Source organism: Leptodactylus fuscus, chromosome 8 (assembly GCF_031893055.1).
Source record: "Leptodactylus fuscus isolate aLepFus1 chromosome 8, aLepFus1.hap2, whole genome shotgun sequence".
In the NCBI taxonomy this organism is placed as follows: domain Eukaryota; kingdom Metazoa; phylum Chordata; class Amphibia; order Anura; family Leptodactylidae; genus Leptodactylus; species Leptodactylus fuscus.
In genome coordinates this window covers 63,158,921-63,303,099 of record NC_134272.1, presented here as the reverse complement: position 1 = coordinate 63,303,099, position 144,179 = coordinate 63,158,921, and the positions used below count along the sequence as shown (strand labels likewise).

General features: G+C 43.2%; 3 protein-coding genes across 9 annotated transcripts; 2 read left to right on the top strand and 1 right to left on the bottom strand.

The window, feature by feature from the left end:
* Nucleotides 1–38,100: 38,100 nt before the first annotated feature.
* On the bottom strand, nt 38,101–49,175 carry NUP35 (nucleoporin 35). Its single transcript, XM_075283827.1, has 9 exons — nt 49,075–49,175; nt 45,326–45,484; nt 44,898–45,025; nt 43,977–44,037; nt 42,179–42,320; nt 40,633–40,702; nt 40,423–40,551; nt 39,647–39,808; nt 38,101–38,528 (listed from the first exon to the last, which is right to left on the bottom strand). Exons 1-9 carry the CDS (start codon nt 49,100–49,102, stop codon nt 38,451–38,453), a joined length of 957 nt encoding a protein of 318 aa, XP_075139928.1. The 5' UTR covers nt 49,103–49,175; the 3' UTR covers nt 38,101–38,450.
* Nucleotides 49,176–54,110: 4,935 nt separating this feature from the next.
* Nucleotides 54,111–67,577, top strand: DUSP19 (dual specificity phosphatase 19). Of its 2 annotated transcripts, XM_075285105.1 has the most exons (5): nt 54,111–54,475; nt 59,542–59,588; nt 61,359–61,511; nt 67,185–67,420; nt 67,497–67,577. In XM_075285105.1, the coding sequence occupies exons 1-4, from the start codon at nt 54,250–54,252 to the stop codon at nt 67,407–67,409; spliced, it is 651 nt and encodes a 216-aa protein (XP_075141206.1). In that variant the 5' UTR covers nt 54,111–54,249; the 3' UTR covers nt 67,410–67,420; nt 67,497–67,577. The 2 variants fall into 2 exon arrangements, with proteins under 2 accessions (XP_075141206.1, XP_075141205.1); XM_075285104.1 differs by lacking the exon at nt 67,497–67,577 and having other exon boundaries at nt 67,185–67,488.
* Nucleotides 67,578–72,272: 4,695 nt separating this feature from the next.
* NCKAP1 (NCK associated protein 1) lies at nt 72,273–143,386 on the top strand. Of its 6 annotated transcripts, none has more exons than XM_075283793.1 (32): nt 72,273–72,606; nt 90,367–90,384; nt 94,992–95,102; nt 100,147–100,233; nt 101,748–101,804; nt 102,681–102,823; nt 102,995–103,085; nt 105,858–105,995; nt 107,420–107,468; nt 107,749–107,905; nt 108,164–108,220; nt 109,274–109,370; nt 111,544–111,650; nt 113,160–113,292; nt 115,670–115,751; nt 115,965–116,023; nt 124,151–124,296; nt 124,702–124,834; nt 126,043–126,162; nt 126,446–126,585; nt 128,530–128,661; nt 131,449–131,667; nt 132,426–132,556; nt 133,283–133,380; nt 134,975–135,068; nt 135,490–135,572; nt 137,637–137,717; nt 138,422–138,515; nt 140,526–140,642; nt 140,743–140,852; nt 141,263–141,352; nt 143,009–143,386. In XM_075283793.1, exons 1-32 carry the CDS (start codon nt 72,499–72,501, stop codon nt 143,123–143,125), a joined length of 3,399 nt encoding a protein of 1,132 aa, XP_075139894.1. In that variant the 5' UTR covers nt 72,273–72,498; the 3' UTR covers nt 143,126–143,386. The 6 variants fall into 6 exon arrangements, with proteins under 6 accessions (XP_075139894.1, XP_075139895.1, XP_075139893.1 ...); XM_075283794.1 differs by having other exon boundaries at nt 100,141–100,233; nt 124,711–124,834; XM_075283792.1 differs by having other exon boundaries at nt 100,141–100,233.
* Nucleotides 143,387–144,179: the final 793 nt, after the last annotated feature.

Below are 144,179 nucleotides of genomic sequence, written 5' to 3'. Positions count from 1 at the left end.
GGGTGGTATTCCAGGAGTCAACTGAATCTTCAACTTTGTTTTCGTGGCTCTCTCCCTATTTCCCCCCCCCCCCCCCCCTTTTTTTTTTTTCTTTTCTCCCCTGCTCTCTCTCTGGTGTCTGCGTGTCTCAATGGGCCTTTTCGTTTCCCCATTCTCTCTTTTTTGTTTTCTTGCTTTTGTCGTTGTCTATTTCTCCCTATTTATTTTTGCATTGTATGTTTATTTGCATAAATATCATTACTCCTTTTTTTGCATCTTGTATTGTGCCTTTTTCTTGTTTTATGTTGGAAAATGTAATAAAAATTGATTACACCTAAATGGATTGCCCAGACAATAAAAATTGTTTACAAAAGGCTCAGTACAAAGGAGGCCACATGGTGGCTCAGTGGTTAGCACTGCAACCTTGCAGCGCTGGAGTCCTGGTGTTCAAATCCCACCAGGGGCAAAAAAACCATCTGCAAGGAGTTTGTATGTTCTCCCCGTGTTTGCATGGATTTCCAGCCCAGATTCCAAAAAGACATACTGATAGGGAAAAAATGTACATTGTGAGCTCTATGTCAGGCTCACAATCTACATTTAAAAAAAAAAAAAAAAAGGCTCAGTACAGTGCAACGAAACCCCAAATTCCACACAAACCACTATTTCCCAACTCCTCTCAACACCAAATAAAGCCAAAGCTACTGAATGGCTGAGCCAGTGGCGTAACTACCGCCATAGCAGCGGAGGCAGCTGCCACAGGGCCCGGGACATTGGGGGCCCGGTGACAGCCTGCGTCCCGGGTCATGTGACGTCCAACGTCATTGAACAAGGACAGCAGCGCAGAAGGCAGCGGAGAAGACCGCGTAGGAGCCGGGGGACAGGTAAGTAACAGTAGTTTTTTTATGTTTTTCTCCCCCTGGGTCTCCGATTATTGTACTCTGAGGTCTGAAAAGACCCCAGATTGTATTAATTGTTTATGGGTGTCCACAGTGGGACATAATACTGTGTGCAGGGGCAACTATGGGGGATAATACTGTGTGCAGGGGCCACTAAGGGACATAATACTGTATGGAGGGGCCACTATGGAGCATAATAGAAATGCGTAGGAGGGGGTCGGTCGAGGTCTTTGTCGTCGGTGTCGGTCAGGTGGGGGGGGGCCATGTGAAAAGTTCGCCTCGGGGCCCCGCTATTCCTAGTTACGCCACTGGGCTGAGCCATCATTTTTGGCATGCCAAGAGGTAGTGACCAGCAGGAATCCAGGATGCAACAAGTGGTGGAGGATCTGTGAGCTGAGAATTGTTTTTACACCATTCCAAATACTTCTTACCCGCTGGACAACCCCTTCCATTCAATATTCCAGTCTCATCAAGTTTTCTTCTTTAATGTTATTTCTTCCTTTAAAAATCCATTTCAGTCCGTCTACTTCTTTAAATGAATGTGATATTAAGGGCGACTTGATGAATACAGAAGTATATCCTTATATTGAGGAACATAAAACAAATATACACAAAGTACTATTACAATAACAGAAGAATTGTCCATGACAATTTATCGGTTGTCTTAAAAGGAAGATTTGATTACAGGGCCAGAATTTAGATGTCTTCATATCCAATCCAATGGACTGGCGTTTGTTTTTGCTGAGTGCTTATTTATGCAAGACTGTCTACTCTTTCCACTTGTATAAATATGTGTCTACAATAGACTTGTCATGAAAAGTATCATTAGCCACATAAACAACAGGCCGAAAACTAATACAATTACAATAAATGTGCTTAGTATTCCATACTTTTCCTTAATAAGTCCTTTCCTGAGAGACAGTTTGTTAAGTGCTTGGCTGTTAAACAAAATGGTGTTTTATTTGAGAATATTTTAGAAATAAAGCCGTTTTGTTTTTGGCAAACATCCCAGGAAACATTTATGCACAAATCTGCTTCTTTCAAGACTCATTGCTCACGGTATCTATAAAACACTCGGCATAAAATGAGAATAAAGTCCTACATCTAAGGCAAAAGTATTAGTAATACAAAGGTAGTATAGTATATAGCAGGGGAAACTTGTATGGAAATATATATTACAGCTAAGTGGATGGCATTTGACTGCTCAGAGGTTTCATTATTTATTTCTCCTGCTTATATATAGCACCAACATATTCCAGAGCGCTTTACAGATATTTGTAAGAAGGTTATTCGCAGGGTGCTGGAATCTCACTATATCTGTTAGGACAGTGCGGCAGATGCGGCCAGGGGGTCAGGTCGCAGCCCGTTCGTCTGTTGTGGCTCCGTAACACATTGTCATTCCCTCCTTGTTGCTGGGAGTCCAGCATAGCAGGGGCTAATCCCCTTGCAGCCTTTGGGTGTGGTCAGTCTGCTGACTGACAGTGGTGTCAGCCTATGAGTACCTGGCTTGGGCACCTGGGCTGGCTGTTCAGGTCTGTCCTGTAACCCTGAGTCCAGTGGCTTGCTTGTTTTGTTCGTGTGGCTGGTTGTAAGCCATGTATAGTTAGGTTATTATTTCTGTTTAATTAGTCGCTCAGACAAGCAGGATTTTATTTTGTTTTTGCTATATTTTATTTTGTTCATTTTGTGCCTGAAGTCAAGGTTTATTTCTTTAATGTTTTTTCTAAATAAACCTATTTGCTGCATATTTCGTGTCCCTGTCTTTGACTGTTTGGGTCCGCACCTTTGCTGCTACTAAGCTTCCTTCCCCACATATCGTCACCTCTCACTGTCTCAAGTAGACCTCACAATCTAAATTTCTTATCACTATGTCTTTGGAGTGTTGGTGGCAACCGGAATGCCTGAATGAAACACATACAAATACAGGGAGAACATACAAACTCCTTGTAAATGTTGTTCTTGGTTGGATTTTAATCCAGGACAGCAAGCCACAGTGCTAAGTGTGTCGCCCTGCTATACATGGATTATTCTACCACCAGGTTACAGGTTAATCACCTAGTGGGCTACAAAGCCATAGTGGGGCCCCAACCATCCACAACCAATATGAGCAGTACAGTAGAAACAGTGTGAAAAATTGAGCTAGGCAGTATACAGCATTTCAACAAGCCTATGTATCTATTAAATTAACTGAGTAGATAAATTGAACTAGCCTGGTAATGATTACCTAGACACAGTGGGTGGGTAAGGCGATATCTAGGCACATAGGTAGGTCAACCAGTATCCTTCATCCCCAGGCTCCAACTTCTCAACATTGCTATGGGGTCCATTCACCAGTCCTCTTGTTGCATCCTACTGCTACCTGATGTCTGTGGCTATGTGTGCATATATCCCTGGCTCACAATGCTAAGAAGGGCCTAGTTTATCAGAGGAGAGGTTACGCTAGGTTCACACCTGCGTTCTTCTCTCCGTTCTGTGGTTTTCCATCTTCTGCATGCAAGAAGAGTACTGCATGTCCGACTCTGTGTCCGGATTAAAAAACCCGGTTTCGCGGCAGAGAGCATAAAACGCTCACCGCCGCTCACGGCCGGACATCTTTCAAACCCATTCAAATGAATGGGTATGAAAGAGTCCTGCAGGTTTCCGTCTCCTGCTCTGCTTTATGCAGGAAACAGAAACCTGCAGAACAGACCCCTGGGCGCAGATGTGAACGAGCCCTAAGTAACATTGTGAACATACCTTTTTGAGTCAAATCTTTCCACTGAGACAATAAACCATATACAAAGGTAGTGAGCACCAGTGAGGCTGTACACTAGGATTGGGGGCATCACATGACATTGCGACAAAACTTTTATGTTGCCAAAATCTGACCATTCTGTGTTCATTAAATGTTCAATATTTCGCCATTGAAGCCAATTTATTTTCTTAATAAAAAACAAATTTGGGAGGGTTTCAGTTTTCATATAAGTCATTTCTTAAACCAGTAGATGAATTTAAAGTCAGTTTATAAGCGTTTGATTCCACAACATGGATAAGCGACAGAACTTTTGTCAGGGACTGTTTTAAATACATAGAGCGATCACATGTCTGTCCATTATGTTGATCCATCAGATACTTCTGTGTGTACTAAGGCCTCCTTACTTATTGTATCGGTGATCAATCTGATTCTGTCTATACATGTAATAGACTGAGTATCCATGGGTACAGGTAGTTGTAGTGTTTCCTATATAAATTGTCAAGGGTCCGACTACCAAGCATAACTATAGGCAGTTCCAATGGTGCAATTGTACCAGTGCCTGAAAGACTGACAACCTCATTACAAGTAAGTATAAAAAATAATATTCATTCCGTATTGTAACATCAAAATGATATTTGACATCATTTTATGCATTATCCGGAGCAGGCTGAACACATGCTTGCCCATTGCCCTACACACTTCACCACCCCACCGTAGCCATCCATAGGAAGAAGAACGGGGTAATGTTTCCATTCTGGTGGCTACTGGCTATACCCTGATATTGAATTCTAAAAACTTGCTGTTCACAGTTGTGTTTACATTTTATGTTTGGACTTGACTTGTACAGCTAATAATATTGAAGGTATGTTGTTTTTTAGAATATTGTTGTACAATTTACATCCAGGAATGAACCCCAAAATGAACTAAATAACTTAGCAAATGAATAATATTATTTACCTGGTACTACTCTTGAGGTACAGCATCTATCCAGAACTGTATTCACATTTTTGCATGCTTCAGAGCTGAAATCTTCTAGATAAATTTATAGATCATCCAAGGTCAATTGATACACAATAAAGTAACAAAAGTCGGACAAAGAAAACAATGCTATGGTTACAACAGCTTTATATAGCCTCTAAAGTCCAGTTCACGTTTGCATTACATTTTTTGAGCAGAACCACACAGACCCCATTATAGTCCATGGGGTCCGTGGGTTTCCTTAGGTAACCGCTTTTTTATGCGGATAGGTTTCCATTCAGGGAGTCCCCAAGCGGACTCCCCCAAACATAGATGTGAACCAGGCCTAACTGGATCACCAAATACATTCATTCAATATAGGGAATGCGTATTTATAGCTAATATGGCTCCAATAGAGTAGATGGGGTCAGACGAAATCTCGACTATTCTATGTACTGGGTATCTTGGGAAGAATATGCAAATCTGTCTTCCATGATGTAATTAGCAAGTCAGGTGCCTCAGTGTTGCAAACCAATAGAGGGCGCTCACTGGAATGTACAAGCCTGTCTTCCCTGATGTAATTAGGAAGACAGAATCTCAGTGATATGGCCCAATAGAGGCTGCTCCCTTTAACATCATGCTCGACCTTCCAAGAGACTTCTGTTTTGCAATGATGCTGGGATTATTACCAGGTATAGTCTCTCAACCGAGGACGGCCGTTTCGATGTTATTGCATCTCATCAGTCCGGTGTAGAGAAGACTAACCTGGTAGAGGTGAGAGGCTTAGACAGGGTTAAGGGGATATCGTCACTCCTTAGGGAGAGACCACCATATAGCTGTGTGGAGACTTATTAAGCCTTTAGCACTCCACTTTGCAAGGGACCATGGGAAGAATATGCAAATCTGTCTTCCATGATGTAATTAGGAAGTCAGGTGCCTCAGTGTTGCAAACCAATAGAGGGCGCTCACTGGGATGTACTGGGTATGTCATATACCATATGTATGTGTCTTGCCATGACTTTGTACACAGATGCTGTTAAAGGTGGTGACCGCCAATTTCCTGAATAAAAATTTTATAAAAGAAATTAACAAAGTACTTAAAAATTATTCTTTAAACACAAAATTAATAAGATTTTTAAAAAGTGCCACAATTTGGTAGGTTCAGTAAATATGCAGATGGAGATTTCCTCATTCACAGAGGTTTTAGCTGCTATATTTTGAAAGCTTTATTACCCAAGTGTGCAAAGTCAGTCTTGAGTGCCTTCATGTCGACATGATTGTAGGCTTTGTAGTACAAGTAATTTTATGGTATATGTGCATTAAGAAGAATGGAGGAGATCTGAAAACCTGAAATGTTTACAACCTTTGGTCCCCTCTGTGTAATGGGAGGAAAGTAAGGACAGGTCTAGGGCTATTGGATAATTACCTGGAAACTTTTGCTCCTAAAAAAATAAAAATATAGATTCATTTTCTTACTTAAAGGAATTGTCCAGGTTAAATTAAATTCTTGCTGGGGGTCAGGATGGGGTAAAATATTTTTTTTAAAAAACCATATGTACCCCAGTCTTCAGTTCTGGCAACGCATCCCTGTTCTCTACAGTCCATGGACTGTCGAGGTCTTGAAGCATACAGGGTTAGGTGACTGACTTCAGTCTATTACTGATAATACTATGTCTAATACGCCACTCTCCAGTACTGAAAATGTGCCGTTGAGGCCATTGAGTGGCCACAGGGGTCATCTGACCCTCTCCACTTACTCCAGCTAAGCTGTGGACTGGGGTTTTCATATAATCTGGACAACCACTTTAAGATTCAATTAGACAAAAGGGTTGGGCCGGGATTTAAAAACTGCTATTGCTGCTCAGTCCAATTCACGTTAATAGAACTGTAATACCAGGCACAATCCATGAGCAGATATGGCGGAGGAAAGCAGCCATGCTTTTCTAATCCAAGATAAATCCAGAATAAACTGAGATTCAAATGAATAAATTACATTATACTGTAAGTTTTCTTGCAAAATCATATATCAATTTGTTGAACTCCTCCTGTTCTAGAACATGCCGCCTGCAGTTTGTGATACACTGTCAACATTCCTTTAATTTCATAAAATATATTTTTGCTTAGTATAGGTTATCCTTACCAGAGCAGCGGGTTCAGGGTGATCCTTTATCTTCCTCATTTTAGGGTAGCAGAAATCACACAGGTTCACTTTAAAGTAGTTATCCAGGATTAGAAGACATGGTGGCATTCTTTCAGAAAGAGCTCCTCTTCTTAGTGTGAGAAGGTGACAGGCAGAGTGTTGGAGTCCCGGTATATCAGCCCCAGGTTCTGACCTATGGTTGGTCCACTGCGGGTCTCGAATAGGCTTCAGCCCCTGGTGTGGGTCCTGGGCTCGTTACTGGGCCATAAAAAGGCAGCACTTCAGGGCAGGGAGGAAGAGGAAGTGCCTGGGTCTGTCCTGGCACTGCGAGTCTGGTGAGACTGTACTCTGCTACTTTGTTTTATTTGTGTAGTTGCTAGTAAGCCACACATATAGTTAGTTTTTACTGTTTAGTTAGAGCTCGGACGAGCAGGGTTTTGTTTGAAGTTTTGCCTGAAGTTAAGGCTGTATTTTATTTAGTTTATTCTGTGCCTGATGTGAAGGTTTATATATTTTTGCTGTTTTTCCAAATAAACCAGTTTGCACCAGATATCGTGTCCCTGTCTCTGTCTGGTTGGGTCCACACCGTTGTTGCTGCTGAGCTACTTCCTCACATTAGGAATTGTCATCATGTCCATTAGTTACATTGTCATGCTACAGCTCAATTCCAGTCAAATAAATAGGACAGAATTACATCATGACTGTGTAACCAATGGACGTAATGTCAATTCCTGAGAAGAGGAAACTGAGTTCTTTCTGAAAGAAAGCAGCCATGTTTTCTAATCTTGGATAACCCCTTTAACTTTAGCTTTCTGGCTGTCCATACTAATATAGAGATTTAAGGTTTTTCATTGCCCCGGTGAAGATGGATGAGTAAGAAGACAGGTTTGTTTCCCATTTGCTCAGTGACCTTGCTATGATATTACCTATATGAAGATATCTAGCTTTAAGCAATATCCCAAGATGAAAGTGTTTTCCTGAACGTCTTCGGTTTTGTAGTCCACCTCCTAATGATTCCTTATGCATGTTGATAAGCTATTTCTGCAGTTTGCTGTATTTGGCACCTGTTGTAATATTTGATCATACTAATATTCTCCACACAAAATAATTCACTTAGGAATGTATTTCCTCAATGTACTTGCACTTGGGGCACTGGCTTTGGCCTTTTTGACCTCAAAGGCTGCAAACTCCTTGGAAGCCTTCTGCAGGTCAGGTGAAGATTCTCCAAAAATCTCCAAATGATTAAATGTGGAGGTTTGATGTTCCTCTCTTGCAAATCTGGCATTCAAAGTTCACTTTCTCCTGAGTGACAAGATAAAATGCTATACCTTGGGGTATGTCATTTCTTAATCTGAAAAAGATTTGCAATTATCAAAAGACTTCAACGGGCTCAAATAAAATGTGAACATGAATTTATGAATAACATAGACCTAACCCTGTGAACAGAATTTTAAAAAGCTTGAAAGCCGAACCCTCACCGTATTTGCAAAGAGGTAAAAATGCCAAATTGTCATTACATGCTATTTGCAGACAAGGTGTATATAACAAGAGGTTCGACATAATACATCAATTTTTTGATCTTTCAAAATTCCTGCTGGTAACATTCATATATCTTGTACCCTCATAAATAAAAATGGCCCTGTGTTTCCAGTCACAATTCAATTACTGAGGAAGACAATATGCAGCCTTAGATCAATAGACTATTACACTAGAAATGTGCAGGGTAATTTCAATTTAGGCCCATTCCCTGAAATATGTGATTGGATTTGTTGGCCTGACAAAATTATTTGAGGTACAATATAAAAGCATGTACATCACGATTCCATTTGAAGAGCTTGTTTTTATAGTTACTGATTTACTTAGTGTTTCATCGGGCACATGGGAGTATCGACTAATAAAAACAAACTTTGGAAACCACTGTTTTATATGTAGTATTAAAAAGAATCTATGTTCCCATTTCGCTACTCTGTAACAATCTGAAAAGCAGCCAGGTGAAGATTACTTTTAGCACCGATTCAATAAAGAATATACAACTTTATATCAAAAGTGCTGACAAATGATTATTTAAGGATACAGAGGCTCCACAGACAGAAGTCAAAAGTTCTTATATACATTTTTACTAAGAGTCAGTAAGAACCTAGGATTTGGTGCAACAGAAAATACTGATCAATAACTTGAAAAAAAAACTTGGCATAAATTAATATTACAAATGAATATAAGAAACTTTGTAATACATCTTAGAGGAAAAATGCCATCTGGTTGCTAAATGGACCTTCATTCTGAAATCACTGCATTGCCATACCTCCCAACTTTTGAACAACCGAAAGAGGGACAAAATGTGCGGCGTGCTACGCGTGCCGTGGCAAATTTAGCCCCGCCCACTTTTGTGTTGACTCGCCCATTCTCATTAATTTTTCGTGTGCCCGCACACAGTATAATCCTCCTACAGTCACCCGTAAATTATATGTCCCCCCTCTATCTCTCCCCCAGTTTCATATACACCCTTCATCTGCCCCCAGTTTCATGTTCCCTCCATATCTGCCCCCAGTTTCATGTCCCCTCCATCTCTGTCCCCAGATTCATGTCCCCTCCATCTCTGTCCCCAGTTTCATGTTCCCTCCATATCTGCCCCCAGTGTCATGTCCCCCATCTCTACCCCCAGATTCATGCCCCCCATCTCTGCCCCCAGTTTCATGTCCTCTCCATCTCTTCCCCCAGTGTCACGACCTCTCTATCTCTGCCCCCAGTGTCATGTCCTTTCCATCTCTGCCCCCAGTTTCATGTCCTCTCCATCTCTGCCCTCAGTGTCACGTCCTCTCTATCTCTGCCCCCAGTGTCATGTCCTTTCCATCTCTGCCCCCAGTGTCATGCCGTCCTCTCCTTCATCTGCCCCCAGTTTCACGTTCCACCTCAGTGTACACATTACACTTACCTTCTCCTCGCTCCCCCGCTGCTCTCTCCGCGCCTCTCTCTCTCTCTCGCACACACAGTTGTAGGCGTGATGTGACGTCATCACATCGCATCTACACAGCCAGTAGCTGGTGTGCAGCAGTGAAGGAACGAGCTTTCCTGTGTCAGCTCCTTGCTTTAGCCACGTATGTGTTCAACTCAGATGTGTGTCCTCTGGACGCACATCTGAGTTGAAATCGGGACATACCTCCCTCCAACCGGAACCGCAGGACACATCACCGAAATCGTGAATGTCCCGCGGAAATCGGGACGGTTGGGAGGTATGTATTGCTGTAATAAAAATCCTATAGGTGTCATATTATATAAAAGGCAATGCAGAGGGGAGGGGGCAAAGTGAGTAGGAGCTGAATGACACAAAAGAGACAGAGGCATAGATGAGACTACAAAGCAACAAAATAAGAAGTTTCTATCTATAAAAAGTTTCTTCTATAAGAAGTTTCTATCTCACCCCAAGTGCTTCATTTACATCAGTATAGGTCAGTGATGTTAGGGTCCATTCACATGGAGGAAAATTGTGCTGAATTTCAGCGCTGAAAAAAAAGCCTCGCAATGGGTTCCTTTTTCTGCTAGCAGAACTTAAATTCTGCTAGCAGAAAAAGGAAGTCAATGGGAGTATTTTTTTTTTCAACGCTGAAATTCAGCACCATTTTCCTCCGTGTGAATGGACCCTTATAAACAATCCAGCTGAAACCTTTGAATTTTATAGAGAGTTAGGGCTTATTTAAACATCCACATGTTGTGGATGTGTGATGTCCATGTTGTTTATTCACAGATAGCATATGCACCCAGGGATTTTAATGGGCTCATGCCATCTGTGAATAAATAACATGGACATCACACATCCGCAACATGTGGATGTGTAAATAAGCCCTAACTCTCTCTAAAATTCAGAGGTGTCAGCTGGATTGTATATAACATTACAGAAAATACTGACCAATACTGATGTAAATGAAGCACTTGGGGTGAGATAGAAACTTCTTATTTTGTTGCTTGCAGACTCCATTCCCTTTTTGCTGACCATTGTTCCAATGGATAAAAACAGGCATGTCCTTTTCTAGCCTGTTTTGTAGAACAGGGAGCACCAATCTAGTCTATAGGTCTGTGAAAATCACAAACTGCACATAGATGCAATCTGTCTGCTCTGTTTGATGCATGATGTCACCAGGAGAGTTCCAGATGCCACAAGGAGTCAGAAAAGGTGAGTATAAATGTTTTTTTATTTTTTACACCTCCCCTGGCACTCTACCTATTATACTCTGTGGTCTGAATAGATTCCAGACTATGATCATTTCACTTCTGGTTCTATATGAACTTGCTCCAGCCGAAATGAATCAGGAACCCAAAACAAAATGAATAGGAGAATTTCTGGTACCTTCCATGATGAGTACATTTTCCATTTCCTTGTTTGCTAACAAAGCTCTGCTACATATGCCATTTATCTATCTCTGTAAGCATAGTAAAGCCATCTGGATATAGGAAGTTGTATCTACAAACACTGGGGGGGAATTATCAAGATTGGCGCTAGGTACAGCAGTCTTGATAATTCCTATGCTGATTGGGGATGTGCCTCATTGGTGCTGCGGTGCATGACGGCTCATAAATGAGGTACATCCCAATGGGCTGTACATTGAAGTGATCTTTTAGGAACATGGCAATGGCGGCATAAAATTGCCACTTGTGATAAGTTGCATTGCAAAGCGTATTTAAAAAGTCACAAATCTGAGGTTTACAACTAGGTGTAAGCTTTTGAATCTGTTGTAGCTGGATTATCATATCTGCTAAGTCCATAATTGCTCGTTTTTCTGTTCCTGTTATGCTCCCTTAATAAATATATGTGAGAGACATTAGAGTCTAAATAATGAAGTCAGCGGGGATATTGGAAATGTGGAGGACAAATGGACACGTATGTATACTACACACATGAAATACAGGAGAGAACCATTGGAAATCCAACCACTTAGCGCTGATATTGCAGAAGCCATCATGCTTTATATTATAATACATTAGCACTATAGCCACAAACATGACTAACCTGAAAAACAGAAAATGTGCAATACTTACAATATGATTCACGTACGATATAGAGTTCAGAGACAGAATCATTGCCTTTGTGTGTGACCCCATTCACAACAGTGACAATAAAGCAGGCTATAGACATTAGATGAATGTTAGTCCAAACTATAAGTTTCCTTCCTACCTTCACATCTACGTTGAAGGCTCTGTCCAAAGCCTCTTTGGAGTCCATCTAAAATCACAGATAGAAAAGTCCTGCAAGCATCCGATGAAGTCACAAAGAAAACAAAACATACCTGACAAACACCATTATAGTCAATGGATTCCCGTGTGATCCATTGTTGTCCATCATTAGACGGATCCATTTTGATATTTAGTATATTGTTCTGTTCCTATGGCGGAACAGTAGAATGGACTAAACCAAAGCAGGTGTGAAACCACCATAGTGTGTATGGAGATTCCCCAACTCTCCACTAATGGCAGATGTCAGAGGAAAGAATAACTGAGCTGTTGGATTCCAACATGCCCCATCCTTTAGTTCTGGGTGGAGATAAGTAGCCTCCAGGCTGTATGTCAGCAGTTTATTTGGCTGAGTTTTTTTTAACTGCCTTCTCAGAAATAATTAATAAAAGTTAATGAATGACCTATCTCTACCTCAAAATAGTGCCATTAAACAGTACAGCTTGTCCCACAAAAAACAAGTCCTGATGAATATGTTAAAAACTTATAGTTCTTGATATGTGACGACACACACAAAAGCCAAGGCCCAACGTATCGAGTTGAAGCCAAAAAGTGGGAAAAAAAGTGGTGGAAACGTGGCAGATCTTTTCTCTGCTGACTTTCCGCCTCTATTATACCTATACAGGAAATGCCAGCATTTCTGTAGGTATAATTGACATGTTTTGATTCACAAAACTGCAAGTTTTTGAAATCGCAACATTTCAGCTGCGGACAGTGGCGTAAATAGGAATGGCGGGGCCCCGTGGCAAACTTTTGACATGGGCCCCCCCACCAAAGACCTCGACCGACCCCCTCCTCCGCATTCCTGTGCGCTCTATTATGTCCCTTAGTGGCCCCTGCACATAGTATTATATCCCTTAGTGGCCCCTGCACACAGTATTATGTCCCTTAGTGGCCCCTGCGCATAGTATTATGTCCCTTAGTGGCCCCTACACCAATGTATTATATCCCTCAGTGGCCTCTACACACAGTATTATGTCCCTTACTGGCCCATGCACACAGTATTATGTCCCATAATGGCCCCTGCACTCAGTATTATGTCCCATAGTGGCCCCTGCACACAGTATTATGTCCCTTAGTGGCCCCTACGCTCAGTATTATGTCCCTTAGTGGCTCCTGCACTCAGTATTATGTCCCATAGTTGCCACTGCACACAGTATTATCCCCCATAGTCGCCACTGCACACAGTATTATGCTCCACTGTGGACACCCATAAACAATTATTATACTCTGGGGTCTTTTCAGAACTAAAAAAAAAAAAATTTCAAATTGACACGTCGAGGGCCCGGGCCCCCTGACGTGTCGGGCCCTGTGGCAGCTGCCTCTGCTGCTACAGTGGTAGTTACGCCACTGGCTTGTGGATATTTTTCTGCAATGTGTGGATGGGATTAGCCAGAATCCCATCTACTTTCCGCCGTGTCCAAACTGCAGCAATTTTTGCAAAGTGGGGCCCCGGCCAAAAAAGGGTTTGGTCATTAAGGAGCAAGCAACTCACTACAGGGTTATAAGGGGTTATCAGGGTAGAATATTGCTCATGTAGTCTGTTTGCCAATAGAGTGAAACGGATATACTTTTTTTTATTTATTACCTTTCAGTGTACATATGAAAAGTTGAACTCCATGGGGAAATATATATTTTTCCACCCACTATGTAAATCTGTTCTTACCTCAGGTGATTGACTAACAGTGCAGCCGTGCCAACTTCATACATTATCTTTAAAATGTCTCAAAATTTAATGTCAGCCTTTGCCTATCTCTATGCAAAATGTGTATAAATATCTCGATATAACACTTGCTTTAAAAGCACATTAGAACACAATGTCGCTCAGCTATTAAATAAAAAGTTTCAAATTAACTGTTTGAACTCAAGTCTCGCCTTTATTGTAGTAATTGTAGTTTGTCACTACTCAGAATATATGAGACAAGGGTGCGAGTCCTCCATAGGGAATGGCTGCCGATCCTGCAGTCAGTAATTAACCCAGCTTAAATGAACACAGAAAATGCTTAGGTAAAGTAAAAACTAAATTATGTTCTGACTAAGCGACAGCCGCGACACTCAAGTAGATAAATAGTGTCAATCTCTAAAAACTACTGCATCTGTTATTAAAAAATACAGCATAGTAGAAACAAAAGGAGTGGATACGGTAGAGACTAGAAATTTAAAGGGGTTTTCCAGTAAGGGGGCACTCAGACTTGCGCTCGGTGTCTGGCGTGTGCATTCCTCCGGGTTTCCATCTTCAAACCTGATGAAACTGGACAGGGGGTGGAAACCCAACGGTCAGCTTTAAAATGCATTCACATTGAGAGCAATAGGTAAAAAAGCCTCCCATTGAGTTCAATGGGTAGCGCGTGTAGGACCGAATCCATTGAAGTCAATGGGATTCTGTTTTACTGTGCTCACTCTGACACGTGTTTATGTGTCAGAATGAGCGGCGCGTTACTCTATGTGAGTGCAGCCTTAGTTTGTAAAGGTGACCGCAAGAGATGAGCGAGTATATTCGATCCAATACCTCCACCGCATAGTTCTTGGTGTAAAAAAGCGCCAGGGAAGGTGGGAGGGGTATCGAATTTTTACTGCCCCTAACACCTTCCCTGGCGCTTTTTTACACCAAGAACTATGCGGTGGAGGTATTCGATTGAATATGCTTACTCATCTCTAGTGACCGCCCGTGTCCTGTCTGAAGGGAAACAGTTTTTTTTTTAGCTGGACACAAATTCTTGCATATCTGACTTTGTGTCCAGCTAAAAAATCTGATTTCCCCGCAGACAGGCTGCTGGCGGACACAGGCGGTCACCTTTACAAACCCATTCAAGTGAAAGGGTTTTAAAGCTGACCGCTGGGTGTCTGTCCCCTAAAAATCAAAAAATAATACCAGCTCACCCAATAGCTTGTGAATAATCTCCTAATACCTCTAGCCGAGATGCACGGACACCGATGGACTCCCTCGGTCAGTGAAGACTTTGATAATTAGAACAGAATTCCAGCATTCACGGACAAGAAGATAATATAAAATCTTTTTCTTTATTTCTTCATATAAAACATATTATTCCATATTCCTAGAGGTGCTGTATCGGCAGATCCAGCGTATCGCTACTGACAAATGCTACGCGTTTCAGGACATAGTCCCTTCCTCATGGCCATGAGGAAGGGACTATGTCCTGAAACGCGTAGCATTTGTCAGTAGCGATACGCTGGATCTGCCGATACAGCACCTCTAGGAATATGGAATAATATGTTTTATATGAAGAAATAAAGAAAAAGATTTTATATTATCTTCTTGTCCGTGAATGCTGGAATTCTGTTCTAATTATCAGTGTCTGTCCCCTGTCCAGTTTCGCTGGGGCTGAAGACAGAAATCCAGCAGAATGCAAACACCGGGCACTGTGCACAATTGTGCCGCTATGATTCGTCCAATTTGAATGGAACCCCAAAACACCTTCTTTAGCGCTAAATTCAAATGGACTATTCAAAAAAAAGGGCAACGGACACCATTGTTTACAATAGGGTTGTGACTAAATACTATACTCCGAAAGGACCTGCTTCTTATCAGTTATAGTTAATAAACCATCTCCCTGTATCTATTTCCCATTACTGGTCAGGACCTGTACTGAAGTAGTATTCAGGTAGCTCACAGTGAAATGGCTAAACCCATTACTCCAGAAGTACCAGGTCCTCACCAGTCCAAATTCCAGAGAAAAGTCCAAATTCTTATGACCCCCTTGCAAGATACCCACAGGGGAGGGGATAACTTGTTGCATATAGCCCCTGCAAGTCTACCCCCGCAACAAGTTTCACACAGTTCCCCATGTGTCTTTAAGGCCAAAGCCCAATGTGGTAGTAGCACCACAGCAAAAACCTGCAGCGTACTCCAGTCTCTGCAAAGTAAATAGCGAATCCCATCCACGCATTACAGAAAAATACCCGCAGCGGAAATTTTATGATTTCCAAAACAGTTGCGTTTTGGGAAATTGCAGCATGTCAATTATTTCTATGGAAGCACCAGTGGTTTCCCCTATATATATAATGGAAGCAGAAAGTCCACAGAGGAAAACTCTGCAAGCTTTGTGTGAAAAGTGTTGCAGGAAATCACTATACGTTTCCACAGCAGTTTTTTCCCACAAGGCTTTTTGGCTGGCTCCAGATATTTGGGGCCTTAGCCTAAAGCACATTATCAAACGCCCATGCACTGCCAATGGAGGAGTTTCTTTGCGCCTCTCATGCAAACCTAACACAGATATGAAAGATTCCTCCATTCTTCATGAGCCTCTTGTGCATCGCCCCCCCCCCTTCCTGAATGTACCTTCAATGCATGGAACAATCACCCCCCAGCTCCATGTGCCCTCCCACCATGCACCCCATATCTGTCTCCCCACAGTGAAAATGAATGTCTCTGAGTAAATGTATTATTTATCTTTGTGCTGCACATTACAAACTGTTATCTATAAAGTGGTCAGCCCTTTAAAAAAAACACGTAGGAATAGCTTTAAGAAAGGCTATCCTTCTCTTACCTTTATTATTCTGATCCGCACTGCTGTTCTTGAGGAATTTCCTCTTACTTCCATATGCAAATGAGTTTTCTCGCAGCACTGGGGGCGTTCCCTGTGCTGTTTTAAAACTCTCCAGCGACGCCTCTGTCTTCCTCTGTGCCTCTTCTCTCGCGCTCCCATCGCATCTTCGTCCAAAAGTGCCAACTGCACATGGACCTCAGCCATTTTCCTGTGGCCGAACAAGAGAGGAGGCCACAGGAAAATGGCCGACGGACAAGCGCTCGGTGCTTTTGAATGAAGACTCGATGGGCTTGTAAGAGAAGAGGCAGAGAAGAAGACAGAGGCATCACTGGAGAGTTTTCAAGCAGCACAGGGAATGCCCCCAGTGCTGCGAGAAAGCTCATTTGCATATGGAAGAAAGAAGAAATTCCTCAGGAACAGAATAATAAAGGGAAGGGAAGGATAGCGTTAAGGCTTTTTCTATGTGTATTTAGTTAAAAAGTTGATATAATGATAGAATCCCTTTAATTTGTTGTCATTTAACAAGTGAATTTTAATTAATCCCACTGTGGCCTTTTCTTCCAGCCTGGTGTCAGTGTCTTTTTGGGGAACATCAAGGGGGTGGGGTTGGAAGTAGGGTTTACAGCTCGGGTAGATTATTTTACTAGTCATGGAAGGATTTTTGCAATTTTAATGTGACTGTCAGGGGTTAAGAGGGGCATGACCTAAAATTTATTAGGGAGGGCCCCAGGAGTAACTTTGTTTGGAGCCCCCAAATTCCAAATTTGCTGCTGCTGCATATGAAACTAATGGTATCTATTATAGCCAATCAGATTGCAGCTTTCATTATTGTAGCACAGGATGAGAATTCACAGCAGTGATCTGATTGGCTGCTATGATCTATGACACGTATCGGTTCTATGCACAAGCCCCACCCCATATTAGTATATTACTGTTATATCCCACAATGCATCATTTCCAGCTGCAAGATCTTGTAACTGCCACATTCACTTGAATGGGCATCGGGTGCGTTCTTTTGCACTCCGTGCCCGTCCTTTCCTGTCCGCAAGTGAAGATGTCCGACTTCTCAAGCGGACAGAAAAACCCTGCCCATTAAAGTGAATGACAGGTGTCACGGACACATCTAGTGTCCGCTCCTAGTGTCCGTGACAGATTTTGAGCGGACACTAGGAGCGGACACTACATGTCGGACACCGACGGTAGTGTGAACGCTCCCTTACATCCCATAAAGAATTATTTCTCATTCCTTCCGGTATTTTCCAGCCAGTACAAGCACTGCCTGAATAGAGAACAGATAGACCGACATGGCCGCCACCATGAAGAACCCTCTAGACCAGCATATACATGGAGCACAGGACCTTGAGAATACGCAGGTAAAGTCAGATCTGGGACTGGAGGTTTCCTACAAGATGAATGAAAGTCATGAATAATAACTGTGAGGTGGGTGACGGGGGTCACAAGAGGGTCATAGATACAAGAGGGGTCAAGGGGCCAAAATGTACATAAATAATACTGCCATGTGCTCAAATATTGTAAATCCAACAGGATAGTTATAGGGACAAGTTAGGGAGTATTTGGAACTGTGTGGCTGCGGTTGCTATGGCAATGGCAGCCATTTTGAGAGAGTCAGTAAACAGCTACTAGATCTCAATGTAACATATACAATTATTATTATCCTTCAAGTGTATAGCGCCAACATATAGCACAGTGCTGTACCTTGTATGACAGACTTCAGTTAATTGAAAAAACCCTTTAAGGGGGCATTCACATGGAGTAACACAGCGCTGATTCTTGCACGATAACTCACGTAAGAATCAGCGCTGCAAAACAGAATCCCATTGACTTTAATGAGTTCCGTTTAACGTGCATAACACATTGAAATCAATTGTAGGCTTTTTAACTCATTGATTTCAATGTGCTACGTGCGTTAAACGGAACCCATTGAAGTCAATGGGATGCTGTTTTGCAGCGCTGATTCTTAAGAGAGTTAATCAGCGCCGTGTTACTCCGTGTGAATGCCCCCTAAGGCCTATTGCAAACTCAAGGCAACTAATGCACTACAGAGCTATGATAGTGCCATGTGCACCATGTGAAGAGGTCACTGCCATACCCTCAGTGTCTGAGAATAACATTATCCTGACACATGGGGCGCTACACTACTGAATACAGCTCTGAGAACAGAGGAATCTCCTCTGGTGAAATGTCCGCAAAGGGAATTTGGTTATGACCGTGTCCAAATATAATGCTTTTTCCTCTGATCCTAGACCAGGGACAAATATATTAATGTCAATAGAGTGAAGGCTTTTGTTCTTTCTGATTCATTTACAGATAGCAAAGTGTGAGACAAAATACCTGGATCGCGGTGAAGAAAGCTGCTGATACTACGGAGACCTGAACATACTATTGGGAGCTGCTCATAGAGACCTGCAGAGGTGACCTGAGAAGATCTCACCAAATCCAGAGCCCTGATCCTCAGCGGTGATCTACGACTCCCATCTACTTCAGCCTCAAGCAGACAAAGAAACAGAAGACGTTTCATCATTTCTAGCCTTTTACTAGCAATTGGTAATATTTGTCACCTGTATTTTATGTTGTAAATCCTCACCACTATTATTAATGGAGATTTCTGCTTATTAATGTTAATGACAAAAGTTTTCATATTTCTCATTGTTGGCCACAAGAGGGAGCACCACCTATGTAATGTATTGAAGGCGTTATCCCATGTATATGGGATGCGGATGACATATCCCACAGATAGGTCATCAGTATCTGATCTTGGGGGTACGACCTCTGGACCAATCAATGACCTGGCAGTTTCTATCTGCCAGAGGTTGTATACATGGTATAGAGATGGAAGTATCTCTGCTCGTATTCAAGTGAATAGGAGCAGAAGCAGAACTGTAGTTCCCCAGTGCACTGCAGTCTCCCTTTTGTTGCCCCCAGTTTAATGTCCCTCTCCAGCTGCCCCCACTGTTTAATTTTTCCCTCCAACTGCCCCAGTTTAAAGTCACCCTCCAGCTGCTCCATAGTTTTAATGTCCCCCTCCAACTGCCCCAGTTTAAACTGGGGCAACTAAAGGGGTACATTAAACTGGGGGCAACTAAAGGGGGACATTACCCTTTGGAGATTGCTGCTGGAGGACATTAAACTGGGGCACCTGGAGGGGGGAATTAAACTGTGTGGGAATTAATGTCTTCCATCAGCTGCCCTCAGTTTAATGTCCCCCTCCAGTTGCCCCCATTTTAATGCCCCTTCCAGTTGCACCGAGTTTAATGCCCCCTCCATTTGCCCCCAAAGTTTAATGTTACCCTCATATACCTCTCAGTTTAATGCCCCTCTTCATATGCCCCCCCCCTCAATATGCCCTCACAATTTAATGTCCCTTCTCTATATGCCACACAGTTTAATGTCCCCAAAGTTTAATGTCTTCCTCTATCTGCCCCAAAGTCCATGTCCCCCTCGTATACCCCCAGTTTAATGTCCCTTATTATATGCCCCAAGTTTAATGTCCCCTAAGTTTAATGTTCTCCTCTATCTGCCCCCAAAGTTTCATGCCCCCCCTCAAATGCCTCCCCAGTATATTGTTGCCCCTCTATATGCCAACAGTTGAATGTCCCTCATCATCTGCCAAAGTTTAACATGAAAAATCACTAATACTTACTTACTAGAGATGAGCGAACACTAAAATGTTCGAGGTTCGAAATTCGATTCGAACAGCCGCTCAATGTTCGTGTGTTCGAACGGGTTTCGAACCCCATTATAGTCTATGGGGAACAGATACTCGTTAAGGGGGAAACCCAAATCCGTGTCTGGAGGGTCACCAAGTCCACTATGACACCCCAGGAAATGATGCCAACACCTCTGGAATGACACTGGGACAGCAGGGGAAGCATGCCTGGGGGCATCTAACACACCAAAGACCCTCTATTACCCCAACATCACTGCCTAACAACTACACACTTTCCACATTCAAAAAAACCTCTATCAAAGTGGGAAAATACCTGGAAACCTTCTTTACTCCCCAAATGGATGGACACAAACCCCAATTTAAGCTCAACAAACAGTAACAACCACCCCTTTAAATCACGTTCCCCATGACAACCACAAATGGAATAGGCAATGGGAATTCCAAAAGCCCTCACCCTTAACTGTCATTTTGAGTGTGTGTGTGTGTGTGTGTGTGTGTGTGTGTGATGTGGTAAGACCTTCCAAAATTCACTTTTCTAGCCCTTAACATGAGCCCTTCCAAACAAAGTTACATGACCTTAAGCTGAGCTACCAGCAGAGATTGAGGCCCTTGGCATGAGTAGAGCCTTGCACCAGCAGTGTTTTTGGCACTTAGGGTGAGTTGAGCCTTGTACCAGCGTGTGTCCCTTAACATCAGGCGGGCCCTAAGTTCTGCGCTTTGCACAAAAGTTCCACATTAACTAGGCTGAATGGTACAAAGATTAGTAGGCCCGAGAACCAGGAACAGGTCTTGCAATGGCTGTCGGATAACGCTTAAAGCACATTGTCCACCAGCCAGTCAGCCTCTACCTCCTCTTACCCAACAGTCTTGTCCTCCTTCCACCCAAAATTCCCAATCTTCTCAGAACAATAACCCCAACTGTCCCTGCTCCCCAGAGCTGTTCTCCCTTCCTTTGACTGTACCGCAACCTGCCCCTCCATTTCGCGATTCCACGGACCTAACAGACGAGTATCTGTGTCCAGATGCTCAAACACTAGAGTCTCCTCCATTCCATCTCCGGTCGATTTGGTGGCGGATGACCAGCAACCCACCCTCATCGACGACGATGAGACGCAGTTGCTGTCAGGGCAGCCAGTTGACATGCGCATTGTGCAGGAGGAGGAGGCGAGACAGGAGTTGGAAGAGGAGGTGGTGGACGACGAGGACACCGACCCCACCTGGACAAGGCAGATGTCAAGCTGGGAAAGTAGTGTGGATGTTGAGGCAGGTGCAGCACCAAAAAGGGTAGCTAGAGGCAGAGACATGTCCAGAGGCAGAGGTCAGCTGCTTTGCCGAAGCCAGGCCAGACCCGGAATGTCCGAAGATGTTCCCTTTTGTACCCAGCCCAGAAAAACTCCCCCATCGAGGGCACGTTTCTTGAAGGTGTAGAGTTTTTTCAAGGAATGCGCCGAGGACAGATATAGTGTCGTCTACACAATTTGCCTCTCGAAATCGAGTAGGGGCCCTGAGAAGAGCAACCTGTCCACCACTTCAATGCACCGTCATTTGGAATCCAAGCAATGGAATCAGTGGCAGGCAGCAACGGCAGGACAAACGTCGCCCGCCGTTCATGCCACTGCCTCTGCTCACAGTGCTGGCGATGCACTCCAGAGGACGAGCCAGGACATCACTTCATCTGCCTCCGCCACTTTGTTGACTTCTCCCTCATCCTCCCCTGTTTCTGTCTTATCTCCTTCTCCTGCACCATCAAAGGCACCATCAGGCGCTTCTTTACAACAACCCACCATCTCTCATACATTGGAGCGCCGGCAGAAATACACCGCTAACCACCCACCCACGCAAGCCTAGAACGCCAACATCGCTAAACTGCTGGCCCAGGAGAGGTTGGCGTTCCGGCTTGTTGAAACTCCCGCCTTCCCGGACCTGATGGCAACTGTGGCACCTCACTATGCCGTCCCTAGCCGTCTCAACTTCTCCCGGTGTGGCGTCCCCGCCTTGCACCAGCACGTGTCACTCAACATCAGGTGGGCCCTTAGTTCCGCGCTTTGCTGCAAGGTCCACTTGACCACCGACACTTGGACAAGCGCCTGTGGTCAGGGATGCTGCAGTGCTTATCTTTAATGACAGGCAGGGTGAATGTGGTGGAGTCTGTTCCCCGGGTGCAAACTGGGGTGGCCTATCTCCTCTCCCAGGCCAAAATTCATGGCAGGAGTAGACTGAAACCCTACGACGCTGCAACCTCCACCACAGCTACTAGCGGCAAACGCTAAAACACTGGTGTGGGGAGACGTCAGCAGGCGGTGCTGAAGCTCATCAGCTTGGGGGACAGACAGCACAGTGCCTCCGAGGTCAGGGATGCCATCCTGGCTGAGATGGCATTTTTTTTTCCCTGCTACACCTGGGGCCTGGCATTTTTACGCCTGTGATAATGGCTGGAACCTGGTAGCGGCTCTGGAGCTTGCCAGCCTCCAACACGTTCCATGTTTGGCCCACGTCTAACCTAGTGGTGCAAAGTTTTTTAAAAACATACCCAAATGTACCGAAGCTACTGTTGAAAATGCGGCGCTTGTGCGCCCACTTTTGCAAGTGCACAGGAGTCGCTGCTAGCCTAAAAACACTCTAGCAAGGCCTACATCTGTCCAAACACAGGCTGTTGTCCGTCATTCACACACGCTGAAACCCTACAATACCATATCTTGAGCAGGGTGTGTGAGCTGCACAGACCTTTGATGGAGTTCCATCTACAAAACCCAAGGGTTCCTCAAAGTCAGCAACCAAAGTTTCTGCACCATGAGTTTCCAGGGGTGGCAGAGTTATGGCTAGGGGAAGAGGCATGGATAGGGATGATGTCTAGGGGCAAAAGCAGTGTGGATGTGGAGGCAAGCTAAGCAGGAAAAACTGGGGGTACAAGCTAAGGCATGGACTGGGGTGATGTCTAGGGGCAAAAGCAGTGTGGATGTGGAGGCAAGCTAAGCAGGAAAAACTGGGGATACAAGCTAAGGCATGGACTGGGGTGATGTCTAGGGGCAAAAGCAGTGTGGATGTGGAGGCAAGCTAAGCAGGAAAAACTGGGGGTACAAGCTAAGGCATGGACTGGGGTGATGTCTAGGGGCAAAAGCAGTGTGGATTTGGAGGCAAGCAAAGCAGGGAAAATGGTGGCTAGAGGCAAAGGGATGTCCATAGGCAGCAAGGGCAAAGATGCAAAACTCTCCCGTTTCAAGAATTTTCCTGACTTGTTTCCCCACAAAACATTCCTGGGAGGAGGGCTGAAACACCACCCTCCTCCTCCTCCGCTGTTAGATTTACCCCAGCTACGAGCTGAAAACGCTGCAACACTGGTGTGGGGAGACGTCAGCAGGCTGGGCTGAAGCTCATCAGCTTGGGAGACGGACAGCACACTGCCTCTGAGGTCAGGGATGCCATCCTGGATGAGATGGCAATTTGTTTATCCCCGCTGCCCCTGGGGCCAGGTTTTTTAGCTTGTTGGAGGGCTCTGGAGCTTGCCAGCCTCCAACACGTTCCATGCCTGGCCCACATGTTCAATGTAGTGGTGCAATGATCTTTAAAAACATACCCCAAATTAGCTGAGCTAAGGGTGAAAGTGCGGCACTTGGACACCCACTTTCCCAAGTCTACAGTACCTGGAGCTAGCCGCAATACACTCCAGCAAGGCCTACATCTGCCTGAAGCACCTACTGTTGTGCGAGGTCACCACACGCTCTAACCCTAGATACCGTATGTTCAGCAGGGTGTGTGAGCAGCAGAGACCTTTGATGGAGTACCAGCTACAAAACCCAAGGGTTCCTCAGAGTCAGCTCCCTCACTTTCTGCACCATGAGTTTCCATGGGTGGCAGACTTATGGCTAGAGGCACAGGCATGGATAGGGGTGATGTGTAGGGGCAAAAGCAGTGTGGATGTGGAGGCAAGCTAAGCAGCAAAAACTGGGGGTACAAGCAGCCGGTGACATCATCACTGACAAGCACAGCTGTCTGTCAGCTGACAGGCTGACTTTCACCAAAATGAACAGACAATGGATAGACTCATCATATACATGTCAGTTACATGACAAATTTAGTGCAATTTGCAAGTCCAAGATGGTTTGGAGATCTGCGGAGAGGAATCTCACCACCTCTTGCGGGTGCCATCATTTGGAAGGCAAGCCCTGGGCTCAGTGGGTGAGAGCAAGCGCAGGATAATCGTCGTTTGGCCTGGCGGCCACTGCCTCTTCCACTGTTGACAGGGCTGGCGCTGCAGTCCAGACCAGGAGCCAGGACACCTCCACATCTGCCTCTGACACTTTGGGGAGTTCACCCTTATCCTCACCTTTTCCTGCCATTTCTCCTTTTGCCCGCGCCATCATGCGCCTCTTCCCATCAACTCCCCATCTCCCAAGCCTTTCATTTCATGCTAAAGTACAGCGCAACCCACCCACATGCCCAAGGCTTCAACGGCCTCATCTCAAGAAATCTGGCCCAGGAGATGTTGGAATCCCGGCTGGGGGACACTCTGCCCTTTTTGGGCAGAGTGTCTACTGCGCCACCGCACTGTGCCGTCCACACCAGCACTTTCCCCCAAACATGAGGCGGTCCCTAAATTCAGCGCTTAGCCCTAAAGTTCCATGTGACCAGTTACGAATGGACAAGTGCATGCGGACAGGGACGCTACCTTTCAATTTGGGCACAGTGGTTGAATGTAGTTGAGGCGTGGACCGGGTCGCAAAATGTGGTGGCCTGACTTGTCTCCCCACACAACATTCCTGGGAGGAGGGCTGAAACACCACCCTCCTCCGCTGTTAAATTGACCCCAGCTACGAGCTGGAAACGCTGCAACACTGGTGTGGGGAGACGTCAGCGGGCCGTGCTGAAGCTCATCAGCTTGGGGGCCAGACAGCACACTGCCTACAAAGTGAGTCATGCCATCCTCGATGAGACGGCAATGTGGTTTTTGCCACTGCACCTGGGCCCAGGCATGTTGTCATGTGTGATAATGGCCGTAACCTGGGATTGGCTCTGTAGCTTGGCAGCCTGCAACATATTCCATGCCTGGGCCACGTTTTTAACTCATTGCTGCTAATCTTTTGAAAAAGGTACCCCAATGTTCCTGAGCTACTGGTGAAAGTGTGGCGCTTGTGCGGATAGTTTTTAAAGTGTATAGTTGCCGCTGCTAGCCTCTATGCACTCCTACAACGCCTGTACCTGCTGGAACAACGGCTGTTGTGCGACGTCTCCACACTGCTGGCACTAAACATATCATGTGTTGAGCAGAGTGTGTGAGCAGCACAGACCTTTGATGTAGTTCCAACTCCAAAACCCTCGGGTTCGTCAAAGTCAACTCCCTCAGTTGCTCAACCATGAGTGGCCATGGGTGGCAGACTTATGTGAAATCCCATCCCATCCATTGCACTGGACACGAAACATTAGCATGCGCTCAGCACAACTTCGGATATGGCAGATGCGTTAAGCAGGGTGCAGGGTACAACACAGACCAGGCCCGAGCACCAGGAACAGGTGTTAGAAATACTGCAGCATCTGCCATTTCCTTCCAATTTTGGGGTTTTGGACCCGCCACCGACTTGTCTGGACCTAAGTGGGGATCATGAGACACAGTTGCCATCAAGGCAAGCTGTGGTCATGTGCGGTTTGCAGTAAGGGGGCAGTGCGCAATTGGAAGAGGAGTTGGTGGATGACGAGGCCACCGACCCCACATGGACAGGGGTGATGTCTAGGGGCTAAAGCAGTGTAGATGTAGAGGGAAGCTAAATCAACAAAAAACCTGGGTAGAAGCAAAGGCATAAACTGGGGTGATGTTTAGGGGTGAAAGCAGAGTAGATGTGGAGGGAAGCTAAGCAGCAAAAACAGTGGGTAGAAGCAAAGGCATGCAAAACTCTACCCTGTTGGAAGACTTATTCCTAGGTCTGGAACACGTTAATGGCCCCCCTGGACAAATTACTGCCACTCAGGGGCCTAGTGTCACCAGGAGGGACAAGTATAGGCGCATGTTGTGGGAATACCTGGCCGACACCAGCTCTGTCCTCTCCGATCCCTCTGTGCTCTACAGCCTAAACTTATTTTCTCATCTTTTTTTCTGAACTGCACATCTCTTGCCTGCTTCCTTTGGGATCTTAGAAATGGTGGTCCACTTCCACAGATGGTAACTTCAATAGACAGTGTAACGGGAGTAGCTGAGGGATCGCTGTCTTAACCACTTTTTGGCACAAAATTAACTTCCAAAGCCAAATATGGTGCAAGTATATGATGCAAGGACACCTACACACCTATCTCTGACACATTGGGGAGTTCACCCTCATGCGCCCTTTTGGCCTGCACCATCATGCGCCTCTTCCCAGCCACTCCACATTTCCCAAGCTTTTCATTGCAGGCAGAAGTACAATACAACCCACCCCCATGCCCAAGCCTGTAACAGCCTCATCGATAAACTGCTGGCCCTGGAGATGTTGGTGTTTGTTTATGCTTCTGGAGACCCAGGCCTTCCGTCAGCAGATGGCAGCTGGGGCACCTCCCTATGCTGGGCCTAGCCGTTACTACTTCTCTTGGTGTGCTGTCTCTGCCTTGCGCCTGCATGTGTCCCATAACATCAGTCGGGCCCAGAGCTCTGCGCTTTGCTGCAAGGTCCACTTGACCACCGACACATGGACAAGCGCCTGTGGTCAGGGATGCTGCAGTGCTTATCTTTAATGACAGGCAGGGTGAATGTGGTGGAGTCTGTTCCCCGGGTGCAAACTGGGGTGGCCTATCTCCTCTCCCAGGCCAAAATTCATGGCAGGAGTAGACTGAAACCCTACGAAGCTGCAACCTCCACCCCAGCTACTAGCGGAAAACACTGTAACACTGGCATGGGGAGATGTCAGTAGGCCGTGCTGAAACTGATCAGCTTGGGGGACAGACAGCACAGTGCCTCCGAGGTCAGGGATGCCATCCTGGCTGAGATGGCATTTTTTTTTCCCTGCTACACCTGGGGCCTGGCATTTTTGCGCCTGTGATAATGGCTGGAACCTGGTAGCAGATCTGGAGCTTGCCAGACTCAAACACGGTCCACGCATGGCCCACGTTTTCCAACTTGTTGGTGCCATGTTTCTTTGAAACCTACACCATTGTGCCTGATATACAGGTCAAAGTGGGGCCATTTTCGTAAGTGAGAACTAGCCTCTGCTAGGCAGAAAACATTCAGAGCACACTCCTCTCATCTTCGCACCGTTGGCTGGCGGAGGAAGACGAGGGGGTTGGAGTGGCATCTGATGTCCCTATCCCACACGAGGCTAGAGGGTGCACTTCAGTGCATCCCATTGCTTCACCACAAATGGTGTGAAGGGGAGTGGAAAATGGAGGAAATGGAGAGTGACCCTTACAGTTGGGGCCAGCAAAGGCATGCCAAGTAACACACTGGCACACATGGCTGACTTCATCTTGGGTTGCTTTTCAACACATATTTCACATCATGAAGAACAAATAATACTGGATTTTTTCAAGCCTCGAACCCCGGTCTAGGTCTAATGTCTGTTCCTTTCTTATATTAGGGGAGAGGGAAAAAAAATTACTTCAGTGATACGTTTAGCGTACATAGACTGACTATTAATGTGTATCCCACTTAGTGTTGTTAGGGTTACACACCGTCACAACCTGGCTAAAGCTTCTATAGCTGTTAATAAAGTCAACATAACTTTACGGTATCCAAAAAGACAGCTGGTACCGACAGAGAGCAAGACAAATGTCACCCAAAGCTGTGAGCTCTGAACACCCACAGTGACTTTGGCGTCATCATCATTATAAGGGAGTGGGTGGTAATAAATAACTTGGCAGTGCCTAAAACCCAAAAAGCTTATACAACTATATTTACATTAAGATACACAAATGAAACTTTTCAGTAGCATGTCATGAGACAAGCTGATAAGCTCTTCCTTTGTGCAGTGCTATTTGAAAGTTAAACGCTGCCTTTATTTTAATTCTGGAGAAGGTGCAGACATTAGATTTAGAACATGTTGTCTTCATTGTCCAAATCCTCTATATAGGTAACGCGTTTTTCGGGCCGAGCTGTCTGGGAACGAGCTGGTGCAGCACTGACAACCTGGGTGAATATGGCAAGAGCCTGAGATGTAGGGTGAATGAATCCCCAAATTATTTGTGGAATTCCCAGTGAGACAATGGCACTGTATACCAGTATTAAAAATTGTGGGTGCACATAACCCCCATATATTCTTTGAATTCCCAGTCAGACAATGGCACTATATACCAGTATTAAAAATTGTGGGTGCACATAACCCCCATATATTCTTTGAATTCCCAGTTAGACAATGGCACTGTATACCAGTAGTAAAAATTGTGGGTGCACATAACCCCCATATATTCTTTGAATTCCCAGTCAGACAATGGCACTGTATACCAGTATTAAAAATTGTGGGTGCACATAACCCCCATATATTCTTTGAATTCCCAGTCAGACAATGGCACTGTATACCAGTATTAAAAATTGTGGGTGCACATAACCCCCATATATTCTTTGAATTCCCAGTCAGACAATGGCACTGTATACCAGTATTAAAAATTGTGGGTGCACGTAACCCCCATATATTCTTTGAATTCCCAGTCAGACAATGGCACTGTATAGCAGTATTAAAAATTGTGGGTGCACGTAACCCCCATATATTCTTTGAATTCCCAGTCAGACAATGGCACTGTATACCAGTATTAAAAATTGTGGGTGCACATAACCCCCATATATTCTTTGAATTCCCAGTCAGACAATGGCACTGTATACCAGTATTAAAAATTGTGGGTGCACGTAACCCCCATATATTCTTTGAATTCCCAGTCAGACAATGGCACTGTATACCAGTATTAAAAATTGTGGGTGCACATAACCCCCATATATTCTTTGAATTCCCAGTCAGACAATGGCACTGTATACCAGTATTAAAAATTGTGGGTGCACATAACCCCCATATATTCTTTGAATTCCCAGTCAGACAATGGCACTGTATACCAGTATTAAAAATTGTGGGTGCACGTAACCCCCATATATTCTTTGAATTCCCAGTCAGACAATGGCACTGTATAGCAGTATTAAAAATTGTGGGTGCACGTAACCCCCATATATTCTTTGAATTCCCAGTCAGACAATGGCACTGTATACCAGTATTAAAAATTGTGGGTGCACATAACCCCCATATATTCTTTGAATTCCCAGTCAGACAATGGCACTGTATACCAGTATTAAAAATTGTGGGTGCACGTAACCCCCATATATTCTTTGAATTCCCAGTCAGACAATGGCACTGTATACCAGTAGTAAAAATTGTGGGTGCACATAACCCCCATATATTCTTTGAATTCCCAGTCAGACAATGGAACTGTATAGCAGTAGCAAAAATTGTGGGTGCACGTCACCCCAATATATTCTTTGAATTCCCAGTTAGACAATGGCACTGTATACCAGTAGTAAAAATTGTGGGTGCACATAACCCCCATATATTCTTTGAATTCCCAGTCAGACAATGGCACTGTATACCAGTAGTAAAAATTGTGGGTGCACATAACCCCCATATATTCTTTGAATTCCCAGTCAGACAATGGAACTGTATAGCAGTAGCAAAAATTGTGGGTGCACGTCACCCCAATATATTCTTTGAATTCCCAGTTAGACAATGGCACTGTATACCAGTAGTAAAAATTGTGGGTGCACATAACCCCCATATATTCTTTGAATTCCCAGTCAGACAATGGCACTGTATACCAGTATTAAAAATTGTGGGTGCACATAACCCCCATATATTCTTTGAATTCCCAGTCAGACAATGGCACTGTATACCAGTATTAAAAATTGTGGGTGCACGTAACCCCCATATATTCTTTGAATTCCCAGTCAGACAATGGCACTGTATAGCAGTATTAAAAATTGTGGGTGCACGTAACCCCCATATATTCTTTGAATTCCCAGTCAGACAATGGCACTGTATACCAGTATTAAAAATTGTGGGTGCACATAACCCCCATATATTCTTTGAATTCCCAGTCAGACAATGGCACTGTATACCAGTAGTAAAAATTGTGGGTGCACATAACCCCCATATATTCTTTGAATTCCCAGTCAGACAATGGCACTGTATACCAGTATTAAAAATTGTGGGTGCACATAACCCCCATATATTCTTTGAATTCCCAGTGAGACAATGGAACTGTATAGCAGTAGCAAAAATTGTGGGTGCACGTCACCCCAATATATTCTTTGAATTCCCAGTTAGACAATGGCACTGTATACCAGTAGTAAAAATTGTGGGTGCACATAACCCCCATATATTCTTTGAATTCCCAGTCAGACAATGGCACTGTATACCAGTATTAAAAATTGTGGGTGCACATAACCCCCATATATTCTTTGAATTCCCAGTCAGACAATGGCACTGTATACCAGTATTAAAAATTGTGGGTGCACATAACCCCCATATATTCTTTGAATTCCCAGTGAGACAATGGAACTGTATAGCAGTAGCAAAAATTGTGGGTGCACGTCACCCCAATATATTCTTTGAATTCCCAGTTAGACAATGGCACTGTATACCAGTAGTAAAAATTGTGGGTGCACATAACCCCCATATATTCTTTGAATTCCCAGTCAGACAATGGCACTGTATACCAGTATTAAAAATTGTGGGTGCACATAACCCCCATATATTCTTTGAATTCCCAGTCAGACAATGGCACTGTATACCAGTATTAAAAATTGTGGGTGCACATAACCCCCATATATTCTTTGAATTCCCAGTCAGACAATGGCACTGTATACCAGTATTAAAAATTGTGGGTGCACGTAACCCCCATATATTCTTTGAATTCCCAGTCAGACAATGGCACTGTATAGCAGTATTAAAAATTGTGGGTGCACGTAACCCCCATATATTCTTTGAATTCCCAGTCAGACAATGGCACTGTATACCAGTATTAAAAATTGTGGGTGCACATAACCCCCATATATTCTTTGAATTCCCAGTCAGACAATGGCACTGTATACCAGTATTAAAAATTGTGGGTGCACATAACCCCCATATATTCTTTGAATTCCCAGTCAGACAATGGCACTGTATACCAGTATTAAAAATTGTGGGTGCACATAACCCCCATATATTCTTTGAATTCCCAGTGAGACAATGGAACTGTATAGCAGTAGCAAAAATTGTGGGTGCACGTCACCCCAATATATTCTTTGAATTCCCAGTCAGACAATGGCACTGTATACCAGTAGTAAAAATTGTGGGTGCACATAACCCCCATATATTCTTTGAATTCCCAGTCAGACAATGGCACTGTATAGCAGTATTAAAAATTGTGGGTGCACGTAACCCCCATATATTCTTTGAATTCCCAGTCAGACAATGGCACTATATACCAGTATTAAAAATTGTGGGTGCACATAACCCCCATATATTCTTTGAATTCCCAGTCAGACAATGGCACTGTATAGCAGTATTAAAAATTGTGGGTGCACATAACCCCCATATATTCTTTGAATTCCCAGTGAGACAATGGCACTGTATACCAGTAGCAAAAATTGTGGGTGTATATAGCCCCAATTCTATTGCTAGGGGACTTGCAGGGTATTTCTGAGGTGAAGGTGGGGGGGCACACCGTTGGAACGGGGATTTGGGGTGTATATATGGGGTATACGGGAATACACTGTCAGTGTGTTCCATTCAGGATCCTGGGAAAGCTGGGTTGCGGCGATTGAGCCCGTCAGTGCCACGTTACACTGACAAGCTTCTCCCTGGAATTGAAGTTATATGTAAGCCCAATATATTCTTTGAATTCCCAGTGAGACAATGGCACTATATGGCAGTAGCAAAAATAGTGGGTGTATATAGCCCCAATTCTATTGCTAGGGGACTTGCAGGGTATTTCTGGGGTGAAGGTGGGGGGGCACACCGTTGGAACGGGTATCGGGGGTATATATCGGGTATACGGGAATACACTGACAGTGTATTCCATTCAGGATCCTGGGAAAGCTGGGTTGCGGCGATTGAGCCCGTCAGTGCCACGTTACACTGACAAGCTTCTCCCTGGAATTTAGCTCTTATAAGAGCTGTTGGTTGTCTTCTCCTTCCTATCCTAGCCTGTCCCTGCCTACCCAGAATCTAACCCCTAGCTAACTGGACGGAAACCTCCGTCCTCGGTGAATTGCAAGCTCAGAATGACGCGAAGCTGGGCGGCGCTGTTCTTTTAAATTAGAGGTCACATGTTTTCGGCAGCCAATGGGTTTTGCCTACTTTTTTCAACGTCACCGGTGTCGTAGTTCCTGTCCCACCTACCCTGCGCTGTTATTGGAGCAAAAAAGGCGCCAGGGAAGGTGGGAGGGGAATCGAGTAATGGCGCACTTTACCACGCGGTGTTCGATTCGATTCGAACATGCCGAACAGCCTAATATCCGATCGAACATGAGTTCGATAGAACACTGTTCGCTCATCTCTATTACTTACCTCTCCTCGCTCCCCTGCTGCTCTGTCTCAGTCCCACAGTGTCTGTCTCTATCTCTGTCCCGCAGTGCTGATGGAGCTGAAGGACCAATGTGAATGACATCATCACATTGCGCCTACGGCTCCCAGAGCAGGAGCACATAGGGGACCAGTGGTGAGGCAGGAGCTGTGTCCGCTCCTGCTTCACCACTGTATTCAACTCCTCTGCGTCCTCTCCAGACACAGAGGAGTTGAATCTGACAAATACCTCCTGCTGACTGGGGCCCTGGGAAGCGATTCTGAAACCGGGACTCTCTCGCAGAATCTGGAACAGTTGAGAGGTATGCCAGTGTCATAGTTATATGCTCATTTGTGCATTAGGTGAGAGAGCTCTGTATGTGTTATGCATGTAGTTGGCGGTATGATTTGCATGCAGTTGAGCTGTGTATGTGATGTGCATTTAGTTGTGTATGATTTGCATGTACTTGAGCTGTATGTGAGATGTACATGTAGTTAAGCTGTGTGTGTGTGATGTACATATAGTTGAACTGTGTGAGTGTTGTGCATGTAGTTGAGGTTCGTGTGTGATATGTATGTAGTTGAGGTTCGTGTGTAGCCAGGTGTTGGATGAACTGTATGTAGTTGAGCTGTGTGTGAAATATACATGTAGTTGTGCTGTGTCTGCTAGACAAGGATTCTTGTTGCCATCAATGTCATATCACAATTAAAAATCATCTGTGTACTGTCTGGTGCATTGACATAGTACACACATGATGCTTCCTCTACTGGCTAACAATGGGAAATATTCAAGACTTATTTTTTGATTTTCAATCACAATTTCCTGAATTATAATTTCTGGAAATACAGAACATAAAAATGTATATAAAAAAAAAATAATTCTGTGACTGCTATAGCGGGACCCAGAACTGATGCCCTCAGGTTAATATAATTTGGGGTCTGAACAGACCTTTATAACCATTATAAGCTTTTCAGGGCACATTAGATTCAGATCAAGAACTATAGTCACTTATCTCTCGCCCTTTGTCACTTGGTTTTGACAATAACATGAATAAGAAGCCATTAGAGAGCACTTTATAGGTGGTTTGTGGAGGTTTACAATGTATAATACAGGTGACAATAGAAAGGTGCTGTCAGGTATTTTTTTCTTACAGGTTAAACAAATTCACATAAATTGTAATGTGAATAGATATAGATACAGGATGAAGACAACCGTCTGTTGGCTTTGGCTCGACTGCCCCTTTCTTTGAGTGGTCCTTCAATGTTTTGGAATCGGGCGGAGGACATTGTCTTCATTAGAATGGGCTCCATGAGGTGCTTGTTATGCAGTTTGGACTCTTCCAGCCTAGAGGAATGGCGATTTCCCTGACCCTAGACCGGGTGAGGACTCTGTGCACTAGCACCACATGGCGAACTGTATTTATAAGTTTAGATTGTGAGCCCTAATGGGGACAAGGAGTAATGTGATTGATGATAATCTGTACAGTATTGCTAAATATTTTGCTGAAATAAATAATGGTTAGTCTGTATGTGAGTCAACAAGGGTTGGACCTGGATTGTGATTAACTTACAATGTAATTGTTGCAGAAGTTGATACATTCGCAAATAAAACTGTTTAAACTGTAATTTTTGTGTCTGAGCTGTATGTGATCACTTGTGTAGCTTGAATTTAAAAGACACTTATTCTACACCTATAAGAGTTTATTCTGTAACACTAGGGATAGGCCATCACTGCTACAGCCTGAAAAATAGTAATAGTTCTAGTTCTTCCAGTTTCTATCTAGGATTGTGTCTTATATATGATTTTTTTTTTTTTTTTTTTAATGAATAGTGCAAACAAATATAAGAATCTTTATAATATAATGTATCAGGGCAAAAAGTGATTTATTCTCTACTGATCAGGCTTTGTTCAGCCAACAATCTCTCACCTAGAGGTACACTACCCAAGAGTAGCTTCTCAGATACTTCCTACAGGACAGCAGGAAAAACATTTTTATGCCCTCTCATGGCAAGACCCAGTGTCTAGTGGGTTAGAAAATCTCCAATATAGTGATACTTCTGTGTTCCTGGTATGTAATGGTTAAAGGGGTATTCCCACATCGCATACTCACCAGTCTTCGCTGCTATAAAATCTTCTTTCTTCCTGCTTTGTTGCGTCATTGGTGGGCGGGGTTACATATGCAAAGCCAGAGGCGAGATGACGTTGCTTCTGTGCCGCTGGCCCTGCATGCGCGCTCATAGATGGTGAGACCAGTCAGTTCTCCAGCCTTCACAATGCGAATACAGACTCGGCATCCGCTGTAATAGAGAGGCGGCGGAGCGGAATAGCAGCATCGCTCCTGCTGGCTTCATGCAGGGCGGGAGCGTAGCAATGTTGCAGGCACCTGGGCCTGCGTCTAACCCTCCCCGACATCCGCCTATTACAGCGGATGCCAGGACTGTATCGGCGATCCCTTCCCCAAAAGTGTAGACTACCCCCCCCCCCTTCCAGGCTCGCTCCCATGCACTTAGACCCTCCTCCCTCCCCTCTGGCAGCAGCAGATACATCACTTGACTTATGACCGGATAAGTCAAAGGATGTGTCAACAAAGAAATGAATAAAGTAAGATAGTGGACAAACAAAGCAGTTTTGCTGAAGCAGTGTATTTAGGAAAAGTCTTACATTCACATTAACAAGCAGTATAGATAGGATCCTTGTGATGGGACAACCCCTTTAAGGTATACAAATGAGGTCCAAGGAAGAACAATCAGTAAGCCAGAGAAATGATCATGGATGCCCATGGCTTACTGATACCAGTCACAATGCCAGGGTTGCACACTCATCCTACACACCTCTCTACTGCATACAAATCACATCCCCATCCACTGCTATACAGACCTGCTTACTCTACAGAGGTGTAGAGAAAGGATTTTGAACCCAAGTCCAAAAGTTTAGCTCGAGTCCATGCCAACATCCACCACCTCCATGTTTCTGCAAGTCTTAAATGACTAACCAATAGATATTTTACAATGACAAGGGAAGGCTGCAGTCCAGATATTTCAGAATGTTATTATGAGAGAGCAGAGGGAACTATTGATCCCTAAGAAGAGAGAGGGTACTACTAATCATGCTACTAAGATTAGGATTATAGGGACTTTTGAGAATGCACGTAGGGAGGTGAGACAAATTATTATTGAAAAATACTGGGGTATTTTACCTACGAAAGGTATTAGGGCAAGAAACTCCAAATTACATATAGACGGGGTAGGAGTTTAAAAGATAGGCTCGTTTGAAGCCAGCTTGAGGGACCTAAGCATCCTGGAACATGGCTGGACCGCCAACCAAAGGGCAACTTTTCATGTGGAAGTTGTGTTGCATGAGAACAGATGCTGAAGGGTCAGTTCACACGTGAAAACCGCCTAGCTTATTTGTGCGAGGTAAAAAACCTCGGGGAGTTTTTTTTACGCTGTTTTTTGCATTCCACGCGGTTTTTGACGCTGTTTTCGCTAGTTTTTTTTTTCCTATATGTGCTATAGAAACTGCAGGCGAAAACCGTGCGGTTTTTTGCAAAGAAACGCGCAGTTTTGTGTGCAAAAAACCGCGCGGTTTTCGCCTCCCATTCACTTCTATGCATTTCTTCAGGCGTTTTCCGCCTGAAGAAAGGTCATGTCGCTTCTTTTTTCCACTAGCGGTGATAAACCGCTAGGAGGAAAAAAAAAGCTAGCAGTCTACATAGACCACCATGTTAAAGGGGCGGTTTTTGAAGCGAAATCCGCTGTCAAAAAACTCCCCTTTGCCCACGTGTGAACTAGCCCAAAGACTAAAGTCATGAGTTTAAAAACTGGTGAGAATATCAGGAATATAGGAAAAACTAAATGAGAACTACAACGATATTGTCAATGTATGTGATACGCCGATTGTAAGGATAGGTTATTACTTCAAAATGAGTGCAGATGGATACATAGGTTTGAGTCAGTATCCCCAGGAGGGATTACTGAACAGTTAGCTTTTGCCCTTTTTTTTTTTTCTAGGGTAATAAAATATATTTTGTCCTCACCTTTCCTCTCCCTTCCCGTATTCTATACATACATGTGTCTGTTCCTTCCTCTTCATACACCTCTACTCTCTCCCATGTAAATATACCTGAGGAATGGAAGGTTATCTACTCTTGGTATTATACCAGTTGTTGCGGATATCCTTAGGAGTCTTGATAAATTAAGTGTGTGTCCCTTTAAGACTACGACAGAATAGTATAGGATAGCAGCCGTGTATTTATGCGACCGCTGCTGATGTTACAAATATTGATTTCCATTCTGGATATACGATGTGATCTATAGAGGTAAGGCGCTATATGTCTTTGTGCTAATTTGCATACTGAGAAAAACCGTGATTGTAGGGGGAACGGTGGCACGGAGAAGATGACAAAAGGTAGGAGAAGAATAGCCTTTCTTAAGGCTATTCTGACATGGTACCTAGAAAAAAAATTGTGTATGAGTGATAGGATCCCTTTAAGTATATAATTCCACATGTGTTAATTCATAGTTTTGATGCCTTCAGTGTGAATCTTAAATTTTCATAGTCATGAAAATACAGAAAACCCTTTGCATGAGAAGGTGCGTCCAAACTTTTGGCCTGTACTGTATATTAAATATATAAATTATACATTTCTTATATTCATCAGTGCTAAATGTAATGTGCATGCAAAGAAGGGAAAAAAAAACTGAAACATTTGGACTGTGTGAATAAATCTCAAGAACAGTTTCACACCATGTGATCTGGAATTAACAAGTGTACCTGACTAATCTAATCTACATGGGAAGAATATGCAAATCTGACTTCCATGATGTAATTAGGATGCCAGTGCCTCAGGCATGCACACCATTAGAGGGCGCTCACTGAGAATGTGCAATTCTGTCTTCCATGATGTAATTAGGAAGACAGAGTCTCAGTCAAGCAAACCAATAGAGGGCGCTCCCTTTAACATCATGCCGACCTTCTCAGAGGCCTTTGTTTGCAATGATGTTGGGATTTTACCAGGTACAGTCCCCCAGCCAAGGACAGCTGTTTCGATGTTCTTGCATCTCATCAGCTTGGTGCAGAGAGGACTGATCTGGCAGAGGTGAGAGACTTAGACAGGGTTGGGGGGATATCGTCACTCCATAGGGAGAGACCACCAATTAGGTGTGTGGATTCTTATTAAGCTCCACTGTGCAAAGGAATCTAATCTACTGAATAAAGTGCTAGGATGATATTAGTTTTGGTTAATTAAAAGCAAAGATTAAAACTGAGACACAAAAATGGATACCCCATCTTTTGTGTGGCCATATAAAGTCTGGGCAAAACAAAAAACACTTATCTACATTCGATGCCTTCTCAGACTGGATTGCGTGACAAAAACATTTTGAATATTTATTAGAAAAGAATAAAACGGTAAAATGTGTTCAAGCGACAGACCTCCACATTTTTACAAAATATCAGGAAAGTTTACAAACAATTAGGACATAAAACAATGACGCACAAAGATTCCAAAAGTTGCATCCAGGAAAGTAAGTAGTGCATTACTGAGAGAGAACAGAAGGAGTTAAACGGCAGGAGTTGAGGTTTCCTTTGGTCTTGTAATCTTTTCTGTGTTCGGATGAAATATTACATTCATTGACTAGTCAGAGTCCAAGCAGCAACACACTAATACAGTCATACACAGGAGATAAGAAAACCAAGCCTGGTACTCAGTGGGAGAAATCTCTGCCCATCTGTACAAATAACAAAAGGCAAGGCTGGTGTATTCTAGTCAGCACTGAACTGCCAGGAGCGGTTATAGAACTAACCCAGAAATGTGGCAGTGAGTATGAGAAGTCTCACAGATTTACAACTACCATCCAAACACAAATTCCATGGCTTTAGATACGAGGCTCTCATCCTTTTTAGGGGTTTGTTTGTCTGACAAAACCTTGAAGAAAAAAAATAAATTATAATTATATTATAAATCTGTATACTGTAGCCTTCAACTTATCCCAAGTATCCATAGCAAAGAACTGATTTTGCCAGGTAAGGAGTCATGCCTCGACAGGGATTACTGTTATTTTTCATGGTTATTTTGCACCCGAGTGGTGCCAGTTTTCATGGACTCCTCATGCATTTGTTTATTGAGCGAATAGATAATCAGTTTTAATAAATGTATATTCACTAGGAAAATCTAAATTCTGGAGCAGTGGGTTTTTTTTTTTTTCTTTTTATAACTCTTGGAAATGTATCAAACTGACAGGTAGGAGTTAGGGCGGGTTCACACCAGCACCCGGTCTCCACTTTGTGGGTTTCTGTCTTCAGCCCGAGAAACTGAACAGGACACGGAAACCCAGCAGTCAGTGTCCGCTCGTGAGAGTCTTCTGGTCTCTGGGGCAAAACCGTATGTGTGTTTTGTTTTTAAACCGGACGCAAAGTCCTGCATGTACAGACTTTGTGCCAGGTTAAAAAAAAACAAAAAAAAAAACGGTTTTGCCCCCGTAGAGGCAGAAGACTCTCACGGGTGGTCACTTTGCAAATCCATTCAAATGAATGGGTTTGAAAACTGACTGCCGGTTTCCAACTCCTGTCCATTTTCTCGAGCAGAAGACGGAAACCTGCAAAGCGGAGATCGGGCGCTAGTGTGAACTCACCCTCACCCTTCTTTTCCCCAACAAAGTCCAACAACAGCAGCACTGATTGGACAGTGTCAAACTGTAGGGATACACACCCCAAATGAATTGACAGCTGGGAGTATTTATCCCCACCCTTTCACTCATATACAGTAAATCTAAGAGGAATAAAACAGGAAAGAGAACACAGAGCTCAAAGAAAAGATGCTTCAGAATTGTCAGGTGTGTGCTCTGCTTGATCCTGACTCAGTTGGAGAACCCGAGACACTCTGCTGACTAACGCCATTGACTTCAGCTTAATTAGCAACTGAAAGCCACAGTGAAAAGCCAGAGGGTCCGAAAGTGAAGAGGAATTTGAAGCAGAAATACACCTCATTTTTCTTCACTTTCCACCATGTGACAGACTCCTTATTTCACCGAAAACGTTAAATACCTGGTAGTCACTAGTTGACGCTCTGTATGCTGCAGCAAGCGGTCTCATTCCTGATCTTGGAGTACCAATTTGTTGTGTAGGGGTACCGAAAGCTTTAACTGGTGGTGTGAAGACTGAAGTGACCGATGACACCGACGTCTTCTCATTACTGTCCATTACACTCTAGAAACAGACATTAATGTTACATCAATAAAATGGCTACTGTACTAGTTTTATTGACAAATAGCAAAGGACAGCCCATTACACCCTTCAATATCTTTGTGCAATGTGCCATAAATACTCTATGAGATGTATGGGAAACAGGAGCACTTTGCCCAAAGGGTTACAGGAGCGCCAGTACGCTTGCGTCACAACTTAACTATACAATTACTCCATGGATGGCCAATGAGCAAACAGCAGCTACCACCTTTTAGTGATCAGAGGCAAAGCAATGACGCGTCCAACAGTAAGATTCATCTCGTGGAGAAGTGAAAAGTATTAAGTTTATGAGTGTGGCCATCTTGCCTGAGCTGCTAACAGCATTTAGTGATACCTTTTACAGCAGCCACATGGACCAAAGACAATAGTCTATAGATATTCACTGACAACTATGGAAGTGCTTTCTTATCATGCTATGTGACCTATACAAAGACCACTGTGGTGGGAGGGGAGTAGAACAGAATTTAGGAGCACAAACCATTACTTCCAAAATCAGCGGTCACAATGTGACAACCTCACGATATTCGCTTGTGTAAACCTGTACAAGGTCAGTACAAGTTCTATTACATTGCTTTTACCTTATCAATGCAAGGTTTCACACCAATCATAATGCAGTCGCCAAATATCTTGCCATCTTTACTTAACGCTTTCCTTGCCTGTAGCTTGGACTGGTACTGTATGTGCATCCAATTCCCTGCATTAGACATCTGCAAATGAAATAAAGAGAGGAGCATCAGAATTTGTTAAACTTACTAAGTCACTAGAATACCATTGAAAACGTTCCTTACCAAGTGTTTTACTATATTCCCATACTGAGCAAACTGCAGTAAAATGTAAGAGGCGGAGGCTTGAGGGAATCTAAACACAAATGTTACATGCATTAGTTCCAATACTGAAATAAGACCAACATATAAATATATATGGATGGGCTCATATCTATGCTGAAAGCTCTAGCAGACAAAAAGCCAAGACACAGATGGAAACTCTATGGTCATCAATCTATTGTACACAATGGGGTCAACTGGGTACAATTGGTGTTTAATAAGCATAGGGACAGATTATTTTTTTTTTAATTAAAAAAAAAAAAAAGAAAAAAAAAAGCAGCTTTGATGCTGTGCCAATGATGGAACAGGGAAATAGGAGCACAGATGAAACCCTTAGAGAGTGTCTCCAAGAAAAACATCAAACCACCCACAGGGCGTTGTAGGAGACACTATGCTGAGCATTAATGTGCCTTTAGACAGTTCTACAGAAACACCATTAGCACGTCAGCCATATTTGGCATTTCGGGGCCTCAGGTTTTCAAACCCTAGGAGATTCTGGTACTGCCCTACTGAACTTGAGTCTCAGATTTCTTAAAAAATGCTTTTTCAAGGAAATACTACATCTAAACGCCGCCGGCGTTTCCGTAGATATAATTGACAGGCTGCGATTTGCAAAGCCACAACGGCTTTGCAAATTGCAGCGTGTCCGCACTGCGATTTCTTCCGCAAAGTGGGCATGGGATTCGCATGAATCTCATCCCCTTTGCTTGCACTGTAAAACGCCGTGATTTTTCCCACAGCATCTCCGCTGCGGGCAAATCGTGGCGTTTATGTCCCATGGGGCCCTGGGCCTTAGGCAGGAAAATCCTTGATTTTGCTACAGCAGCCAATCCCAACCGGGGTGCCACAACACTCTGATAACCTGCAGGCATATTCCCACCAGTCAACTATATCTGTGTCCTTAGGACACAGGGAAGTCAAATATAATGTTGAGCAGGAAACCTTTCAGCTTCCTGCTCTAGCTGGAGAAGACACCAGGAGAGCTCACCAGGGATGCATGGATAGATAAGTGTTAGTTTCTTATTCATTTGCCACAACTGGCCAAAGGAGAGCATTGTCACATGCCTGTTGGGCCAATGAGGAGAGGGATACTATATGTGGAGGAGAGTAAGGGAGCGTGGCAATGGAAAAGATGATTAATTTTTCTATGCACTGGATAGTATAGCTTTATGGGTGCATTCAGGGATGGTAGCGTTAAAACCATCGAAAAAAATGCAGTGACGCTTTCTAATTTTTATATATTTCAGCTGTAAATTCAGAAACTAAAAAACACATCAAAACTGCCTTTTAGCAAAAAAAAAAAAAAAAAAATATTTGGCACCCCAGGTCTAAAAGGTTGATAAACATTGCCCTAGTATAAGATAGTTGCTCAGCTATTTAATAAAAATATACACAAAATCAGACAGCTACTGTACATTAAAACTATTTGTGAAAGAACGTCCTATTGTAAGCGGTCAGAAAGGTCCAAACTTAGGGCTTCATGTTGCCATCTTATGCTGCTGTTGTTTACCCGAAAACTGTAACCCAAGTATCATCAAGCTGGTCGTCAGACGTCAAGGAATCGCCTTGTGTGTAAAACGGATCTATTTGTGCAGGAGATAGCGTTCCTTTCCTTGTTTGCACAATGGATGCTGGACTAAAAACATTGGCGGCTGACAAGAGAAAGGAAACACTTTCAAACAGTAATTTTGTACATTTATAATATTATACATGCAAACTGTATATTAGTAATAATGCATTAGTAATGTGAATGTTACCTGCACATCCCCTTACTGACAAGCTATTGAACAGGATGCTTGTAAATGTTTTGGTATATTGACACTCAGTCTACACATTGCACATTTTCCATCCAGATTTGTGGGCGGCAAATCCTTAGGGTATTACAGTAGAAGCAAAGTGGACAAAGTTTTAAGAAATCTAATGTTTTGCAATGCAAATTCCAGAGAGAATCCGCAACAGATGTTCTCCGCTTAGTTTACATGCAAGTGGCATAGTCGTACAGTCCCAAATAGCTAGAGAAAAAAATAATAGGGGGACTTTCTGGTACACAGAAGGCCTGAGCCAAACCTAATTCATTGCAAGGTATATGTCAATGATTTAGAGGCAAAACACTCCAATAATGAGTTTTTGGGGGTTTTTCTAATTTTTTTTTTTTTTTTTTGCATCTATTAGACCCCTTAGGGGTGATGAACCCCAGGGGGTCTGATCACTAATACAATGCATTGCAAAATACCGGCTATTCTATTGCTGGCTACCTAGCGTAGTCTGTAATAGAAGAAATAGAATAACAGACCGGGGAGCCGTCACAAGACTCCCGCCTGTCATAGCAACCCAACTAGAGATGAGCGAACACTGTTCGGACAGCCGATCCGAACAGCACGCTCCCATAGAAATGAATGGAAGCACCTGTGACGCTGGCCGGCCGCCGGCAAAGTCAGCGTGCTGTTCGGATCGGCTGATCCAAACAGTGTTCGCTCATCTCTAAACGCAACGCCAGCCCCAGAGCTTACTCCGGGTGCCAGCAATCACAAGGAAGATGGCGCTTCAGTCAGCTTTGACCGAGGCACCAGAAGGGTTAATGCGTGCGATTGGTACAGGTATCGATTGTACGTAGTAGCGCTGAGTGTCTACTGTATAAACCTATACAGCAGACACCCATAGTTAAACAACCGGCATCCACCGTACTAGTACGGTGGATGTCGGGAAGGGGTTAAAGAGAACCCATCATGACCTAACAAAGGTAGTGTTACATATCGCTGGAAGGCTGACGGTGCGCTGAATTTAGTGCACTGCCAGTTTTGCTGTTATGTCCTGTGGTTGCAGAGATACTGGTGCAATTAGTTCCAGTACCAATATCAATGCAATGTCAGAGGGGCCGTCCTTAGGGTCATCTCTGGGCTGTTGTTGTATGGTCAGCCCCTCCTACAGTGCAGTGATATCAACGCAGAAACTAATGACTGTTCATGTCTTCTAAGATGTGTAAATTTGTGCTAAGGTTTTGGCACAAAGGGAGACTAAAGTTAGACTACATTGTCTAAAGAGAAGTTAAATGTTTCGCTTGGCATAAGCCACTTGATAAATCTGGTGCATCTTTAGGCTGTCTGAACCAAGTTTACACAGATAAGCAATATTTTCCTATACATAAGAAATGCACTTGTACTACAAGGAGGACACCTAGTGACAGCACATAAGAAGTGAACAGCACTCAGCACATTTTTCGACTCCAAAGTATAGGAACTTTGAGTTTAGCCATTGCAACATAAATATTCAAACTTTGGTGGAATTGGCTTAAACTTTGTATGACTTACATGCACTCGGAGTGGACGGCATTACCCCTGTATGAGACGCGTGTATTGTAGAGAAGTTTGCCTAAACAAGAAATAGTAACTAATATGAAATCAAAAGGTCACAACATAAGAGATACAGAAATCTACTAGTCATAATTATAGGATATCCTCAAGGTTGAGAGACAATATACATCTGGATTTTACTTAACCCATTCAAAGCTCTAATGGGTTTCCTTGCTCAGTTATTCAAATACATTCTGTGTAATTTTCTTGTGATATATTGGGATTTATTCTTATGGCACTTTATAATCGGATTTTAGGTAAATTCAGAGATATGTAAAACAAAAGCAAATGTTTTTTTAAAGGCACCAAGTGGCACTAAAACGCTTATTTACTGTATAAGGTCACTATGACACACTTTGCTACATCCATTTAGAGACTGTTACACTCATGACTATAGAAGACTATGGGCGGGTTCACACCAGCGCTCGGTCTCCACTTTGCGTATTTCTGTCTTCTGCCCGAGAAACTGGACACGAGACGGAAAGCCGGCAGTCAATTTTCAAACCTGTTCACTTGAATAGGTTTGCAAAGTGTCTGCCCATGAGCGTCTTGTGTCTCTCCAAGGCGAGACCGTTGTTTTGGTTTTTTTTTTTTTTTTTTTACCGGGCACAAAGTTCTGCATGTCCAAGACCGGGTGCAGGTGTGAACCCGCCCTATGGAGGGAGAGTGAGCAGAGAGATCACAGCAGAAACACAGGTTTATTGCTGTGCTGGTACTATATTGCAGCTGTCTATAACATCCAAAGTACTTTAATGCCATCAGTACTTCTACGTCACATTTATGGCGTATCCACAGGTTTGGCTTATGAAAACAGCAGAGCTCTCTGTGCTGCTAGGTTTCCATAAATTCCATAGAAGTGAGAAAGAAAATATACTTTACCAGCTTTCTGGGACCTAAAGGTGTAGAGCCAAGACTCGGACTTAGAAGGTCATCGTATATACTGGCAACAGGCGGTGCGCCACTCTTATCTTTATGAGCTGGAACCACAGGCTGAGGAGGAGTACTACCTAAAAACAAAAAAATCTATGTATCTATACACAATACCAGTCAGAAGTGGTGACAACTTTTCGTTCATTTTCTACATTGTATATTCATATTGAAAATAAGAAGCCAGAATATTTTATATTTTAGATTCAAAGTAGCCCTATTTCTCTCAATCCGCTAAGAGGTACTGAAATAAAAAAGTAATGAAACTCTGCATCCAACCTTTTGACGGCCATCGTGTGTATATGTACATATTAGTATAATCTGGCCACAAGCTACAGAAGCTATAAAATAATTTACAGTTTCCTACATCCATATAATACCTCCTATCATCGGCGAACGCAGCTCCATAACTCCCAGTGATGGTCGAGGCTGTGGAGTTACAGGTGTCGGTATATCCCCCATGAGGAAACCAGGTAGGAACTGGGCACCGCCACCAGGCTTCGGAGATGTTGGTGAACCCAGTGCCATCGGTTCGCCACCTGTGGAAAAGTTAGAACATAAACCTATAGTTAATGAACTGCAGCTTCTGTCTGGTCTCAATAACCACTACTAGAACAAAGTAGTCAGCAAACTCTTCAGAACGTTATGTCCATTTGGTTTCCCTTGAGATATTCTGTTGGTGCATCATTGCGGTCTCAGGTACTGGATTATCATAATACAATCTTTATATGACACCCTTTCACTATCACAAAATCAAGGGTGACACTCAGCTGACACTTCAATGGGTGCACAGTCACCGTAGGATCTGACCAAACTACTGAATCAACATGGCCGTCCCATTTATTCTATGCTAACACAGTCAAGCGATCGCTGTAACCGGTCATTGGTCTCAGCAGTTACATGCCACCGCGGAGGACAGTGATGGGCTGCAGCAACCATTTATCCTACAGTGGGATGTTATCACTTCCAGTCCTGCAAAGTTCAGGCGGCAACATTGAAACAGGTGTCATTCGTTTTGTTTTTTTTATTTTCCTCTTTCATTTAAGTCTCGTCCAATCCACTTGAAATTAGTTGGACCGGACCATTAACCCATTGCTGTAACCCTTTAACCCACACTTTCAATATCACTAATATAGTGATCCAAAACATGCAAAAACAAATGGAGACACCTTCTTGCAGGGAGGAAAAACAAAACCATCACCCAAAATAGAGAGGAGGAAACCTCAATTTTGAACAAAGCAGCGGGACTGTCAATAGAACTGCTGTAGATAACCGAAACACACCATTTGGCTATCTCTAGTGTTCAATCGTGGCCTATGGGACGCAGGTTACTCTCTATCCTTTGGAATGGGGGTAACGTGCTATAACTGACCCCTTTAATAAATCACATACCTTGCATTGACATTTTCAGAAGTCCACAACATGTCCACATTGTGAGTGTAATAGCCAAACCTCTCACTATACCTATACTAGGTTAGATTACAAGAGAATGCTGGAGGCTCAGGTGTTCTGGCCATAATACAGATGACAAGTGCTGCCTTTTAAAAGGGCTAGACTAGCCAGACACATTATAGGCAATAGATGCTCCTTTGGGACCCACACCCATCTAGGAAACAAACTCCTGATTCACATTTGTGTCATTTGAGTACTACATTTCTGAGCTCCTATAGGCATGAATGTAGAGTGCTGCGCATGCACAACATACACTCCAATATTAGCACCTGAAAACTGGGGTCAGGTAACCCCTGTTCTTGATACCATTCAGGGAACTCCTGTGTATATACCACACAAGTGTCTGGGGATAATTGACCCTTTTTACTTTCACCTTGACCTGCATTTAACTCAGAGCAAGGGGCCATATTGTGGATCCCTGGCAGGAGTCTACCAAGCAACACTTGCCACGAGGCTCAGGAGTGTGCACAAAGCCTCATCCAATTGATGGCACTACCTGGACGGGTCTTATATATGCACTGTAGTGTATATACTAAATGTCTGTGGTCAAACATTAGCAAAATCTTTTCACAAGCGCCTATCTCCTCTGATTCTCATGCTGAGGCAGAAGACCAAAGTAATTTGCACGTCTTTGCCCCCAATCCATCCGTTATCACAGGAACAGAATTCAGCACCAATAAACATACCTCACTCTGTCCAAAGAAGAGACGCTATGCTTGTGAGCAGATACAGAGAGGTGAGCACAGAGCAGAGAGGAGGAGAGAAGTGCCTGTGCAGAGATTATACTTGTGAAGGAGCTGCTGGCCCTGCCCACCTACTTCCTGCATTCCTCTGCTACTAAGGGCAGATTTTACTTAGTAACAGGCAGTGGATAGTAGATTTAAAAGATAGGAGCCCTGTGGTGGCAGGACTTATAAAATAGTTTTTAGGGTAGAAAATGTAATTTTTTTGGTTTATGAAAGTGATTTGCAATTGCGTGTAGGTTGGGGTAATTACGAATTGAGCCGCATACGTTGTGTGAAAAGTTAGTGAACATTTGAAGGCTTCTGAAATTGCCCTACCTTCACAATATAATGGAGGTAGGCCAATCTAATTGATTTAGGCTAATTTCAGTAGCATTTAGAGGGGTATTCCCACCTGAAACCTATATCTCAATGATTAAAGAGGACCTTTCACGTTCTCACTGATGTGTGGTATTATAGACTGCTAGAGAGTCAGTGTGATGAATTCAGCAATGATGCTAGGATGTAAGGACCGCCACTTATGACAGTGGGGAAATATCAGTGCTGAAATTAATAGCACTCATATGTCCAGCACTAGGGCACATACCGGGAAAGCTGATTGTGCTGCATTCAATGCAATATCTTAGCTTTTTATCAGTGTGTACTACCACATATTGATGAGAACATAAAAGCTTCTCTTTAAGAGGCTCCAAACTATTAATGGGGTTGCAAACAAATTTCAGGACTCAGGAAAGAGGCTGGGGAAGGTAAAAAAAACAAAAAACACATTCTCACCTGTCCCTGCCGCCACTGTCTGGTCCAAACTTTTGCTAATTGAAAGTCCTGCACCACCCATGACTGGAAACATGGGAGAGTGACATCACCGTTCCCTTCCTGTGGCTGGATTAGTATCCTCTGCAGTCACGTGGCACATAGGACTTCTGCTGGCAAAGGAAAGGCTCACGCTGGACCAGATCGGTATGATATTTGTAGTTTATTTTTCTTTAACCTTCCCAGGGCTTCTTTCTGAGTCCTGAAATTCATGGACAACTCCTTTGATAATTCAGGTGCACTCCTTAAAGAGGACCTCTCTTGTCCTCAGGAACATGTAGCTTTATATACTGCTAGAAAGCGGACAGTGCGCTGAATTCAGTGTTCCTCACCACTTAGCGTCATCACTGGGTGGTAAGGAACACAACCTCTGACAGTACAGGGTTATGGATAAATACTGTCAGGGAGGGCGTTCTTCACAGCCCAGAGACTGCCAGGGACGCCCTTCTGACAGTGGGCAGAGATCGGTAACGGCGCCGATATCTGCAGCCCGGGGGCACATAATGGGAAAGCCGACAGTGCACTGAATTCAGCAGTATATAAAACCACATGTGCCCCATATATAGCAATCAGAGCCCGGCCTAGATTTCAAGTATAACACATGTGAGATATAATACATTTGTTGGGCCCAGGGGTTGGGGAGGACATGCCTGGTGCCAACTAATTTATTGGTTACCCTGTTGCACCCACTTTAAAAAAAAGGGGGGCAATCTGGGTATATTTGGTGCAAGAAAGGGCAAGACGCATCACATTTACACCAGAAAATTTGTTGGTAAATTTTGCCCAATGTCATGATGAGGACTCATATCATGGCACAGGGGACCATATGTGTGTCTCATAGAGGCCCAAAGAAGGGTCCCAAAGTGCTGTACTGTCCTATGGACATGAATGGGGGAGAGGACAGCATGCTCACTACCCCTCCATTCAGAAAGGGGGCCCCACAACACATGACTGGTGGGGCCTCTGCACTGTGTAGAGGTGTGGTACCCCCTGTAAGACAGTACAGCACACTATAGCATGTGTAACACACAGTCAGCAGCACCGACATTCTATGAAGTGTGTTCCTCTCCAGCTTCCGTTGGCTTGTCACGTTGTAAAGCTATGGTGCAGGAGGCCGTACTCACCCAGAGTCTCTAGTGAGAATGCAGACATGAGGATAGGAGCTGCCACCCAAAGCGTGTTTCAAATAATACAACTGCTGAGCGCCGGGAAGTCCTGACGCTGCGTCACTTCCGCCGACCGGCACTTTTTTTTTTTGGAAAGTAGCCCCACCTAGCGGTGACCGGTGGCGTAGCACGAGCCGCGCAGTAAAGGGCTGACATTTGGGTGGCGGACTCAGCAGTCGTCACATTTACATAATAGGAAAGTGCTGAGGTGACATAACAAGGTCGTGACACCCTAATACACAGCACAAGCCCTCACCCTGCAACTTGTTACCATGGAGACATGAGGAGGTGACAGCAGTACACAATTGTATAGCAGAAGTGTCTGCATTATGTGTTCTTGGGAGCCATTTTGTGGTGGACTGGATGCAGAGAAACCAAATGTCACATAAACCACAATCTCAGGAAAATGTCTAGTTGTTGTTTTCCATTAGGAGGTTCTCTCATGTTTGATGTGAAGCATATATCATTAATAGAGATGAGCGAACACTGTTCGGATCAGCCATTCTGAACAGCACGCTCCCATAGAAATGAATGGAAGCAGCTGGCACGTACACTTTGCTGGTGGCCGGTCGCTTAACCCCCCACATGCCGGCTACGTCCATTAATTTCTATGGGAGCGTGCTGTTCGGAATGGCTGTTCAGAACAGTGTTCGCTCATCTCTAATCATTAATCCTCCTGTCAACGTACCCTAATCGATTCCATCATAAGTCAATGGGGTCCATCAGTCACTTCTGCGATGGCCCAGGTGACAGATCAGGCACTTCATTGTCTCCTTTATTCAGCAGACAAGTGGACAAAGCTTAAAGAGGACCTTTCACCTCCTCGAGCACATGCAGTGTAATACACCGCTAGAAAGCCAACAGTGCGCTGAATTCAGCGTACTATTGGCTTTCCCTTTCTGTGCCCCTGATGAAGAGCTATCAGTGCCGGTACCAATAGGTAGCGGCCGATAATTCAATACTCCTGTCCAGGCTGCCTCCAGGGCACGCTATACGGTACATCCTGGCGTTCTTCAGCATTGTGACGTAACATGCAGTAGAGGTAGCAGCAGAGGCCAGCCTGGACAACAGTGTGGGGAGGTGATTAAATTATCAGCTGCTAATGTATTAGAATAATCCAACAGATAGAAGCTGATTAAAACCACTATATATACCAGGAGGTGCCTCACGGCAGATGCACCCTTAGCTACTATGTCAGAAATATTGGTGCCATTAGTTTCGGCACTGATATCCCTGCATTGTCAGAAGGATGGGCCTTACAGCTCAGCGCATACCTTCCAACTTTCGAAGAGCCGTAAGAGGGACAAAATATGCGGCACACGCCGCAACAAACTTAGCTCCGCCCACTTTTATGTTGACTCTTCCCACTTTATCATTTATTTTTCATGTGCTCCCCACACAGTATAATCATCCTATAGTCACCTGTAAATTATATCCCCCCTCCATCTCTCCCCCAGTTTCATATACCCCCTTCATCTGCCCTCTGACCAGTTTCATGTCCCCCCCATCGCTGCCCCGTTTTATGTCCCCCCATCCCTTACCACAGTTTCATGTCCCCCCATCTCTGCCCCCAGTTTCATGTCCCCCCATCTCTGCCCCCAGATTCATGTCCCCCCATCTCTGCCCTCAGATTCATGTCCCCCCATCTCTTCCCCCAGATTCATGTCCCCTCCATCTTTGCCCCCAGATTCATGTCCCTCCATCTCTGCCCCCAGATTCATGTCCCCCATCTCTGCCCCCAGATTCATGTCCCCTCCATCTCTGCCCCCAGATTCATGTCCCCCCATCTCTGCCCCCAGATTCATGTTCCCCCATCTCTGCCCCCAGTGTCATGCCGTCCTCTCCATCTCTGCCCCCAGTGTCATGCCGTCCTCTCCTTCATCTGCCCCCAGATTCACGTTCCACCTCCACATTAAACTTACCTTCTACTCCGCTCCCTCGCCGCTCTCTGCGCGCCTCTCTCACTGACACATATGCGGCTGAAGCAAGGAGCTGACACAGGTCAGCTCCTCGCTTCGCCGCTGCGTGTCTCTCGCTGACACATGCGGCTGAAGGAAGGAGCTGACCTGTGTCAGCTCCTCGCTGCCGCCGGCTACTGGCTTGTAGACGCGATGTACAAGCCAGGAGCTGACACAGGTCAGCTCCTCGCTTCAGCCGCATATGTGTCAGCGAGACCGGCGGCAGCGGCGAAGCGAGGAGCTGACACAGGTCAGCTCCTCACTACAGCCGCATATGTGTCAGGGAGAGAGGCGCGCTGCGGCGAAGCGAGGAGCTGACCTGTGTCAGCTCCTTGCTTCAGCCGCATATGTGTCCAACTCAGATCTGCATCCTCTGGACGCAGATCTGAGTTGAAATCGGGACATACCTCCCTCCAACCGGGACCGCGGGACATGTCACCCAAATCGTGAATGTCCCGCGGAAATCGGGACGGTTGGGAGGTATGGACACTGACCAAAAAACTATCAGCTTATTATTGTTTTGACCACAAAATTATAGATAACAGTGAGAACTCAGCCCCCTTCCACCCCAGAGAGCAGTGACTGACGTCATTTGTCATGTGTTATCAGATACAGGCTGTGCTCCATGGAAACAATCGGAGGAATCGTTTCAAATAGCAGGCAAACAAAGCAGCAATGTATTTAGGAAATGTCTTGAATTTACAGTAGCAGTATAGATAGTTAACCTAAGATCGGAATACCCCTTTAATTGATGACCTATCCTAATAAGTGTGACCTATCATTTAAAGTATATACATGGGGTAGGACAAAAATGAGAGGGGGAAACTATGAGTGAGAGGAATGCCATGTCGGGGCCAGGATTTAAAGAGGTGCCATGCTGGGGCCAAGATTTGGAGAGATGCCACATTTGGGCCATTATGATCTAGGAAATGTTCAGGTCACCAGAGGAGTAAGGCCCAGTTCACATCTGTGTTCGGGCCATTCCGTTCCCCTATCCGTATGAAATATGTGGAGAGAAAAGTCTTATAAGCAGCACTTCTCTCTCCGCATTTTTCGGGCAAAAACCGAGCTGAAACCACAACATTATAGTCTATGGGATCTGCGAGTTTCCTTAGGTAACCACTTTTTTATGTAGATAGGTTTCCGTTCAGGGGTTCCCCAAGCTAAATCGCCGAACGCAGATGTGAAAGAGTTGGAGCCCCCTATAGACGTGTGTGGGTTGGAACAATTTGTGTATAGTACTATGGCTGTAACATTTGTCCTAGCCCAGGCCTGGTTCTGTGTAATGTACTGATGTGATGCCAAACATAAAATAATTTTTGTCGCTTTCATCTATTTCTTTCCCTCTTTCCCTTGCTGTTGGGGTTCCTCATGGCTCGGTCCTAGGTCCCCTGCTCTTCTCTCTCTACACAGCCCCCACTGGACAAACCATCACCAGATTTGGCTTCCAGTACCATCTTTATGCTGATGACACCCAATTATACACATCTTCCTGTGACATCACCCCTGCACTCATACAGAACACCAGTGACTGTCTTTCTGCTGTCTCTAATATCATGTCCTCGCTCTATCTGAAACTAAATCTCTCTAAGACTGAACTACTACTGTTTCCACCATCTAATAGATCTGTTCCTGATATATCCATTGCAGTCTCAGGCCTTACTATAACTCCTAGGCAGTATGCCTGCTGCCTCGGGGTCATGTTTGACGCAGACCTTTCCTTCACTCTCCATATTGAATCACTTGCACGCTCATGTCACCTCCACCTCAAAAACATCTCCAGAATACACCCTTTCCTCACCAGAGATACATTAAAGACACTTATAGTCTCTCTGATTCATTCTCGCCTTGACTACTGTAACTCCTTACTAATCGGTCTTCCCCTCACTAAACTCTCCCCTCTACAATCTATTCTGAATGCAGCGACCAGGCTCATCTATCAGGCTAGACGCTACAGCGATGCCTCGGGTCTGTGCCAGTCGTTACATTGGCTGCCTATTCATTATAGAATACAATATAAAGTTATCACTCTCATCCACAAGACTCTCCATAATGCCGCACCTCCATACATTTCCTTCATCTCTGTCTACCGCCCAACCCGTGTTCTCCGTTCACTCAATGACCTAACACTTACATCCTCTATTATCAGAACCTCCCACGCTCATATACAAGACTTCTCCCGAGCTGCACCACTACTCTGGAATGCTCTACCCCAGACAATCAGATTAACTCCCAATTTCTACAGTTTCAAGCACAAATTAAAGACACATCTTTTCAGACAGGCCTATCACAATTCCTAATGTAAACCCTTCCATACCGTAATTAGAATCCCCAAAATCTAACCCTCCTCTGTTCCAGCTCCCACATTACCCACATGATATGATGCCATTTCAGGCTAACTCTATATGTCCAAGCACCATCCACATGTTAAAGGACACGACTGGTGACGGCTCAAAGTTTTATGTTTGTGTAATGACAGTAACTTCTATTATAAAAGTGTCTGACCTCTGTATAAGCAATACCGCCCCTGCTACCTCTTGTGTCACCCCCTCTACCTCATAGATTGTAAGCTCTTGTGAGCAGGGCCCTCAGTCCCATTGTGTGAAATGACTTTTCTTGTACTGTATCTTTCTGTCTGTATTTGAACCCTACTAATTGTACAGCGCTGCAGAATATGTTGGCGCTATATAAATAAAATTTATTATATTATCACTATTTAGGGGTTTGTGCACTGTATATTTTTGCTGACTCCATAAGACACTTTAACCTACATTGTGTATATTTCTTTCTTTGAGAGGACCATCCCTATAAAAGACCCTTTTTCTGTACAAAATTGGGAATTTGACTTAGCAGTTTGGCTATCAATGTGCTTTTCTGAAAAAAGACAACTATATTACAAAGCTGCCAGCAGGGGGAGCCCTTATATCCAGTCTGCAGATGCTTCCATTCTCCTTTTGTTCCTTATACAAGAGGCTGCAGTGTCAGCTTTCAGTTTTGAGTGTTGTAAACCAATAGGAATTAGCAGCAGAATATCCAATGGCGGGCGGCCTAGGATATATAACAGGAACATAAACACTTCAATGTGAGCAGTGACAGGGACATCAGCGGTAGGGCAGCGGATACTAGTCTCTGGTGACAATCCTCTGCTGTACATTGTACGCTGAACGCCCATGTGATGCACTCACTTGGAGATGAAATCAAAGGTTTCTCGAAAAACAGACTCAAGAAGCAATGTACGAGAGTCACAACCTTATCCGGGAAGAGAATTATAGAGACTTGGAAGGATTCTCTAGTACATGTGGTGGATGATCCAGACCAACCGGATGGACCAACCTGTGGATATGTGCAGGACCTCAGCCTGGACCTTCAAATTGGGGTCATCAAACCATGGCTTTTACTTGGTGAGTATATGTGATATTTATTTTGTTATTTTTCTTACTATAAATTATACAACTATTAGCAGTCACCCAGGAGTAACGTGGCTCTGTGCACATTGTGTACGGTTTATACATCCAAGCTATAAGTCAGGCATAAAGCCACTTTATGCTACTGATACAATAGTATACGTCCGCCATTGGTGTGATATGCTATACCATTTTATACAATGGCCCACTCCATCTGCTGCACTTTCTTATACATTAAAAAAAAATATGCCAGTGTACACCACCGCAGCAGAGGGTTTTAGGATGAGAGCAACGGACTTCAACACGATACAGTGATGGATACAGACAGAGCCTCCTCCATCTCTGTCCATTCTCATTGACTGTAATGTAGACATCATGGTGGAAGCTTTCTTCTTCGTGTTTGTTTAATTTTCTGATGGAAGAAAAAATCTTGCATGCGTGTTTTTTAACATGAGAGTGAATGCAGATGCACACCAGTCAGAGGGGGCTCCATCTGCATTACAGGCTTACTGTCTCTTGCTCTCATCCTAATATGGATGAGCACAACGAACATTAATAACAGTGGTGTGAACCTAACCTAAATGATGTAAAAGATACAATATTTCCAATAATCCACACCTCAACTGCTGCTGAACTACAGCTTCCAACCCCACTCATTGGTATTGTGGGGAAGTTAGCTCGGTAGCAACAGTGTTGCAGACCCAAACAGTCAAGACAGGGACACAAAAGTGTGTAGCAAACTGGTTTATTTAGGAAAAAACAAAAACAAACCTTGGCTTCTGACAGAAAAAAAATACAAAAACAAAACACAGCCTTAACTTCAGCCAAAAACAAATTAAGGACTCATTCACATCTGCGCACGGGACTCCGTTCTGCAGGTTTCCGTTTCCTGCACAAAACAGGGCAGGAGACGAAAACCTGTCCGCATCTTTCAAACCCATTCATTTGAATGGGTTTGAAAAGTGTCCGGCTGTGAGCGCCGGTGAGCGTTTTATGCTCTCCGCGACGAAACAGTTTTTTTTAAACCGGACACAGAGTCAGACATGCAGTACTCCATGTCCGGTTTAAAAAAAAAAAAACGGTTTCGCCGCGGAAAGCATAAAATGCTCACCGGTGCTCACGGCCGGACTCGGCATAACAGGTTTCCGTCTTCTGCATGCAGAAGACGGAAACCTGATAATGGAGTCCAGACGCTGGTGTGAACCCAGCGTAAATCTCTTCTCATCCGAGCTCTAACTAAACAGTAACCAAAAATACCTCACTATAAATTACCTCACATGAACAAAACCAAACAGTATAGCTTGGTCTCACCAGACTCAATATGTTAGGGCAGACCCACCTCCTCTCACTCCCAGGTTCTGCCCTGGACTAGAGGATCTGCAGCCCTTTTACTAACCCAGTAATGAGCCTCAGGACCCACACCTGGGCTGCAGCTTATGCAAGACCCGCCCTGGGCCATATATAAGTCAGGAACCTGGGGCTAATATAGTGTGATTCCAGTACTGTGCCTGTCACCTTCTCACAGTATTTGAACATTTAATTTGGGGCTAGAAATCCCTTTAAATACTTTGTCCAAGGAAAAGTAGTTTATTATTGGTATACCGTAACACCCAACCCCAGGACATACCCAGACAGCACCCTACCAGCCACGTCATCATTCTACATTATTGCTATGTGATGCCAAGAGGGCCTATCAGCAGGTAAAGCTCTGTTCACACTTACGCTGGGTCCTCCAAATTGTTATTGGACAGATTAGAAAAAACAAGAGAATCTGTCCTAAGGCAACTATTTCCATGTGTCTTTATAGTATTTTGCTATCTATTAGAACTGGTTCCTTTATGCCACATTTTGCCATGGCAGAATATACCATATTTTTCGGACTATAAGACGCACTTTTTTTCCCCCAAATTTGGGGGGAAAAGAAGGGTGTGTCTTATAGTCCGAATGTGGCGCCTGGCACCCGCCGTAATAGAGAGGCGGATGCCGGCAAGGGATAGACGCCGGGGCCTGAGACATCGCTGCGCTCCTCTGCCCTGCATGAAGCCAGCAGCAGCAGGGGCGATGCTATTCTGCTCCTCCGTCCCCCCGCCGCTGGCTTCATGCAGGGCAGAGGAGCGCAGCGATGTCTCAGGCCCCGGCACCTGTGCTGGCGTCTATCTCTCACCGGCATCCGCCTCTCTAGTACAGCGGATGCCGGGTCAGTATCGGTGGCCCCTTCTCCCCCGGCCCCGTACCTGTGAAGTTGCAGGTCGGCTCCTGCACGGCGATATCGCAAGAGCCGACCTGTTCGGGTGACAGCCGGGAGCCTAATGAGGCTCCCCGGCCTGTCACTGCTGTATTAGTATTGCGGCTGGGTCTATGACCAGCCGTAATACTAATAGATAGAATGTCCCATAGACGGCAATACAGTTGTATTGCCGTCTATGGGACTTGCAATCAAGTGACCGCAGGTTCAAGCCCCCGGGGGGGGAATAAAATAAAGCTTTAAAAATATATAATAAAAAAATGAAATAAGTAAAAGTTCTAAATCACCTCCTGTCCCTAGAATATATATATAAAAGTAGAAAATCATATATCATAAACCACCGGGTTTTTTTTCAATACAAGGTGATCTAAGCAATAGATAGTCCCCAAAATGGTATAACTAAAAAGTACTTCTGGCCCCGCAAAAAAAACACTCTATGCATCCCCGTACAGCTGCAGGGTCACCTGTCAATGTGGCCTTGCAGCTGTTGCAAAACTACAACTCCCATATATTAAATATTTTACCATTTTTTGCTTCCAAATTTTTTTCCCCTATTTTCCTCCTCTAAAACCTAGGTCTTATAGTCCAGTGCGCCTTATAGTCTGAAAAATACGGTACTTTCTATGGCTGCTTCAGTGAAGAAATGCGAAAGGTGCTTAGTCAGGAAGCAAGATAGTAAGTGATACTTTACTTCTCTAGATCAGATAGAGTATGTGTTTCTCTGTCCTATCAAGTGTGAGTGCCTTCGTTTCCGGGATTAGTAAGGGCTTTCGAGGTCAGAATTTTTATCCTGGTGACATGTCATCCCTTTATGAGAGGCAGAAATCCCTTTAAGGAAGTTAGAATTATTATCACTATGTGCACTGTCCAAATTGTCAGCATGGCCTGTCAGTGGTGGAAGATCTAGAGAGACGTAGATCTAGAGAAACGCAAGCAGAGATCTAGAGAACCGTGAGGAATTGATACAGAAAGTATATTGAAAAATTGTCTAACTTTTCATTATACAAACAATAACATTTGTCTTTTGATATTAAAGGGGCTCTATCATTGGGAAAAGTCATTTTTAGATAAGCACATCCTTGCATAACCTTTAGAAAGGCTATTTCACACCTACCTTTTGTATGTAAATCGCCTCAGTAGTGTTTGAATAAGTCTGTGTCTGTGATCACAGTCTGCTCTATGTGTATGTATAGCAGAGATGAGTCATCAGCACAGCACCCTCTGCTGTACATACAGTGTTGTAACTAGGAATGGCGGGGCCCCGTGGCAAACTTTTGACATGCCCCCCCCCCCTCCTGACTGACACTAAAGACCTCGACTGACCGACCTCCGCCACATTCCTGCATGCTCTATCATGCCCCATAGTGGCCCCTACACACCATTATGCCCCATAATGAACATGCATGAACAATTATTATACTCTGGGGTCTTTTCAGACCCCAGAGTATAATAATCGGAGACCCTGAAGATAACCGAACGGAAACCTGAATGCAGATGTGAACCAGGCCTAAACATCACATTATAAAATACAATTCTAGTATGTAGAGTGGTAGACATGTATAGAAGCAAATACAGATAGATAGACAGACAGACAGACATTGATATGCTGTATATACTTACACATATACACATCTATTCACACACATACATTCATATACAACATATACACACACCTATCTACACACATACAGGACTCACACAGTATATAAGACACATAATGTAAACACATATACACATCTATACATATTTTATCCAAAAATATACTTACACGTGGCTGTGCAGCTCTGTCTAGCAGTGAAGAGAGCAGATACATCGCACAGGATGTCTCCCCTCACACTCCGATACTGGGGAGGGGGAGGGGCGGAACAGGAAGCTGCTGTGTGCGGAAGCTTTTACAAGAAGCATCTGCAGCCCTGCATCTACTGCAGATCTTCTACTTATGGTAGGGAAGGTATGGGGCCCTTGAGGGTGTGGGGATATTAAGGAGCCTATTAAGGAAAAAAAAAAACAACAGGGGTAGCGGCATCTTTAGCCACGCCTACATCTTCTTTCTTCTTGCAGCGATGTCCTAGGGTCCCGTCTTCCTCGTCTTCTTCTTCAGCGTCATTGCTTGTAATCCTGCGCTGGCACAGTAGCAGTAGTCCTGCTACTGTTCTCCTGCTATTGCGCCAACGCGGGATCACGCTAGGTTCACACCTGCGTTCAGCTGTCTCCGTTCTATGGTTTCCGTCTTCTGCATGCCAGAAGACGGAAACCACAGACCGGGTCCGGCCGTGAGCGGCGGTGAGCGTTTTAGGCTCTCCGCCGCGAAACCGTTTTTTTTAATCCGGACACAGAGTACTGCATGTCCGGATTATAAAACCCGGTTTCGCGGCGGAGAGGCTAAAACGCTCACCGCCACTCACGGCCGGACAGCTTTCTCACCCATTCAAATGAATGGGTGAGAAAGACTCCTGCAGGTTTCCGTCTCCTGCCTCTGTTTTAGGCAGGAAACGGAAACCTGAAGTACGGAGTGCCGGCGCAGATGTGAACGAGCCCTTACAATCAATGACGCTGGAAGAAGACGAGGAGGACTGGACTCGATGACATCGCTGCAAGAAGAAAGAAGATGTAGGCGTGGCTAAAGATGACGTCAGACCGTGCATGCCCGCCCAGCGTGCACGATAAGGTATGATTATCATATTCTTTTTTAGGGTATTATTTTAAAACGGGGTAGTTTAATATAACATTATCCTTTAAGTGTAAAGTGTAACTTATTTTCTATATTTTATTCTATGATGGTTTCTATTCTGCTTCTTTTATACTCTTATTTTTCTAGGATCACAAGATGTTGCCCAGGACCATGATATACTGAAAAAGTATAAGGTAAAGCAAACATTCCTGGTAGTAGAAGACTGTGTAAGAGATGTAATGGCCACAAGGAATGAAATTTCATCTTAAACAATTCATCTCTTAACACATTTGGCACAATTTTAATTGCAGATTTTGCTGCAGTTTTTTGTGACAAAATCAGGAATGGATTGAATAGAAGGGACATCTAAGAGCTTCCTTTATATTTTCCATTCCTTTTTAAATCATTCTTGACTTAGGGTGCATTCACACTACGGAACGCCAGCGTGTATCACAGCCGTACACGCCGGCGTTACAGCAGGGCTGCCGGACACTTCCCATTCATTTCTATGGGAGCTGGCATGCGAGCGCTCCCCATAGAAATGAATGGACTGCTTTTTTACATTCATTTCTATGGGGAGCGCTCGCATGCCGGCTCCCATAGAAATGAATGGGAAGTGTCCGGCAGCCCTGCTGTAATGCCGGCGTGTACGGCTGTGATGCACGCTGGCGTTCCGTAGTGTGAATGCACCCTTAGGCTCTAAAAAATGCAGCAAAATCTGCAACAAACAAATGCTGAGTTTCTGCATAGTGGGGCCTTAGCCTAGAGCTGGGGTGCTCACACTTTTTGAGCATGTGAGCTACTTTAGAAACTGACCAAGGGATAAGATCTACTACCCACTTCTTGGAGGTGGGGTTTAAGTGGGCCAGGGGCGGGGCCTGTGAACGGGGCGGAGCGTGAGAGCAGCAGACAGCTCTTCGGTGTCTGCTCGTTCACAAAGCAGGTTGAGAATCATCTCCGGACACTGGCAGGCGGGGCCGCCGCAGCCCTGACTGCGAACGAGTGCAAGGCCCCGGCCTGCCAGTGTCCGGAGATGATTCTCAGCCTGCGCTGTCAACAAGCAGACACTGATCCCGCGATCGACCCATACGTCCTTTGCGATCGACCGGTAGATCGCGATCAACGTATTGGGCACCCCTGGCCTAGAAGAGTTACGTGTGAGCCATTTTATACATTATACATGTTGATGGTATTGCCAGCTATTAATACTATATAATATTATTACTGAAGTTGTTTTCTTTTGAAGTGAGGACAATCCAATAATACTTCGAGTATCTCGGCATTATAGTAGCCAGTTATGTAATTTTTTTACTTCAAACATATTTTACAGGTATTTTCTTCCCATAATTTCTTACACATAGAATTTCACATTTAGGCTGGGGCCCCACGGGCCGGAAACGCCACGATTTGGCCACGGCGTAAATGCTGCGTGAAAAATTGCGCTGTTATACAGTACTTGCAGCATGTCAATTATATCTACGGAAACGCTGGTGGCTTTCCCATAGATATAATTGTAACGGAAAGTCTGCGGAGGAAAACTCAGTACAAGGTGCTGATGGAAGAACCGCAATGCGTTCATGCCTCGGTTGTTCCCGCAGCGCTTTAACGCGGCGATTCCGGGCCATAGGGCCTTAGGCTCTGTTCACATGAGTCTTTTGGCTTCCATGTATTCAGGGCCACAAAAGTTCTGCTGGTTCATCTTTTGATCAAACATAGGCAAATCCTCATGGACTCCATTGACTTCAATGGGATCCATCAAGTGTCCAGTAATTTTGCAGGCAGGAATAAGCTCTGCAGACTTACCACATCTTGCTGACATAAAGCACTGTAGAGCCCATTAATGCAAGTGTGAACAGAGGTTTACCTCTTCTTATGTATCAGTGTTCACATATGCAATAAGTGTACATTGTCGTAGCTCAGACTTTAATTTCAGAGCTTAGATTCATATGATCTTTCCTCTGCAGGTCACACACATCTTGAACGTGGCATATGGAGTAGAAAATATTTTTCCAGATGAATTCACCTACAAGAAACTTTCTATCCTTGATCTGCCAGAGACTGACATAACGTCATATTTCCCAGAATGCTTTGATTTTATAGAGGAGGCGAGACAGCAGGTAATGATATTGTATCTGTATCCCTGAGCGTCCAGCATATAGCTGAGATCTAATTTAAAGGAAACCTTTTACTAAGTTATCTCTTTAATTTGGTGCATTTATGCAATATTCTATTAAGCTAAACAGTGTCCTCTGAATGCCACCCATACACTGCAATATAGTGATGTGCAAAAGCTTTAGGCCTTCCTCGCACAACCATGTATGGAATCATTCGCTTGTATGTGCCCATACACATGACCACAATTTTTATTGCCCTGTGTCCGTACTCTATTCAACAACCACAAACGATTAAGCATGTCCTATTCTTGGCTGCATTTGCAGAAGAGACCAGTATATGGAATCGTACAAGTCTCTTTGTGGATCTGTAATTGCAGGATTAATTTTTTGCGGATTGCAGATTAGCATTTGCGGATAGGAAAAATCACTATAGTCATGTGAAGGAAGCCTTAGACAAGTGTGCAAAAGTAGAAATGTTTTCAGAAATAGAAGTGCTAATAGTTTATTTTTGTCAATTAACAAAATGTATTGAATAAAGAAAATAGAAATCTAAATCCCATCAATATTTGGTGTGTCCATCCTTTGAAGGAGGAGTCTTGGAAGTGATGACTTGGCCTTCACAGAGCCCTGAACTCGGCATCAATCAGTCTGTCTAGGATGACATTGCAACAGTCTCCACCCGTTGTCGTGCTCTCTCATCTTGCAAACACAACCGTCAGCTTTCCTCTGGTTCACACTATGCGGTTTCTGACTCTCCATGCTACTGTGTGATTCCTTCTATTGCTACACCTGGTCCTGCTCATAAGACAGGTGCGTCTGTTCTCCCTGCAACATGATTGTCCAATGCGTACATTTGTGAGCTGTCGTCAGCCAATCCCTGGCTGCCCATGCCTATTTTAGTCTGCTCTGTCCTCTCTCAGTAACCTGCCAACCTGTGTATGACCTCTGCCCGTCTTCATCTTGTGAACTTGAGCTGCCTGCCCTGACCCTCTGGTTTGTTCACAACTTTATCTGCTGCCTGACACTGACCTTTGACCTGTACCCAACTATCCCTTGCCTTACCTACACCGGCACGTGCCAGGTATACTGGGACTACTCTAGGAGATAGCAACCTGGTAGTGTCCCCACGATGAAGACCCCATTAAAGGGTAAAAACCAAGGGGACTACTTAGGTTAAGCCCTTGGCAGTGGCCCAACATACCATCTCTGTTAACCGCTGCCCGTGACATACATGAAGAAATAAAAATATTTGAGCAAGTCTGAATCCACAGGCGGTCTGTGCTTAGTTCTCTTTTCGGAGTTCCTTGAAAAACTGTCTGCAAGCGTACCTAGAAGAATTGATGGAAGGCAAAAGAAAAAGGGAGTGCACACCAAATATTGATGAGATTTAGAGTTCTCTTTTGTTGATTTACTTCATTAACATTTTGTTAATTGCCAAAAATAAACTGTTACCACTTTTATTTTTGAAAGGATTCCTACTATGCAGCATTTTTTTCCACATCTGCCTAAAACCTTTTCACAGTCAAGTAAATGTCCCTTGCACCTCTAAACACCCACATCTTGCCTTTCTTCAGACTGTCACAAAGTCATCCAAATGGAAAATCAGGTAAGAAAGGGGGCATTTAGGCTGAAGACCCATGTTGCGGAAAGTCAGCACCAAAAATTGCAGAATTTTACAGTACCTGCTGAATAGAAATCACAATGAAAAAAACGCTGCAAAAAAGCATGATGCATTTCTGCAGTTTTTTTTTTTTTCCTGCTGTGTTTTTTTGCTGAACTTTGCTAAACAGGATCTTAGTCTTTAACCTCTCGTTCACATCAGCGTTTGGATTTCATCTGAGGGAGTCCACATGGGAACCCCCCCGAACGGAATATCAAACGAAAGTGTAAAGCGCTGTGCTGTAAAAGCGCATGGACCCCATAGACTATAATGGGGTCCGTGTGCTTAACGAAAGATGTCCGCAGGGATCGTGTGGACAGGAAAGTAGTTCATCTCGGGCAGCGAGCGGGAAGCACACGGACCCCATTATAGTCTATGGGGTCCGTGCGCTTTTACAGAACAGCGCTTCCAATTATGTATGTATTCTGCACGGGGGTCTCCATGCAGACTCTCCCTGGACAGAATACAAAAGCAGATGTGTGTACCCCACCTAGCAGCCACCATCTATAATACTGATGTCTTCTTAAAGGGAGTCTATCACTTCCTCCAAGCATATTCATCTGCGACCATGAGATTACAGAGTGACCATGACATTATATTTACATAGAAATGACTCGGACTCATCTCTGGTGCTCCTGCGCAGTTCTTCAGTGAAGCTGAGGATGTACACCCCGGCATCACTGTGCAAGTGCCAAAGGTAGGGAGTATGTGCACTGAATCCAAAATGTACTCCTCTGGCGTCAGTGAAGAACTGTGCTGGCACAGGGAGCACAGCAGCAGAGAAACTATGAAGTATACATTTTAATTGTGGGCGTAAATGGCTTTATTACAGGGCGCTTTTGGAAACTAAAACCCTGGTGTATAAGGGCCTGTGGGTGGTTTAGTATCCTAAATCAAAGGGCTCAGCTGTGCTTTGGACACATTGTCCAGATTTGCCAGTAAGCGCAGGTTCACACCTTCGCCCGGACTCCGCTTTGTGGGTTTCAGTCTTTTGCCCGAGAAAATGAACAAGACACGGAAACCTGGGGTTCAGTTTTCAAACCCATTCACTTTAATGGGTTTGCAAAGTGACCATCCGTATGTGACTTCTGCAAAACCATTTTTTTTAACCAGACACAAAGTCCAACATGCAGGACTTTGAGTCTGGTTAAAAAAAAAACTGTTTCTCCGCGGAGAGGCAGAAGACGCTCACAGGCGGTCACTTTGCAAACCCATTCAAGTGAATGGGTTTGAAAACTGATGCCCGGGTTTCCTTCTCCTGCCCATTTCCTCGGGCAGAATACGGAAACCCGCAAAGCGGAGACCGGGTGCAAGTGTGAACCTATGCGTTCAGTTTTGCTGCAGCACTACCACGGGGGAAATTAAGCAATACACAATGCCCATTCATTGTGTAAAGCAGGACAGCACAGATTCTCCAATAGACGGTCTTTGTAACCACTCCATAATGGCCAAGACGATCCTATGTAAGCAGAATGAAGATGAAGATTTAACATCAGCACTCCTTTGCATCAGCTGTTTACATAGGCTAATGAAAACCATATGAGGGATTAATAATCTCATTGTTTGTCGCCATCTCATCACTGTTTATACAGGACGATGGGTCAGTTATCAGGAATGAGCTTTGCTAAAATATTTGTTCCAATAATTGAGTGGGTATGATGTGGGTAGTGCCACAACCACAGGATGTTCAAAGGCTAAGAGCTCTAGTTAGACTTTCCTTCACCCAGGGAAAATGTTCAATTCAATGTCTTACTCTATGTAAGTACATAAAAATGTCTTGTTGGCGCCCCCCGACAAACAGTATCTGGGTGCACTCTTTTGCGCGGAACAGTGTGACCATTGGGCACTGTTGGTGAGCATGGCACATCTTCACACATTTAAAGTACCCAGTGTTGCCCACCACATAACCAAGACCCTACATATGCCCAATATATGGCCCACTGAGAAATGTAGGCTGAGCGCTCTGTCCAGACACTAGGAACAGAAGAGTTATTCAGTTTTGATCTTCTGATCCTTTGTTACGAGGTTAATATGGTATCTTTTCCGTCTCCTAAACTTTTCTACATGTATGGTATGTATGGGTGTTATTGGTCAGTGGTCACTATAGATTTTGCCAAAAATGAAAGCAGATCTCTAGATCCCCAATGGGGACTGTAGCCCGGTGCAGTATGCTGGTGTCATAGTAGCTATTGGAATAAATGCATTCATTGACTACCGCAATCATTTAGTGAATTAGGGTTAGGAGAATGGCTGACACAATACAAAACAGTAATCAGGGTATTGTTCCTTCTCGTCCTATAACCCTCCAAAGACCTCTGTGAATAATTCCAGGTATCCATTACCAGTCATCATGGGGTCCTGTCTTGATATGGGATTAACGTTTCATCAGATCTAATGTGGATTATTTATCATAGATTAACATCTTGGAAGATTACATTGCAGTAGTCTTTGTTATGTGCGGTGTCCGTTTCCCTCGTGAAGAATAATTTACAGGACATCTGAATCCCACTTTGCATAATGACCTCACTCGGGTTACATACCACCGCTGACACGTAGAAGTTTTCCGCTTTGTATACATGTATGGACACACTGAAAAGCATTCAGTGATTCTATCACTCAATGCAGCGTGAAAGGGAAACTGTGTGTGGACTTTCCAATTAGAAAAGCTGTTATGTGATTTTGTGAAGTGTAGAAATCATCTATTATTAATCAGCTATTAACCTATTAACTCATGAATTAATAACATAATACATGACACAATGATTGCCTTAATTTCCTCCAAATATGCTTTTAATAGCTTAATATACACTGATGAGCAAAAGGGTAACAATGTTTTGAACTTTTGCCTTTGAGACTCCATATCTCGCCATCCACTAGAGCTTTGAACGTCAGACTACCATCATTTTATAGACAATCCTCTTGACTATCTCATACATAAATTTGACTTGAGGGTTAAGTTGAAGATAAAGCTGTATTCATACCCAAGTGAGTCAAGCAGTATTCACCAACATTGGGAATGTTTAAAAGAGACCTGGAAACAGATTTCAGCTGCGACTTGCCTGAATTTGATGGAGAGCATGCCCAGAAGGATTCAGGCAGTGTTGAAAGCCAAAGTTGGATTTATAAATTACTTCCAGAATAATAAAAATTACATTTAGATTTTTAGGAGCAAAACAGTAACAATGCAGTTACATGACAAAAATCTGCATAACTAATCATATGCTAAATAGTTAAAAGACAAATGTATGTATGAGATAGCCGAGATGATTGTCTATATAATGATAGTAGTCTCACATTCAAAGCCATAGTGGCTGGTGAGACATGGAGCCTGAAAGGCAAAAGGTCAAAATATTGTTACCCTTTTGCTGGTCAGTGTAAGAAAAATAATAGCTCAACCGAGTCATGGATGTCTTGGAAATACAGCCATCACGCCGGTTTTGGAAACTGTGGTGTGTCCACGGCACGGTTTTTACCACAAAGTGGGCATAAGATTCACTAGAATCTGATTCACTTTGCTCTAACTGTAAAACGCTGTGCGTTGTTGTTTATGCCAAATCATGCCTTTGGTTAAGGCGCCACGTTGCAGAAAAGCAGCTTTATTTGTTGCGGTTTTTTGAGCCAAAACCAAGCGTGGATTGAGCAGAAGAAAGAAGTATAAGAGCTTCCTAGATATTTCCCATTTCTTTTGTAGCCATTGTTGGCTTTGACTCAAAAAATTGCAACAAAAGCTGCAACAAAAAAAGCTGCATTTGCGCGACGAGGGGCCTCAGCCTAAGACAGGTCTTAGGTGGCACAGAATACCTATCTGTTTTTTACAAGCACCTGTAGGGACTCCACATATTGCCATACCTGTGAATGCTATTTGCTTGTGCCATATGGCTGTATGGGATGGCTTACAAGGTTTGGGTTAGTATTTACATAATCTGAATCAATGCATTAATAGCGTTACCTTTTAGACTAGATGTAAGTGGATGGAGATTGCATCTGTGCAGCTGAACATTTCTTCTCCTTTGCAGAAAGGTGCGGTGCTTGTCCACTGTAACGCCGGAGTGTCTCGCGCGCCAGCAATCATCATCGGTTATCTCATTCACAGCGAGAAACTCAATTTTGCCAGAGCCTTTTCAATAGTAAAAAATGCAAGACCTGCAGTGTGTCCGAATGCTGGATTCATGGAACAGCTCCACAAGTATCAGGACTGCAGCAGGAGACAAACAGATGCAATCCATGAAAAATCGGATTGACAGACATTATGGTGATTTCTATTTATCTGCCTTTGAGTCTTATGAATAGTTGGGTTGTATTTTTTAATAAAGATGTGTGTTCTACAGGTTTTTGGAATCCAGAGATTTTCTTCATTCAAGAACATACATAAGCAAGAAGTGAATCTTACAAAAATATGTTCTCTATGCAACGTTACTCACTATCTGGAACTATGACGGCATATAATACAACTCAGGCATGTTCCAGGGACTTGTAGCTCTCTGCATAGGGTATGGGTTGGACGGGCATTGTGTATTAGAGATGCCAAAGAGGCTGTTTCCCCTTTATTTTGGGGTGGTCCTACCATCCCCCTAGCAATGTGCTATCACTTAAATTTTTTTAAGCCATGATCACTGGGGATTTCTACTAGGTGTGACTAAGTTATAAAATTACCAGTGAGCAGTCACTCGCCCTCTTTTCGCATGGCAACACATCAGCATTACACATACTTACCAAAAGCCCAGAAGTCTCCCAAAATAAGGAGTGACCTGCTGAAAGAGCTGGCAAATCACCCACATATGAGGAGGATCTCTGTTATCTGATACAGGATGTGGGCACGTTATGTGCTGGTCAGGTTCCAAAAATCAGACAAATTTTTGTTTGTGGCACATCCCCATAATGGGCGCAATTTCTCAGGTGCATGGGGGACATGGCCACCTCTGACATTCTGATCTCCTGCAACACTGTCAGCAATTGTTGGCCAATAGGCTGTTACATCTGATGAATGTCTGGCACAGTCATATTTTGGGATAAAACAAAGATGAGTGTAAGGGCTCGTTCACACGGGGCAAGAGGGGGTGGATTTTGATGCCGAATCCACCTCAAAATCCGCCCCATCACAATAGAGGTCCATGTAGATCGCTAACGTTTGTTTGTTCCCGCTCACGGAAAAAAGAAGCGAGCTGCCCTTTCTTCAGGTGGATTCCGTGGCTGATTCAGCCGCGGCGTCCACTTCGCGACACCACCCTCCAGACTAGGCCCATTCATTTGGGCCTAATCCAGAGCGGAAAGCCGTGACAGAATGTGTTCACGTGGATCCCCGTGTGAACTAGCCCTTAAGGCCACTTTCACACAGGTGTATTCAGTCTGTGAAATACAAACCATAAGTCAGATGTTTTTACTGGAGTGAGTACGGTCCATGGATGTAGTCTCACAGAACCATAGTTAGTTTTGATGTTGTAAGGGGTCTACTGTAGTTGTTAATTTTGCACGATGAAGACCCACGGAAACGCAGCAAGGGTAAATTTTATTCACTCACTGTTCTTTGGTTACAACCTAACCAGAACAAAAGCAACAGCAACAATGTATTAATCGGTATAAAATGTATAACTTCACTAGTACATACCACAAGTCAGCATACGTCAGCATGTAGCCTGGTCAACAGGTAAACATTGTCCTTTCTTGAATCTTCAAAGTGTCAGCCAACTATCTGCTCAGAGATGTGGTCAGCATCACATCTGTGTTTGGTAATCCATTCCCCCGAACGGACTACCCAACGCATTTGCAAGCAGTGTACAGTGAAAGCACACGGACCCCATAGACTATAATGGGGCCTGTGTGCTTGCCGTGAGATCTCCGCATGCGTCATACGGACAGGAAAGTAGATTGTGAAGTATTTTCCTGTTCCCTGCGGAGATCTCATGGAAAGCACACGGACCCCATTATAGTCTATGAGGATCCGTGCGCTTTCACTGCACACTGCTTGCAAATGCGTTCGGTAGGCCATTTGGGAGGGTCCCCATGTGGACTCCCCTGAACGGATTACTGACACAGATGTGAACGAGTCCTGAGCCGAACAACAGAAAAGAGTTAGGGTCAGTGCACACAAAGTTTTTTGGTGCTGATTTTGATGGTGAATCCGCCTCAAAATCAGCTTCCAAAAAAATCCTCCCAATAGAACTGTATTGGGAGGCTTTTTTTGGAGGCTGATTTTGAGGTCGCCAGGTTGTACTGCGACTCCGTTAGGGGACATTGTAACCCCTAGGGTAGTGCTGCAGTCACGTCTAGCTGCAAAAAGACTGAACAGTGCTCAATTTTCGTGACAAGAAGTCACGGCAGCGCCACCCTAGGGGTTACAATGTCCCCTAACTGACGGAGTCGCAGTACAACCTGGCGATCTTTAGTTGCTGTCAAAGCCACCGTGTAGGCTTAGGCAAAGGAAAGCCTGTTGGATTTTGGTCTCAGTTCACAAGCAACTTTTTTTTTCTTACCATAGACTTAAATGAAAGTTGCATGTGTGACCAGAAGTGCCAGAAGAATGATCCGAAATAGATACATATTGGCGATTTGCTACTGTTTAACGCCACTTGTGACTAAAATAGTTGCATGTGGCATTTTTGCACAACATTTTCCTGAAAGTGGGCACGATCGGGGGCTCAGCCTCATCATGAATTATGAACGCCCTCCCATGGCACAGAGGATATTAAGACTGGCATAACATACACATACGGTCTTGATGACTCCCCTTGTGTTTTTACAGCCAAATCATAGCTCATAGTTGCATGATTTGTCTGCGACTTTTTGTTGCATAACACTCGTAGTTCCATCAAACTGCAGCACTAGGACCCCCGAGCAGAAAACGATACGCATAAAAAAGCAGTTACCTAAGGAGCCCATAGACTTTAAGGGTGTGTTCACACAAAATCGCACTCCTGATTAGGCCCATTCTTGAATGGGTTTAGTCAGGAGGGAGTCTTGAGCCACGGACGGAATCTGCATTAAGATCTAGCAGGACGCTTCTTTTTTCTGCTGCGACATCTGCATCCCATTAAAAACAATGGGAGGCGGATTTTGGGAGGAATCTGATGCAGATTTGGGCAAAATCTGCCCCCAAATCCGTGACAAATTCCTCCGTGTGAACTGACCCTAATGGAGTCCATGTGGTCTACGTGCGTTTTCTGCACAAAATATGTGAAGAGAAAAGTGCTACGGAAGCCCAAACGCAGATGTGAATACGGCCTTGAGACACCCTCGTTGCAGAAACGCATCTTTTTTTGTTGCACATTTTGTTGGGGTTTTTTTTGAGCCAAAGCCAGGAGTGGATTGAGCAAAAAGTAGGAATATAAAGAGCTTCCTATATATTTCCCTTTCCACTTTTAACCATCTTTAGCATTGACTCCAAAAATAGTAACAAAATCTGCAACAAACAAAAGCTGCGTTTCCGCAACGTGGACCCTTAGTCTTAGGGTGAATTCACCTGGCGGAAAAGCTTTCTGCTATGTGGCTTTTTTGCATGGCTAGCTGCAACGGGATGCTGATGCAGTTCATCGGCATTCAGTCGTGGCATTCCACTTTTGAATGGGCCTAATCAGGAGTCAATCTTAAGCTGCGGAATCCGCATAAAGATGGGGCATGTTGCTTTTTTTCCCGCTAGCTGAAAAAAAAAATTGCTAGTGGAGAAAAAACTGCTAGAGACTCCCATTGAAATGAATGGGAGGCGGTTTTGCAGGCAGATTCCGCATCAAAATCCGCCTGAAAAAACCTCAGTGTGAACATACCCTTAGGCTGAGGCCCCCACATTGCGGAAACGCAGCTTTTTTTGTTGCAGTTTTTTGAGCCAAAGCCAGGAGTGGACTGAGCAGAAGGGAGAGGTTTAAAGAGGACCTTTCATGGGTTTGGGTGCAGGCAGTTTGATATACTGCTGATAAGCCAACAGTGCGCTGAATTCAGCGCACTGTCAGCTTTCATGATCTGTACCCCGGGTGAAGAGCTATCGGTACCGTAGCTCTTGACCGTCAAAAGGGCGCTCCTGACAGTCTGTCAGGAACGCCCTTCCTCACAGTAGAGTCTATAGCGCTGTACTGTGAGAGCGGGGAGGAACGCTTCCCTCCTCTCCTAGTAGTGCTCGTCTATGGATGAGTACTGTGAGCAGAGGAAGGGGGCGTTCCTCCCTGCTCTCACAGTACAGTGCTATGGGCGCTGCTGTGTAGAAGGACGTTCCTGACTAACTGTCAGGAACGCCCGTCTGATGGTGAAGAGCTACGGTACCGATAGCTCTTCACCCGGGTTACAGATCATGAAAGCCGAAAGTCCAGCAGTATATAAAACTGCCTGTCCCCAAAGTCATGAAAGGTCCTCTGTAACTACTTCATATATATCTCCCATTCCTCTTGTAGCCATTCTTGGCTTTGGCTAAAAAAAAAACGCAACAAAATCTGCAATAAAAAAAGCTGCATTTCCGCAACATATGTTCTTAGGCCCCACGGTACGATACTCAGTGCTAAAGCGCTGCAGGTAAAACCGTGGCAGGAACACATCGCGGTTCTTCCTGCAGCGCTTTAAACAGAACGTTCAAGGAGTTTTCATCCGCAGACTTTCTGTTATCATTATATCTACGGGGAAGCCGCTGGTGTTTCTGTAGCTATAATTGACATGCCACGATTTTCAAACCCGTGCCAGTTTTGGAAATCGCTGCGTGTTCACGTGGCGGTTTTTACCGCAAAGTAGGCATGGGATTTGCATGAATCCCATACACTTTGCAATTACTGTAAGACGTTTCCGACCCATGGGGCCCCGGCCTTTAGCCTTAGTCAATTGTTAGTAAGTTTTGGAGAAAGAAATCACACGCTTTTGAGTGTCACTTGCACGTGACTTGATTCTGCAATTGTTCCCCAATGGTAGCCCATGTACCCAGTCCTAGGATATAAACAAGTAATTGCCGCAGTCCTATCTATGTACGAAGAACAGAGTCTATACACCCAGCAGCACAAGCTCAGCGTAGAAATCCGCGTCCACAGCGCGACAGCCGCAGACTCATAGCGTCCTAATGCGCATGCTCGGGATCCCAAACCCTTCTCCCAGGGAAAAGGGAGGTGTGGGCGGAGTCTGGGATAGTCCGGCCCACATTCGGCAGGAAGGGTGGCGCTGGACGACGGGTGCCAGGCAGGCGTGTCATCGCGTTAAACTGCGGAGCATGGGATGTGTATGAGGGTCCCCCCTCCATAACAACACCCCCCTCCTCCCGGCCCGCTGGTATCGTCCCTGGATAGTGACACCGCCGCTTCTACCTCCCTACGAGGCCTGGGACAGCTCCGGCGGCCGCGGCGGTGCTAGCGGGAGGACAGAGGCAGCATGTCGCGCTCCGTGCTGCAGCCCAGTCAGCAGAAGCTGGCCGAGAAGCTCACCATCCTCAATGACCGGGGCGTCGGGATGCTCACCCGGCTCTACAACATCAAGAAGGTAAAAGGAGGAGGGGGCGGCGGAGAGTGGGCTGTGGGCGGCGGAATGTGCGGGCCTGGGGCTGCCCCACACACTGGAGCAGGGCAGGGGTGATCCTGGGCACAGAGCGGGCATGATGGGGCTGATCCGTGCTCTGATCTCTATGTACAGGGGGTGATGAGGAGGACAGGGCGGTGCAGGATGAGGGATCCCAGCTGCAGGGAGGAGGCGGAGGAGGAGGAAATCCTCCATGTTATTACTGATTGCAGGAAAGAAATCTCTGCTGACATTCCCATGTCATGTGTTCTCGGGCCCCTGGCTCACTGCAGGGGCCCCTGTGCAGGAAGGGTCTCCTGTCTGGACCCCTAGTCCATAGAGTGTGCTGTAATGATACCTTGTACTGTCATCTGCTTATTACCACTGCAACATTGGGTCTAATGCTTCATGTGAACAGGCTGCAAACTACTGACAAGGCCAAACCCCAATAACAGCTTTGTGCACCTTAGTCTGTGTGTCCTGGGCGGGCGCCTGAACACCACCGCTCATCAGATTGATGATTAAAGGGTTTGTTCACACACAGCAGGTTTGTAGAAGAAAATTCTGCTAGTACAATGTGTCTGATGCAGAATGATCTACAACCTCTTCCGTGTGTGAACCTTCCCTTAAAGGGGCTTTCAGGTATATGTAAACAAAACTGTACTATTGCAGTGTATGTAGCTTATACAGCAGAGTAGGGGTCATGTTTGCTAGTGATGTCACACGATCAAGGCGATAATCGGTCGGCGCTGTCAAACAATGTGAAATCACACCTGGTAAACTAGAGGGAGCAGACATCTGTAATGCCATAATGGGCGATGAATTGGTTTTGTTTTACAGTTCTGGGATTATTACGTTTTATTCTATTTTTGTTTTGGATTCAGACAACACTGTAATGAATAGCACCAACATATTCCGCAGCGCCTTACAAATTGTAGGGTTCGAGTACAGACAGAATGAGGCCTTACAGAATAATAAGTCAATTCGCACAATGGGAGTGAGATCCCTGCGTACAATCTTATGAGGTAGCAGGGGCGACATAGGAGGTAGACGGGCTTATAAAGGGGTCCTGCTGGTTTTGTGATATGAGTGAATCTGTCACCTCCCTGGACATGTCCATTGTAGTGAATACTTGTATTCTAATCATTCTGGAGCATCTTCTCTTCTAACTCTGTGCTGTTCCTCTGTTATTCCTCCTAGTAATGTAAGGATATATTTCTATGAATGAATGGGTGTTACGAGTTGGGGTGTATCTTGCATACTCTCACACCATCCAATCTGTTTGGACACTGAGACTGTGTACGGATACACCCCCTTCATGAACCCAAGTCTTAGTTTATTCAGACATTTCTAGGCGGAATAGAAGAGGAACGTCAAAGCTCCGATGTGTAAGAAAAAATAGTCTTTTGATTAAAAGTATTTACTAAGGCTAAATTCACATTGCAATTTGGAGACTCGGAAAATTGCCAGATGAAAAAAAAATTGCAGTATCCGTTTAAAAGAACAGGTGCATGACGGAACCCGTTATAGTGACCGGGGTCCACTGGGGTCTGCTATTTTAGCGGTCCACTTTTCTGGAATCCCAGGTTCAGATGTGAACATGACGTAACACAGATATGTCAGAATACCTGATGTGTCCTGTCTAAAGGTTTTGGACCGCACTTGCCTTCATATCATATAATCTTCTGCTATGTCACTGACACACGAGTACATGACGTGTCCGTCATTTCGGAGAACCACTGATTTCCGTGGTGAGAGATTTTTTTTTTGACAGCTGAAACCCCTTTGGCACTGCTCAGAGATTTGTAAAAATCTGCCACAGTCTAAGCAACCTGTCATTGCCTGGACTAGAATGATATGAGGAGTAGTAAATAAGTGGGGGTCACAAATCACAGCCTTGGGGGCCTCTTACATGGGCCGATCACTGGAAAGCGAACAAGTGCTCCTTTAAGTATTTTATGTGACTGCAAAAATAATAGTTTTTTTTTTTTTTTAGCAAAAAGCAGGGGCATGCTTTTTAATGTAAATGAATGACCACACAGATAAGTGATACATGACCATTCATCCCTGACATAGGCAAGTGCAAAAAATTTATCAAAGGCACTAATGACACTTTTTTTCCTATCCTGTTGATAGGCAAATGGGGTGCGATCGCTGAGGGTTTAACCACTAGGAGGACTGCTATTAGATTGGCACAGTCCCTCTAAATAAGGACCATTCATTGGTTCTGGTTCTGAGCAGAATTTTCAATTATTTAAAATATTCTTTTATCCAGTGTCTTGTAACGTGTTGGGGTAAGTTCACACTACCATTACTAATGACCGTTGCTCTCATCCATCGCAGGATGATGGCAACGGACATTAAACAGGTGCAGCCGGAGCCCCCGCCATCCAAGCTTTCTTCTGTCATGTTTTTTAACCTTTCTGACAAACTTTTTCCTGCCATTGTGGATGTAAACAAACCTTACAGAAGCTGCCTGACGTCCTTCAAGAAAATGGGGTTATGTGTCCGTGCGCATCCAAGGGCCACAGATTGTGAAGGGTGCCCTGTTTTTGTCCATATTTTGTACGGCACAGACAAGATTTGGGGATCGTATGTCTTTTTGCGTAACCGTGTTTGTAAATGACATACAGACATTAAAAACCACTGCAGTCGTATGCAGGAGGTCTTATTGGAGGACTTCACCCACAGGTTTTCCTTGGCTTTTTTAGCAGTATTGTATTGGCATTTTGGGGTATTTTCACCAGTTTTACACTGAAACCAGCGAAGAGAAAAGTTCTCCATACAGGGCTTTTCTCTCCGCTGATTTTAGACAGAATCTCCATCACTTATCAACCCATCCAAGGTTTTTATTCTGACTCCGTTTCTTTTCAGAGGGAGTTTCTAGTGAAATTTTCTTATAGATGGATTAGGGCAACGGGTGAAAAACATCTGCCGCTGCCTCCCCCAGAAATGAATGGAGACGGATTTCAGGAGTTTTTGTTCTATTTTTTTGAAGTGGAAAATTCCTCAGAATCTTATCCTTGCTTACTTTTAAAACGCCAACATATTCCACAGCGCTTTACAGACCACGTCAATCACTGTCCCATATAGGGCTCGCCATCTGAGTTTGAGTCCTGCTGTTGCACTACGTTCACATCTGCATCAGAGACCCTGTTGGTGTGTCCGCAGAATATTGGATCAGAAAAAAACTGAACGGAGCACTTTTTCCTATATCCATTCAGACAATCCATTATAGAGAATGGGGTCTCCGAGGCTCTTTGTGTAACCCCTGTTTTGGCGTGCCATGCCTCTGTGGTTTGGGTCCCCCACCGGACCAAGCAATGGCGTTATGATATTAGTATGAGCCTAGCGTTATAGTGAGGATAAATTATATATTCCTCCATTGGCTCAGGGTATATGGATAGAAAGTTATGAAACTTATGTAAAACAGCATTGCCACTCCAGGTCCGAGTGCAGACGCGGTGTGGGCTGACTGTATTTTCGGAAATTATCTAGCAAGGACAGGTTCTGTCATTGTAGCTGTATTCAGATTTCCTTTAATTGACTTTTTTCAGTTTTTAGGATTTCTGTAAATCTGACATTATTGGCACCTGTGAATATTCAGCTTGGTATGTGACAGGTGGGACGCGTAGATCTGTTATAGTTCTCAGCTCTGGGGCATTATATATATATATATATATATATATATATATATATATATCCCATAATAATCACGCATAGAAGTCCATGAGCTGTACTATAACTCTGTATGTTCACATGGGACCATTTTATAGGATTGATACAATTTTTTTCTGTCAGGTTCCATGTTTCATTTCATCCGATGGATGGATGACATATGGCCACTATAGGTCCTAAGACATTGGGGAATATTTACTGAGCGACAGGCACCACAATTCAGGCATAATTTACTCTAAACGTCCAAAGAAGCCTTTGTGTGTTATATGTTTCACATGCTTTTTGTCACTTTTCTAGACAGAGACTGTCCAGGCCGGAGACATGAAGACTGCCATGTACTTTTTAAAAACATTTTTGTATACTTTTTGGTGCATATGGGGATCATATTGAGCCAATTGGAATTTAGTTGTCTTTACAAACAAATGGTGACTGCGTGAATTGCTATGGTAAATTTGCTGCATCTTTTAATGCAGTGATCTCAAGTCAGCCAACATGTGATCTGTTCAGGAATTGTGGCAGTCATTGAGGGTGTGTTCCCAAGATGTGGGCATAATGGGGCAGATTTATGAGGACTGGTGTTGCTCACACCAGTCTTCATAGCAATGGAGCTGGCAGAGGCACATTTCTCCTCATAAATAAGGCGCGTTGCGTGCGTGGAGGGAAATGTACAACGACATCTCCCTCATAATTGAAGCCAGATATCCGGTGTAAACGATAAGAAATCTGGTGGGTCTTGTGGCATCGCCCCCTGTTCACCCCATTTTTGGGAACTAAGGGAGGGTGCTGCAGGAATGAAAGTCACAACTTTTTGTGCAAAAATCCGTTTTTGAGCAAAATAATTGTGACTTTTTATACTTTGTGTACCATGATAAATTTGCCCTCTTGTGTTTTTGCAGTGATTTTTTTTTTTTTTTTTTGGTAAAGTAACATGAATGTAGAATGTGAGTACACCCTTAAACACGGTCATGGTGTGAGATAACCCCACTAGTGTGGGATCAAGTCACTTGTAAGAACAAAGTAATTTCATAAATTGAAGCTCCACCATCAGTATGAACGTTGTCTAACTAGGCCTCATTCATAGTACAGCTCTTTTTTTTTTCTTAATGTAGATTGTGAGTCCCACATAAAGCTCACAATGTACATTTTTATCTATCATTATGTCTTTGGAGTATGGGATGGAAATCCACGTAAACATGGGGAGAACATACAAACTCCTTGCAGATGGTTTTTTTGCCCTTGGCAGGATTCGAACCCAGGACTCCAGTGCTGCAAGGCTGCAGTGTTAACCACCGAGCCACCACGTGGCCCCCCAGTACAGCTCTTGTTACCCATAGCAACCATGTGGCGATTTCATTTTTTCGAATAACTTATCAGCTAACAGACCTGTAATAAAACATTAGTTATCTATTCTCCCTGACATAGTGAAGTATGGATATAAATATGTTCTACATACAAAGTATGTATATGTGTTTGCCTTGGTTATTGACTTTCCTCAGGCAGACAATAAAGATGGTTGTCACGCAGTTAATGTCGTGTCATAGACTGAAAAAAGGAAGTTTTTTTTGTATATCTCTGTTATAAAATGTAATAATATAGAACTTGTACCTGGGAACCTAAAGCTGCCTATAGACACATAGTAGTAACAGCCTGCTTCCAGCTCTGTCTACTGCATAGTTCTGCTAGTGCTGACGCCTCCTGATAAGGATCAATATCAAATGCCTTGTAAATCCCTTTAACCTGACCTGAAAATAACTGATACTAGTCAGTTCAGGTCATCAGTACTAGATCGGTCGGGTCCTACACCTGGACCCCATCTCAACTAGGTGTTTTAGCTGCCAGACAGAAGCCATATATAAAGTGTATGGCCATAAGTAGCCATGCTCCTGGTTATGTGAATAGGAGCGGAGCTGCTATTCCAGGCGACACCACTGTGGTGTACAAAGGTCCATATACTGTATACAGCTTCCAGTCTGTGCAGTGTATTAGCGGTGCCTGGAACAGCAGCCACACTTAGGCTGGTCTTACACGACCGTATTGAATGTACAGTCCGCAAGTTGCTGATCAGCAACATAGACTCCGCAGACGTCCGTGTCCTGCCGCGCTCGCCCATAGAGTTCTATGGACGAGCCGTGCAGTGCCGCAGTTCGCGGCCATTACAGACATGTTCTATAAATTGCGGACCACAGTTGCGGCCCGGCCACACCATGGATAAAATATCCAGTGGTGTAAGAGGCCACATTGAATATAATATGTCCGCAAATGGTCCGCAATTGAAAACCCTCAATTGCGGACCATTTGCGTACTTACATTACGGCCATGTAAGACCAGCCTTATATTCACTTGACTAGGAGCAGAGCTGATAATAATTATTTATTTTTATATAAATTATTATATAATATATATTTAATATATATTTATATAATTATCACCATATACCTAGTATATGACTTCCTGTGTCCGACACTTGAGATTGATCTCTAGAGATGAGCGAGTAGTATTCGATTGAATACCTCCCCTGCATAGTGACGCTAGGTTCACACCTGCGTTTTACTCTCCGTTCTGTGCTTTCCGTCTTCTGCATGCCAGAAGACAGAAAGTACAGATCGGGTCCAGCCATGAGCGGCGGTGAGCGTTTTATGCTCTCCGCCGCGAAACCAGATTTTTTAATCCGGACACAGAATACTGCATGTCCGACTCTGTGTCCTGATTAAAAAACCCGGTTTCGCGGCGGAGAGCATAAAATGCTCACGGCCGGACAGCTTTCTCACCCATTCAAATGAATGGGTGAGAAAGACTCCTGCAGGTTTCCGTCTCCTGCTCTGTTTTATGCAGGAAACGGAAACCTGCAGTACGGAGTGCCGGGCGCAGATGTGAACGAGCCCTTATTGGTGTAATCGGTCGAATACCACACAGTAAAAATTCGATTCCCCTCCCACCTTCCCTGGCTCTTTTTTACACCAATAAATATGCAGGGGAGGTATTCGATCGAATACTACTCGCTCATCTCTATTGATCTCCAGCTGAGCTGATACTGATGATCTATCCTTCAGTCTTGGACGGCCCCTTTAATTTGATAGTGAGAAGTGGTGACAGTGAAGGAAGCGTAGCAACACAGTGAAAGATAAATTGGAAAATGAAGTTGCATTGAGAAAGTTGGGGCGACGCTTCCATTTTGCTTTGCAGTAGTTTTTATACATTTCTGACATCCAGCATTAAGAGCTGCGGCATCCCATGACCTTTGGCTGTATGTCGGGTTTTCTAGGCCAAATACCAGTGCCAATCCAAAGATAGAATTTCTGGTCCTTTTGGCACGTTGTGTTACATTGTTGTGAGTTGTGTGACTTTCCGATGTTCATTTTAATACAACACCTAGCGACTTTCTTTTAGATCATGTATCCCCATGGCAGTACACCACTGACTGTTATAGTATGCCACTCCTGATGGCGGCCAAAAGGATTGTGTGAATGGCCCGAGCAGCACAATACTCCATATAATATATGGGAATCCTAACCCTGTTCTTGTGTCGGATCGAGGTCAGAGACCCCAAGACTTGTTACCTCGAGCGTCTTCTTCTGTGTGATCATTAGTCACCCAGCAGATGACTGACTTATCAGATGTCTGTTTTCTTGGTCAGATGCCGACAACTTCCTCAACTGAAAGCAATGCAAAACTACTAATCCGAACCGTTGTGGTTTTGTGGTCAGAAGTCACTGTACGCTCTTTAGTTAAAGCAGACATAAATAGATACATTGTGACATAATGGCCACATTTCTGCCACAATAAAATGTAAATAGATGTCTGATATTTTACTATATACTGTATTTGCTCCGAGGGGTCCTCCTCTCATGAAACTTAATATGGATGCCATGTCAGAAGCCCCGGTCACAGGTCCTTCATATTTGGCATGACATATGGATATCCCGATGGCACATTCCTTAACCCTTACCTCCCTGTCTAGACTTTGTCCAACTTCTTTAACAAAGAATCAATTGGGTTATAGTTGTGACTAAAGGGATTTCCTAAGCTTTTGATACTGATGATGTATTTATTTAGCTTACTTATATAGCGCCATCATATTCCACAGCACTTTACAAACGTTGTCAATCACTATCCCATATAGGCCTCATAATCTTCCTACCCTATCAGTATGTCTTTGGAGTGTGGAAGGAAATCAAAGTATCTGGAGGGAACCCAGGCAAACACAGCAAGAACATAGACCCTCTTTGCATTTGATCCTTGGACTCCAACACTGCAAGGCTACAGGGCTTGAGCCACCGTCCATTCTTTGGATTGGTCAACAATATCAGATTGATAGTGGGATTTGTCACCTGGCATGACAACTGATCATCTGGTACTGGCATTTGCCCGTATCACAGCTATATGGGGTGAATCCAGAAGCAGAAGGCTCTGTCCACGGTGTAGTCCTATGTTACTGTAGTTCAGCTTCCATTCCCTTGAAAACTCTTTTAAGGATATGTCCAAATGGGATAATATATTCAACATGTTCTCCACTATGCACAGGTGTCTGAGAATCTGACATGTTGTATAGTGGTAGCAAAGTGGATTTCAACAAATTCACATGAGCAAAAAAAAAACTGCAACAGGAATTGATTTTGTGCTTATTTTTTATTCACGTAATGTCAGTTTATGCAGCAGGTTTTCAATGTAGATTTTACCTTTTCTAGGGTTAAATCTGAGAAAACCTGCAGCATTTCTGCTATGAATTGATCCCCAAAAAATGCCAAACCACTTGGTGCACACCTGCAGTGTTTCCATAAAGTCTCGACATACCCTTTAAGGGGTCCAGCTCCCAAAAATGATCTGCAAATACATCCACAGCAGTGCTAAACACTTTTCACTGTTCCCTTGACGCTGGGTTCACACCAGCGTTCGGCAGTCCGTTCTCGGGTTTCCGTCTGGCCGTGAGCGTCGGTGAGCGTTTTGTGCTCTCCGCAGCGAAACCATTTTTTTTAAAACCGGACACCGACTACTGCATGTCCGACTCATAAAACGTTCACGACCAGACACTTTTCAAACCCATTCAGCAGTTTTCTTGCTGCTCCTTGAATCACTGTTATTTACATGCAGTGGATCTGTAGGTGAACTACATTTCCCATGATTCATCTGCCTGCTCTCACTGTCTGTGCTCCCCTCCAAAGAAATCACCGGTAATAACTCATCCCCACATCTGAGGTCTTGTCTTCCTGTGATGTTTTGTTTGCCAGTATCAGCGGAGGGGGGGAGGGGGTCAGCGAACTTGCATATGTAACATCATTCTGAGGTCAATAAGCTGAAAATAAATCATGTAAACGGTGCCAAATTTAAAGAGGTTATATTAGGAAGTATTGATGCTTCCATGTTTTTTTAAAAACTGGATATCCAATTTAAAGCACCTTTGCCTTGCAGTGCTGAGGTCCTGGGTTCAAGTCTGACCAAGGGCCACATCCGCTGCAGCTTGTATGCTCTCCCCATGTTTCCGTGGGTTTCCAGTTACTACAGTTTCCTCCTAAATGTCCTTGGGCACATCATGCCTATAGCCAACCTTGCACCGGTGATTTGGAAACATTGATAATATATTTCGAGTCATTTACATAAGATTATGCAGCTCCTTTAAAAATCCTCATTTGTTCTGTGCTCCAGTAGGGCCTGAATAGTCAGATTTCAGTAGAAAGCTGAATAGCGGATTGCTATTCTTGACATACCAATTAAATCTCTGCTGTGAAGCCTCTGAGCAATCCTTGGCTGTGTAGGAGGGAAGCGCAGTGCTGCTGACATTCACCGAGGCAAACAGCTGAACAGTCGTGCCGTGTATATGGATTAGTTTTCTAGTAGTGAACTTGCAGAAAATTGTAAAAGTGCAGTAATAATGTTCTCTATCACATTTACCGGGGAAGTAATTTCAAGGTGGCCATAAGGGGGCATCATTTTAGTGTCCAGTGACAACATAAATTTATTTTGGAACAAGTCGGAGATCTCGCTATCGCTATGTGGTTACTTGTATGCATTTAGGGGAAGTACAATATTTTTTACGATTTCTTTCTACCCATTTTGGGCTAAAACGAACATTTCATTTTACAGCCTTTATCTTTTGGTGTCTGGAATCTAGTGGTGTCCTTTGAAGGAACGAAAGAATGGACTACACAACGTTAATGTTTAGTTTCCTTAATGAGGTTGTCCAGGGAATACAGTTTTGAGCAAGGAGGCCGGGGAAGTTGCAAAAAATAAAATTAAAAAAATACTCTCCTGTTCCTGGTCTTCCGATGTCTCCCACCGCAGTGTGGTCCTGCTGCTCATGGGGTCTTGTTCTGGTGGAAGTCTTTGCCGTATGTGGATGCTGATACTAATCTGTGGCCTAAGGAAAGGACACTAGATGTCACAGGGGTCGTATGTCAGTGATCCGGTTTCTTTCCTTCGGCCGATAAGGGCGGGTTCACATATGCTCCCAGTGTCCGCTTTAGCCAATTTAGCAGGTTTCCGTCTTCTACCCCGAGAAACTGGACGGGATGGAAACCTGGTGGTTAGTTTTCAAACCCATTCACTTGAATGGATTTGCAAAGTGACCGTCTGTAGCGTCTTCCTGTCTGTGGCAAAAACGTTTTTTTTTTTTTAGCCGGACACAGTCAGACATGCAGGACTTTGAGTCCAGTTAAAATAAACGGTTTCACCGTGGACAGGCAGAAGACTCACACGGGCGCTCACTTTGCAAATCCATTCAAGTGATTGGGTTTGAAAACTGACCACCGGGTTTCTGTCCCGTGTCCAGTTTCTCGGGGCAGAAGACGGAAACCGTCTGGATTGGCTAAACTGGACACCAGGCATAGATGTGAACCCGCACTTTGCAGTCACAGGAGGTGAGGGCTTCTTCTGGAAGAAGTGCCGCTGAGCTGGATAGTGGTGGGTAGCATCGGGGACAGTCGGCATGGTTTTTGTTTGTTTTTTTTGTTCAAAGCCGTATATTCTGGAGAACCCCTGAGTTCTGTTCCGGGTATATTCACACACAACAACTATGGTGCAGAAATTTGTGTCTCTGCCTATTATTGGATTGGCGTTTGCAGAAGTCCATGTTCATAAAGCAGGAGCAACCTTGTTTAGTTATGTAGCATGGATCATTGAGTTGCAGAACTTTGCGTAGTCTGCCATATGTGAACATACCCTAAATGACTGCTTGTAAGTCCTTAGGAGATCAGTAAGAGAACGAATCCTCAGATTCTGTGACCGATTGCTCTGGACAGAACAAGGCAGCTTGTACTGTATGAGAAAAATAAAACGTATATGCTGTAAAGCGAGTAAATAAACAGCATGATCAATAATTCCAAAAAATCCCATATATGTAAAAATATAGACACTTTAGATAATACTAAAAGTTTTAGCAACAGAGAATAGCACAAAACACACAAACAACAGAAATATATACTCTGCTGGTACAAGTGTGAGATAAATGGCCAGGCATAAATTTGCAAAAAAAATATTATCTATCCATCTGCTCCATAAATACTAATGATGTAGTGAAGGAGCAAATAACATAGCTATAATATGGAGCCAATAGATAGCCAATGATGTCCATATAGTGCATACATATCACACTAACTGCTGATAACAGTACAGACTAGCCAATAAACATAAGTTACCAGTAGCCACGGAGAAATAGAAAAAAAATTAAGACTGGGCTCCAAAGTATCACAGATGGTATACGTGGAAATGTACCTTATCTATGTGCTGGTGTAGATTACTGTATAGGTACATGCATGGACTGCTGAAGGTGCGCCTAATCTTCATGACCTCTCTATAGTACGGATGGGGTCTGACTCCTGGAACCTCCACCGATGAGTTTATTGAAGGGGACATGATGGCACTGAAAATAGCACAGCCCCATACATTGCAGGGTGCCCCAGGATGGTGCTGCAGCTCTTCTCTATAAACTTAAATGAAAGAGCTGCAGTACCATTCCAGGCCACTGCAGGAGCCTCTTCATAAATCGCTCCATCCCTGCACCGGTCTTGGCCTCTATGAAGACTGGAGTTCAATACTTCAGTCTTAATAGATCTGTCTGATCTAATCCTCCTTCCTCATGGGAGATAAGTTGCTGCTACCGTACATGTTTTGGTATAACCTTGCCTCCATATTGCATTGGCATCCCGTTGCGTCTAGCCGCGCGGAGAATTCACACGACGGAAAAGGTTTCTCCCATGTGAACATACCCTAAAGGAAGACTTCAGGTAAAATTGATCCTGTGTTCTGCAGCACATGAGGAGGAAGCGCTTGACTTGGGGATTTTCTCTTTAATATTGTGTTATGCCTAGTACAGGGCCTGAAGAGGCAGTGCAAGGCTTAGTTGTCCTGGGGGGTGTCTGCACATTGAATAGAGCCTCCCAGTTGTCCCTGTCTTCTAGACGATAGGCGGCACACTTTTCTAGTCCACAACCTTTGGGCCTTTACGTCTCGTAGGTAACAAGTTCACTTAAATTTTTAACACTGGAAAATTAAGTCGAAACATGAAACGTCTTCTCCATTAGATCTTCATTAAGTGTCGATGGCTTTAATTAAAGAAATGGATGCAGCGTGTTGGAAAGCCACCTACTGTGAACCCGATCATCCGCTGCTCTTGTAGGAAAGAGGGTGCGCATTACATAACTGATCTTATTGTCACAGGTCTTGCATTATTCTCATATTTTTCTTTTACTGCTCTACTATATTGTCGGTTGTGGTTTTGTGGCTTCGGTGGTGACAGGTGCATGTTAAATCCATGTCCGCGTTTTTGTGATTATAGGAGCAACGCTAGAAATACTGTACTTCAGTGGAAACCACAAAGTGGCCAAAAAGACACATTGGGGGAATTTTTAAGACTGGCATTCTGTATGGCAATCTTATTCAAGTCTCCGACTGTTCCAGGAGTCACCTGAATTATTAAGAGGTCAGGCAGGGGTGCCTTGGCCTGTTATATTTATTATAGTTCGCTCCAGGTTTCTGGTATAAGTTATATAGACATTCTATGCTAGTTCTACCAGCGTAATTTCCATTATGGCGCACGGGCGGGCATCTGATTTATTAAAGGGATCCTATCATTCTGACGACATTTTTTCTAAGTACCACATCGGAATAGCCTTAAGAAAGGCAATTCTTCAATTGTAGAGAAATTGGAAGTGCACTCATCCACATTCAGTCTCATCTTCATAAAAGACTTCTTTTATTAATGTAGCATATCTTTAAAAACAATTCGTGCAGGGAGGGAAAGACAGCATAGATAGGCAAGTAGGCAACAGCCGTTTCGCGCAACTGTGTGCGCTTTCTCAAGCCTCAGAATGCCTCACAAAGGCTATTCTTCTCCTACCTTTCGTTGTCTTCTCCGTGCCGTCGTTCACCTACAATCCCGGTTCTTCTCGGTATGTAAATTAGCTCTCTTGCAGCACTGGGGGCGGGACCCAGCGCTCAGACAGCACTGGGGGCGGCCCCAATGCTGTGAGAGAACTGTCTCCAGCACCGCCTTCATCTTCGTCAGTAACAGCCTCTTCATTCTCTTCTTCCGGCAGTGTCTTCTTACTTCTAGGCCTCAGGCAGAGCAGACTGCGCATGCCCACAGGCCCCAAGAAAATGGCCGCTTACAATACTATGCAAGCGGCCATTTTATCGTGGCCTATGGGCATGCGCAGTCTGCTCTGCCCAAGGCCGGAGGCCTTAGAAGTTACAAGCCACTGCCAGAAGAAGAGGCTGAAGATGACGCAGCTGGAGAGAGTTCTCTCGCAGCATTGGGGACGTCCCCAGTGCTGTCTGAGTGCTGGGGCCCGCCCCCAGTGCTGCAGGAGAGCTAATTTACATACCGACAAGAACCGGGATTGTAGGCGAACGGCGGCACGGAGAAGACAATGAAAGGTAGGGGAAGAATAGCCTTTCTTAAGGCTATTCCGCATGGTACTTAGAAAAAATGTTGTCTGAATGATAGGATCCCTTTAAGAGGCTTTTGTTAAGACTGATGTACTCTACGAAAACCCCACGTCTTAATAAATCTGCCACACTGTGTCTTCCCCCAATATTGTTTTTTAATTTTTACTTTCGTCATTTGTGATTTTGCTCTTTTCCCCTTTATCGCCTCTTCGGCACAGGATTGCAGTTTTGCTGGGTGTAGTGTGGGCAGATGTCAGACTCAGGGGAAGGGAGTGTCTGCGTGTCGATGGGAGAAGCTGTTCTGCTACATTGATGGGTGTTCCATGAAATATCTGATGCATGGATTACTAGATATAAAGTGCAGAGCAGGAAATGTTCTCATCGGCACAGCTGAACATTCGTGGATCACTATAGGAATATCTCTAGTCTGGACAAGGTCACTGCTGCACACAATAGCAGTCATGGCCTCAGTTTCATCCATTAACCAGCCTGTTAACAATTGTCAGTGGCGCCAAAGAATTCTAGATATGTGCGTTATTTTCTGCAATGCTTTCTGTATTGCTATGATCAGTATGTCTACTGGCTCAGAAAACATTAGACCTAAATTAGTCAGAAGCATTGCTGGTACAAAGTGGACACGCTACCATAGACACCCAGTCACAGGTCTGCTTTATTATCTGAAAAATAACTGGAATCCAATTGGTTGCCAGGAGTAGCAATCCCATTACACTGCACTCATAGGTTGCCCATAGTAGCTCTGAAGGTTGCAGTTGCCAACTGACTCAAGGAAAACACAGGAATGGGCCATCAGGGTCAAAATCTACTTAATTGACCAATCTGGTGACCTCTTAATTTTCCTCCATGTTACATGGAAGGACAGATAGATCAGTTCTCCCATTTGAGGTCCCCATCAATCATCACCCTTAAAAGGATTCTACTATTAAAATCACATTTTTTGTTGATCACACGTAGGTGTCTTCTCCGTGCTGCCGTTCGGTTGAAATCCCGTTTTTTGTTAGTATGCCAATGAGTTCTTTCACAGCACTGGGGGAGGTCCCCAACGCTCAAACAGCACTGCGGGCATTCCCAATGCTGCGAGAGAACTCTACAGCGCTGCCTCCATCTTTTTCAGGAACGAGCTCTTCGCGCGTCTTCTTCCGGCACTGGGGGTCAAATTTCTAGGCCTCTGGCAGAGCCGACTGCACATGCCCACAGGCCACAAGGAAATGGCCGCTTACTTACAGTGTAAGCGGCCATTTTTCTTGTGGCCGCGGGCATGCGCAGTCGGCTTTGCCTGAGGCCTAAAAGTTTGACTCCTAGTGCCGGAAGAAGACTGAGGCGGCACTGGAGAGTTCTCTCGCAGCATTGGGGATGCCCCTGGTGCTGCGAGAGAACTCATTTGCATACCAACGGAAACCGGGATTTTTACCGAATGGTGGCGCGGAGAAGACATCTAAAGATTAGAAAGGAATGGCCTTTCTTAAGGCTATTCCTGTGTGTTAGTCAGGAAAAAAAGGGTTTCCAATGATCGGATCCCATTGAGAGTGTAGCATGGGAAGATGGGGCTTGATCTCATCTTTGTTTTGCAGACTTTCTTCCCACTGTACTCATGGTGTTTAATATGATGCAATGTGGATGAGACACAACAAAATATTATCCACATGCTGTGCAAAAATACTGTATTAGTCAGTGGGCCCTATGTTTTTTGTTTTTTTTGTAATGTAGATTGTGAGTCCCCCTATGTTTTATGGATTTTTTTGTTTGTTTTTTTTAAATTAAGAGCTGTACACGATGTTCACTATATGTACGGATGTAGGGTCTCTGTATATTGCAGTGAAGCTGAGGCGGCGGGGGTCACTTCATACAGTTGTATCTTATAGATTGGAAATCCTAGAACAGTTCATCTGGTGTCCTAGGAAAGCTTCTCTGCCTTCATAGGAGTAATAGATAAACATTTTACCTTTATAATAATAGTATTTATCATTATAATAATCCCCGGTGGGAAAGACGGTCAAGATTGGCATATTAAGCATGTTACAAAAGTGGTGCTAGACTCGCACTGCTTTAGCCTTTGTCCCTCTGGACCGGGTTAACGGGACCGCTACAACAGCGGTCACATAGGGATCCTGAAGGACCCTATTCACTATATTGTGGTCTGTAGCCTCCAGCGTGAGATTTGTCTGTTAAACATACAGGTGGGAATTCACTTGGGATAGATCATTCCTGCCGCATACGTTGCTCTATATGGAAGGACATAATTTTCTAAACTTTTTCTACTTCATGTGTACTACAATAAACCTGCCATAGACTTGTTATATGTATGTTACATGTGATTTCTAATACCCCTCACATTTTCAGGAGTCCCTGATACACAAGGTACAGGCGATACATTAAGAATTGTAGGAATCGCTATGTCTGCTTGTATGTTTATTGTGTAGTTTGGACAAACTATTGTATTATTTGTGTGTTGTGAGGGCGGGAATTGAACCAGAAAACTGTTTTGTTAATAACTATGCTGAAAGTGTATCTAAGGTAAAGGCACTCTAACCCGAATAGGTTTCCATCCCTCCCAGCCTGAGTGACGTACTGTAAGTGTTCTGCTATAACATTATGTTGACACTTTTGTCAATTACATCGTGGCCTTGTAAAGCAGGACCGTGATATCTGCCATGAAGATGAAGAGGTCTGCTAGGTATAGTGCAATCTAAATACATGGGGGGTAGTTATTAACCTTGATATATCAGTTTTCAGTTATACCTGAAATCTATTCTAGTCCTTGACAGACGTAGATTTCAACAGTGTGCTGGAATTAAAGGGGTTATGCCACCAAACATATGGGGGAGAGAATACTTTGCTGATCGGTGGGGGTCTGACCATTGATCCTTAGGCCCGGTTCACATCTGCGAATGGGTTTCCATTCAGAGAGTCCACTTGGGGATCCCCCGAATGGAAACCTGATCTGCATTTAAAAAAATAATAATAAATAAATTAAAAAAAAAAGTGGTTACCTTTGGAAACTGGTGGACCCTGTAGATCAGTGATGGCGAACCTTTTAGAGACCGAGTGCCCAAACTTCAACTCAAAACCCACTAAGTTATCTCAAAGTGCCAACATGTTAATTTAACTTTAATAATGTGCGGATCCACAAGTGCGGACAATTATTGACCCCCAAAATTGTCGTTTTAATGGGGCTGCATTTGGTATAATTTTGAACAATTTACATTGCACAGATCTGTTTTGTAGTGACTGTGCAATGTTATGATGACCTGTAATAATATCATATGTCTGCTTTACAACAGATACTGTGTGATATAAGTAGTGAAGGACCCCCACTCAGTACAATCTGCTCCACAGTGACCCACACACAGTACAATATACTCCATAGTGACCCCCACATAGTACAATCTGCTTCACAGTGACCCACACACTGTACAATCTGCTCCACAGTGGACCCCACATAGTACAATTTGCTCCACAGTGGACCCCACACACTATGATCTGTTCCACAGATGGGTCCCCATAGAGAGGGCTCTGAATGCCACCTCTGGTACCTGTAGGTTTGCCATCACGGCTATAGACTATGTGGTCCGCCGGGTTTCCATACAAAAACGCGGAGAGAAAAGTGCTGCTTGTACAACTTTTCTCTTTGCATTTTTCATCCGGAGGGGGAATGGAATGGCGTGAAACACAGATGTGAACCGGGCCTTAGAACAGTGATGGTCTATCCCTTTTGTGAAAGCGGCCTCCGTAAATGCGGTTGAACATTTTCTGGACTCAGGTGAGCCCTCACACCCATTCCCTTCAGCACGTCATATGTCAATGTTTTGGGAAAGTTTAAGCCACACTTAAAAGGGCTATTCCCTGTGTATAGTTATGGCAAATACCATAAAGTTCTCACCAACCTCAGGTTCCACCCGCATCAGTCTCGAGAAAAGGGCCCTATTTGGGGTCACTGGTGTCTGGTGGCCATTCTCTACATTGACTTGTTCGAGACTTCTGAAAATAGTCAAGGCATTTCCCCCCTCCCCCCCAATTTTTGTCCTTGCAGAAAGTAAATCCATTGTGTAAGGTTCGAGTGTCTTTCCGTAATGTTTCTGTGTGCTCCTTGTTGTTCTGATATTGCATGTGTAGCTTGCTATATAATGTCTCTATGTAATTCTCTCTCTCTTTATTTAAATGCTTTCCCAGCAAGGACAAGTTTGGAAGGTTTGCATTGCTTTTCACCTTCCCTTTGCCCTCTGATTTCTCTCTTCTGTAACTTTACAGCATGGCCCAAAAGATCACTGAGAATAGTATATAGCATTTCTTCTACTATCCGCTGCTCCATGCCACCGAGCATGCACGGACAGGTGTGCATGTACTGTAGTTCTGCTTCATAGATTTCTTATGTTTGTTTTATGACCCTATAGACTAGAAATTTAGCTCCACTGAAACCCTCGATCATCACTAAACTTTTGCACAGGCCCTGGCATGCTTAAACCCAATATAGTGTTCTAGCCCATATGCTATAATGGCACAGTATTAAGTGATACATTCCCCTGCACATTCTTATATACCCCCCGCACCTCCTTGCCTGCCCTCACCCCAGTATACAAGTGCCTTATTGGATTGTTGAGGCCTCCAGCTAAAGAGCCCTAGTCATGAACGGAGATTTAGATCTGTTATTTGTACCACGCTGCTCGGTCGGGGCAATTGGTATTAGTTCCAGCGTCCATGGGACCATGCTATTGGTGGCATACAGCTGTAGCTAGACCAACATAATCCAGGTAAGGGGTTGAGAAATGCAAGGAAGAAGACCCATTCTTAAGGTTATAATTTTCCACTTAGTATGTTTTGTGTGACTCCCAAAAAACGTCATTAATCCTCCCGGTTTATAATGAGATGAATTGAGAATATTGAGAATATTTCTGCTGCCTAATAGAAAACAGGTTTGTAGAAGTCACCTGCTATGGCTTTGTACAGTTATATGGATAGATTTCACCTCTACAATACTCACCTCTTTCCCCTCATTTTATGAACCAGTTTCTAAGCCCAATAGAAGGAAAATCTTTTCCTTTTGGGTCCGGTTCTTGGACAAATGTATTCTATCTCCATATTTGCACAAGTGACTACTTAAAGACCACTGTGGTCTGAAGTTGGTTCTTTCTGGTTCTGTAGTCTTTCGGTGAGCCCTACCCATCTATTAATCTTGTATCCCCCAATTTCAATGGGAGTCAGTCGCAGTTTTTTTTTCAGCTAGCGGGAAAAAAACGCGACTTGACCTATCTTCATGCAAATTCCACGGCTGAGTCAGCCACGGCTCGAGACTCCCTCCTTATTAGGCCCATTTACCGTATTTTTCGGACTATAAGACGCACTTTTTTCCCCCCAAATTTCGGAGGAAAATGAGGGTGCGTCTTATAGTCTGAATGTGGGTTTGCAGCATGGCCGCGCTACTGCCACCGCTGGTTTTCTTCAGCGGCAGTAGCGCGGCAATCCGCAGGCCTAGGCAGCTAAGACAGTCCCCGGCGTCTGCTGTAATAGACCGGCGGATGCCGGCGAGTGTCTTAGCTGCCGGGGGCCTGCAGATTGCCGCGCTACTGCCACCGCTGGTTTTCTTCAGCGGCAGAAGTGTGACAATACTGCAGGCCCCGGCAGCTAAGACACTCCCCGGCATCCGCCGGTCTATTACAGCAGATGCCGGGGACTGTCTTAGCTGCCTAGGCCTGCGGATTGCCGCGCTACTGCCGCTGGAGAAAACCAGCGGTGGCAGTAGCGCGGCCATGCTGCAAACCCACTCCTCCACTGCAGGTCCCCCCCCCCCCCCCCCCCCGGCCTCATACCTTTAGTGATGCAGGCCTGTCATAGATATATATTACTAGCGATAGTAATGTATAGAATCTCCCATAGACGGCAATACACTTGTATTGCCGTCTATGGGACTTGCAATCAAATGATTGCAGGTTCAAGCCCCCTAGGCGGGGGATATTAAAATAGTAAAAAAAAAAAACCCACTTAAAAAAAATATAATAAATAATAAAATAAAAGTTCACCTCCTTTCCCTAGAATACATATAAAAGTATAACATTACTGTGAAACATATACATTAGGTATCCCTGTGTCTGAAAATGCCCGGTCTACACCTGGCCCCACAAAAAAAACGCCCTATACATCCCCGTACAGCTGCAGGGTCACCTGTCAATGTGGCCTTGCAGCTGTTCCAAAACTACAACTCCCATATATTAAATATTTTACCATTTTTTGCCTGAAAATTTTTTTTCCCTATTTTTCTCCTCTAAAACCTGGGTGCGTCTTATAGTCCGAAAAATACGGTATCTGGGCCGGAGCCCGATTCCGCGATAGAATGTCAATGCATTGCATCGCGGCTAGCCGCGCAAAAAAGCTGGCAGCGGAAAGTGAAGCGAAATTTCCTTTTTGCCGTTTGAACTTACCCTAATATTTTCAGTTATCCCGTAAATGTTTTAAACATAGTTCACCGCTCCTTGTACTATTTATCTATAATAAAATCACAACTTTCTGTTTTTGGGAGTTTACCCAATCCATGTAGTCATGCTGCCAGTCTCCAGGTCTCCATAGGGGCCCCTTACTTGTCTGTTTTGTGTTTGGTTCTCTAGAAATGACAAATCCATTACTGATAGACTGTTGTCAGGTCCGATCGTACGCTGCTTATCTCCTTGCTTCAAGTCTGCGTGTTTTACAAAAAAAAAAAAAAATAGGGAAGTCTGCCATTATGTTTTACTGCTTGTCCTTGCCGTAATGCATGGTCTGTATGGTGGCCGAAGAGTTGCATGGAACAAGGTTGGCGGAGCATCACATTAAAACCAGTTACAAACCTTTCCTGGCTTTAGGATAATTCCTCAGAAACCTCTGATGAAAATATTTACCATCTTTGTTGATCCAGAGGAAGACATAAAAAAAAAAAAAAATCTCAGTAGAAGAAAATCCCCTAGATTTAACCTTTTAAACATTTCATGTACTTCTGCAGACTAGCCAAATCCATAGCTCTTCAGATCTTCTTTTTACATTCTAAAATATCATCTCTAACTCCAGAAGAATATCCCGATTCCTATGTTTTTACCTTGTGGTGTGCAGCTCCATGTATACCAGGGATTGCTAAAATAATAGAACCTTTTAAGACCTCACTTTAGCGGCCAACTTATTACACTTACTGTAATTTTTATTTAATTTTTTTATTATTATTAGCCAGCTATTTTTAAAAAATTTTTTAAAAAATCCTAGATATCAATAGAAAACCACTCAAAAAGTTAAGGTGGCCACATACATTAAATAGCTGAAAGCCAAATTCCCAATCCTCCCCAAAATCTGCCATAAAGTACGAGTCACCAGTTTGCTGAATGATCATCTTATGTCTGACCCCCTTTTTGACTTTGCCCGGTTCACATCTGCGTTCGGGGGGTTGTATTAAAAAGCGGTTACCTTGAGGAAACTCACAGACCCCATAGACTATAATTAGGGTCAGTGAGGTTTCTGCACAAAAAAGTACTGCTGAAAAGTACTGCTTGTGGAAATCCCACGGACCCCCATTATAGTCTATGGGGTCTTCGGGTTTTCCAGGTAACCACTTTTTAATGCGTATAGGTTTCCGTTCGGGTAGTCCTCAAGCGGACTCACTGAACCGAAACCCAAACTCCGGTGTGAATAGGGCCTAAGTTGCTCATGGTTATACAACATAAGATTGCAATATTCCTTTGTTACAAACCACCTAATGATAATGAGTATGGTCACGTTGCGATCCTTAAGTTGCCATTACCCGATAGTGGTCAGAAATCCAGTTGACCGCGTTTACATCTCCTCATGTGACATGTACTGCCTCAAGTTTCCGTGTAGGTATAGCCTTAGCCACCAGTAACATTGGTTACCTAGTTCCTGAGTCTTGATACCTATAGAAGTTCCTAAAGTTTACAGTAGTTTGTCCACTGCTGACAAACAACCTTCCGAAAAGTAGAGCTTCTCTTTCATTGAAGGTTGTCCACTTCTGAACTTTTTCTAGATCTTCTCTGTCCTCCTAGAACTCCCGTCTTCTTTCCACCTTAGAAATCCAGAATGTTTTACTTTTATATTTTTGTACTCTTAAGGTTCTGAATAAATTCACCATATCGCCAAAAATGCTTTTCCAAGAACTTTAGCAGCCATTGACTGGGCTAGAGTAGCTTGGCCAAGTGGCTGGAGTTTTTCTTTAAGGCAGCAGAAACCGATCTTTGCATCTCGTACTATAACCTGGAAGATATGTGATAAATAAGTGGACACCTTGTGTTTTGTAAATTGTCCAATCTTCCATTTTGTTCAGATATGTGTGCTGCTGATAAAAACTTTGGATTAGTTTTTATTACAGTCTTTTATTAACACGATCATTGTCCAAGAAGTTCAACGCATTTCTAGCGAAGCAAATCATCGTGTGCTCTTCTTCTCACCCATTGACCAGTTTTGTTTTTGCTGCCGACATCTCTACCTCAAATTTTTTTTTTTTTTTTTTTTTTTTTTTGGTTTTTATTTTCTAGCTACGGCTTGTAATTTTCTCTTTAGGACTGAACATTCAGTGCTTTCCACGCTGCTTTGCACATCTCCATACGTTTCTACTTTATTCTTTTCTATAGGAGATCTTCTTCTTCTTTTGCGTTTTTATTTAGTTCATTTTCGTTTCCAGCTCTGACAGCTCTTACACTGTCTTTTTATTTCTCATTTCACTCTGAACCAAAAAAAACAAACAAAAAAACCCACTTTCGGATACATCCACAGTTCCATATGAAATAAAAGATTTCTAATTGTCTTTTTTTTAATTAATTTTTCGTCAGGCATGCGGGGATCCCAAAGCAAAGCCTTCTTACCTGATCGACAAAAACTTAGAATCTGCTGTCAAGTTCATTGTCAGGAAGTTTCCTGCAGTGGAAACCCGCAATAACAATGTAAGTAAATTTTACTCTATTACAAAATGTAAAGTACTTGTGTGGGCTGGTAGTGGGTAATGGTGGCAAGTCTGAAGATTGGTGGCCATTCATGAGATCAGTAGGGGGGTTATGCTCTCTAAATTTCAGATATGGATCGTGAGGGTCTGGCCCGACTGTCTTTTGCGTATAAGTTCTTCCCAATAGAAGTATTGGGCAGTTTAACTTCAACATGCCCAATCCTTTATCTCCAGGGGAGTTAGAGGAGTCTGGGCCTGACTCTTTCCATTTATAAGACATGCATGCTTGGCCAAACATGCATGTTTTATGGGGGGAATTCGAGAGAGAGCGGTTAGTCAACACCTAAGATTTGGAAGGCATCTGAGCTTCTGAACTCCCACCGATGGTCGACACAATTTATGACTGGGTTCCCTTTTTAGAGGGAGTTGATCACTGCTTTTTTCTTTAGAGTGCATACTCTGCAAGTCAGATCACAAGATGTTTGTACCTTGGTTTCAGAGTGTCTTAAATAAGAGGTGATTTCTGATGAGAGGCGTAAGGGTTGTCTCCTCCACCAGTCGCAGGATAAGGAAAGGATTCTCCTAGCCTTGTTAAAACCAGTTTCAGTGGTTGCCTCTACCCCTGGGGACCACAGCTTGCTGGCTATTTACGTTACGTGTAATGCTTTTCCTCACCTGGATAGTATTGTTATTCTTTAAGTTATGACAGCTTGTAGTTTTATAAAGGAGTTGTCCAGGTTTTGGTGTAAACTCAGGGACCGGTTGGTCTTAGCAGTCACACGATCCTCTCCCCTTCTTGTGTGGCGTACCCAGAATGGGGTGAAAAGAGATCCGGGATTGGACAGTGGAGCGCTTGTGATAGGTCAGTATGGTGGTTTTTTTGCTTTTTTTGTTTCACACCTGTCCCGGCCACACAGAGTTTGCTTCAAATCTTGGACAACTCCTTTAATTTAAAAGCCACGTGACATCAGATCAAAAATGTTGCGCTTCTCATAGCCTTAAAACAATGCTATTCCTGTAATGAACGGCTTGCTTTGTAAGTATTTTTAGCAAGCAGATTCCAGATCCCTGAAATGATCCTGTTTTATTTGCTGATCTCTGCCATGTGAGCAGCGTTCGGAGACCTGAATGTCAACCTCACACATCATTCCTTGGATAGCCTGACAAGACGGTACAAGTCTTGCCTAACAAAGGAAGGCTGATCTGCCAGCATAGATGACTCTTCAAGGTTAATGAAAGTTTGATGTACGTCACATGACGGTTCTCAGACCCTTTCTGACTTTGGTGCTTTTTGACAACTTGTACAGAAGTTGCATTGCTTAGGGGGTAATTGTTCCAAGCAACACTGCAACGTCTCTACCTACACAAGCGTATGTGCTGTATGGTGGCCACACCGTATTGATGATTGGCCGACACACAGGAATGAGTCACAGGCTGAGGATTATGTGAGACGTACAGCTGGTTGAACCTGTTACCTGTGGCCTTGTCATACGTGTGCACTGTACAAGGTACATGTAAGACTATACTATCCAGGAAGTACCCGGCTACTCGCCGCCGCAGTGCACCCTTGGGTGTGGTGTTTGCCTTACTTATCTGTAGCACAAACATCTGAAATATGCGCAGTGTGTGTCTATACTATGTGCAGGTCTTAGTCCTGTGACAAGTATCAGGACCATTCATATCAGGTTTTTAAAATTCACTTAGCAGATGCCAAAAAAACAGACTCTGCAAATGGACGGCCGTCCTTTCCACCCCAAAAAATCATAGTGTACCGCACTTGTGTGTCCAAGGAAAAGCATGGCCATCCTCTTTAGGATTTTTTTTTTGTTAAAAACAAAATGGAGATCCGTCCATTTACATCTGATTTCATCAATTAAATTGATCAAGCAGATGTCTAAAAATGTGATGTGAATGGCGCGTTATATATGAGGTTTTCTATAGTTTTCTATATGGAGGGTATACTGCATGTGTTCTGGCTTGTGATGGCAGAGGTATTCTAAGAATTTATGGAATTCCAGGTATTTTCTGAAGAGATTCAGGTTAATATGTTAGGGAACTGCTGTAATGCACATTTATTAGTCAGTGCTCCTGAACGGATGAAATTTCCTTCCCAAAAGTTCCTTTTTGCGCAAATGCTGTAGCATACCCCTTCTGACTAATGCCATCCACACATTGCAGAAAAATATCCACAGCGGAAATGCTGACATTTTCCGTATGGGTATGATAGAGACAGTCTGTAAAGGAAAACTCTCTGGACTTTCTCTGAAAAGTGCAGTGGAAAAAAAAAAAAGGAATATGTTTCTGGTGCAGACTTTTCTGCAGCGGTTTTTTGATGCAGCTCGCTATGTGCGGCCTTAGCTTAAAGATAGCCAAAATACAGTGCTCCGCTATCTCTGGTGCTATCATTGAAATGAATGGAGTGGCGTACATTCATCCCAACCTCACATTGACAAAACTCCCACATTCTACTGATCGCTAAGGGTCTGTCGGACCCCACCGATCTGCAAATTAAGATGCGAATATCCCTTTAACACATATTTATTATTCTTACTTGTATAGCGCCATCCTATTCCGCAGCGCTTTCCAGACATTGACAGTCATAGTCCCATATATAGGGCTCACAATTTACAGTCCCTATCAGTATGTGTTTGGAATGTGGGAGGAAACCAAAGTACCTGTTCTCCCCACGCAAACACGGGGAGAACATACGAACTCCTTGCAGATGTTGTCCTTGACAGGATTTGAACCCAGGACTTCCAATTATAACACCACTAGTAGAACCTCTGTTGAGCGAGATGATATGGACTGTTGCCAATACAATTGTATGGAGAGCTGATGGAGGAGAAGAGGTTACTGTCAGCTCTAACAAAACTTTCAAGCAGGATAATTCAGAAATTAGTGAGACATGAGGGCCCCATGCAAACAAATGTGTGTGCCCTCCGATGCTCCTCCGAGGGGGCGTCTGATGGTCCGTTCCATTCCAGTAAACATAAAGCCAGCCCTATCCTGTACCATGTCGTCATCAGAGCAGAACTTATCGGAAGCCGCATAGAGGTAAGTACAACATGGAATAGATGTTGCTCGGAGTGCGTTCCGCTGCAAAATCTGCCCCACCTTGGTTGGCACACTTGTTCGTGTCCATTGGCCCTGGATCGCTTACTAGCTGGCAGCAGCGTTTTCATCACCTTCCCCTCTCCATAGACAGTAGCCAAGCAAACCGAGAAAGAAGGAAAACAACCTGTTAATTTTAGTATCCAGTGGTTATGCGTTGCGACGGGTCAACGATAAAATCTTTATTTTATTTTTATTTATTTATTTTCTGCTTCTCTTCCACTAGAATAGTTGTACAGATGGCCGTCCATGGCCTGGCACTCAGACTGGCATCTGAATTAAGAGCTGACTGTTCCACTATTCATTGCTGCTTCTTGTAGACGCCGGGCACTGACAAGTGATGGGGATCAGCTCCAGTCCGGCTTGACAATAGCGCTCTGTATTTTACTGCTGCGCGCTGGGGGGCTTGTGCCTGTATACACAGCTTCCTTAAGAAACAGGATGCATACGTATATTTGATTTCTAGAACATATTACCGTAGACTAAAATATTAGAAAATTGCATTTTGTACAATTTCTTGTTCAGGCTGGAAACTGTGGAGCCATAGGACTATACAGATGTATATTGAAATTATTGGTGGGTGGGTATAGCTTATTATATAAACGGTATACGGTATTGTATGCACAAACTACAGTGTAAGGATTTGATAGATTGCTATAAGCTATCTATATGCTTAAAGGAGGAGTTTTGTTAAAAATGGGCACAAAGCTGGAAATGGTGTAAATGAATGAGTTCTCTTCATGCTAAGGCCCCACGTGTCGTCTGCGGAAAAAACTGCACTGCAGCACATCGCAGTTCGTCCCGCAGCACTGTAGACAAAGTCTAAAGTCTTTCAACTTTCTGTTTCAATTATACCTATGAGGAAACTGCCGGCGTTTCCATATCTATAATTGACTTGCCGCGATTTCCAAAACCGCACCACTTTTGGAAATCGCAATATGCTCGCAGGGCAGTTTTTATCGCAGTGTGGGCATGGGATTGGCTAGAGTACCATCCACTTTGCTCTGACTGTAAAACGTCAGAATTTTTATAGTGGACAAATTGCGGCCTTTACGCCATGTTGGGCCCTGGCCTCAGGCAGTTCCTCCACCAACGCTGGTGTTTGTGTCGATGACATGCGGACTACCTGCATGTGTTGAAGACTACCTCTGTGTGAACGGCTCCTATGTGACGATTTTTCCACTGTTGGCTGACTCCTTCTTTAGGTTAATGGCCACTGCTTTTCCCATCAGCTCGACCCCCTTAGTCTTATTTTGGGTTGCTTTATACATAGGCCTACTTCAGGTTTGTGTTAGACTATATCAGGTCTTCTTCCTCCTGGTGCTAACATCGCTTACCGATCCGCTTCATCCTCTACTTTCATGAAATAATCTTGCTTTGCTTTGCGTAACGTACATTGCCTCATTGTGTGTTCACATTTTCCTGTGTATATATCTCTAATATCTCTCTATGCCTTGCCCATTATTCTCTTGTGTCTAACAAGTGTTTTGCTTCTTTCTTTTTTTTTTCCTTTCGGTTGCTCCTGTCTTATTGTGACTCTCTAGTTCTAGATCGTTTTACTGTATTTTATGTTTGTATCTACATTTATTTTGCATGCGTAACGTGGCTTTGCCTGGATATTCTGTTTGGTAAGTTCAGAATTTTACGTGTCCTATGCTTCTACATCTCAGGATGCCTTGCTCTATCTTTCTATTGACACACCTTTAGGACAGTTGCTTTTACGTTCTTCCATTCTCTACATCTAACATGCCTAACAGTCTATAAATAAATTCACACTCCTTGTATTATACTAGAGCGCGGTAAGTATCAGATCTTGTGGGCATCCTAAACTACAAGCAGGAGGCCAGATTTATAGGGTGGTGGTCGTTTTTGTATGTCGCATTGGGATTATCTGAATTTACTGAATGTTTGTCTTCCAAAATTCACAGCAACAGCTTGCCCAACTACAAAAAGAGAAGTCTGAGATTCTGAAAAATTTGGCACTTTACTACTTCACTTTTGTGGATGTTATGGAATTTAAGGTAAGTGTGTGACTTAATCTTGTGCTTGATAGCAGTGACTCTTGGCAAACTTGTGTGGCGGTGGCCCAATTTAAAGGGTTTTTCCACTAATAACACTGCCCCCATACAAGGCTTTGAAGTCGGTAGGTCAAACCAACACAGACTCCCCTGTTTTTCACGACTCCTTTGTAAATGGTTGCCAGCTTTGGTCAGTAGGAAGCAATAAAGATTCTCTAATCCATGAGAAAAGCTAGCGATTGAGTTCCTATGAAAGTAAATATGTAGCAAACCATACACCTAATTAATTATCCAATATTAATAATTGTACAATTATAATCATTTTATTTTGAAGATGGAGTCAGTAAACTTTTTACAAACTCTGATTCCACCCAAATTATGGCCACAAATCCACATGTTACTGCTACAGTGTCTGATCTTTGGAGGTGTATTGGGAGTTCCCTATGCTAATGACCTGATGGTGTCACTGCTCCATTTACTTCTATGTGACATCCAAACAGCAGTCCATGTCACATCCATCACTTGGTAGTGAATAGTTCAGTGTCCTCGCCAGCACTTCACGCGAGTTACTAGTAGTAGTATAATTTATTTGCATTAAAAAGTCCTTTTCACCAACCAACCACCAAGTCTAGTTTTAAGTATCTTTCGAAAAGGTGCCATTCCACTGATTCCAACACAGTTGAATTTTTTTTTTCTTTAGCCCCCACCATTCCCGTGCCACAAGTGCAGGAAATTTTGCTGTCTGATGAGGGGCAGGGGGAGTGAATCAGCTATCCAATCAGAGGCAGCCAGTGTCGACGCTTAGAACCACACCCCTTGTCTGCTCCAGCCTGGCACTGCCCCCTGGCAGTACAGAGCCTAAATAGCATCTCAGACATTAAAGGCAACAGCATTGATTTTTTTGGAAACAGTGGAAGCTAGAGCTAAAATTCCAACTGTACCAGAATCAGTGGGACATAGGGGATTAATTCATGTAAAGAGCTGGACTTGTTGGAGGTAGTGAAAGGTCCTCTTTCAAGTGAATACACTGAATCAACCAAACTGCAAAGACTGTATATAGACAGGCAAACAGATCCCATAAGTTTACTAAATATTTTTCCACATCAGAGCTGGCATAGTATTATAAGAGCAAATAGAACAACAGAATCAATGCAGTAACACTGCCCTGTACAGGGACGGGGCATACCATTGCACGTTATGGTAGAGGGGTCAGGCATACTCCAAACAGCTGTGTAAGGGCTGGCCCCCCCACCATTTAGATATTAAGCGATATTAGAGATTGTAGTTGTGCTTACATGTGCTGGGGTTTTCTTGATGCCAGACCTGGGGTTCTGACTCTGGGTCACATGATTGCAACTGGCTCCCTGTTTACTGTCACTCCTGATATGCAGACTACATGTCTAGTCTTGTGACTTTTGGTTGGCTAGTTGTTTATTGATGTGACTGGGATGTTCTCTTATAGTACTTACTCCATTTAGCTTGGATTAAGGTGTACATAATCTTATTCTTCTTTTCAGGATCATGTATGTGAGCTGCTTAACACTATTGATGTGTGTCAAGTTTTCTTTGATATTGTAAGTATACATGAGTTAGGTGATTTTACATAATATATAACACTTGTTCTATAAGCCACGTCCCTTGTGTATAAGTGAATACGCATTGCCAAAATCAGTATTATCATGATTGGACTTTCACGCGCACATTCTGCTGTGGAGTGGGATGTGCAAAAATGCATGCTGAATCTGCACTGACTTCCACATGTTTTACATGCTGATTTTATGCAGATTTTGTTGTGGAATTGTCACAGGTTTCACCCAGTGCTTTGCAAAGAAAGATGTTTGCAATGATAATATCATAACATGGACTATGCTGTGGATTAAGATCACACTAGTCACGTTGGTGACCCTTAAATCTAAGGAGCTTTAATATAAATCCACAGATTTAAAAAAAAAAATAAATAAAATAAAACCTTTAAAAAGGACTGTTCACCAGTCCACCAACTGTTATTCTGGTGCAGACGGGATTTTTTTTCTCCACCCACACCATTCCTGAGCAATCATCACTATTGGTTTCAGCATAAATTGGCTGTCAGGTGGACAGTCCCTGTCTTTTTGTGCTGAAGCCTTTGACTTCCCAACTGCCAGTAGAGTATTATTGTGCTGAGACAGCAATGATTGCTCAGGTACGGGACTACAGAAAAAAAATCCATATAAGAATATATATATATATATATATAGATATAGATATAGATATAGATATATATATATATATATATATATATATAGATAGATATATATATAGATATATATATGTCTAAATAGATATTTTTATTATTTGTTTATTATTTAGAGAGAAATAATATAAAAAAAAATGACCCATCCCTTATTAGTTTACCCCTTTTTTTCTGTGTTCGTCTTTAACTCCAACCATTTTCTGTTTTATTTCTGCAGACTGTCAACTTTGATTTAACCAAGAACTACTTAGATTTGATCATAACCTACACTACTCTAATGATAATGCTTTCTCGTATTGAAGAAAGGAAAGCAATTATAGGACTGTACAACTACTCTCATGAAATGACTCATGGGGCCAGGTATGTGCGTAGCATTGTGTCTAATATCGGGCTTTCTTCATAGGGTCTATACTCCGCCACTATATTTATCACATAGGGGGAAAGGACAGACTGCTCTTTTAAACTGGGGATTCTAGGTTTTATTGCAAATCATGATGATTTCATTGTATTCCTGCTTTGTTATTCCTCTAGTGATCGAGAGTACCCTCGGCTTGGACAGATGATTGTAGACTATGAAAATCCTCTAAAAAAGATGATGGAAGAGTTTGTACCCCATAGTAAGGTTGGTGTAATTTAGTTAAAAATTGAATTTCTGCTGAACTTTTGCCTCACATGCTAATACAAATTTCACTTACAAATGGAGATTCCTAGTAATCTGTGGTATCCTAGTAAACATTATACAAAGGTTTGCAGGTTACCTGATGGGCGTAGAGTGAAGTCAATGGGGGACGGAAGCCACTTAAATACAAAGTAATGTGCCATTTCAGCCGTGGGGTGTGTGATTCAGAACCACAATCCTAGGCAGCCAATATCACAGCTCAGAATCACATCCCTTTCCTGCCCTTGTCTGACACCACCTTCCTGGCAGTACAGAGCCTCAATAGCATCTTGGGCACCAAAACTAACAGCATTGATTGCTTGGGAATGGTTGGGACTAGAGAAAAAATTTCTAACTGTGCTGGAATCAGTAGAGAAGCAACTATTAAATGTTGCAAAGAACTGAACTTGGTGGGGGTGAAAGGTCATCTTTAATAGATAACTGGCTTAAAGTTCTCCCTAACAGCGATTTTACGAAGATAATGCGAGGGAAAGTCTGTACATGTTTGCATTGCTAATGCACAGATGTAGCAGTTGCCAAAGAGGTGAAGGGTCATTTCAAATAGATTTTTGTCTCTCAATTTTATACTACTTAGAGAAGGGGTGCCCAATACGTCGATCGCGATCTACTGGTAGATCGCAAAGGACGTATGGGTCGATCGCGGGATGCAGGGATCCCCGGTGTCTGCTTCTTCACAGTGCAGACTGAGAATCATCTCCGGACACTGGCAGGCTGGGGCTGCGGCAGCCCTGCCTGCCAGTGTCTGTAGATGACTCTCAGCCTGCGCTGTGAAGAAGCAGACACTGGGGATCCCTGGGCAGCCACAGAATGCCGCTGTCTTGCTCTCGTGATCTGCCCACCCACAGACACGCCCGCCCACAAGCCCACCCGGTCCCGCCCATAGGTCCGCCTGAAGATAGGGCAGGTCGCTTCTTTTCTCCGCTAGCAGCAACCCGCCGCTAGTGGAAAAAAGAAGCCTGGCGGTCTGCATAGACCACCATTGTAAGGGGAGGTTTTTGACGCGAAATCCGCTGTCAAAAACCTCCCCTGGGCTCACGTGTGAACGAGCACTTAGAGTATCACATTTATTGCTATTAAAAAAACTTTGAGCTTTGATTTGAGCTTGCATTGCAGTAGTTTATAGTCCATATAAAAATGACCTTCCTGACTGTGTCTTTTAACTAGTTTGGTATATTTAGATAGTTATTGATACTGCGATTTTGGAAACATATGATAACTGAAATTCTCAGCTTTCACATGACACCAGAATCATTGTCATAGGGCTGGACGATTATAACCTAAATCCAAATCTCAATTAATCAGGCATTTTACCTCGATTATGATTAAATGATTATTTAGCGCAGCCCCTTTTACAGTATAAGTAAGTATTGTGCAAACCTTGCAATTCTGATTTGCACCTGTTTGGTCCAAATGAAACTGCAGGTCGAATCTTGCAAAAACCAAACGCACATGAACAAAATCGTGTATTTTTCGATTGTCAATCCTTAGACTGCCTTATAAAACTGGAGATTTAGCTATTTGAATGGCACCCCTCCCTGACTTTTAACACCATTGACTATGATGGGTCCATTCTGTTAAAGTGAAAAAGTTTGACTTGCATCACTTTTTTTTTTTTTTTGTCGAGTGATTTTCGGCAGTCACTGTGACAGTCACCAAATGAAAATGCCAACTCAGATTTGATCATAGCTTAAAGAGGACCTTTCATCAGATTGCGTACAGGCAGTTCTATATACTGCCTGAAAGTTGACAGTGTGCTGAATTCAGCACACTGTCGGCTTCCCCGATCTGTGCCCCGGGTAAAGCGCTATTAGTCCTGGTACCGTAGCGCTTTACAGTCAGAAGGGAGTTTCTGACACTTAGCCAGGGGCGTCCTTCTGCCCAGCAGCGCCTATCGCGCTGTACTGTGGAGCGGGGAGGAACACCCCCTCCCTCTGCTCACACAGCTCGTCCATAGACGAGTATTATTAGGATGGCGGAGGAAGCATTCCTCCCCGCTCCACAGTACAGCGCAATAGGCGCTGCTGGGCAGAAGGGCGCCCCTGGCTAAGTGTCAGAAACTCCCTTCTGACTGTAAAGCGCTACGGTACCGGGACCGATAGCGCTTTACCCGGGGCACAGATTGGGAAAGCTGACAGTGCGCTGAATTCAGCGCACTGTCAGCTTTCCAGCAGTATATAGAACTGCATGTGCCCAAAGGTCCTCTTTAAGGGTTTTCCTAAGGATAAGGAAGTAAAATTGGTTAATATAAGTTTCTTACAAACATTTTTACCAAATACTCCCCTACACAGCAGCTTAAAGAATAATCTGTATTTTGCACCGCCTTGCAGGCCATGTTTTTTGTGTACTGAAATAGAATTTCTTGAGAAACATACAGTCTAATACTTGACCGTATAGCTCCTTAACAATGAAGTGATATGTATACTGCATCTCCACCGAGATATATTTGGATTAATAAAAGTTTGTTTCTTTTTATCAAAGACTTTTCTGTGTCTTTTTGTGGGTTTGATAATTTTCCATCTTGGATTATCTTTTTTGCCTTCAATAAGAAATCTGAAATGGAAACCCATTATAGTCATTGGCTTCCACATCCCTTCTGTCAGGCCATAATTTCCTGACTTGATGAACTTGATTATTGCTGTATGAGTATGCCAGTCTTTGTTCTGTAATGCAGAGATTTACATTCTCTTTTATGTTTTCTTTCTCTCCTTTGTTTAGTCATTGTCAGATGCCCTAATTTCACTTCAGATGGTGTACCCTCGAAGAAATCTTTCAGCAGAACAGTGGAGAAATGCCCAACTTCTCAGTCTCATTAGTGCCCCAAGTACAATGCTGAACCCCGCGCAGTCAGACACGGTACAGAACTAGATCACTTTATGTATTCCTTATAAATAAAATCCAGACCACATTGCATGTCAATTTTAGTGACCATTCTTCCTGTCATAAGGGTGTGTACCTACATGTCGGTCGCTGATTGGACAGTTTCCTATTGCGTACAGACACAACCCCAACCATCTGGGGTCTCACAGGTCTGCATCTCCCATCTCGGTACACATGTAACACCAAAAAATGTTTTCCATTATCCACCTGCGGCAACAGGGATAATGATAGGCTGAGCAGACATTCACTGAGTATCGAGATGAGACCTACTAGTACAGACCAGCAGTCAGAAACTAAGGCTAAATTCACACCTGCGCCTGTATTCCATTCAGTGTTTCCGTTCCCACTTAAAAAATGCTTTTTTGGGGGAATAAACCTGTTGGACCCATTATAGTCTATAAGGTCTATGGGCAACCACTTCTTAAGCGGATTAGGTTACCATACTCTGGGTCCCCAAGTGCACCTGAAGAATGGAAACCCAGGCGCTGGTGTGAACCTGGCATAAACAATGAGTATTGGTTGTTTTATTTTATTAACACACTTAGCCCACTGCCACCAAATGTTTGTTGGATTGAAGAAGCTCCTTTTTCAGTCATTATGTATCTATCCCCCAATATCCAAATAATTCTTCTATTACATTATTTAGTTATTGCTTTTTTATTTTATGCTTTTATTTATTTTTTGTTCTGAGTCCTCCTGTTCGGGGATAAATGCAGAGGTCTCTGACTTCCTGTTTGATGGACTTTGATGGTCTCTGACTTCCTGTTTGATGGACTTTGATGGTCTCTGACTTCCTGTTTGATGGACTCTACCACATAGACCAAACCAGACTGTACCACAAAGATTCTCCACAGGGACAGGCAGAAACTTCTGTCACTCCTCTATAATTCACCAGCTGGCGGCTATATACTTCTAGACTCTAGAATTATTTAGGAAAATCTAGAGTAGGTAGATGTAGTACAGTCTCTAGCTGGCTATGTGATGTTGAGACTGATTGCGAAGAAAAATATGGGCCCCCAGTTTGTCCAACCAGGAGTCAAGAAGCTGCTGGATTTCAAGAATATAAAGGCAGCATATTTTTTTTTTCTCTGTTTTTGTTTAAAGAGACATTGCATTTAAAAGAGCTCTTACACTAGGTTTATACTAGCTTCGGGCTTTCCGTTGTTCTGGTTTATCAGAGGACCGGAACACTGGATAGGCACATACAGTGCAACGATGGACCCTATTAACGATAATTGGATCCGTTTGGTGTCTGGTCTTTAAAACTGAAACCGCCAGAAGAAAAAGTCAGAGACTTCTTCATCCGGCTGTTTTTGACTGGCATTGTGATGGTAGTGAATGGTAGGATGTGAATGTCGCCTAAATAAAGTAGTTACATAGTTTGCTTGTTCTTCCTTCAGATGCCTTGTGAATATCTTTCACTGGATGCAATGGAAAAATGGATCATTTGTAAGTAACAATCTTTTACTGAAGTTTCTTTATATTGGTGCTTTCTCCACATCAAGGGTTTATTATACTGCTCATGCAACAGTTTTTTTTTTTTTTTTTTTTCTTTAAAAAAGTTGTGTTTTGAATAGACTTCAGGAGAATTCCAAAAGAAGAAATTTTGATCTCTCCATGAAAGCCCCAATCCTGTCCTGGTTATGAAAGGGTTAAAAGAATGACACTGTCACAATAATTGTAATTGGTGTCCTGTATGACTGTGGTCTCGTGTTTGGTTCCTTCTCAGTTGGATTCATACTGTGCCATGGAATACTAAATACAGACGCTACCGCGCTCAATCTGTGGAAGCTCGCCCTGCAGAGCAGCTCTTGTCTTTCCCTCTACAGAGATGAAGTTTTTCATATCCATAAGGCGGCAGAAGATCTTTTTGTTAACATCAGAGGGTATGTCAGTAGTTCTTTACTTTGTAAACAAGGTCCATTGTGGGCAAATGATAGGCCGTGATCTGCCAGTAGACCTCGTAGCCGAGACTTGTAGATCTTAATGTTGAGTCACAATGTGGTTTTGGTTTTGAACCAAGAAATGGGGAGATGGCCTACTTTGTGTTCCTAAAATATTATTATTATTAATAAAAATAATAATAATTTTATTTTTTAATGAGTTTCAAGATTCCTACTAACTTGTTTGTGTTTCTGTTTTAGTTACAATAAGCGAATTAATGACATCCGAGAATGTAAGGAAGCCGCAATTTCACATGCGTAAGTAAAAGTTATTGTAGCTCTACTTTTTCATAAATTTTTTGCAAAATTTTTTAAATTTTGTCCTTTACTTAATAAGCACATCTTGTGTTCTTACTATTGAACTGTTAGTTTAGTCGGTTGCAAAGGGACAGCAGAGTATACTTTAAAGGGATTGTCCTACTAATAAATATAATTTATTCTGTACAGCAGAAGACGTTTGCCTTTTATATGATGATAAAAAAATGTTCCTATGAAAAGTTGACATTAAGGTACTTAAATAGTATGGTGCCACCTGGTGTTCAAAGTATATAGTTACGTGGACATCCAACAAATGAGCTGAGAGCTGCTGGACACATGCTTAGTCATGGTTCACACAGTCTTCCTTTTTTTTAATTAATGAAAATTACAGTTTCTTAATTTTGTAATTTTTCTTTTTCTTTTAATATTTCCTGATGTGATAAAACAAAAGTTATAAAGTGTTTATATTTTAGTATTTACCACTGTTGGCCACTAGAGGGAAGATCTCCTTTGCACGGTATCAATGCACTACACAGTACACACATTATTTCTAGTTGCTCAAGGACCTTTGAAAGCCTTATCTAAGGTCCTTAAGCAATCACAGTGACACAGCTACACTTGACCCTTACAAAAAGTCAAATCTCCTTAAGCAAATAGATATTCAGCATGGGAGATGTTAGAACGGGAGCCAATCCTAAGGGCTGTGTGTGTTAACAGAGTACACACTTGATGCTCCCTGTAGTGGTCAACAGTGGAGAATGTTAAAAATTATTTTGTTTTTAATGAAATGTGCAAAAAATAAAAAGCCAGAAAAATCCTAAAATTAATAACCAGCCATTTACATTCTTGAAACTTTTATTTTTTGACATACTTAAATGTTTCTGGCTGGGAGAGGTTTTCGGTAAAATTAGGGCAATACTTTTAAGGGACGCTGGCTTTACTACATCTGCCTGCAAACACATCTCCTGTACTGGTGCAGATGGTATTTAGGATGTATAAATGTACAAGCTTTCATAGGCATGGTCACTTTTATTCTCTATTTTTTTTATTTAGTGGTGCCACACACAGAGAAAGGCGCAAATTCTTAAGGTCTGCACTGAAGGAGCTGGCCACTGTCCTTTCTGACCAACCTGGTTTACTTGGGCCAAAGGTATGTTTGTAAACCTGTTAACACTATAGTGTAGTGCATTCATTCCGAGTAACATGGCTTTAAGAATACCTTCCATGTTATCAGGCACATGCGGTTTTATATAATTTTTTCCAGATGTGTCCCTGGACTGAAGATATTGGTACTGCTACCGATGTCTGGCCACTGTCAGAGGGGCGTTCCTGACAGTCTAGCTGAATGTGATGAACACCCCGCTCCCTGACAGTACTGTCCATAGCTTTGTATTGGCAGAGGGGGCGTTCCTTAAAGCCCAGTGATGATGCTGGGCTGTGAGGGACACCCCTCCTGACTGTACTCATCCATAGACTAGTACTGGCTGATGTTCATCACCGCTCAGCATCATTGCTGTGCGGTAATCACGCCCCCTCTGACAGTACAAGGCTATGGACAGTACTTTCAGGGGGGCATTCCTCAGCCCAGCTAGACTGTCAGGAACACCCTTCTGATAGTGTCCAGACATCGGTAGCAGTACCAATATCTCAAGCCCTGGGACACATAACTGGAAAGCCGGCAGTGCGCTGAATTCAGCGCATTGTTGGCTTTCTAGCAGTATATAAAACCACATGTGCCCAAGATCCTCTTTAATGGTGGTTATTCATACTTTAACACACTTACCAATATATTGTGTTTTGCACATTGGCATTGATATCCAGCTTTATCACGCCAGCAGAAGCCCAACTTTCCATCACTGCACCCTCACTTCTGATCAGATATCATCTTCATGTTTAGATTTTCTTTGCTTTCTTTCCCCTTCCTATGTTTTGCTATCAGTGCCATGATGACAGCGTTATATGGGCGGTTAGAGGCAGTACCATCTCTGCTTGCTGGGAGAACAGTGTAACTATCTTCCCTTCTATCTTCCTAAAAAACCTAAGATGACCACAAGTATGCAGATATGGCACTGTCATCTTCTCTAGTATAACTGTATGACAGGGGCTTGTATAATCCTCAGCAGTGAGTGTGATAAGAATGTCTGTCTCCTCCATGAAAAGCTTGTGTGATACAGTAAATTCTGTTGCTTCTTTGGGTGATGAATAAGTCCTCATAGACATTGCCACTTGTACGTACAAATAGAAGAATATGGATAAAACTGCTTGAACTAGCTACAATCCAATATCCTGACCACAGAATTTGTTTTGCATGAGCCTCAAAAACCGCCTCCCAACTCTCCCATTAATTTCAATAGGAGTCAGGCAGACTTTTTTTTTTTTTTCTTAAACCTCTAGCTGTTTTTTTCACCTAGTGGACTAAAGCATCATGATCTATCTTCAGGCAGGTTTTGCTTTGTAAATCACACTGCATCGGCATCCAGTCGTGCACTCCACATTAGGCCCAAATGAATGGGCCTAGTCGGGAAGGAGTGTCTTCAGGCACATGTCGCGAGGTGATTCACTTCAATGGGAATTATGAAGCGGAATGCATCTGAAGATCAAGCACGACACTTTTCTGCTAGCTGAAAAATTCAGCTAGTGGTAAAAATCAGCGTCCCCTTGAAACGAATGGGAGGCAGAATCCAGGTGAAATTTGGGCCTGTGAACATACCCTTAGGGGCAGTTCACATATAAGAATGTGACTCGAATTTGGGTCTGGATTCCGCCCCTGAACCAGCGGCAGCTCCCACCCATACTCTGCTTCCCATTGTGTTCAATGGGAGGCAGAGATGGAAGTAGAACATTGAAAAAAAAAAATAAGCACGCTGCTCGATCTGGCCACAAATGCCACAGTTCGAGACTCCCTGCTTATTAGTCCCATTCATCTGAGTCTAATCAGAGGTGAAATGCTGGTGTCCTCCATCGGCATCTGGCTGCAGGCAAATGGAAAATGAAGAAGAATTCCTCTTCATTTTCTACTGTGTCAACAGCCCCTTCGAAGTCAAAGATAAAGAAACCAATATAATTGCCACACAGGAGAAGCGCCATTTATCTGGCGCAGTGTCTGACCCCCTGCCGGTGTAATGATATGGAAAGGGAAGAGCGCCTGTAATGGCTGTGTTTGTGCACTTTTTCCTGGTTTTCATTTCATCAGAAAAACATTTTGTAATTTGCTCACTACTTTCTTTGTACCTGTTCGGTTTCCTCTTCCCATGACACTTTCTCAGTAAGTACTTCTGTTTACCTATAATGAAATCTAACGCATTTGCTTTCTTTCTCTCAAGGCTCTTTTTGTATTCATGGCTTTGTCATTTGCTCGAGATGAAATCATTTGGCTGCTCCGGCATGCAGATAACATTCCAAAGAAGGTGGCAGACGATTTTATGGATAAGTGAGTCACTTTTGTGTTCTCCATTGCGTGGTTGCATGCATAATCTACGGTAATGGGTATTTGTTGAAGAGTGATGTGGAAAACTCATAGCGGGGTAAATCGATCACAGTTTAACTGCTTGAAAGGAAAGCAGATTGCTTCACCATCAATGTAGTGAGCCAGTCATAGCCACATGGCAAGGAAAGAAATATCTTTCAGAGCAGGGTGTGATGGTAAGGCTACATTCACACTGTGCTTGTAGTGTCTGTTCACTGTATGTGCTGGATGAGTGCCAGGTACCTTTACAGTATCCTTCTTTACATGAGACAGACATGCTGTTGGCCTCCATGGAGGTGACTAAGCAGTGAATCTACGGGTTAGTTCACATGGGGTTCCGTGTGAACACATTCCGTCGCGGCTGCTAAGATGGGATGCGGGTGCAGTGCACTGGCATCCCATCGCGACTTTCCGCTCCGAATTAGGCTCAAATGAATGGGCCTAGTCCAGAGGGTGGTGTCGCGAGGCGGACACCGTGGATGAATCAGCCACGGAATCCGCCTGAAGAAAGGGCAGCTCACTTCTTTTTTCCGTGAACAGGAACAAACTGCTCACGGAAAATGAAATGACCAGCTCCCAATGATTTCAATGGGAGGTGGCAGGATTTTGACGCGGACTCCGTGTTAAAATCCTGATCATTTTGCCCCGTGTGAACTAGCCCTAAGGCTACACAGCAAGGGGCTACGAAACATCTTGTATAGTCAGAAATCTCAGTATAACGCTATGATCATCACCATTAATGAAAGTGAATGTAGTCACATTGCCACAACATGGGCATAAAAAAAAAATCCATAAGTTTGTATACCATTTTGTCATGGTATCCTATATTTGTCATGGTATCCTATAGGGGTCAAACTCCTAACCCAATCCATATTACTCTGGCGGGAAAATTTCATAGCGGTCTCTGCTTTGTGGGTTTCCGTCTTCTGCCTGAGAAACCCTGACAGGAGACGGAAACCCGGCAGTGAGTGTCTGCCTGTGAGCGTCTTCTGGTCTCTGCGGCTAAACTTTTTTTTTTTTTTTTTTTTCTAACCGGACACAAAGTCCTGCGTGTCCGGCTAAAAAAATAAATAAAAACTGTTTCAGCACGGAGACCAGAAGGTGCTCACGGGCGGACACTTTGCAAACCGATTCAAATGAATGGGTTTGAAAAGTGACTGCTGGTTTCCGTCTCCTGTCCAGTTTCTCCGGCAGAAGACCGAAACCTGCAAAGCGGAGACTGGGCGCAGGTGTGAACCCACCCTCACTGGTGTTTACTGTTTACAGGTTCAGTATACTAGGCGTTACAAGAGTGACATTTTGGTTTATGTCTCTGTATAGTATTGAATAGTGGATGTTTTAAGAACTATGGAAACTTGATGCTCCATCTCAATGATATGATCTTATGTGAAGAATACTGAAAACCATGTCAATCAGTAATTTAGTATTAAAGCTTAGTGTAACAATATTAAATTGTTTGTCTCTTCCACGCAGACATATAGCAGAGCTCATATTTTATATGGAAGAACTGCGAGCACATGTCAGGAAATATGGCCCAGTGATGCAGAGGTATTATGTGCAGTACCTGTCTGGCTTTGATGCGGTGGTCCTGAATGAACTGGTACAGGTAAGAGATTCTCTTACTCGCCTCTTTCTTCCTGTAGAACGCGTTCTGCATATGTGAACTACAGGAAGCTATAGATTTCTTATGTTTCATCTTTCATATGCTACGAAGATTGCAGTTCTAGCTATGACAAAATTGGAGACTCGACCAGTGATATCTCCAGTTTTGTCATATTTAGAACCACTGTTCTAGATGGTATGAAACCAGAGATACAGCTATGTGAAGTGATCAGCCCCAGCTTCAAAAGTATAGTTAGGAGGGACAATGCCTGGAAATATTAAGCTTATCAATGCATTCCCTGCACTGGATAAACTTTATTACTAATATATAGGCAGGGTCCCCATGCTAAGCTTTGCAGTGTGCAGATGGGGAGGTTGGATGTTTTGTCTCTCCGACCAATTCTTGGTCATAGAACGGACCCTGCTCAGTTGGTGATGTCGCATAGAGCCAGCAGGGAAGACTGCACCCTGATGCAGATGTAATGGTCAGGACTCTAGGTGACCAATATATATATATATATATATATATATATATATATATATATATATATATATATATATATATATATATATTAGTAATAAAGCTTATCCAGTGCAGGGAAAGCATTAATAAGCTTTATTTTTTTTCCCTTCAATAACCTCTTTTTATGCCTGCTAATTCTGTATGCACGTTTTCTTTTATACATACAAAAAATATAACTATAGCTAAAGAAACAGCTCATTGGAGAACTTAAAGAGGTTGTCCCACAAAATGCAGTTATCCCCAGGACAGGTGGTAAGTGCAAAATTGGGGACTCCAAATTACTCATTTTGAATAGAGCAATAGATGTGCGTAAGGCCCGGTATACATCTGCACATGGGTTTCTGTTGGGGTGGTCTGCTTATAATGAATCTTCTGCCCCATTATGGACACTTTTCAGAAAAGTGGTGTGTGGTTCTAAAAAACCCAAAAAGTTGGAGTTCTGTTGTGCTTTCATTCGTCCATTCTCCTCCTCACTAGAGGACCCAGCGCTCGGACCCCACGCTTGGACCTCCAGTGATGCGACAGGATATGGGTTAAGTGTCTTTAATGGGATATCCCCTTTAAGACCATTTTCATCACTCTGCCCCATGTGTTTATAATAGTTATAAGCACCCCCTTGGTGTGATCCAGCAGGCAGACTCCCATCTGTCTCTGATTTGGGTTTATTAAGGAACAGATGGGGTTGAGTATAACTGCAGGATTATCCCACACAAGCTTTTCTCGTAGTCTCTATCCGGCAATACACACTTCTGCACCGAGCGCAGTGTCCAAACCTGTAGGTTTTGCTTCGCCATTTGCTTTATGTGAGACAAATGATCCTTTGGCGTTTCAGTGTAATTGCAAAATAATGAACGATGTACAAGCTGAAAATCATATTTATCAACCTGCAGAATGTAGAATTTTTGTAGTAGTTCTTTTGCTCCTTAAAGAGGACTTTCACCAATTCTAGTTCTTAACTCCACTGATTCCAGTACAGTTGAAATTTCTCTCTAGCCCTCCACAGTTCCTAAGCAATAAGTGCGTTTAGTTGATGTGCTATATATGCTCTATACTTTCAGGTGGGAGGTGTCAGGCAGGGGGGTGGCTTAACATCACACCTCTTGTCTGCTCCTGTCTGACACCGCACACCTGACAGAGTATAAATAAAAAATCGTGCACCAAAACTAACAGCATTGATTGCTTAGGATGGTGGGGGCTAGAGAGAAAAAAAATTCCAACTGTGCTGGAATCAGTGAAAGTGCAGGCCCTATTAAAGGATGTAAAGAACTGGACTTGTTGGAAGTGGTGAAAGGTCCTCTTTAATATTTAGATCTGGGATCCGAAAGCATCTGCTGGTTTTCTAGAGCCCTATTACAGAGCATCCTGCCTTCTAGTCTAGCAAATGGGTCTCAATGTAATACAAAGAGGCATGGCACACACAAAACATAATTTTACACTTTGGACAGCAGAGGGCGCTGTGGTGTCATGATCTGCTTGCAGCCCTCAGGGTAAATAACTACGGGAAGTTCTTCTCTCCGTATTCCTTTTGGCTTGTTTAGGTTGTCAGATTTCCTTACACATGTTTTATGCTTCAAATGGCTAGCAATAACAGATCAGTAAGTTCTAAACACAAGTAAAATACCTCATTTTAGGATTTGCACTATAAGAATTAGCATGGGTCTGGGTGTTTAGCGGATATAATAGTTGTACATATTAGGCCACTAGGTAGCTTTCTGATACAAGGGAATCCGTACACTACCTCCTGTTATTGCAGTAAGTCATATAATCTATACAAAACACCTTGTGTATCTCACCTGAATAATAAAGCTTTTCCGTTGTCGCTGCATTTACAACATCTGCCGTGTTCTTTTCACTCTAGAATCTCTCTGTATGTCCCGAGGATGAATCCATCATCATGTCCTCCTTCGTAAACACAATGACGTCACTAAACGTAAAACAAGGTAAGGCGTACAGTAGACTTACACAAATTGTGTTGTTGCCAGTCACCTCTCTGGTACCGGCGCCTATGTGTCAGAATGGTTACAGCCTTGAGATAAGTGGGAACGGCATCTTGTGAGACATTTATAGCATATTTTTTAGAAAGGCCATAAATGTCTCAGATGGCAAAGCTTTGCAGGTGTAATATATTCAATCTACTTTATTCTTATTTGTAGTGGAAGATGGAGAGGTTTTTGACTTCAGGGGGATGAGACTGGACTGGTTCAGGTTGCAGGTAATTTACCTTTTTAATCTGGTTTCTTCTTGTTATACAAATGCTTTACATGAGTGGTAAGGTGATGTTCAGACATGGCAGATTTCTTAATACTTATAGTTACAATCTTGCAAGGGAAAGTTTAAAATTCCATCACATTTTTTGGTGCAAAATTGTGCCCCGAGCTAAGCCAACTCATAGGTGGTATGAATTTAACCTAGACAGTTTAAAAGTAGTCGGTGACCAAAACCGAGCACGTGAACCGGCCCCTCAGATAGATAGATTAGGACCATTTGAAACAGAATTTTTCCCTAATGATTCGGTGTCTCCATTGCAAAGACTTTGGTGTTTTTGTCAATATGCAAGTGAGCTCTTTGCATTGCAGTCGCTCCAGAGAGATGAATGACAATGCTGTTGTTGCTCAAAGGAGCTCATGACCCTAATCTATCTATCTGCCGAGCTGGGTTGATATGCTGATGAGGTTCTGATGACAGAATCAGATTTATCAGTATTGGTTTGCACCGTCTAAAAATTTAAAAAACCAAAATAAACCCAGACCAAACGTAACTATCAAAAATATTAATTTTATTAATATAAAAAATACACAAACATGTAAACATAAATAACAATTAATGGAGGAGCTGAAGTACCCACAGAATTGAGCAGGTAGGAAGGTGGTATATAGAAATGTATACAATCAGCCAGGGTGCCAAACATGCCACAACAGTAAGTATAAAACCCCACATATGCAAAAAATAAGAGTGAACAACAAATGCCTGAGTGAATGTGAAGACAAAATAATAAATCATCACAGATCTGCAACGTGCAACTCTTAATGGAAATGGTGAACAAACAATGAGGTAAGTATATAAGTTACTGAGAACTGCAAAAAGTATATAAGTCACCACAATATAAAGGCATGGATGGAACCCCCCATATAAAGCCGTTACCTATACCACATACCCGACCGGCATACACCGACCGGTGTATGCTGGTCGGGTATGTGGTATAGGTAACGGCTTTATATGGGGGGTTCCATCCATGCCTTTATATTGTGGTGACTTATATACTTTTTGCAGTTCTCAGTAACTTATATACTTACCTCATTGTTTGTTCACCATTTCCATTAAGAGTTGCACGTTGCAGATCTGTGATGATTTATTATTTTGTCTTCACATTCACTCAGGCATTTGTTGTTCACTCTTATTTTTTGCATATGTGGGGTTTTATACTTACTGTTGTGGCATGTTTGGCACCCCGGCTGATTATATACATTTCTATATACCACCTTCCTACCTGCTCAATTCTGTGGGTACTTCAGCTCCTCCATTAATTGTTATTTATGTTTGTTTGTGTATTTTTTATATTAATAAAATTTATATTTTTGATAGTTACGTTTGGTCTGGGTTTATTTTGGTTTTTTATGCTTAACACTGCCCTGGCTGCATTGTTATTCAGTCTGTTTATCATTTCCGTCTAAAAATTTGACAGATCCTTAGCCCTGCCTTAATGTATACTATATATGATATCGTATTTATTGAAGACTCAAGGCTAGAGCTACACGGCACCCTAGCATGTCCTTTGTGACAAAAATAAAGGGATTCTATCAGAAACCCTTTTTACAGTGAGTACACGTAGGAATAGCCTTAAGAGAAGGTTATTCTTCTCTTTCCTTTATTATTCTGATCTGCACCGCTGTGCCTTAGAAATATTTTCTTTCTTCTTTATGTAAATGAGTTATCTCGCAGCACTGGGGGCGTCCCCAGTGCTGCTTGAAAACTCTCCAGTGATGGCCTGTCTTCTTCACTGCCATTTTCTCATGCGATTCTCTTCTCTGAGTCCAAAAAGCGCCAACTGCGCATGTCCGACGGCCATTTTCCTGTGGCCCAAACGGGAGAGTCAGAATAATAAAGGTAAGAGAAGAAGAACCTTTCTTACAGCTATTCCTACGTGTATTCACTGCAAAAAGGGTCTCTAATGATAGATTTTTAATTGAAATTTCATAAGTGTGTTGGTAATAATTACCTTTGTATTACAAAAGGCATTTTCTTATACATTTCTTATTGTCCTCCGCCTTCTCCTGCACTGATCTTGGTTCCTGAATACGCTGTTCACATCTGTACTCTGCTTACAGTTTCAGCCCATTGAAGTCTATGGAGAGAGGAGGGGGAGGATAAGCAGAAGTATGACACATTTACTACTACTTGCACAAATGATTTATGACATATTATAATAAAGGTTTACATACATTTTTAATTTAGCCTCAATGGTAAAACAATCTATATGCGTTGAAATTGTAACGTGTGTAATATATACATAATTAGAGATGAGCGAGTACTATTCCAAACTCCCGTTTTGAATAGCACGCACCCATAGGAATGAATGGACGCAGCCGGCGCACAGGGGGTTAAGCGGCTGGCAAAGTCGGCGTACCGGCCGCTTCCATTCATTCCTATGGGTGCGTGCTATTCAAAACAGCCATTTCGAATAGTACTCGCTCATCTCTATACATAATACAATATTGTCATCACACTATGGACCTTTCTCTTCTATTTGGTTTTATGGGTTTAATTGCTGGGAAATAGACTTGCTTGAGAGAGAGAATTCTGCAGAAATATGAGCGATCACACTTCTTGGAAAAGCAGATGCAGATTTGTTGCGATGCCATGTAACGCTGAAAAGGGCCTTTAAGCAGAAGCATTTAGTATGTGGAACAGGTTCAGGTTGACATTGTGGGCAATATTTAATGTGTCATTTCTGGGTAATGTATAAGTCAGATTAATGCTTTGCTGAAAAGGGTTCTGTTCATTTGTATTATGAGCGTAACAGCGGGGAACTGTTCTGCAAGAGCCGCCATCAATTGCCCTTCTCAGCCAGCACTAAATGATTTGTGGCAGAGGAAACCGCTTCCCCATAAATTGTTTATAAGGTGCCATCTGAAATTGTACTCACAGAATTTTATTTCTCCGGGAGTTTTTTTATTTTTCAAATTGAGAAATTAATCTGTTTTTAAATGTTTTCGCTGATAGAATTTTTTTTTATAAGTTTTGTGAAGTTTTTTTATTTTTTATTGCTCAGTCTTGTATTTGTTGAATTAGAATAACTTGAGTCATGTAGTTCGGAATTCATCCGATCTGTTCACAGCAGTTCTTTAAGATTGTCTTGTGTGGCCGATGCTACAATGACAGTCACAACACGTGATCTGCGCTAGACTCTCTAGATCAGGGGTGGGCAATTAATTTTCCCATGGGGCCACATGAGACATAGAAATGGTTCTAGAGGGCTATACGCACTGTGGCAAATTTACCTTCACCCACTTCTACATTGACTTGGCCCATTCTCGTTTATTTTTCCATGTGCCCCCACAAAGTATAATTCTTCTACAGTCACCCTAACAATTCTATGTCCCCACATTATAATGTTCTCCTCGTAATGTCCTCGTATTAAGTCCCTCTCTTCGTGCCCCAGTTTAAACTGGGGGAAACTAGAGGGGGGTATTAGATTGGGGCAGCTGGAGGGGCACATTAAACTGGGGAGAACTAGAGTCAGACATATCCCCCTTCAGCTACCCTCACGGTTTAATATCCTCCTCTAGTTGACCCCAGTTTAATGTCCCCCTCCATCTGCCCCCTAGTTTAATGCCCCCCCCCCCTCTAACTGCCTTCAGTTAAACTGCCCCCCTACATCTGCTCCCAGTTCTTCCCTCTTGCTCGCACATACTGTCTCTTCTCTTCTCTTTATCTTCCATCAAGTCTCCATTCCCAGCAGCTTGCTCTTTCTGTGTAACACAACCATATTGTATGGCTTTGCCCACTAACGAGTCTGATCATATCCTAGTGACGTCATCAAAAGTCCTTTAGCCAACTTGCCATTCGGCATATACCTTTTATCCTACGCCCTATGCGGTCCAGTTAGAGACGGGGCTGGATGAGGCTCACGGGCCGTACAATGCCCAGGTCTTCTCTACGGGGTAACCCGCTGTGATGCACAGTACCAGTGGAGTAGCTTTCTACAATCTATCGTCCATATGCTATTCTAAAAACCAGTAGCACAAATTGACTTTGACATCTCAGTAATCCTGCAGGGTTTTGCCAGTTTTCCACCTTTGCAGAGCAGATTCCACTCCACGACCAAACCATTTTGGGGCAACTTTTTATTGGAAGCCTTCAGTACTTGCGGATGCTTCCTGCTGCTTTAAAATAAGGTCACGCTGTGGAATTTTTTGCAGCAGAATCAGCCACAAAAATTCTGCCTCCCATTCATTTCGATAGCAGTCAGAGTGTCATGCTCTGTCCCTGACCCTCCCATCGAAGTGAATAGGAGTAGGAAATCTTTTTGCCAACAGCACTGAATTTAGCGCCATATCCGTTTTCCCTTTCTGTGCCCCCGGTGAAGAGCTATCGGTGCTAGTACCGTAGACGAGTACTGGGAGGGGGGAGGGGGTACAGCGCTGTAGACACTACTGTGAGGAAGGGCGTTCCTGACTGACTGTCAGACATGTCAGTCCTTATGGAAAAATTAACAGGGTGTTACCATTTTTTTTGGGGGGGGGGCCATGCACACACTGGCTCTCTCCTGTCTATGCTTATGATGTAAGCCTATGAAGGGACACAACCTTTGACAAAGGGAATGGTAATGCCCTGATTTCAGATTTTTCCATACATTTCCAGAAGGAATAACAGAGGAACAGAAACAACATAGATTAATAAGAAAAGATACTTAAAGGGGTTTTCCAGGCAAAATGCACCCATGTACCTTTTAGCTGTGTTTTGAGTGATGTCTGGGTGTCTCTGGGAGCTTCTGGCATCTTCTGCATTTATTTACAGCAGTCCCACAGAATGAAGAAAGGAAAGTATGATGGAGTGGATGGGAATGGAGTAGTAGTGACGCTCCCTTTTCGGAACCGGGAAACAGATAGTCATTGGATAACCAGAAAATGTCCCTGGGGTGGTCACATCACTGCCCTAGGGATATGGGTAAATGTACATTATTGATGAACTGTTGTTTAGAAAGTAGGCAGGGTAGGGTGTTTAGACTAGTGGTATGGATTAGTTTTTATCCCGTACAATCCCTTTAAGTATTGTGAGCATAATAATATATATATATATATATATATATATATATATATATATATATATATATAATATGCATCAGAACATGAGTTCAGTTAACACAGGAAAACAGTATATTGGAGACAGTTGTACCTGTCCAGTGTTTTGGGCCCACTCTTGGATCTGGTTTGCTAATACTGTTACAGAATACTGGCCAGATACGCACATGTGAAAGTGGCCTAGACTGCTGTCTGCTGAGACTTTCCGTTTTACATTGGACATATGTATCAAGGAAGATAAAATGTCTTGTGTCATTTGCTATGCAGCGTCATTCCTATCCCTAGAACAGTCTACACGTTCTCCCCGTCTACTGCTGTAACTTCCATAGACTACAGAACAGCTGATCTGTGCAGGGTCCGGTTGCCCTGTGGACATCAGTATGAAAACTCCATTTGGGGCTGGAGAATCCCTTTTAATAGTGCTGCAATGCCTGGGGCGAATGAGAGGGCCGCAGAGGGAAGCCCCCGAGCGTCCAGCCATGCTTCCCCTATTGCCTTCTATTCATGTGGAATTTTCCTTTTACAATTCATGTATAATTTATGCAGTTTTTCCCTTTCTTGATACTGACTTATTGCTCCGGGATAAATGCCACTATTTCAACACATTAGTTCACACAACCCTTCCAAATAAAGAATAAAAAAAAAGCACTAGTCTTCATGAAAACCTGGTTGCCACGTAGTGATGTAATAATGCCCCCCCCCCCCCCCCCAATTCAAGTAATCACAAATAAAAGTGAGTTATAGACATCGATTTTGCACAGTTTAACGTCTTCACAAAGCATCACATTTTTTATAAATGTCAGACATTGTTTTACAAGCAAGACATTAAAGTGATTGTCAGATTCCGAGCCAAAGATCTGTTGGCTGGAGACTGAATGTAAGAAGTGCACAAACATCTGTGCAACAGTAGCTGAATAGCACTTTGTCTCGTCTGACCTGAGAACGCTTTGATGATCGCAGAATGCCTTCCGCTTGTATTATTTTTGGCCTGGAAGCCAGGAGGCTGTGCATCAAAATGCAGAATGGTTTCTACAAAAACAGGCTGCCCTTTTCTCGGTCGCCTTTCAAGGAGGGAAAAAAAAAAAAAAAAAAACACTTTAAAGTCAAGCTATCTGGGCATTTTGTCTTTGTTTTGAGATAATGGTGAAACCATGCTTCAAAAGATGTGCTGACAAACCTTAACATCCCACTTTGATTGAGTCATGGAAATCCGTAGAGAGCGTTTTAACAGATTCATAGCTGCTCGAAATGAAATACAGAGGAACTCGGAGCGGAGGAATTTTCATCAGAAGTGGCTGCCAAACTTCTCTTTAAGCTGCTTTTAAAAAAAATCACAAAATCTGAGCTTTATCCTTTCAACAATGGCACTTTAATCCTCTAGAATTCAGATCCCAAGGCTTCTTAGTAGGTTTTGTACAGTATACTGATGACTGGTGCACTGAAAGGCTGGAGAGACCTGATGTGGTGAAAGATCAGGTAGACCGTATACGGTAGGTATGGGCCAACATGCTGAGTAGGATCTTTAAAGGGGTTGTCCAATTTGAGAAAATTACCTATTATTGTTTGTATACTGAAAAGTCATAACATTTTCCATTATACTTTCTATATCAATTCCTTGTGGTTTTCTAGATCTATGCTTGCTCTGGTTTTTATCCACTAGAAGTAAAAAAAAATGTATGACATAAAGCAAAGATCTAGAAAGCCTTGAGGAAATGATACCAAAGGTGGGAAAATGGTGTAATGCTTCATTATACAGACGGCCAAATGTATACAGCCAAGTGTGGCGACCAAGGCTCTCTCTGTTTCGATGATTATAGAGCAGATTCTATAGACTTCCATAGAAGTTGCCACATTGGCTGCCTTTCATTATAGAATACAATATAAAGTTATCACCCTCATCCACAAGGCTCTCCATAATGCGGCACCTCCATACATTTCCTCCTTCATCTCTGTCTACCACCCAACCCGTGTTCTCCGCTCACTCAATGACCTAACACTTACACCCTCTATTATCAGAACCTCCCACGCTCGTATACAAGACTTCTCCTGAGCTGCACCACTTCTCTGGAATGCTCTACCCCGGACAATCAGATTAACTCCCAATTTCTACAGCTTCAAGTGTAAACTAAAGACACATCTTATCAGACAGGCCTATCACAATTCCTAATGTACACTCTTCCGTACCGTAATTAGAATACCCAAAATTTAACCCTCCTCTGTTCCAGCTCCCACATTACCCCACATGATATGATGCCATTTCAGGCTAACTTTATAGGTCCAAGCACCATCCACATGTTAAAGGACACGACTGGTGACGGCTCATGAAGTTTTTTATTTTTGTGTAATGAGTCATCTCTATTACAAAATTGTCTGACCCCTGTATAAGCAATGCCGCCCCTGCTACCTCTTGTGTCACCCCCCTCTACCTCATAGATTGTAAGCTTTTGCGAGCAGGGCCCTCAGTCCCTTTGTGTGACGTGACTATTTCTTTGTAATGTACCTTTTTGTCTGTACTTACAAATAGTACAGCGCTGCGGAATATGTTGGCGCTATATAATCACTGTTTTTCATTATAAAACGCCTGAGCAATGTGACGCCCTGCCTCAGCTTTCCTGCATTGCACAGTCCATGAGTCTGTTCACCCATACCCTGGGTAGAAGCAGGTGACAGATTTCAGGTAGCAGTATACAGGGAAAGAAAGTGGATTTCTGCACAGTTTCGGTATCTGATGTGCTGATCAATCTCTCTATTGCTAAGTGGGAAGTCTCAGACCAGCACCATAATGGGGATGCGATTCTGAGCTCCACTTTACTATTCTGAATGGACAATATCAGAAAGCTCTGAATCGCGGCCCCGTCTGCTCCTGCCTGAGACTAACTAACCAGTGCCTACCCAGAGAGATGAATGTTTTGCTCTTGATGTCCATTGAATTGGTGTTTGATTTTTTTATTTTATTTTTTTAAAATTAAATCTACTGAACATTAAGTGTGTAAAATTCCTTGAATGTAGAGTTTAGCTTTATGTTTCTTGTCTTCAAGGCCTACACCAGCGTTTCCAAAGCATCACTGAGTCTCGCTGACCACAGGGAGCTTGGAAAGATGATGAACACTATAATATTCCATACCAAGATGGTCGATTCCTTAGTTGAAATGCTGGTGGAAACATCTGATCTCTCCATATTTTGGTAAGAATCTGAATTTTGTTGTACATTTGGACCTTCAGTGTTGGGAGCATAGGTAGATTTATTCTAATTTAAATGGGTTATCTGGGATTTTTTCTTTTTTTATGACCTGTTCTTAGGGTAGGCCATAAATATCTGACTTTTTGGGGACATTGATCAGCTTATCAGAGCTGCATTGAATCCCTGTGTATACCATATACAAAGCTGGAAGCAGATGGCTCTGTACACTGTAACATCACCTGGCTCCATACACTGTTTAGTACGTGGATCCAATACAGCCTCGAACAACTGAGCCATATGGGACCAGATAGACAATTATGGCCTATTCTAAGACTAGTGGTTGGTGTCTTTGTTACCTATAGAAGCTATAAAAATATAACAATGATATGTTTTTGTTCAATAATGTAGCTTTTACAGCAGGGCATTTGAGAAGATGTTTCAGCAGTGTTTGGAGCTGCCATCGCAGTCAAGATACTCAATATCATTCCCTCTCATCTGTACTCATTTTATGAGCTGCACCCATGAGCTGTGTCCTGAAGAGGTAAAGGTTTGCCTAATTTTTTGTTTATTAGGAAAAAAAAGAACAATTCTAGAATGTCAAACCGATTTAAGCCAAGGTAATAACATGTATGATTTTTTGCAAAAACCACCATTAGTCTGTTTATTCCTATAGATAACGGTGAAAATTGGTCAGATGAATAGTTAAAGGATTAAGTCATCTCCTTGGCAGATCAGGCAACGTTAGTTTTTACAATATAATATAATGAAGGGCTATCCAGGTAGAAGTAATACATATGTATACATTTACTTATTTTGCACCCGGTTGGTCAGTTGAGAGTAAATCTGCAGGATAAGGATTGTCAGACAACATTTTATGGTAATTTTAGTTATTCTGGACATCAGGGTATCTGCTCCCAGCATGCTTTTCGATTCGGTGCTGCATAGCCGCCAGCTACGTTTTTCTTGGAGAACCACTTAAGAATCATCCTTCCTTTTTGAGGCTTTAAAGATTTACAGCTAAGAAGACCTGGAATGGTGAATAATTGTCTTGAGCTGCTTGTAAATATCCGCTCCATACAACATTCATTGCACATTTATTCTGTATGTGCATGTTAGTGGATGATCTGGGGTTCTGATCTGTCAAGAAAGATAAGTTATAGTGTAAGGGAGAGAAGATGTGCTTCATTGGTTGCGGACGTTGACAACACCTCAAAAACCTAAGGTTGATCTAATATTTCTGGTACTTCGGTGATCTAAAGGACTTTTCAGTCTCTTGAAGTTTTGATAGGGGGAAAATCCGTATTAAGGTTTACACTAAAAGGCCCACTGTAGATACTGATAACCTATCCAGAAGTTGGGACCCCCAATGATCACAAGAGCAGGGAATCAAAAGTTCTGCTTCGTGCCAATGAAGTTGTGGTGCAAATCTGAGGCCATCGCTCCATTTGCTTCTGTGGGGCTGCCAGGACCGCAATCTACAATTGTCTTACAGAAGTGAATGTAGCAATGGCCATGTATGCGCACCGCTACTTCATTTACTTTCACTCCACTTGTGCGCCCAGTGATCACTGTGGTTCCCAGTGGTGATACTTAAGTGTCTAATGTTGGAAAACCCCTTTAGGTGACAATAATAGTAGGTATTTTTATATTATATTCAGGCTATATGTAAATGTTTGCATTGTCTTCTGTCAGTATTTGATGAAATGCTGCATTAAAAATGGTAACTAAACTGTTTTTGTAACCTTTCAGAGACATCATATTGGGGATCGCAGTCTCTCTCTATGTAATATGTTCTTGGATGAAATGGCGAAGCAAGCCCGAAATCTCATCACAGACATCTGCACAGAACAGTGCACCCTAAGTGATCAGGTGAGGGTAGGGACATACGTCGTCATTTTGCAGTCCATCCTTCACGAGAGTTTACCCCAGTGTGCTTAAGCAAATCAAATAGAAGCCTTTGTACAGCTGAGGATTTCCATCTTTGACTTGCCCATTTAGTCTCAGTATTGTATCTTATTACATGCTTCTCTTTGATGGCTTAACAAGGAGAACGTTGAGGATAGAATTGCCCACCTGAGTAGATCCTATTATTATGAGATGCTCGGCTTCCAAGTATTTCATTTTTTTTTTTTTCTTCATTATTCTACTGTAGCTACTGCCAAAACACTGTGCCAAAACAATCAGTCAAGCAGTGAACAAAAAATCAAAAAAGCAGACCGGAAAGAAAGGAGAACCTGAGCGAGAAAAACCCGGGGTTGAGAGCATGAGAAAAAATAGACTTGTGGTTACAAAGTAAGAGTCTTTTAGCGATTGTTGTCTTTGTGATTTGTTTGTCTCTATTTTCCCCGCATTATGAGAATAAGCCAAGGTGCTCAGCCAGTGGTCACAGTGATTCCTCTCTTTTTACGTCTTTCATTACTGATGGGGCTTTCTGTTTCGTATCACTTTTATACATGTTGAGGAAGATTTATGACTCTGTCTAAAAGAAGAACTGTCTTCATTGAGGCTGTGGCGTTGAGTTGGCTCCAATTTTGGGTGGGGCCATAGTTGGAAAAAAAGTCCCCGACTGGCTTCAAAATAAAATAATTTTTAATGAATTTATACAATTGTTAATATTGTAGAATTAGATATGAAGTTTGTTACAGGTTTACCTTTATCGGAATACAGTCAGAAGCTTTTTTTTTAATGAATTAGGGCTCGTTCACATGGGGCAAGAGGTGGCGGATTCTGACGCCGAATCCACCTCCGAATCCGCCACCTCACAATAGAGATCTATGTAGACCGTTAGCTTCCTTTTTTCCATGGGCGGTATGTTCCGGCTCACGGGAAAAAGAAGCGAGCTGCCTTTTCTTCAGGCGGACTCCACGGCTGAGTCAGCCCTGGCGTCCGCCTCACCACAGCACGCTCTGCACTAGGCCCATTCATTTGGGCCTACTCTGGAGCGGGAAGCCGCGACTGTTGGTAGTCGCCATGGGCACATTGGTCCTATTCTGATACGGCTTCCCGCATCAAAATCAGGACCAAAATATGCGGCCCCTTACCCCGTGTGAGCTAGCCCTTAGAGAGTTCTTACTGATCATGGCTGTCGCTCATTTAGGAGGGAGCCAGAGTTGGGCTGTGGGAAAATAGGAGTCGGTGGTTTGTTCTACTGACTTCACAATCATGGCTCTCATTATAAAAGAGTAGTCTGAGACATTAAAGGAGATGTCAGGGGTCAGCCGGTGTGGGTGTAATGCAAACCAATAAGGCATACTCACCTGTACCTAGCACTCCACGGTCCGGTCCCCTTTCCTTCATGTGCTGAGCTCACATGGCTACTGAGACCGAAGTGGCCTCAGCAGTCAATGGTAAGAAACTGGGCAACCACTTCGAAAGGTGTCCTGTAAAGTTGTTGTGTATTTTATTAAATAAAGGCCCTCTGCACAAGACTGTAGATTTATAAGCAGAGCTAGCCGTACACGCCGGCACTTCCCATTCACTTCAGTGGGAGTGCTCGTAGTGAAAAAAGCAGCCCATTCATTTTTATGGGGAGCGCTCGTATCCCCGCTCCCATAGAAATGAATGGAACTGCTTTATACGCCGCTGATTCTGAACGTGTTTTACATTCAGAATAAGCTGCCGTTTACGTAGTGTGAACTCACCCTTAGAATCGTACATTATGAAACCTGTCCTATTTTTGTCAACATTTGCCGTGCGAATGATCCCGTTATAGTCTATGGGCACGTGCACATTGCGGTGAATCTGTTGATACATACCTATGGGTTTTTCGCAATCGCGACAAAAGTTTCCAGGTGACACATGATCTGCAGCATGATTTTGCTGATAGAGCCCCTCCTCGCCTGCCGAGCGCTTCCAATAGAAGCGGCTGGCACGCGGGGGGTTAAGCGGCCGCTGGCAAAGTCTGCCTGCCGCCGCTTTCAATAACATATAATGCACACCGGACTGCGGCTTATAGTCCGGTGCGCCTTATATATGAACCGAGACGGACTATAAGGCGCTCATGGGCAATGCGGCTTATAGTCCAGTGCGCCTTATAGTCCGTAAAATACGGTATTCCCACTGGCTTGTATTATCTATTATTAATTCATAGCTTTGCCTAGTTTGCTAAATTCTTTCTGAAATGATAATATGTGAATGACATTCCATGTAGAACCCGCACATGGTGTGAACCTAGCCTTATGTGTACTGATAGTTTTGTACTTTTTAATTTTTGTAATTTTTCTTTTCCCCCTACAGTTTAGACAAACTACATACTGCACTTTCAGAGCTCTGCTTCTCTATTAATTACGCCCCTAATATGGTTGTATGGGAACATACGTTCACCCCGAGGGAATATCTGACCTCGCACTTGGAAATCCGCTTCACCAAGTAAGTGTCAGACACCTGGTATGACGTTCAGGTTTTTTTTTTATTAACTTCCCAAAAAGTAAAATTGCAGATACATCGCATGTCATTTCCAAAAAAATTGGAAAGTATTTTTATGAGGTATAATTGTGTGTGTGGAATTCAGAGGTTATCTGTCATCTGTTGTATACGGGAAAGAAGGATGCTTGAGGCTTAGACTGGAATGTATCACTTATAATGCGAGCGGAGGCTAAAGGAAAGGCTTTCATTAAAGACTAGAAGATATGTTTGTCAGTGCAAGAATATTAGGCAAGACAAAGTACAGATTCTCATGATCTTGCTCAAATATGTCTTTGCGTAGCCATCTAATCTAGTTTCTAGGAAAATCTCTGCCAGGAAAATTTAAAGTAACCAGCACTTCAGGACTGTATAAGGGCAGGTTCACACCAGCGCCTGGTCTCCGCTTTCGGGTTTCCATCTTTTGCTGAGAGAAACTGGACAGGAGACAGAAACCTGGCGGTCAGTTTTCAAAACCATTCACTTGAATGGGTTTGCAAAGTGACCGCCCATGAGCGTCTTCTGCCTCTCCATGGCGAGAGTTTTTTTTTTTTTTTTTAAACGGACACAAAGTCCTGCATGTCCAACTTTGTGTCCGGTTAAAAAAAAAAAAACAGCTTCGCCGCGGAGAGGAAGAAGATGCTCACAGCTGGTCACTTTGCAAACCCATTCAAGTGAATGGGTTTGAAAACTGACCGCCGGGTTCCCGTCTCCTGCTCAGTTTCTCTCGGCAGAAAGTGGAAACCCAGAAGCAGAGACAGGGCGCAGGTGTGAACCCGCCCTAAGCCTTCACACATGGTGTCCTATCTATTTCTCTCTTGGGTTGTGGCTGTGTACAATAAGGATCAGTCTGCCCCCTCACCTCCCCATTGCTAATAATGTTCTGCCAGGAGTAACCATACAAACAAATAGCCCAAGTGACCATAATATAGGAGATCCAAGAACACTGGACTGTAAATACTGTGCAAATACAGTATTTATAGTGCAGTCAAAACACCAGGAAAAAAAAAAAAAAACTATCCGTCAAGCTGCTTCTTGTCTGACAATTCCCTATATGTAATCACACAAGCAGTAAGAAATAGATACAAGTACATAGAAGACTTTTTCTTAAATCTTAAAATGAGAGATTTGCTTAATCTTCAGTTTGCAGACATGTCTGTGCAGGCAGTGAGCAGAATTGCCCCATTCACTGTGTGAAGAGAGAAAGGGACCACCCTCAACACTCACTGAGATAAGCAAGACTGAATGGACTGTGTCTATGGACAGACTTCCTTAGTAACAAAATAGTGAACTGTAAGCTAGTTGAAAGGGAGACACCTAGTGGCAGGAAATTGAGTGGGTTTTTTTTCAGGCAGGAAGCAGCCACATTTTTAATTAAAGTGCATTACGTTTTGATCCAGAATCACATTCTCTATTAAATAAAACTAAGTTATTTGAAAAGTTAGTGACTAGAGATGATTCAAATACCTTGCTCCATAGGAATGCATGTTAGCGTCCCGCGCCGCCGGCCGGTGCTTAACCCCTTGCGATATGGCCGCTCCCATGCATTCCTATGGGAGCGGAGGTATCGAAACTATTCGAATCTAGTATTTGAATCATCTCTACTAGTGACCATTTAAAGTTAATGAATAGAGATGAGCGAATAGTATTCAAAACTCTAGTTTCGAATACCTCGCTCCCATAAGAATGAATGGAAGCGACCGAACACCAAGGGGTTAAGCGCCGGCCGCTTCCATACACTCCTATGGAGCGACGTATTAGAGTCTAGAGTTTTGAATACTATTCGCTCATCTCTATTAATAGTTACTTTTGTTTGCTGTTGTCCATGTGGCTATCGCAAATCATATCTCTTAATGTTAAAGGAATGTTCTGGTAATGACAAGTGACCCTATCCAAATGAAAGGGGGTAATTTACTGATTAGTGGGGGCCTTGACTGCTGGTACTGTTTTGCACCTCAGTATGCATGGAGTGGCAGGTCACAAATGCACAATGCCGACCCATTCACTTCAGTGGTAACTTCCACAGACGGCCAAGTGTTGTACTTCAGTTTACAATGAAATAAATGGATTGGTGTCATGCATTTCTGACCTGTGGTCGCACAGTGCGGATAAAAGGGTAAATTGTTCCTACCGGAATACCCCAAAGTAGCAGCTCAGACAATATGATTGCCCCCTAACGACATACAAAATTAAGGGGGGGAAAAAATCTAAAATCCGCAAAGAAAACCAGATTAGAATAAAAAATTTAAAGACGGACCTAGACCACATGGAAGATAAGAAGAATGATCAAGCATGGGACTATTGTAAAGACACAGTAAACCTGCTTAAAGGGGTTTGGTTGACATCTGGGAAAGTTTAGACATTGTTCGTAGAAACCTTCTGTGGTGACTCTCCGTTAGACTTAACCTCTGTCCCAATAGTTAGACCAGCACATAACTCATGGTTTCTATGTGCGTACTTCCAGTTACCCTTCCAACTAGGCAGCCTGAACTATTAACTACAAAATTCTGATGATTTCATTGCAAGCCCCAGTATTTAATTCTTTCTCCTTGCTTTGGCCTACATTAAGATTCTTTCCTAACTAGGTGTTAGGAATTATACACATGCATGATCAAATTAGCAGCGTTATTCAGTACCACTTTATTAATGTCAGACGCCAAGCTACAGGAAAAGTATTTGGCCCCCAGTCGGGCTTGAATTTGGACATTCCTGCGGCAGAGATTTAGCTAATATTCCTTTATTTCCCCCATACAGGTCTATTGTTGGCATGACCATGTACAATCAGGCCACACAAGAGATTGCAAAGCCCTCGGAATTATTAACCAGTGTAAGGGCCTACATGACTGTGCTCCAGTCAATAGAAAACTATGTGCAGATTGACATCACAAGGGTTTTCAACAATGTCCTGCTTCAACAAACACAACATCTTGACAGCCATGGAGAGCCAACAATCACCAGTCTGTACACTAATTGGTAAGTACTTACGATGACAGGTTCTCTCCATGTCTGACCTCACGTCAAACAAGTCAGATCTAACTTGTTAACCTTTTATATCTGAGGTTTAATGGTGCTGTGTATAGTTCTCCTCTGATAAATGGACTGTACAAAATGGTTTTCCTTAAAATATGTCCAGGGGCATAAAGCTCACGGGTCCTGGAGCAAAAGCTCAGTTTGCCCCTACCTTCGACTTCTCCTTATGACCATCAGACACATCCCATCAGTACGTTTTTGCAGCATTTACACCTCCCTTTCCTTCTCTGTGCAGACCCAGATGGCATTGAAGACTTGTTCGAAACATGTCTGCACTTGAGCTTCAATTTAATTAGCCTTCGTGTGCTGAGGATGACCGACAGGGCCCTCCAGCTTATGGGGCCCCATTGCAACTGTAACCCCTATAGCTATGCCTGTGAGCGTGCTCATGCCTGAACCCCATAATATATGTGGCTGCACAGGGATCAGTCTAGAAACCAGTCCATTGTCATCATACAAATAATAGCTTTTATGTGTTCTAGACAATAGGAATATTGCTAGCTCCTTGTAGACGTGAAATAGACCAGGAAATCTTATAAGAATGGCACTCGGCCAATCACTGGTTGGAGTAGATCATCCAGGACCTGTATGCCCTATAATCCATATATCAGCCAATATTTCTACCAGTAGATGAACTAGATTATTACAATCTGCATGCTCTCTGCCTTCCATCTAACTATAGCCCTCTATTTTATTTCTAGGTATTTGGAAACCTTATTGAGGCAAGTTAGCAATGGTCATATAGCTTATTTTCCAGCTATGAAAGCCTTTGTAAATCTGCCCACCGAGAACGAGCTAACCTTCAATGCTGAGGAATACTCGGACATATCTGGTGAGTGATATATGTGGGAGAATCAGTGACTGGCAGCGAATGTTACCAATAACCCTATATGTTACCTATAAACACTGCTTTCATGTGAGCTTTTGACATTGGCTACTGTATAGGACTACAATGACCTTAGACTTGCACTGTTTATATGCTCTTGCATGTTCTTATTGCGCAATACGTCTGTCAGCACTGTACTGGACCTGTATATAGATGAGCGAGTACTGTTCGGATCAGCCAATCCGAACAGCACGCTCCATAGAAATGAATGGATGCACCTGGTACTTCCGCTTTGACAGCGGCCGGCCGCTTAACCCCCCGCGTGCCAGCTACGTCCATTCATTTCTATGTGAGTGTGCTGTTCAGATCGGCTGATCCGAACAGTACTCGCTCATCTCTAGACCTGTAGCTTCTGATCTGATAGTCGCACTGAGTCTCAGTGACACGGAGCCTTCCATCCATGTAAACCATATAGGGTATGAAGGATGCATACATGGATTATTTTTTTAGTGTAGTATGCTAGAATACAGCTATTTACAGACCGGATATCCAGAAATATGTCTGCCCCGTGACCATTAATGGACAGTTTTCATCCATAACTTTGTATAAACTCTGTACATTTGGCTCTTCTAGCAGTAAGCATTTTTTATTATCCGAGCTGTTTGTTCAGACCCTTGTGGTTGCTGAAGTCGTATATTCTGATCCTAAACATTCTGCTTTGATAATCCACAGAAATGAGAGCCCTCTCCGAGCTGCTGGGGCCGTACGGCATGAAGTTTCTCAGTGAAAGTCTAATGTGGCATATTTCTTCCCAAGTGGCTGAGCTCAAGGTATGGCATCAGTACAAGTACACACAGATATGGTCGTACAGTTTCACCACCTTGTGGTTTAAAGTGTATTTTTATACTGATGATAGGTCATTGGTTTGTGGTCTGGGCGGGAGGGGAGGGGTAGGACACCTGGACCCTGCACAGCATAGCCTGCTTTTATTCATGTAATCGAATTGGAACATCAATTCACTGGAAACCACAGCGGCAATCCTATTATTTGAATAGGGGATTCTGCATGTGCTCCTTGTCTAAATGCAGCAGTTTATTGCAGCTAGAACATCTGATCTGTGTGGGGTCCAAGTGTCGGACCCCCACAGATCACATACTGATGACCTAGCCTTTGGATAGGTCATCAGTGCTAAACATGCATTACAGCAAAACTCTTTAAATGAACCATTTCAGCCAAACAGACTCTATGGTATTTTTCTAGCGGGAGAAGGGGGGGGGGATGATCTAGAGTACTCAGGAACAGGAAAAATATTGCTCTAGTGGGATTCAAGCCCAGTGCTGTACGGCTACAGGGCTAACAGTGGACCCCCTGCTTTTCATGCAGTTTTCTCTTCACCTGGCCCTTCTATAAGCCTAGTTCTGAATATTAAAGATAGGAGAACAGGATTAGAAAAAGAAAAAGCATGACTGCTTTCTTTAAAAAAACACCACCCCTGTCCACAGGCTGTCTGTGGTATTGCATCTCATCTGCATTCACATAAATGGAGGCGAGCTGCATTACCAGTACTCATAGCCTATTGTGAAGGAAGCAGCCATAGATCTCTTTAATCCTGAGTAACTCCATTAAGGTATTTCTCAAGTGGGGTTTTTGTTTTTCAATTCGCCGAATCTGGATTTCACTCCTTTATTTTCTTGCTAAAAGAGAAATGGGTAATACAATATTTCAGAAACAAAGACCAGGACATGGGCTGTGGTATTTGGTTACTTTTGTCTTTTCTTTCATCTGTAGACCTACTTATGTTTACATGATGCATCTTCTATTGAAGTGCATGTAATCCAGTATAAGTGCAGGCTTTGTACTGTAGGCATTTTATCTGCCTTCACCCTACCAAGATGTCTGTCTGATGCTATCCCTTATATGCACAATGATCTAACAAAGGTTATGCCTCAGACGTGTTGAAAGATGGTGAAAGTACATTGTTGTGGGGTTTTTTTTCCCCCTTCCTTTTGATACAGAAATTCTACGCTATTGCACATAGTCTCACATTGCATTGTCTGACTGTCTACGGGACTTGTTCAGGTGGTGGGCTTTATCATACAGCTATATATAGCTATATAGTTCTATACATACATATATGTATATGTGTGTGTATGTATATATATATATATATATATATATACACATACACACACACGCAGTCATATATATATATCTCTGGAAGTAAGGGTGAGACTATGTCAGCTGGAATTGTACAGATAAGCTACAAAACACCCGACTATACTTAAAGAATTGTCTGCCTTACAGTATCCATGTTCTCAGTGGTGTCATGAGGATTCGTTCTGTTTTCTTGATGCTATAAGTCAATTACCCATTGACTAGGTTTAAATGTATATGTATTAATTATTTATTTTTTTTAATTTGTAGAAACTCGTGGTGGAAAACGTTGAAGTGTTAACACAAATGAGGACGAGCTTTGACAAACCTGAACAAATGGCGGCACTATTCAAAAGACTATCCTGTAAGTGACCATCGCCTCAAAAGGGCCGGCCCGGTCTCAATGGGTTGCAGCATTGAGCCCACCTTTTATATTTCCAGAATGATCGTTTTAGGGTTTTTCTATTGATAGTCTATCCTGTTCTATCTTGACATGTTGCAATGGTTTTAGTAGTGACCATGTGGGACAAAATGATAAAACGAAAATTATTCCTCCCTGTGTAGAGCCAGCTACTGGAATTTCCACCCCTGGCAAAAAGTCCATTTCGCCAGACCATTATGTTAAAAAATAAAAAAAATGAAATTTAGGTTGGGATGACTTCAGAAATCTGCAGGTGTTTTTTTTCATCTGTATGATCTCTTTGTATTTTGGCAAATACAACGTTTGTGTGTCATAGTCTCTTTCTGTACCGGGGTTAAGTTTTGTGCTCTTCTTTGTCTTGTAGCTGTAGACAGTGTGCTGAAGAGGATGACCATCATTGGAGTGATTTTGTCCTTCCGCTCATTGGCACAAGAAGCCCTAAGAGATGTGAGTATTTTATAGTCTACTGCTTTAGTCTCTCTCATCACTCAATCATATTGTTAATAGTATACATCCAGGAGATTTCTACTACTGTGTAATATAGCTTTTTTTTGAAGTGGTCCTCTGTGAAGAAAAGCAAAGTCTATGCAGCTAAAGACAAATAGGTGTACCAATGTATGCCAGCCCATCAGAGACCTAAAGGATATTTGCCTGGCCTCTGGTTTAATGGAGTTCTTTGGACCTACACACTGGGGGAACCTTCACCAACCTATATAGGGCTCACACAGCCCAAGTCATAGAGATCTCTTTGATATTTGTCCTTTGAATTACTCCTTAGGATATTGGTTTCTAATTTAAAAAATAAAATAAAAAATTCCACTAATGTCAGGAAGATTTCTGTAGTGGACTTTGCATGGCGGGATCCTCTGCAAAATCTGCCATGTGCACTAACGCTTATTTGTGAGTTAAGTCCAAAATATTCTAATAGGTGAGAGTCTGGATTCTGGGGTCCCTATCTCTATGGAGAATGGGGGACTCTTTGCATTCTATATAAAATAGTGGTTCACATTCAGGTCAATTTGGCATTAGGTATATACCAGGCATACTCTGACATCTTGGAATACATAGTCTATCAATAAGTAGAGATGAGCGAACACTGTTCGGATCAGCCATTCCGAACAGCACGCTCCCATAGAAATGAATGGAAGCACCTGGCACGTACACTTTGCCGGTCGCCGTGCCAGGTGCTTCCATTCATTTCTATGGGAGCGTTCTGTTCGGAACGGCTGATCTGAACAGTACTCGCTCATCTCTATCAATAAGTAGAACCTAACAGACTCCATTATACATTGTGATGTATTAGGGGCTATCGGTATCTGACGTGCAGTGAATCTGTGCTGCGTTGTGGCTTGTAATATAAGCGGCTTGTGCAGTGTTAATGTGAATAGAGCCATCGCACCTACATTTATGAGTGTAAGCTTCTGGGACTCCCAGCTTAGCACATTCCCAGTCCTGCTGTTGGGCTCAGTGATGGCGGACACACGTTTCGATACGGGCAGGTGTATAATTATGTCGTCTACAATTTGCCGCTTTCTCACATATATCAAAAGCAGAACAGACTCCTTTTGATGCTTCAGCTGTTCAGATTTGACTCATCCTCTTAAATATTACAATCTGTGAAGTGTGAAGAGGAATGCTTGTGATAATGTTTCATGCTTGGATGCCATTGTCAGCTTCTTGAAGACTTTCCCCTGCCATGTTATTACATTGGATATTCTGGCCTAGTTAAAAGGAAATCTTTAATTCGGGATCATTTTTTTTATTTTCTATATTTTCTTTAATTCCTATACCCATCTACATTTGTATAAAAGCCTTCTCTATGCAGTTCCCTCTGCCTTTGGATGGACCGGCTGAGAAAAAGGGGAGATATACATTTGGACATTTTCTATTGACTTCCATTTTTCCACTAACCCAAGAAGTCGCGCTCTCATAAATCTTGCCAAATATGCCAAGAAATCTGACTTTTGCAATACAGTTTACCCTTTTGAAAACTTTAAAATGACTGCATACCTCTGTATACTTCATAGACCAGTGGTTTTCAACTAGAGAGGTGTACCCCAAAGGGAAACGCCACAGTCTCTGGGGTTTGCGCCATGGCATTATGGAAGTGACAGATGGCTAGTGCCACCCAAAGCTCAGAAGTTGCATCTGGTCACTTGTAACTGAGCTGATACCCCCGCCACAACATAGCAAAGAGTTAAATGAAGTACAATACTAAACCCATGAGAACCACTGAGCGTGACATCTTGTCAATGTGAATGCGACAACTGATCTACTGGTGAAAAGAGAGAAAAGATGATGTGTTAGGAATATAATGTTTCTCAGGTTTACTGGAACGCTTTTATCTATCTTCAGGTTGTAATGCCGCCTGCTGCGACCGCCTGCCTTCTCTGTATGGTCATGTCTGCTATTTTAGTGGATCGTTGGAATTACCAGAATATTACATGCAGAGTAAAATGTCTTATCTGCTGATGCCTGGCATCCTAACCCAGTCTCCAATTCTTCTTTCAGGTCTTATCTTACCACATTCCTTTCCTTGTAAGTTCTGTTGAAGACTTCAAGGATCACATTCCAAGGGAGACTGACATGAAGGTAAAAAAATGCTCTTGTGAAAAACTTTGTACTGGGAGCATTGCTAGAGCTCACTGCTGGATATATATAAAGTATGCTGGGCTGTATATGCAAAACTGGACACACAACACTGTATTTCTGTGCGTACATACACCTATATATAATATGTGTATGTATGTGTATATATACATGTATATGTTTCAATTCAGACTCCTCCTCACTGCTGACAATGGTGGTCTATGGAGACCGCCAGGCTTCATGCCACTCGCGGAAAAAAGAAGCAAGCTGCCCTTTCTTCTGGCGGCATCAACCTCCGGAGTTGCCCCATTCATTTGAGCCGACTTCGGAGAGGGAACCCGCGACTGCGACAGTCGTGGCAGGCGGGTTTTGACCCGAGAGTGACGCGGTTCCCCACGTCACTCTTTGTGCCAAAATCCGCCCCCCGTGTGAACTAAGCCTAATACTCTACTATTAAATGTATTATACTCTTTTTCTAAAAAAGCTTTATGTTCTCAAGCACATATAGTGATCTGATAATGTTTCCATCCATATAACACAATGTACCATTATGCAAACCATATGCAAGCTGTATTTTAGCACAGTGTATTATGTCTTCGGCCTACAGTAATGCTTATAAGTAAGTCTTATACCCAGTTATATGCTCTAAAACCAGCCTTTTTTCCCCTAAAACTTTGCTTCGTTTTTTCTTTTTTTTTCGTTTTAAGGTTGCAATGAATGTGTACGAGTTGTCATCAGCAGCTGGTTTGCCATGTGAAATAGACCCAGCCCTGGTTGTGGCATTGTCATCTCAGAAATCTGGTATGTTGCGTACGGTGTTGCGCCCCTTCTTATATTACTTTGGTTAAGTAAGGCTGTGTTAACATCTGCTTTGGAAATTCCATCACGTTTGGTGGGAAAAATGACAGTCAACTTGGCAAGACCAGATGGAAACCCTATAGGTCAGTGGGGGCTGTCAGGCCCTAGTAGTATCCATTGCACTACTTTGTGGTTTCTATTCTATGCAGATACCGCAACACACATGTGAACAGAGACTAATAAGTATGCATTAAAATTGTAAGGATGAAGAAATGGCCCAGAACATACCAGATTCACATCAGCATAGCATGCATGTATGTAGGAGTCCAGTAGGTTGTCCTTTTCATGATCCGTATTCTTCCCTACTTGACATTGACCTGTGTACATAGTCTATCGATAAGCATCATGTAATATAACAGACACGTGAAAATGAAATTAATTAGAAGAAAAATACATCTGCTGTATCTACAGAAATGTTCTTAGTATTTATTCCTTATTTTAACAAAAAAAAAAACAAAAATCCTTTTCTGGTGACGGTGTAGAGGAGCTACATTTTCATTGTCTGTATACACTGTGCAGCAGAGTGTGCGGCAGGTTCAGTGGATCAGGGTTAAAGGGATTGTCCAAGGAGTTTCTATTCAATTACCTATTTTGGCAGAGTCTTTATGATGGACCTTTGGGTTCTGGCCTCGTCCCAACCCCTGGGTCACATAAACTATCCACCCCTTTCCTCCTTTCCAAATCTTATAGGTGTTACCTGTCTTATAGGGGTTGGCATAGTGAGGTAAGTATCCCGGACAACCCCTTTTAATGGTGAGCAGTGTCAGACATTTAGGCACAATCCGGTCGTGGTAAATGTTATGTCTCACCTGTACTTGCCATAACTGGTATTGGTGAAGCGTGGCTTGTAGCACTTATCCACAACTTGTATGTAGGCTGTCATATAGTCTCCAGGAAGTGATGGAGTTCAGCCTTCTCCAGAAGAGACCATGGCGTCATATGGGAGATGCATTCAGAGTCTCATCTGTGTGTTTACACTGCGTCTGACTTGTTTTGGCCTCCAGCAATACAGCAGAGCTGTCATTGAATCTCTTGCCCATCCTGTGCCAGTCTACACTGCAAACCGGACAAGTGACATGCAGAAAATGGGAAATGTCAGCCTATTGCAATATTAAGATATTAAAGAGGACCTTTCATGGTTTGGGCACAGGCAGTTCTATATACTGCTGGAAAGCTGAATTCAGCGCACTGTCGGCTTTCCCGATCTGTGCCCCAGGTAAAGAGCTATATCGGTCCCGGTACCGTAGCTTTTTACAGTCAGAAGGGCGTTCCTGACAGTCTGTCAGGACCGTCCTTCTCCACAGCAGCACCTATCACGCTGTACAGTGTGAGCACGGAGGAATGCCCCCTCCCTCTACTCACAGTGCTCGTCCATAGACGAGTATTATCAGGAGGGGAGGGGGCCGTTCCTCCCCGCTCACACTGTACAGCGCGATAGGCGCTGCTGTGGAGAAGGACGTACCTGACTGACTGTATTCAGCGCACTGTCGGCTTTCCAGCAGTATATAGAACTGCCTGTGCCCCGGACCATGAAAAATCCTCTTTAATACTGGCACTGACATATTAATACTGCAATATTAAGATTTTTTTTTTTAAATTCTATTAATAGACACATGGTAAAAAAATCCAAAAAACTCCTAAACATTTTACAAAATATTCACATAATCTAATCCTGTCTGAGAAACACAGACAATGTTTTCCCAAAGGGAATATGGCCTTATTATAAAGTCATCAGGAATGTATCTTCTGCATAATATAAACGACATGTGATGATTTTTAAGGGGTTAATAAGCTCTTGTACATTGCCTGTTCACACGAAAAGCTCTCCTCGTAGCTGATACGGGAATCTCTTGTTTCATTTTCCTCTTATTATTCTCAGTAGGAATTTATAGCGTGGTAGACATGGCACCGCACTTTCGCATCATTTAGATATTTTCCTTTTATTCCCTCCAGAAACCATCAGCCCGGAGGAGGAATACAAGATTGCTTGTCTTCTCATGGTGTTTGTGGCAGTTTCTTTGCCAACCTTGGCTAGTAACGTCATGTCACAATACAGCCCGGCCATAGAAGGTATTGTAATGTTATCCCGCTGATATCCCATAATCCAGCAGGCTGGCCTGAAATGCCGAACAGCTGTACACAATCTTACCCGTTTGCTTTTGGGTCTTAGGTCACTGCAATAACATCCATTGCCTGGCAAAGGCCATCAACCAGATTGCCGCAGCCTTGTTTACTATTCACAAAGGGAGCATTGAAGATCGTCTTAAAGAATTCTTGGCTGTACGTATATCTTGTCTTTTGGACACTCGGGGCTTTCTCTTTCCTGCTGACTTCTAGATTTTTTACGTGTTTATTTATAAAATAGCTGTCATTGGATTTAACCACAGTCATTTGATACGTAGAAGACTGATTTGTATGTATGGGGAAGACTTTGGTTCCTTGTAAACATTGGTTTATGCTCATTTCCTGAAACTTCTCTGTAACCTAAATTTACTGTGATCTTTAAGCAGTCTCTGAAATGATATAAGGCCATATCTTAAGGGTCAGCTACATCGTGTCTTTGTAACTACACACTGCTTTAGGACCAGCGCGGTCTCATGGGGTTATGGCATGTGGCAGAATTTTAGATATGAAATCTGTATGTGTAGGATTCTGAGGACTTGTTCCAATAATCTGTCTTTTTCCCACAGCTTGCATCTTCCAGCTTGCTGAAAATTGGCCAAGAGACAGATAAAACAACTACAAGAAACAGGGAATCTGTTTATCTGCTGCTAGATATGGTACGTTAAGCAAAGAAATATAGGCTGGTACTTCTGTACATGTGGCCGCTTGTAAACCGTACAAGGGATTCTGGGTCCATCCCCTCTGTTTTGTCAGTAAAGTCGGGGCCCTGCCATAGCCGTGCCCATAGTCTTTACCTAGGCGAATATTTACCAGGGTGTTACGTTTTCTAATCCATATACTACTTATAGGAAATGTACAAAAAAAAAAAGTTGTGGTAGACAGTCCCAGTGTGGACACCAAGTAGAACCTCTGTCCATAATCTCACAGACCCCAAAACTGTCCCTGAAAATGCAACGAGAATACAAAACATGTTTTAGGCTAAAGCCCCACGTTGCAAAATTGCATCTACACATTGCAGAAAAAAAATCAGCAGTGGAAAAGTTGCGTTTTTGAAAATTGCAGCATGTCAACATGCCATACACCTAGCGAATCTCTGGTGGTTTCCGTTAAGGTATAATAGCAGCATAAACTTTGCTGTGGAAAAAAAATGCCTTACAATCCCAGCGAAGTGAATGAGATCACAGCAGGCTGCTGCATTTATCCCATAAACTTGTATTATTAAGGGAGGAAAAGACGGTATTTTCACTACGTGTGGCCTACCCTTTGTACCTGCTATTTATTGGGGTTTCTGGGTATCATGTGACCTACTGTTGGAACCAGCACAGAATCCCTAGGCACAGTATGTGAAAACTCCCTGGTGGCCATACACCTTAGATACCTGTATGCTGAAATACTTGTTCAGCTGACAGCTAAGGGCGGGTTCACACCTGCGCCCGGTCTCCGCTTTGCAGGTTTCCGTCTTCTGCCCGAGAAACTGGACAGGAGACAGAAACCGGCAGTCAGTTTTCAACCACATTCACTTGACCCCCCGTGAGCGTTTCGTGCCTTTCCACGGCGAAACCGTTTTTTTTAACCACACACATATCGGACATGCTGGACTTTGTGTCCGGTTAAAAATAAAAAAAAATGTTTCACCGCGGAGACCAGAAGACGCTCACGGGTGGACACTGACTACTGGGTTTCCGTCTCCTGTCCAGTTTCTCGGGCAGAAGATTGAAACCCACGAAGCGGAGACTGGGCACAGGTGTGAACCCGCCCTAACTCCCAAATCCACCCTCCTTTCATATGCATGCTTGTGTTAGTCAAGAGTGCGTGCATGCTCAGCAAGCAAAGAGAAAATACCATATACCTCGCAGGTAGCTTATCTCTTGTCAAAACAAAGGATCGGGCATGTTGAGTTCCACTCCTGATGCCATTTTCCCCCCTCCTTTAGGCATTAGGTGGTCCTGCTGGGATTAGCAGGTTCATCTGATGTTCCTCCACCATATGTCCACCTTCAGTAGCCATGGCTAAATCAAAGCAATATAAAAAAAAAGCACAAAAGCCTAACATATAGGATTTATTCCATGGTCATCTGTTCACGTGACTGAGCACCATGTAGTATCACACAGAATGGTTGAGAAATGTTTGGCAGCCCGCACCTTTCTGGGGTTCCAGCTGCTGGATCCACATCAGTCAGCCATTGTCAGCAGGTCCTCATGTAGATAAGGGATTGCCCAGATAACTCAACACTTAGGTTTATACAAGGGAGAAATAATCATTCTTTCTGTATTTTAAATTTAACCCTGTTTTTGCTTTTTCCTACCAAACAGATTGTGCAAGAGTCACCATTCCTGACCATGGACTTGCTGGAGTCTTGTTTCCCGTACGTCTTACTGAGAAACGCTTACCACGCGGTTTACAAACAAAGCGTCACATCCTCCGCATAAATATTTGCTCCATGAAAACACGGCACGAGTGTGCATCGGCTTGTCTTCATCTTCTGAAAACTGTGGAGTACTTTGGCTTAATGGTTTGGAAAAAGACAAAAAACAAAAAAAAAAAAAAAAACGGTTTTGTGACTTAAAACTCTTTCCCCATTCCATTGTATTTTTGACCAGTGGTTTCTTTATGCAGTTGTACTACCAGATAAGCTTGGTTGGTTGCACTTCACTACAATATTAAAAATTTAAAAAAAAAAAATTATAAAATTGACAAAAAATATATATATATAACAAAAATGATTTTGTTTCCGGACAGTTACATGCAAAGAATAAAGAAAACAAAATAGAGGGACAAAAACGACACAAACACTACTTTTTGGCTGTTTTGATATTTGATCATGCAAAATATTGCTTGTTTATTTCAAAAATGTATTTAGTGATTATTTTAGATGGTGGTATAGGTGACATACATCTGTGTGTAAATTATTTCATATAGGGAGAAATATAATCTGTACCTTTTATGTTCTTATCGATACCGGTTTGGACAGGTGGTTCTGTGATTTCTGTGAAGTAATTGCATCATTTGTTTCTTCCCCTCCCCCGAAAATGCATCTTCCTTCATATCCGAACAAAGGAACATCTCTAAGACAGAACTCCTCCCTGGTATTTTAAGCAGCAGCAAATGTTGTTTGTAAAAAGCATAGTATAACTTTTTTTAGACTAATTTCCACAATGCTATGTTGGCATTAACATTACCATTGTACCCTGCTATATGGTATGATAAGACATTCTTATGCATTTATCAAATGTTGATACATTGTTTTTTCCCTTTAACCACTTTTATATGTTTTAACTTTTTGAAATTCAAGTGTACCTTCCATAACATACAATAAACACTAGACTGTATCGAAGCCCAGCGTCTGCCCATTGTATACGCCAAATACATTTCTTTCCTTCCTATTGTAGTGTGCTACGCAGAGGACTCACTACCAGTAACTCCAGCAGGTAATGGATCCTAGTTACTTACCAATCCTGGCTCCTGCTCTCGGCCACCGTCACT

Coding starts and splice junctions, on each gene's coding strand:
- NUP35 (XM_075283827.1), bottom strand. CDS start 49,102: ATGTCTGCATTCTCACTAGAGACTCTGG. Junction 45,485..49,074: donor ATTCTCACTAGAGACTCTGG/GTGAGTACGGCC, acceptor ACTTTTCCACAG/GTGGCGAACCGATGGCACTG. Junction 38,529..39,646: donor CGTCAACTAGTGACTACCAG/GTATTTAACGTT, acceptor TTTTTCTTCAAG/GTTTTGTCAGACAAACAAAC.
- DUSP19 (XM_075285105.1), top strand. CDS start 54,250: ATGCACTCACTTGGAGATGAAATCAAAGGTTTCTCGAAAAACAGACTC. Junction 59,589..61,358: donor ATATACTGAAAAAGTATAAG/GTAAAGCAAACA, acceptor TTTCCTCTGCAG/GTCACACACATCTTGAACGT. Junction 61,512..67,184: donor TAGAGGAGGCGAGACAGCAG/GTAATGATATTG, acceptor TCTCCTTTGCAG/AAAGGTGCGGTGCTTGTCCA.
- NCKAP1 (XM_075283792.1), top strand. CDS start 72,499: ATGTCGCGCTCCGTGCTGCAGCCCAGTCAGCAGAAGCTGGCCGAGAAG. Junction 101,805..102,680: donor GTCAAGTTTTCTTTGATATT/GTAAGTATACAT, acceptor TTATTTCTGCAG/ACTGTCAACTTTGATTTAAC. Junction 103,086..105,857: donor AGTTTGTACCCCATAGTAAG/GTTGGTGTAATT, acceptor TCCTTTGTTTAG/TCATTGTCAGATGCCCTAAT.